Source organism: Barbus barbus (assembly GCF_936440315.1).
Source record: "Barbus barbus genome assembly, chromosome: 38".
Lineage (NCBI taxonomy): Eukaryota > Metazoa > Chordata > Actinopteri > Cypriniformes > Cyprinidae > Barbus > Barbus barbus.
Window position 1 is genome coordinate 26,730,622 of NC_136716.1, and position 144,179 is coordinate 26,874,800.

At 34.8% G+C, this 144,179-nt stretch overlaps 6 protein-coding genes across 9 annotated transcripts; 3 read left to right on the top strand and 3 right to left on the bottom strand.

The window, feature by feature from the left end:
- Window positions 1–372: 372 nt before the first annotated feature.
- On the top strand, window positions 373–7,219 carry LOC306857582 (zinc finger CCHC domain-containing protein 24-like). The gene is made up of 4 exons (XM_079397588.1): window positions 373–444; window positions 4,421–4,579; window positions 5,028–5,192; window positions 6,437–7,219. The coding sequence occupies exons 2-4, from the start codon at window positions 4,565–4,567 to the stop codon at window positions 6,545–6,547; spliced, it is 291 nt and encodes a 96-aa protein (XP_079253714.1). The 5' UTR covers window positions 373–444; window positions 4,421–4,564; the 3' UTR covers window positions 6,548–7,219.
- A 6,762-nt stretch (window positions 7,220–13,981) lies between these two features.
- On the bottom strand, window positions 13,982–17,479 carry LOC306857581 (peptidyl-prolyl cis-trans isomerase A-like). The gene is made up of 6 exons (XM_079397587.1): window positions 17,266–17,479; window positions 16,805–16,835; window positions 16,536–16,624; window positions 15,872–15,968; window positions 14,854–14,929; window positions 13,982–14,766 (listed from the first exon to the last, which is right to left on the bottom strand). The coding sequence occupies exons 1-6, from the start codon at window positions 17,413–17,415 to the stop codon at window positions 14,631–14,633; spliced, it is 579 nt and encodes a 192-aa protein (XP_079253713.1). The 5' UTR covers window positions 17,416–17,479; the 3' UTR covers window positions 13,982–14,630.
- A 1,089-nt stretch (window positions 17,480–18,568) lies between these two features.
- LOC306857565 (zinc finger MIZ domain-containing protein 1-like) lies at window positions 18,569–63,581 on the bottom strand. Of its 3 annotated transcripts, XM_079397561.1 has the most exons (24): window positions 63,511–63,581; window positions 50,309–50,376; window positions 43,422–43,540; window positions 42,969–43,082; window positions 41,379–41,484; window positions 35,523–35,661; window positions 35,312–35,426; window positions 35,022–35,212; window positions 34,087–34,285; window positions 33,782–33,991; window positions 32,451–32,627; window positions 31,515–31,559; window positions 31,264–31,432; window positions 30,931–31,072; window positions 29,908–30,118; window positions 29,707–29,812; window positions 29,258–29,418; window positions 28,361–28,428; window positions 28,211–28,279; window positions 26,562–26,809; window positions 23,627–23,784; window positions 22,312–22,536; window positions 20,322–21,447; window positions 18,569–20,112 (listed from the first exon to the last, which is right to left on the bottom strand). In XM_079397561.1, exons 3-23 carry the CDS (start codon window positions 43,488–43,490, stop codon window positions 21,340–21,342), a joined length of 3,030 nt encoding a protein of 1,009 aa, XP_079253687.1. In that variant the 5' UTR covers window positions 43,491–43,540; window positions 50,309–50,376; window positions 63,511–63,581; the 3' UTR covers window positions 18,569–20,112; window positions 20,322–21,339. The 3 variants fall into 3 exon arrangements, with proteins under 3 accessions (XP_079253687.1, XP_079253686.1, XP_079253688.1); XM_079397560.1 differs by having other exon boundaries at window positions 18,569–21,447; window positions 35,312–35,661; XM_079397562.1 differs by lacking the exons at window positions 18,569–20,112; window positions 20,322–21,447; window positions 22,312–22,536; ... (1 more) ...; window positions 50,309–50,376; window positions 63,511–63,581 and adding an exon at window positions 47,375–47,512 and having other exon boundaries at window positions 26,223–26,809.
- Window positions 63,582–72,180: 8,599 nt separating this feature from the next.
- LOC306857561 (DNA-directed RNA polymerase III subunit RPC1) lies at window positions 72,181–100,494 on the top strand. 2 transcript variants are annotated; one of them, XM_079397549.1, is made up of 32 exons: window positions 72,192–72,393; window positions 72,555–72,690; window positions 72,764–72,901; window positions 73,549–73,720; window positions 73,820–73,974; window positions 74,085–74,324; window positions 75,389–75,551; window positions 75,706–75,842; window positions 77,091–77,194; window positions 77,612–77,753; window positions 79,156–79,296; window positions 79,382–79,451; window positions 79,566–79,693; window positions 82,345–82,483; window positions 83,232–83,396; window positions 83,500–83,672; window positions 83,888–83,999; window positions 84,937–85,055; window positions 85,493–85,630; window positions 86,170–86,340; window positions 88,486–88,599; window positions 89,822–89,857; window positions 90,966–91,052; window positions 91,135–91,217; window positions 91,465–91,635; window positions 94,019–94,112; window positions 95,671–95,763; window positions 95,988–96,152; window positions 97,850–98,014; window positions 99,338–99,469; window positions 99,582–99,714; window positions 99,843–100,494. In XM_079397549.1, exons 1-32 carry the CDS (start codon window positions 72,350–72,352, stop codon window positions 99,989–99,991), a joined length of 4,209 nt encoding a protein of 1,402 aa, XP_079253675.1. In that variant the 5' UTR covers window positions 72,192–72,349; the 3' UTR covers window positions 99,992–100,494. The 2 variants fall into 2 exon arrangements, with proteins under 2 accessions (XP_079253676.1, XP_079253675.1); XM_079397550.1 differs by lacking the exon at window positions 89,822–89,857 and having other exon boundaries at window positions 72,181–72,393.
- Window positions 100,495–102,201: 1,707 nt separating this feature from the next.
- Window positions 102,202–112,854, bottom strand: LOC306857492 (pyroglutamylated RF-amide peptide receptor-like; the record flags this gene model as incomplete). Its single annotated transcript, XM_079397470.1, has 6 exons — window positions 102,202–102,584; window positions 104,348–104,445; window positions 105,355–105,590; window positions 106,668–106,729; window positions 109,264–109,422; window positions 112,494–112,854. 6 exons carry the CDS (start codon window positions 112,852–112,854, stop codon window positions 102,202–102,204), a joined length of 1,299 nt encoding a protein of 432 aa, XP_079253596.1.
- Window positions 112,855–116,395: 3,541 nt separating this feature from the next.
- LOC306857493 (protein TBATA-like) lies at window positions 116,396–133,303 on the top strand (the record flags this gene model as incomplete). The annotated part of the gene is made up of 8 exons (XM_079397471.1): window positions 116,396–116,606; window positions 119,491–119,646; window positions 120,832–120,926; window positions 122,626–122,790; window positions 126,101–126,182; window positions 129,245–129,398; window positions 130,679–130,713; window positions 133,254–133,303. The coding sequence occupies 8 exons, from the start codon at window positions 116,396–116,398 to the stop codon at window positions 133,301–133,303; spliced, it is 948 nt and encodes a 315-aa protein (XP_079253597.1).
- Window positions 133,304–144,179: the final 10,876 nt, after the last annotated feature.

A 144,179-nucleotide genomic window follows, 5' to 3' on the forward strand; every position in this document is an offset into this window, starting at 1 on the left:
ACAAATAATAGATTCATGAGACCAAACATTGCCTGGTAAATATACTTAAAATGAGTGATATATCTCATATTTAACCATTACAGAGACATCAGAGCCAGCGGCAAATGTCTGAATGACTAAAGCCGAGCGAGGTAAGGCTGTTTTTCGCCTGAAGAACTCTTAAAACTACATTTCATGACACAATAGCAGTCAAATTTTGAAAATGATTTGGGTTTTCTCCTCTGCCATTAACGCTCATTGGTTGGTGTGAAATGCATTCTGGGATACCTGGCTGCCTCAGGTTTGCATAAGTCATCTGTTCATGTGTCCTCAATAAAAGGGGCGGAGCAAGAACATATCAGAACTATACTGACCAGATATGAGCTTTGCATCAGAACGACTGATGGTGTTTCACAAGAACAGACAAGAACAGCTTCTGAGTCCTGGTTGAGAAACTCTGGTCAAGTAAGTGTTTTCTGTCATGGTTATTTCTCTGTGTAAGCTGTATTCTGGTTCTCATGTTTTATTGGATTGGTTTGTTTGTAGGTAGCATGCTAACGCTTGGCTCTATGCTTTATAGAAGGACTCTTTATATAAAACCTATCGTCTTTGGCTGGCTTTATATTATGCTGCTGTCTGAACTCATTTACCTGGAGTTTGAGAACTCTAAAGACTCTTCCTCCCTATACGCAGAATACGCAAGCTGTGTAGGGCCCCCCTTGTTCTCAAATATGTTTTAATTTTAGTTTCGTTTTTGAGTTTGGCCAGCGGTTATGAAAATATGAATGATCATTTATTTTAATGCGGTGCGCTGTCACGCTCTCTATGTAAAAATCAGTCAAATCATGTAATGTGAATGTCATATACCCCTTTCACACTGCACGTTGGTCCCGGAAAATTGCTGTAAAATTGCCGGAGTGCCTTCTGTGTGAACGAAAACACGTCCTGGGATTGAACCCGGGTTGGGGACCTAGTAACATTGCTGGGGTCAGTCCCGGAACGAGTGCTGTGTGAACAAAAGCCGGATCAATGCCGTAAAGGGTGTGTCGTAGTGATGACGCATTTTATTGTGAGACTGTTTTACTGGTTGTTTTGAGGCAGATCAACATTCCCATGACTAAAATATTTCAGAAATGCACCATGAATGAGTCCAGAATTCGCAGTGATCCTGAGCCAGTCACAGACACACTCATCCTGACTAAACACCCACGGTAAAGACTTCCGTCAAACAGCTTACACTCGATTAAGAAGCTTCATCCAGACAAATCTGTGAAGTAAATCTGAAACAGACCTGAAAGAGAAAAATGAGTGGAGAAAAAGACAGTTTGCAGTGATTTCCACTGCAGCTCCTCCTGTGGCGACACTGACAATGTTACATTTTGAATTCCATTACACAGAATGTTAGAATGTTACTTTGACGTTACTTTAAACATTCCAATGCAACAAAACTGAAACAATGTTACAGTGCAACATCATTGACAAACACAGTACTGCAGCTCCAGAAAACATCATCAAACCAAAAACCTTACACATCTGACAAGATATTGTGAAATATATTATAAGAATTTAGGAATAGTTGTTTTCTATGTGAATATATTTTAAAATGTAATTGATTCCTGTGATCAAAGCTGTATTTTCAGCATCATTACTCCAGTCTTCAGTGTCACATGATCTTCAGAAATCATTCTAATATACTGATGTACTGCTCAACAAACATTTCTGATTATTATCAATGTTGAAAACAGTTGTTTTAAATTATAGCACTAGTGATTTATTTTTATTGCGATATGACCAAGAACAAATAATAGATTCATGAGACCAAACATTGCCTGGTAAATATACTTAAAATGAGTGATATCTCATATTTAACCACTACAGAGACATCAGAGCCAGCGGCAAATGTCTGAATGACTAAAGCCGAGGTAAGGCTGTTTTTCGCCTGAAGAACTCTTAAAACTACATTTCATGACACAATAGCAGTCAAATTTTGAAAATGATTTGGGTTTTCTCCTCTGCCATTAACGCTCATTGGTTGGTGTGAAATGCATTCTGGGATACCTGGCTGCCTCAGGTTTGCATAAGTCATCTGTTGACGTGTCCTCAATAAAAGGGGCGGAGCAAGAACATATCAGAACTATACTGACCAGATATGAGCTTTGCATCAGAACGACTGATGGTGTTTCACAAGAACAGACAAGAACAGCTTCTGAGTCCAAAATTCAGATACCTGGGTGTTCACATCACGCAGGACTTGACTTGGTCCTGTCATACCAGCACCCTGGTGAAGAAGGCCAGGCAGCGTCTGTACCATCTGAGACGCTTAAAGGACTTTAGGCTTCCCTCTCGGGTGCTTAAGACTTTTTACACCTGCACCATCGAGAGCGTCCTGACGGGCAGCATCACTTCCTGGTTCGGGAACTGCACTATGCAGGACAGACGAGCCCTCCAGAGGGTGGTGCGTTCAGCGGAACGTACCATTCACACCGAGCTCCCTGACCTGCAGGACATCTACAGCAAGCGGTGCCTGACCAGGGCCAGGAAGATAGTGAAGGACCTCAGCCATCCCAACAATGGACTCTTTTCTCTGCTGCGTTCAGGGAGACGCTTCCGCTCCATGAAGGCGAACACAGAGAGAATGAGGAGGAGCTTCTTCCCGCAGGCCATTCGGAGTCTTAACCTCTCTCCACTCTCATCACATCACCCCACACTTCCACTTTGCACATTTTCAAATACAATCTGCACTAATTTGTAGAAGGTTACGTAAGGATAAATGAGTGGGACTTACATACCATTTGTCTTTAGTATTCCTTTTACTCACTTATACACTTTACTGCACAGCACACGGACACTTTATCACTGACATACACTTTACTTTTTATAGAATCTATATAGAATCATATTCTATTTTTATTCTCATATCTATTTTTATTCTCATATCTATTTGTATTTTATTTTATTGCTAGTTTATTTCTGTATATATGTTTACTGTACTTTTTCTATTTGTATTTTTGTAAACTTGAGGTTTTTCTTAATTTTGTTGGACAATTTGTTGGACAGTCGTACAATACATTTCACTACATGTCGTACTATGTATGTATATGTATGTGACAAATAAAATTTGAATTTGAATTTGAATTTGAGTCCTGGTTGAGAAACTCTGGTCAAGTCAGTGCTTTCTGTGTCTAGTTTGTGATGGTTATTTCTCTGTGTAAGCTGTATTCTGGTTCTCATGTTTTATTGGATTGGTTTGTTTGTAGGTAGCATACTAACGCTTGGCTCTATGCTTTATAGAAGGACTCTTTATATAAAACCTATCGTCTTTGGCTGGCTTTATATTATGCTGCTGTCTGAACTCATTTACCTGGAGTTTGAGAACTCTAAAGACTCTTCCTCCCTATACGCAGAATACGCAAGCTGTGTAGGGCCCCCCTTGTTCTCAAATATGTTTTAATTTCAGTTTCGTTTTTGAGTTTGGCCAGCGGTTATGAAAATATGAATGATCATTTATTTTAATGCGGTGCGCTGTCACGCTCTCTATGTAAAAATCAGTCAAATCATGTCATGTGAATGTCATATACCCCTTTCACACTGCACGTTGGTCCCGGAAAATTGCTGTAAAATTGCCGGAGTGCCTTCTGTGTGAACGCAAACACGTCCTGGGATTGAACCCGGGTTGGGGACCTAGTAACATTGCTGGGGTCAGTCCCGGAACGAGCGCTGTGTGAACAAAAGCCGGATCAATGCCGTAAATGGTATAGTGATGACGCACTTTATTGTGAGACTGTTTTACTGGTTGTTTTGAAGGCAGATCAAAATTCCCATGACTAAAATATTTCAGAAATGCACCATGAATGAGTCCAGAATTCGCAGTGATCCTGAGCCAGTCACAGACACACTCATCCTGACTAAACACCCACGGTAAAGACTTCCGTCAAACAGCTTACACTCGATTAAGAAGCTTCATCCAGACAAATCTGTGAAGTAAATCTGAAACAGACCTGAAAGAGAAAAATGAGTGGAGAAGAAGACAGTTTGCAGTGATTTCCACTGCAGCGCCTCCTGTGGCGACACTGACAATGTTACATTTTGAATTCCATTACACAGAATGTTAGAATGTTACTTTGACGTTACTTTAAACATTCCAATGCAACAAAACTGAAACAATGTTACAGTGCAACATCATTGACAAACACAGTACTGCAGCTCCAGAAAACATCATCAAACCAAAAACCTTACACATCTGACAAGATATTGTGAAATATATTATAAGAATTTAGGAATAGTTGTTTTCTATGTGAATATCTGTTCAAATGTAATTTATTTCTGTGACCAAATCTGAATTTCCAGCATCATTACTCCAGTCTTCAGTGTAACATGATCTTCAGAAATAATAATAATAATAATTCATTACATTTATATAGCGCTTTTCTGCTTTTCTAAGCACTCAAAGCGCTCTACATTGTGAGGGGTGGTGTCTCCTCATCCACCATCAGTGTGCAGCATCCACCTGGATGATGCGACGGCAGCTACATTGCGCCAGAACGCCCACCACACACCAGCTTACTGGTGGAGAGGAGACAGAGTTATGAAGCCAATCAATGTAAGGGGATGATTAGGAGGCCATGATGGTCAGAGACCAATGGGGAATTTTGGGATTTTTAATGACCACAGAGAGTCAGGACCTCGGTTTAACGTCTCATCCGAAAGACGGAAATCATTCTAATATACTGATTTACTGCTCAAGAAATATTTCTGATTATTATCAATGTTGAAAACAGTTGTGCTGCACAATATTTTTGTGAAAACGTGATACATTTTATTTTTCAGGATTCACAGATGAATAGAAAGTTCAAAAGCATTTATTTGAAATAGAAATCTTTTGTAACATTAGAAATGTTATTACTGCCACTTTTAATCAATTGAATGCATCTTTACTGAATTAAAGTATTTAAAAAAAAAAATGAATCAATCTTTTGAATGTTAGTGTTTACTTTTGCATCTGTTTGTATGATTCTCGTCTGATGATCTAAGAATGGTTTTTTGAGCAGGCTCGTCCTAAAGGAGAGGCTCTGATGCCGTATCAGGGGAACAAGAGGTGTTTTGGGGAATACAAGTGTCCCAAATGCGAGAGGAAGTGGATGAGTGGAAACTCTTGGGCGAACATGGGTCAGGAGTGCATCAAATGCCACATCAACGTCTATCCTCACAAACAGGTGAACACATTATACATCTGCTTTCCACTTACAATATCTGAACATCCTTAAAAACACTGCTATGTTGCTATCATTGATATACAACTGTAGTGTTTGTAAATAGTTTCAATTAGATGTTTTTTGCTTTCACTTTGTTTAGATAAAAGTTTTGTAATTTTGTGTTTTTGTCCTTAAATATTGCTATCAGTTTTATTTTAGTTTAATTTATTTATTCATCAAGTCAAACTAAACAAAAATGAGAAATGTCGCATTGGCAACTATCTCAAATAAAGTGTTTTTAATAGTAGTAGTGAACTATAAAAACCATGCCTTAAAACTAAATATTTCGAATTTATTTGTATTTATTTTTTTTGTTTTCACTTTAATTTTAGTTAAATTCTTAGTATTTTTGTTCACGTAGGCCTAATTTTATTTTTATTTTTTTATGTGTATATAGTTTTTATTTATTAGTTTAAGATTATTTAAGTTATTTTACTACATCAACTAAACAAAAATGAGGAATGTTTCCTTGGCAACTAGCTGAAATAAAATAAGTGCATTTTCAAAATACAAAAATACTTTTTGGTTTTATTTTTAGTTAATAACCCTGGCTTAAACAAGATACTTTAGCCAAATGATATGATATTTAAGAATGAAGTTATTGTTTACCCCACTGGCAAATGATTTAAAGTATAAATCTAACAAAAAGTTTCTGCTTGAAACAAGAAAAAACTATTGATTAGCTGTGAAATTTTCCTTCTTAAGTAAATGTATCTTGCTTTAAGATATGTTTAGATATTTTTCCCGGAAACAAGACAAAAACACTGATTTCTGAGCTTTAGTTTTTGTGTCTCGCATCACTGCTGATGGCTCAGGAACCCAAAGGGCCTCTGGGGGAATGTTTGGATCGTTTCTGCTCACTTTATTGAAGCATCTGTATAAAACGAGCTGCAAAAGAACATCTAAACTGACTGGAAGCAGTTAAAGCTGGAGAGCATCTGTTAGTTATTAACTCCAGCGAGGACTGAAGACTGGTAGATGTAACAGTGTTGTTTTGGCTCAAGATAAAGCTACTTTACTGTTAGTTTGGCAGGTTTTGAAGTTCTGAGCCGGTGGAAATCACTCGATGAAGCTCTCGTCAATGCTTCTGACTTCTCTTTTTCCTTTAGTGTTCACCACATGTTCTTCTGTATTGTAATTTATCTTCTTTTAAGACGGATGTCATGACTGCTTTGACCTGCTAAACTCTTTCCTGTGATTGTCAGCGTCCTCTGGAGAAACCTGACGGTCTGGACATGTCGGACCAGAGCAAACAACATCTTCAGCATCTGTGTGAGAAGTGTAAGAAGCTCGGATATAACTGCCGTCGCGCTTAGTGACCTCTGACCCCTGAAGACGCCCCTCACGCCAGCATCACCGTATTCACTGATTCCTCCCTGACTGTGCTCCGGTTCAAAAGTTGATTACCACAGAAAATGACTTTTTGAATAATACATTTGTGGGTGTTAACGTAAGCAGTGCACCATAATTAAAACTCACATGTTCACAATTATGATTAAATCACTCACCGACCTCGATTAATTTAGTTCGGTGCATGAATGTGTAAACAAAATAAATAATTCTCAATTTTTTTTAAATTATTCTCTGTGGTAATCAACATTAGGCCACAACTCACTTCTGATATTTTATGATACCTTTCAATATAAAATGTTTGTATTAAAAATTCATTTAAATTGACCCTCGGTTTAGCAGATTTTAATACACCACTCACACTGATATATATATTTGCTTATTGGTGCAAGTACTGGATATTTGATATCAGGTTAGTTGCTGTGAATTCACATCATGTGAAAATTAGAAATATTCTTATAAAACACATTTCAGGGCAATAATTGACAGGCAGGGCATCAATGTCAAATGAATCTGATGTAAAGTCTTGGAAACTTTAAAATGGAAACTGTGACTCATTCCTGTTCTTCAGAACCCATTTAACTCCTTTTCAAAAGAAATACTGGATATTTACACAATAAAGAGATGAAATGATATTCAAAGATCTGATGTTAATCACTGAGTGAGAGATCCACACAGAACATGACAGAATCCACTGATAATCAAACACCCGCTGATGTTTGTGCTGCTGAGTTCCCTCCAAAATGATGTCACTTCCTGTAGGGTGATGTTCTTCTTCTTCTTCTTCTTCTCAAGTTTAATGGCGGTTGGCAAACCAAACTTAAATGGTGCATTCCCGCCACCTACTGGATTGGAGTGTGGATAACGTTATGGTAGTAGTGACCTAAATCCTGTTACTTAAATGAGTGTCTTTTAAGAAATTAAATACTTCTTCATATATTTTAAATTGCTTTGGGCCATTACCTAATAATGCTTTAATAGAAAAAAACTTCCATTTCCATTTCTCTTAATGCTTGAAATAATTTAAATCTTTCTCTTGCATAAGCCTCACATTTTAATAATACATGTTCTACTGTTTCCATATTTTCGGAACTACATTTGTCACAATACCCAGTCTGGTGTTTCCCAATCCTGACCATACTTTGATTTAGTAGACAATGGCCAATGCGCATTCTTGAAATTATAACATCCTTCCTCCTATTTCAAACGTTTCTTCTTTCAAAACCAACTGTTCCTTGAATTTTGTATAAATGTCGACCCTTATTTCCACTGTCCCACTCCTTCTGCCATTTCTTCCTAATTTCCTTTGCTATTATACTTTTTATCTCAGTCTTACTCAATGCAATTTTAATATCAACTTCTTGAAATTTTATGGCCTGTTTGGCTAAACTAGCCACCTCTTCATTTCCTGCCACCCCCATATGAGCTGGTATCCAAAGAAAATAAATAATGATACCCAATTGTCTGATTCTAAAAAGACTTTGTAATATTTCATAAATTAAGTCCTGTCTAGCTGTAGAAATACCACTTGCTAGACTTTCAATTGCAGATAAAGAGTCTGATCTGATTGGCTGAACTTCTTCGACCCACTGTAATGCTAATATAATTGCTATTAATTCTGATGTAAATACTGAAATGTGATCTGATGTTCTTTTCAAAATGTTGACTTTAAATTGCGGTATAAATACTGCTGCAGATGTTGTACCAGAATCTGGATCTTTTGAGCCATCAGTATATATCTGGATGGCACTATAATATACATGATCTATGTAATCTTGTACCTTTACGCTATCCAGGATATTCTCCTCACTTTGTTTATCTTTGTGTAACTGGATATCTACAAAAGGCATTGGAAAAAATCAAGGAGGAATTGCTGGCAGAACCACACATGTAGCAATATTAACATCTTTAATTATTTCTCTTGCCTCCTCATTAATAAACCATCCAAAACTTGTTAGTTTTTTATAGTTATATTCCCAACAGTCACTTAAAACATTCTTAACTGGATGATTTTCCAATTGACCTTTTATGTTTGCCCAGTATCTCATTCTTAACTTAATCCTTCTCATTCCTAGTGGCATTACTCCCGTCTCAACATTAAGTGATGACACTGGTGAAGATCTTATTGCTCCACAACATATCCTTAATGCTTGATTCTGAATTGCCTCAATCCTAGCAAGCTGAGTTTTTGAGGCAGAACTATACACCATGCTACCATAATCTATAGTTGCTCCAATTAGTGCCACATAAATACTTTTGAGCGATTGCCGATTAGCTCCCCATTCAGCTCCAGCAAGACATCTCATTATATTTATCACTTTTTTACATTTATCTATTATTTTCTGTATATGTACTCCGAAATTTAATTTTGAGTCCATCCATACTCCTAAAAACCTAACAACTGATGTCTGCTCCAATGTTTCTCTATACATTTTAATATTTATATTAGGGTTCGTCTTGTTTTTTGAAAAACAAATTACTTGTGTTTTTGCCATAGAGAGCCTAAAGCCCCATTTATTAGCCCATTTTTCTATCAAGTTGACAGCATTTTGAACCTTTTCCTGTACAAACTTAACATTCCTACCTCTTTTCCATATTGCAGCATCATCAGCATATAAGGATTTCCCTATCCCAGGTTCTATCTGAGAGAAAATGTCATTGATCATTAAACAAAATAGGACTGCTGACACTTCCTTGAGGTGTTCCATTCTCGATTACATAAATCGGAGAATACTCACATCCCACTCTGACTTGAATAGTTCTATTTAACAGAAAGTTCATAACCCAGTTATACATTTTACCTTTTATTCCCATCATATCCAGCTTAATTAAAAGTCCCTCCTTCCACAGCATGCCTTTTCAACATCAAGAAAGACACCTACCAAAACTTCTTTATTAATCTGAGCCTTTCTTATGTCAGCTTCCAAACACAGCACAGAATCCATAGTGTTTCTCCCTTTTCTAAAGCCACTTTGATAAGAGGAGAAGATATCCCTCCTCTCGATAACATAAACCAGCCTGCTCATTACCATACGCTCCATAATCTTACATATATTTGAGGTTAGAGCTATTGGCCTATAATTAATGGGTTGCATATGATCTTTTCCTGGTTTTGCTACTGGGACAATTACTCCATGTTTCCATTCCATTGGAAGCTTTCCTGAATTCCATACCTTATTATAAAGATTTAAAATGACATTTAATGAAGAATCTGATAAATGCTTAATCATTTCATAGCATATCTCATCCCTACCTGGAGAAGATTGTTTAGTCCCTGCCATTGCTCTTTTTAACTCATACAAAGTTAATTCATAATCCAATGAATCTCCAGTTGACTCCTTAACTTCCAATATATGTGGATTCTTCCTCACACTCTGTTCCCTTATCTTCATCATGATATTTTCATTACTACGTACTTTCACAAATGTTTGTGCTAGTATCTCTGCCTTCCTGCTATCAGACACAACCTCAATATGAATTATCGTCGGAATACTATTATTTCTTTGTTTTCCTCCCATCTTTCTAATCATATTCCAAACCTCATTGATTTCAATGTTTCCCCCAATATTATTGCAGTACTCTCTCCAATAATTTCTTTTTGCTGTCCTGATAACCCTCCTCACAATTGCCTGAGCTTTTTTTATAAACAATAAAATCATCATAGCTAAAAGATCTTCTTACTTTTTTAAGCATTTTGTTTCTTTCTTTAATTGCCACATTGCATTCTTCATTCCACCACGAAACAATTTTCCTCCTACTACATGCCTTCTTTCTACCAAATACTTCTTCTGCTGTGCTCCTAAGAACCTCACTGATTTTTGAATTTAAAACATCAATATCTTCCACAACATCATCATTAATTTCAGCCATTTTGTTATGGCATATCTCTCGGTACAACTCCCAATCCCCTGACTTAAAATTCCACTTAGGGATTCTTTCCATACCTGTTTTTATTAAGACAACTCCAACTGTACTACAAACAGGAAAATGATCACTACCAGTAGTACTTTCATTAAATACTTTCCAATCACATCTTTGAGCTAAATTTTCTGACACTATTGTCAAATCTAACACAGAATATTTGCATTGAGAAAGATTAACTCTTGTGTAGCTTCCATCATTAATGCATACTAGCTCTCCCCAGTCCAGCATATCTTCTATGATCAATCCATTATAATCAGTATTAGAACTCCCCCATAAAGTACTGTGTGCATTAAAATCACCACACCACACCATTTTAAAATCCCCAATTCCTCCAATATTTTCCATCATATCCTTAGTTAGCTTGTCACATGGATTATAAAAATTGATTACCCTAATACTCTGATTTCCTTCCCATACCTCCACTACCACAGCCTCATACTCATTGTTATCTTCAACTTACCTAAACCTGCTTAATAAAAGTTGCTACTCCACCACCATTTCCTTTATTCCTGTCTTTCCTAATTGTCTCATACCCACTAATCAGAAAATTTAACTGTGGTTTAAGCCACGTTTCCTGAACACAAATAATATCTGGGTTCACATCACAATTTGCTATAAAATGCTTAAATTCTTGCCCATTTGCTATTAAACTTCTTGCGTTCCACTGCAAGATTACAAAAGCCATTATGAGCCCCCACATGATGTCTGACTGTTTGTTGTTTGTACCACGAGTCTTTCATTTATCATGTCAACTGATATGTTCTTTAGTTCCAAATATTTTTCTGCAGCTCTAATGATTATCTTAATCCTTTCAGATCTACTTTCAGTCTGCGCTGAACAATTCACCACTTCTGCCACAAAAGCTATAAATGAAACTTTGTCTTCAATCAATTCAATTCTTTTTCTTGGTGTTGGCATCTTACTAGGTTGTGGTTGTATCCTAACAGGGGCCTCCTCTACTATGCTTACTTTGGGGGTATGTTTTACTTTTTTAAGTGCTTCAGCATATGATATTCCTTCTTCCATTCTCACGTTTTGAATCTTTCCTTACTTCACAACCTCCATAAACTGCACTGTGCTCGCCCCCACAATTACTGCATTTTGGGGTTTTACCTTGTCCGCATTTACCATACTCATACTCATCTCCTCCACATCTTGCACATCTTTGTTTGCCTCTACAGCAGCCACATGTCCGTATTTTTGGCATTTGAAACACCTTATTGGAGGAGGAATGTATAATCTGACTCCATAGCTGACAAATCCCAAAAATACTCTTTCTGGTAATTTGATCTCATCAAAGACCAACATAACTGAAAGACTGTCCGTTTTCTCATTGTTTCTGAAACATTTCAATCGTCTTACTTCCTTAACTGCTGCTCCCTTTACATTTCTTTTAATCACCTCATCTGAAACATCCAAAGGCATTCCAGATATTACACCTCTAATCCAGTTTCTCTCTTCTGGAATTGAGCATTCTATTTTATGTCCGATCAATGATTTAATTCCCAAAGTTGCTTTTTGTTGCCTACTATCTTTACAAAATAACAACAGTCTTCCATCCTTCATAGTTTTTATATGCGCTACAATCCCTACACTTTCTTTAATTGCTTTTGTAATTTTCAAAGGGTTGATGTTACTCACGGAGTCGGTAGCAAACTTTACCATTACTTTATACTCCTTCTTCTTTCTTTGTGCCAGTTGACTTCCCTTGTCGCTTTCCGAGTCTGAAATTAAATCACGACTTTTCTTCCTTTTCTTTGTTTTAACTACGTTCCACCCTAAACTTGAATTTCCCCCACTATCTTCCTCAATCCTATCATCCTCCATTTCCGGATCGCTTCCGGAATCTACGTCAGTTCCTACCATCCGTACACCAGTCACAATCCAGCCGTTTGCCAATCCGCTCAACAGCTGACAAGCTGGGCCTACCTCACTCCCTGCTCTGCGTCGTCCGCCTGTAGGGTGATGTGATCAAGGAAATGGAATTTGTTGAAGTGTTTTTACAAAAGACTAACAGGATGGAAAGTGATATTGAGGAACTATAAATTGACGATGAATTAAAATAATGTTGCTGTCATTAAAACATTTTAATAATAATAAGAAAAAATGAAGAAAAATTCTAAATTTTTTAAGATTTAATATTCACCCCATATTAACTTCAATGAGAAATTGTGCTCAGTGAAAACTGATTGTGACCCAGGACCACAAAACCAGTCATAGGTTTTTCAGATTTATACATCATCTGAAAGCTGAATAAATAATATTTCCATTGATGTATGGTTTGTTATGATCGGACAATATTTGTCTGAGATACAACTATGTGAAAATCTGGAATCTGAGGGAGCAAAAAAATCTAAATATTGAGAAAATCACCTTTAAAATTGTTCAAATGAAGTTCTTAGCAATGCATATTACTAATCAAAAGTTAAGTCTTTATATATTTACACTAGCAAATTTACTAAATATATTCATGGAACATGATCTTTACTTAATATCCTTATGATTTTTGGCATAAAAGAAAAATTGATCATTTTGACCCATACGGTGTATTTTTGGTTATTGCTACAAATATACCCCAGCGACTTAAGACTGCTTTTGTGCTCCAGGGTCACAAAATTGTGATTTTCCAGCATATATGATGGTCGTGAGAACATCAGGAATGACCTGATAAGCCTTCTGCATATGAAATGCATCCATTTCTATGAAATATTCTAATTTTGACACTGTATAAGCTACATGGTTTGTCGGTGTAGTTGCTCAAAAGGCTTTTGAAATAACTGTGACACAATAGGATGCGGTAATGAAATTTTGATAGCTCTCATTTTCTACATTTTGCATACTGTGTGATTTTATGTCGTATCACTCAAGTGTCTGTTCATCACAAAGATGTTTGTGTATTTGGGTAAAAATATGAACAATAATAGTGACAGCAATAGAGATCAGAACATTAACAGTATTAATACTCTGAATAAATGAAGTCTGTGCTTGCGTTTTTGAAAAATGCTTTATAATATCTCATATTCAGTGGCCTCAAAAACTATCTGTGAGATGCAAAAAACACTGCCTGGTCTGAACGGATAAAACAATCAAAAGTTGAAAATGAAGACCAAAAGCATTATTTTTTTTGGTGTTTTTAAATATCTCTTGATGAATGTGCATGTGTGTTTTGTTCACTTATAATTTTCAATTTTCAAATGCAAAACCAATTTATAAGACTGAAGTGCATTTGGTTTCAAACCGGCTTCAAGCACAAACTTCAGAAAGAAATGTACGAATGCAGATTCAGTTCATCTAAATGGTTCAAGATCTTCTTCTGCATGTTCATGAGTGACAGTAACTCAAGACTGTGAAATATTACTGCTCATATGAAGGCAATGTGCCATTAATAACCTGTGAACCAGAAATGTGCCTCTCACTGCTCTTTCTCAAGAGCGGATCAATCTGTAAATACAAATAAATCACTGAAACATCATGTCTTATTGCTCTCGGCTTTATTAATCAAACTCAAGTGATGAATAGTGAAGCACACTGGCCATAATTCATAATACATGCATGAGAAGCAGAGGTCTGGTCAGACATGATGTGACGATCTCAGTCCAAATTAAACATGGTTATTAGCAGTATTACCTGAGAATGATGTTAAACATGACATTTATTCACAGTGGATGTTACTGTAAAGGAATATCGCATGTAAAAATGATCATTATGACAATATTTACTCATCCTCTTGTCATTTCAAACCCATAGATTGTGTTTTTCCCTTGCAATACAAAAGAATAATCTGTTTTTCTGCACAAAAACATTTCATAGTGACTGCAGCTTTAAAATTGCATGACTTCGGAAGACTGAATATAATGCACAAGTGCTTTTATGCTGCTCTTTGGTCACTGTGAATTGTTGCTATATGGAAAAGAACATCTTGCAGAGTCTTAAAAATTCACCTTTTGTGTTGCATGGAAATTTAACACCACACAGCTTTGCAGAGACATGAGAGCGAGTAAATAAAGACTATTCCTTTAACCCAAAAGTGTCTTAAGTTTCACATTATAGAGCTTGTGGCTCTTCTGAACATGGAGTAGTCTGTGATTCTGCAGCAGGGCAGTAGAAATGACTCGACTGGTGACTCTACTTGAGTTCTCCGCAGTCGGTGATGCTTATTCTCTTGGCAGTTCTTCCCGAGCGAGAGCCGAGCGCCTCCACCTTCCTCACCACATCCACCCCGTCTTTAATGCTGCCGAACACCACGTGCCGCCCGTCCAGCCTGGAAAACACACTCATCATCATCATCACATTCACACACTCATATTCACAGGAAATGAAAGTAGATTCATGAAGAAGATTTACATACCACTCTGTTTTGACTGTGCATATGAAGAACTGGGATCCGTTGGTGTTCGGTCCGGCGTTAGCCATGGACAGGATACCTGAACACACAAAGAAAACATTAGGAGGAACTTTATGGGTCATAACCAGTGCTCAACTGTGTTCAATGACTGATGCTGATTTAAATGCATATTTGCATATAAACACATATATTATTACATATACAATATTTTTACAATCACAAAAAATAATAAAAGTATTTTTTTTATAATAATTATAAAAATTAAAACAATTATAATTATAATCTAATGCTTTAAAAAGTTAGTTTATGAAAATTAAGAAAGCAGTGTCATTTTAGTATTATTTATATACTATTACCGTATATTAAAATAGTTGTTTAATAGTATATTAATATTTATTTAAACAACTTTTTATCTTTTTATCAGCTCAAGTTTTAGCCATTTTGTTGTGCTTTTGTCATTTTTATTATTTTTAATAATAATTAATTAAATAAATAATTTTTTAATTTTTATTATTCTTTTTCTATTTAGCTTAATTTTTATTTCAGTTGAAGTTTTAATATTAATGTAAATAGATTTTATTTTTTTATTTCAGTTTTAGTAATATTGTTGTGCTTCTGTCATTTGTATTATTTTTTTTTATATTTCTATTGAGCTTTTTATACATTATAAATGATTTGATAAGTTTTCAGTTTAAGTTTTAGCAACTTTAGAACTTTTCAGTTAGTTTAGTCTAATTTTGCCTTTTAATTTCATGTTTTTTATCTAACATTTGTATTTTATTTGAGCTTTATTTCAATTAATAAAAGCCCTTTTAATTAACAGTAACACTAGTTGACTTTTAGCAGTTCTTATAGCGCCCTCTAGAGGCGTCGACATGTTCCTACAGAAAACCTGAATGATCTTTGTACAGTAAAGTATGAACAAACTTCCTGACATTTACCAGGTCAAGAACACATGAAAACCTTCATAGACTAAAGAAAGAAACTCACAGCATCTGATGAACATTTAAGAGTGTTTTACCTGGTCCGGTGTGTTTCAGTCTGAAGTTCTCATCTGGAAACCTCGGCCCATAGATGGACTTTCCTCCGGTTCCGTTGTGATTTGTAAAATCACCTCCCTAAGAGAAACACATTAGAGTTAATAAAAGCAAACACGTGAAAAGCACATGTGTTTTTCAATGAATCACACGTGATCACATGCAAAACGCATTAAAGGCTTAAAATTTGCACGAATGAAAGAAAAATGTGCAATTAGTCATGCAGGATTAATGCAGTTCTTCTGTAAAGACGGGAAGAGCAACACGGTTTCATTCACGTGGATCATTAAAGGGATTTTGTAACATTAACACAATGCAACTGGTTACATTTGCTCAAGATTCACCATTTCAAAGCACATTTTAGCTTGTTTGCAATTTATAAAAGAGCAAATATACAGTCTATCAATTAGATCAACACATGCACGTTGCATAACAGTTATATAAGAACTGGAAAAAAGCATTAAAATGGTTGCATAAGATGCTACACTGCTGTAATTGTTTGAGATGTCTGGATTTGAACTAAATAAGCTTGATTCATTCCTCTGGTGTGATGCGTTTCTGCGGACAGAGCTTCATCTAAAGCCAAGCCCAGCAGTGTCATGAAGCTCATGGCGTGTGTGATCTTGATCTTGATGAGGATCTGGTCACCTGACACATGAACTGTGGAATCACTCGGTGGAAGATGGAGCCTTTGTATCCGAATCCATGTTCACCCGTGCACAGAGCTCTGAAGTTCTCTAGAAAACACACAGAAGATCACATAAGACACCTGTCAAAGAAAAACACACTGGCCTTTCTTTTCATTTCTATTCATATTCATAAAGCACATTCAAAACCAGAGAGCTCTACAACACTCATATACTCCAGCAGAACTGAAAAAAAACAGTACAATGTAATGAATATAAAATGTTCTTTACCTGCTGTTTTGGGCACAACATCCGCATTCAGCTAAATTACAGTTCAGAAAGAGAGTTAAAGGTCATGAGAAACAATAAAATAATCACATTGTGAAATAAATACGCATAGAAACTGCTTGAACATCTAAATAATTTAACAACATTTTCAGAAACATGTTACGCGCTAAAGTATTATAAAGTAAAGTATGGATCATTATTAAAAGGTTGTAAATATTCCACCATGGCGAAGGCTGAGCTCATGAATATTAATCAGTTCAAGGTGCCGTTACTTTGTTTCTTAACGGCTCTGGTCCAGTCACGCGTTCCAATTAATATTCATAAACCGTATTCGTTGATTCGCCAACTATATAGCGGGCAGCGTTCTTTCAGCCAATCAGAAAAAACGAGCTCGACGAACGTCGCGGTGCGTCATTAATATTCATAAGCCGAGCCTTCCTCATAGTAACTTCTCTCGCACTCACTTCGAAGGTGACTCTACCGAGCGGCTCGTTATCCGCCGCGATGTCGAAGAACACCACCGGGTTGTTGTTGGCTTGAGCTCCGGTGGCGTACATGCGCGCCGCGGTGAACGCCAGAGAACACAGTTTAACCCGGTTACTGATGATTAACATGCTGACTCCGGTTACCGAAACACAGGAAGAGATGAAGCGTCACACGGAAGCGTTTAAGTGTGTCAGTCACGTGCTGATTCATAAACATAAACAATGTAAATTAATATAAATAGATTATAAACCTATATAGGATATAAATTATATAACATATAAAAACAATAGTACATTTTTTTTTGATAATTAAAATTATTTAATTTAATTAAAATGTGTAATGTATAAAATGTAATTAAAATACGTCAAATAAAAATTTAAAATATGTCTTGAATTGTAGCTTTATAAATATAAAAAACAAATAAAAATATAGATATTTATATAATTTTATGACTACTAAATAAACCCTCAGACGCATGAATTATTAAATTAAAATGCACATAGGGCCTAAATTATGTTTATATAACCTAATATTATTACTATTAGTAACCTGAGTTTAAAAATATAAGTGCAATGTTAAATATGAAAATATAATAATGTATAAACATAAATAATAAATACATGTGAATATAAAACAATTATAAACATATGACATAAATTATTTAACATATATAAAAACATTCAAAAGTACAATTAAACTTTTTAATACTTAAATTATTAAATTTAATTAAAATATGTAAAATAAAAAATACGCCAAAAAATGTAGCTATTTATATAAATATAAAAAGCATAAATAAAAATATAGATATTTATATAATTTTATGACTACTAAAATCAAATAAATCCTCAGACGCATTAATTATTAAATAAAAAACATAAATTATATGTTTATATAACCTAATATTATTACTATTATTAACATGATTTTAAAAATAAAAGTACAATGTTAAATATGAAAATATTATAAATATATAAAATGTATTTTGAGCTTTAGGTACTATCATCAGTCAAGTTTACGTTGTCATTAATGCACAATTACATATAGAGACATATAGTTATAATAAGATTAATCTCTTTTTTAAAACAGACTTCAGTCATGGCAAAAATGAAATTTGAACTGCACGTTAGTACATGATTATCCACCGAAAGCAGCTCATGAACTCAATAATTCAGCTTCATAACAGAATAAATATCAGACGAAGGGCATGGGGTTTACTGAGGTTTGGTCTGTTGAGAACCTGTGTCTGTATGAGCGGTATGATACAGATCTGAACCAAAGAATCACAATCAAATGCTTTATTTCTGCTTCACACAGGGTGAAAATGACAGCCATGATCATAAACATTTATCTTCATGGCGACAAACAGAAAAATCATCTATTGTGCGAGTGAGATGCGTCTTAGAGCTGTCAGGACATCAGATGTGGTGATGCAGCCTGGATGATTTCACAGATAAAAGTCATTCATAATCAGATATTAAAATCATCCGTCTCTTTCATAAAAAAGGGAAGACTTGTGTCACGTATTCAAAAATTCTTTGCATGTGTATCATTTTTTTTCCACGCGATGTAATCATCAGAAAAAACGTTAAAGTATAAGAACAATAAAAAATAATTTACCAAAACAAAGAGCAAAAATAATATTAAAAATCTATTAAAATTGCCGTTAGCTTTAACATACAGCTGCCCTTTCTACAAATAAACAAACCTGTATAGATTTATTTCACATAAGGCTGTCATATTTACTTTTACATATTAACAATATTTCTCATATTAACATGAAAGTCCGTATATCATTAAAATATCCTTAACTGAGCCTCCAACAGCTTCTTAAATGGAAGTGTATTTTTTTAGCATTTCATGTATCACTCCGTCTGGATGTGAAACGAATGAGTAACACAGGCTGCGCTCATAATTACATACCATTTATATATAGATGTGTGAAAATCTAGTGTAATTTCCTCTCACAGCTGTCATAATTATGAAGTGAAATTTGGTCGAAATTACTTTAAAAGTGGTAATTATGGCATACTCAGTCAAAATTAGGACATAAACAGTCAAAATTATGAGATTGAAATAAATCAAAATTATAATATAGTCAGGTTTTTTGCCTTATGTATCTCATAATTTCGACGGTTGCATTATTTTACGTTTTTGTCATATTTTTAACTTTTATCTCATAATTATTATGTAGTCATAATTTCAATTTACTGTCATAATTTCGACTCATCTCAATTATGGCTTACAGTATGTCAGAAAATAGTGTGTCAGTTTCAACTCGTCTCATAATTATAACTTTAGTATGCTATAATTTTGACTTTTTACCTCATAATAATCAGTCATCATTTCAATTTACCGTTATAATTTTGACTTTTTATCTCAAAGTTTTGACTAATGAATTTCAAATTAGTATGTCATAATTATGACTTTTTATCTTATAACTATGACTTTAGTCAGAATTATGAGATAATTTTGACTTTTTATGACAATTTTAACCTAGTATGTCATAATTTCGACTTTTTATCTCATAATTATGACTTTGTCATAATTTCAATTTACAACGTCATAATTTTGACTTTTTATCTCATAATAGATGTATTTCATAGCTAGTTGAAGTATGTAATAATTTTGACTTTTTATCTCATAATTATGACTTTGTCATAATTTCAATTTACAACGTCATAATTTTGACTTTTTATCTCATAATTATGACTTTGTCATAATTTCAATTTACAACATCATAATTTTGACTTTTTATCTCATAATAGATGTATTTCATAGCTAGTTGAAGTATGTAATAATTTTGACTTTTTATCTCATAATTATGACTGTCATAATTTAAATTTACAACGTCATAATTTTGACTTTTTATCTCAAGGTTTTGACTAATGAATTTCAAATTAGTATGTCATAATTATGACTTTTTATCTTATAACTATGACTTTAGTCAGAATTATGAGATAATTTTGACTTTTTATGAGAATTTTAACCTAGTATGTCAATTTCGATTATCTCATTTTTATCTCATAATTATGACTTTGTCATAATTTCAATTTACAACATCATAATTTTGACTTTTTATCTCATAATAGATGTATTTCATAGCTAGTTGACGTATGTAATAATTTTGACTTTTTATCTCATAATTCGGACATGTCATTATTTTAACTTTTATCTCATAATTCTGATTTAGGCATAATTTTGACATTTCATCTAGTAATTCTGATTTACCAAAGCATGATTTTTTTCTTGGCAGAATATGGCAGAAATGGACTTACTTGGTGAGCAGAAGAGAGACTTCTTTCAAAACATTAAGAAACTTTACAGACCCCAAACTTTTGAATGCTAATGTAAATATATTTCAATGCAAATATATAAAATAGTATGCAGTATAGCATTGCATTCTGAACGCAGCCCATGTATTTCACACATGAACATTCATGGACAGAAGAGACATGGATGACCAATCAAAACAAATGTATTCACAAATATTTACATGAGCGTCTCAAAAATAATACAACTGCATTATGAACAGAAGTGAACTACTTGATTTCCATTTTTTCTCTTTATGTTTCCAAACAACGTGATTTATTTTGAATAAGAGCTGTGCTTTGAGAAACGTTTGAGAATCACCACTGAAACGCTGCTGAACGTTAAAATGAAGCACAAAAACAGCTTATCAGACGTGGAGGAGTAACATGAACACAGTACGACAGCGGACGGATGCTTGTCTGGTTCTTCGTATCAAAATCAATGCGAGTAGAAAAAAGCTACCACACATATTGACTAGATTCACTCTCATGTGCTAAAAAAGACTGAATTTAGCTGGAAAGTTCATTGCAGCTCCGCTTTTCTTGTGTTCATTTGCTGACAAAGGTTTTAAAAACATTGAGCGATAATCGAAATGCTCTCTGTCGTTCTGACAGATAAAAATAAGGTATCTGGATGCAGAGATAATGGTTACTGTCTGCCAACGCTGGTTTTGAAATCTGTAGTCTGTACAGGAAGAGGAAGTGACGGCAAGTGCATTTGTGTCTAGAGGAGGGTCTGACGTCTCAGTTATTCTCAAAGAGAGACAGCAGGTCGTCGTTGCTGCTGCTGGGAAGGTCTGGAGGATCCAGGTACGACAGAAGATCGTCTGGATTCATCAGATCTGGCAGCAGCTGCAGGAGGAAAACAAGCAACACTGTTTTTTTCTCAGCTTACACACATACCAAACATCAATCTTTTCTGCTGTAGATATAATAATATATATAAACATACAGAATTAGTTTGGTTTGTTTTTGTTGTTATTTGTAAGGTACAATATACAAACATGAAATAAACTAATGAGTAAAATTAGTATTTATACAGTGTACATTACTGTTGTTGTTATTATTATTATTACTACTGTTACTAATATTGTTATATGTTTTTGGTATTATTGTTGTTGTTGTTTTTTTCTGTTATTTTTAAGGCAGAATATACAAATGTAAAGAAAAGTAAATCATAAAAACAATTAAAAAGTTTTTAAAATAAGTACAATAAAAGTGTAATTTAAATAAATAAACAATATATATAAACCAAAAAATGTAATGTACAATTTGTATTTATACAAAACAATTAACATAATTTTTTATTTAATTATTATTTTATTATATATTTTTGTTATTATTATTTGTTGGTTTTTGATGTTATCTGTAAGGCAGAATATACAAATATACAAAAGCAATAATAAAGATCATAAAGATAATAAATATAAAATATAAATATCAAAAAATCATTAAAAATATAATTTAAACAAAAAATTTAAATGTACAGCGAAAATAGTATTTATACAAAATCATGTGCATTTAAAATATACATTGACGAATATTTATAAATTATGGATGTGCAGCATATTAGTATTGGCTGATATCAATGTTTTTTTTAATTATCACATTATTTGATTGATCAGAAATGTCTATTTTTTTCTCATTAAAACAGGTTATAAACATGAATGTTAATGAAATCAAGATCAAGAGTGTCTGGAGTCAGTCTGAACTCACATCTAAGGAGGCCTCACGCATGTCTGCGCTGCTCTGACCTCCACACTGACCCTCCAGGTTGGCCGAGGGGTTAAAGGTCATCTCTGGGTGCATGTGGCTTCTGGGGGCGGAGCTGTGCTGATTGGGCGGTGGCCTGCAGCCGTGGGGCGGGCCGCTGTGATGTAACGGCTGCATTCTGTGCTGCAAAGGATTGTGGGATTGATCTGTGTTGAGGGGGTGAGGCGTCTGTGACAGAAAACAGAAAATACACATGAATGACATAAAGGATGCTCAACATCGCTATCATCTGATATCATTTTTTTTTTTATTGTATCATATGATTAAGATCTTTTCTAATTCAGTCGGTAACAAAATAAAAATGGAAATAAATAAATTATATATATATACTGTAAAAATATTTTTATACAGAAAAATTAGTTTAAAAATGAAAGAGTAAATTAAAAGATTTATAAATTAAGGATGCACAACATATTGGCATTGGCTGATATTAATGTTTTATGTATCATGTTTTATCGTATTTTCCGATTAAAAAGAAATATATATTTTTTTCCTGATTCAAACATTTTCTCTCAGGGTACAGATATACAAAACAGTTATCAATATTTTCTGCTTTGCATATAATAATATACATACAATAACGACAATAAATATTTAAAGTAAAAAATATTATCCGAAACCAATGAAAAAAGACAAAAAGTATAATAAAATCTACAGTAAAAGTGCAATAGTTTAAAATAAATAGCAAATAAATGAACAAAAAAGGAAATAAACAAAAAATATAATAATATATACATTATATATTTATATATATACAGTTATACAGTAGTCAACATTTGAAGTGGATCAAAACCTTTCATCAAAGCTTTTAATTATTATGTTTTTTGTATATTCTGCCTTACAAAGGATAATTATAATAATAACTTTTTATTTAATTAGTTGTTTGTTATTTTATAGTGTGTGTGTGTATATATATATAATAAACTAAATAACTAAATAAATAAATAGTTATTATTATAATTATTATCCTTTGTAAGGCAGAATATACAAATATAAAAAAAACATAAATACAATTAAAAGCAATAAAAAATAACTACAATAAAAGCTATAATGGTGTAATACTTAAAAAATAATAAAAAGTAAATAAACAAAAAAATATTTATACAAAACTGTGTATATTTAAAAAATTAACAACACAAATATAAGTACAGAACATCATGAATGTAAATAATACTGCATCAGTAGTTTGTGTGTGTGTGTGTGTGTGTGTGTGTGTGTGTGTGTGTGTCTGTATGTGGTGTTGTGTTCAGAGACTCACGGCATCCTGCAGCGTGTGCGTCAGGCTCTCAGAGGTCGAGAGGTCAGCGGGGGGGTGAGACAGGTGAGGCCTCTGAACGAACTCACTCACTGATGATGATGATGCTGCGTTGCCATGGGGATAGTCACCAAACTTACTGTGGCCCTGGAAACGGTTGCCTGGGAAACAGAGGTTACATAAGAACGTGCACATCTGTATTTACATAAGCTGTGTCCGAAACCACTCCCTATCCCCTATATAGAGCTCTATATCGGACGTGGCCCATTTTGTAGTGCTGTCCGAATTCTGAGTGAACGACTTCATTCTCTATATTCATTCACTACTTTTTTACCCACAATGCATTCTGATTTCGAGTGTACAACTGATGTACACTCACTGAAGCACTATTTCCCACAATTCAATGCGGCGATCCGATGAGCTGGAATAGAGTTTGAATGAGAGATGCCGCTTACATCTTTCTTTTTTCTGCTTTAACGTTTATTTCATGCATTATTAATAGGTTATTCAAATTTATGATGCCGGCATTAATTCAGTTTAGTATTTCACTAATTTACTGGGGTTTCATCGTTGTTAACTTAAAAAAAAAAAGATACTTTGGTGGATGATTTAAGAATGTTTGTTAATCACCTATAGGTAGAGTATTCCTTCTGATGTAAAATTAGTCGCTCTAACTGCCCGTTCACACCAAGGACGTTAAAGATAACTATAAAGATAACGATATTAGAGTTCACACCAGTAGATGATATTGTCTGTTTATTCTAAGCACACGCTCGTCTGCCGCTTTAAATTCTTGAGCTCGTTACAGCAGGATTGATTCTGATTGGCTTTCAATGTTTGTATCGTTCATCAGCTGGAAAAAATCATTCTGAAAGTGATCCCAATGATATACAGTCATGGCCAAAAATATCGGCACCCTTGGTAAATATGATCAAAGAAGGCTGTGAAAATTAATCTGCATTGTTAATCCTTTTGATCTTTTATTTAAAAAAATTCACAAAAATCTAAACTTTCATTGGAGAATAAGAATTTAAAATGGGGGGGAAATATCATCATAAAATAAATGTTTTTCTCTAATACACGTTGGCCACAATTAATGGCACCCTTTTATTCAATACCTTTTAAAACCTCCATTTGTCAGTTTAACAGCTCTAAATATTCTCCTGATAACACCTGACAAGAGATCAGAGACCATTCCTTCATCCAGAATCTCTCCAGATCCTTTAGATTCACAGCTCCATGACGGTGCTTCTTCTCTTCAGTTCACCTCACTCATCTTCTACAGGGTTCAGGTCAGAGGACTGGAATGGCCAGCAGAAGCTTGGTTTTGTGCTCAGTGACCCATTTTTGTGTTGTTTTTGAGGTTTGTGTTTGGATTATTATACGGTTGGAAGATCCAAACATGGCCCATTATAAGATTTCTAACAGAGTCAGTCACTTATTGATTTTTTATCTGTTGGTATTTGATAGTATCCATGATGCCATGTGTCTAAACAAGATGTCCAGGACCTCCAGCAGAAATATAGGCCCACAACATCACAAATACAGCAGTATATATCATTGTACACATGGGGTACTTTTTATCCCTGTGTTCACCAAACCCATCTTGAGTGTTTGCTGCTAAAAAGCTCATTTTTTAGTTTGATCTGACCATAGAAGCCAGTCCCATTTGAAGTTCCAGTCGTGTCTGATAACTGAATATGCTGGAGATTGTTGTTGGATGAGATGGGAGAATTTTTCTTGAAACCCTCCCAAACAACATGTGGTGATGTAGGGGCTGTTTGACATTTTATTTTAAGGTCTTCTGACCCCGAGACTCAACTATTTTCTGCAATTCTCCAGCTGTGGTCCTTGAAGAGTCTTTAGCCACTCAAACGCTCCTTCTCACCGTGCATTAGGACGATATAGACACATGTCCTCTTCCAGGCAGTTTCCTAACATTTTCTGTTGATTGGAAATTCTTAATTATTGCCCTGATGGTGGAAATGGGAATTTTCACTGCTCTAGCTCTTTTCTTAAAGCCACTTCACTCATTTGTGAAGCTCAATTATGTTTTGCTGCACATCAGAAATATATTATTTAGTTTTTCTCATTGTGATGGATGATTAAGGGAATTTGGGAGTGCTCAAAATTGTGAATGGGAATATACTTTTGAGATATTTTACTCATAAGAATTTCAAGGGGTGCCAATAATTGAGTCCAACGTGTATTTGAGAAAAACATTTATTTCATAATGAGATTTCCACCCATTTTAAATTCTTATTATCCAATGAAAGGTTAGATTTTTGTGAATTTTTTAAATAAAAGATCAAAAGGATTAACAATGCAGATACATTTTCACAGCCTTCTTTGGTCATATTTACCAAGGGGGCTGATATTTTTGGCCATGACTGTAGTTTCTCTGTGCCTTTTTCGTTATGGTTGTGGTGTGGACTCTGCTATTCTTTAATATTGAGAACGATTTTTAGACCTATATCTTTATCGTTATCTTTATAGTTATCATGCTTGGTGTGAACGGGGCTATTGTCATTTTATCTGAGTACAAAATACTGCTTGGGAGAGTTTCAAGATACTAAAAATAAAAAATGAACATGTTTTTTGTTGACAGTATTTTAATAGTATTTAATGAGTATGAACATATAAGCATTACAAAACAAATGAATAATATACCATCGATGAAACCACAAAGCTGTGTAATGTATGTATAGTTACAATAAAAAGTCATTTTGAGTGTTGTTGTTATTAATATGATTTTATAAAATAAGGTACATGTAATATAAAAATACTTTTGTTTGCTAATTCGTTCACTTCATTTCGTTCACTCCTTTCTGGTATAGTGCACTCAACTGCCATATACTATATAGGGATTAGTGAACGAGTAAGCGATTACACAGCTATAGAGTGTCCGTCGTGAGTGTTTCTGGGTAACGGGCCGCACCTGGGCTTATGTACTGGATAGTGCTGTTGTTCTGCTGCTGAGGGTTGGGGTTGGGGTATGGAGACGCTCCTGGGCCGAGCTGAGCGATCATGTCCATCACGTTGGGCAGCACCATCTGACTGGGACTCGTGGTTTTGAAGCGTTTGCACATCAACCCATCCGGATCTTCCTTTATGTGCGGCTCAGATTTGATCCGCACCGGCCTCCAGCCACAGGACGGGTCTATCGTGACCTCCTCAAACTCTGAGCTGCAACGACAGGAAGTAGATCTGTGCAAAACACCTAAACCTACGGTGGCCAAGAGAGCTCAACGCGCTGCAACTTGAAGTGCCCCTATTATGGATTTTTGAAAATGACCTTTCATGCAGTGTAACACAGCTCTAAGTGAATAAAAGCATTCTGCAAAGTTTTAAATCTGAAAGTGCACTGTGTATAAAGTTATTGTCTCTCAAAAGAAAGAGTCGAAAAGAAAACGAGACGTTTTTAAAACAAATCCCGTCAACATGAAACATTAGCATACTGCCCGCACACTTGTTGCGCGCGCAGACCTGGGAAAACCTGATTTTCGCGTTGGGCTGCATGAAAATGCAAATTCAATCTTTGCCACTAGATGCCACTTTTGGCGTTAAATATAGTGGTTTCCCCGGTAATGCTGTACTCAAAGCAGCACTGAGCTCACAAACACTGCTTTAAATGAAATCGACCAATCGGACCAATCACCGCAGATTAGCGTCACGTAAAGGAGGGTTTTAATTGAAATTAATCGTTGAGTGAATCGTTTGGGAGTCGTTGAGCAAATAAGGTAAAAATAAATGCATATTATAAGAACATGAAAGTGTTTTTTTTGACCTTGCATGCATGTCAACCTATTGTTGGGGACTCCCAAAACCAAAATATGAACCTTTCATAACCCATAATAGGGGCACTTTAAGAAAACACATGCAAACAGAAAAAGCACCATCAAATTAAGAAAACATCTTCATCAGTTTGACAGCACGTGTGCTGCAAATACAAAAAAAGCAAAAACAGAAACGTGCTGCAAACACAACCAAACACAAAACCAAAATTGACCATGGTTTTATTATAGTAAAAGTGTAGTACATACCACGGTTAAACTATGGTTAGTGTTTTTAATTTACCATGATTTAAATATAGCATTAATTATGCATTAATACTATTAACTATACTATTTTTATTTTTATTTAAAAAATATATAATACGTATATACAGGCTATTTATTTGTCTATTTATTTATTTTAATAGTAAAACCATGGTTAATTTGTGTAAAGGAATTTGTAAAAGGAGCCAGTTTACATAACATTTCAGAGTTACAGTAATTGTGTATTTCATCAGCTTATTCAGGCTAAAAAAACTAACAAAAAAAGCTAAGGAATCTTATAAAATCTCACCTTTCAGAGTAGACATTGATAAGCATGTCCCAGTCATGTGGTCTGTGCATATTTGCATTTGTATTTGTCTGTGTATTCACATATGCTGTCAAACTGATGAAGATGTTTACTTAATTTACAGGTGTTTTTTCTATTTGCATGAGTTTTTCATTTGCAGCGCATTTAGCTTTCTTGGCCACTGTATAAACCAGCTGGTCTGACTTCCAAAACGTCCAAAGTGAGCACTAAATGTTGACTTACTTCTGAAGAGCGTTCAAGATCCCCCACATGTACTGATCCACCTCCAGACCTTCTAACAGAGCCGCTTTACTGAAGAAGAGAAACAGAAGATCAGTTCTGCATCACTCAAGCATCTCAGTCGTGATCTGAGGATGAACTGGAGGATCTTACTTGCACACCGGACAACTCCACGTGCCCCGCTCACAGTTCAGCTCTAGATAAGACTCCAGGTCAAAGCACTGCAAGAGAACATTATCACAACACAAACACAACGTTTAGACAACATTACCACACATTTTTTGATGCCAAATACTATTTTAGACCCCAAATATAATGATCCTGTTCCCCTTTTAATACTTTATTACTTTAAAATGAATACTTTTAATCAGAAAATGTGCATTAAATTGCCCAAAAGTGACAGTAAAGACATTTATAATGTTACAAAAGATTTCTATTTCAAATAAATGCTGTTCTTTTGAACTTTCTGTTCATCTGTGAATCCTGAAAAATAAAATGTATCACGGTTTCCACAAAAATATTGTGCAGCACAACTGTTTTCAACATTAATAATAATCAGAAATGTTTCTTGAGTAAATCAGTATATTAGAATGATTTCTGAAGATCATGTGACACTGAAGACTAGTGTAATGATGCTGAAAATTCAGCTCTGATCACAGAAATAAATTAGAGCAATATTACTGTTTTTACTGTATTTCATGATCAAATAAATGCAGCCTTGGTGAGCATTACAAATTAATAGTGTTGGCATGGTTATTGATATGTAAAAACTATTTTTTATATTTTATACTTTACTGAGGGCAAAGCAAATTATATATATATATATATATTTTTTTTTATAGAATATGCAAAATCCAGACTGTGCATTAAGCATTGTATTTGCATCTTTTTCTACCCACTTTTAGACTAATTCTAGAAATATTTTAAATTCAATTAAAATGTATTTGCAATAATTTTCACAATAAATATAATTCCCAAGCAGATCTGCCATTAACAGCCATAAAAATTAATTTTTAATTGTTTAAAAGACTGTTTAAAAGACTTCCGGACCTGCACATGTTTGCAGTCGTGGCCTCTCGCCGGCAGCTGAATGCGCCGGAACGTGATTGGACATTTCAGAGAGATTTTGATGGCTGTTTGTTCCACTCCATCATCACCGTTCAGACCGGCACCGGCGACAGACACGGCCACACTGCTGAAGTTCCTCTTCACTGAGAGACAGAGACAGGCTCATAAATACATTTACATTTAGTCATTTAGCAGATGCTTTTATCCAAAGCGCCTTACAAATGAGGACAATAGAAGCAATCAAAACCCTTTGAACAAGCCTTATTATTAAGAATAGAATTAGAATAGAGAGTGCTAGATTTAGAGGGTCAAATAAAGATGGAAGAGATGTGTTTTTAGTCGATTCTTGGAGATGGCTAAGGACTCAGCTGTAAATACAAGACTAATCACTGAGACTGACCAATAGAGAGACAGACAGACTGAAGCGGTACCTTTATTGATGCAGTGTTCGGCGGTGAGGAGTCTCTTCCTCAGTAAACCCTGCAGCACCGATCGAACCGATGGCCGATGGACCAGCTGGAGGACAAACAGGTGCGACTGCAGAGAAAACACCACGCAGACGCTCAAGCGACATTCACCGGATGAGCACAAGAGGAGTGTGTGTGTGTGTGTGTGTGTGTGTGTAAACTCACACAGCAGCAGGCCGACACTGTGATCTGGATGGTGTTTCGGCCGGGCTGACACACGTGCTTCAGGTGCAGGGCTTTGTGGGAAGTCTTGTTGTCGCCCCGTTCGATGGTGAGCGGTGTGGCGTTGACGCTGACCTGCACCGATGCCGGCCAGTTCGTGTACGTCTGCCTGTCTTCATGATGATAACACTTGAACTGAAGATCCAGATCAGACCTGAGACACAAACACAAGCGGATGTGAACAGGAAGTCTTTGTCTGGCTGTTTATATATATCTATACGTGTGCCTGTGTGTGTGTGTGTGTGTGTGTGTGTACGTATTTGTGATAGAAGAGTGGTAATAAAACACAGGGCTGGGAATTGCCATAACTACCTGATTCGATATTTCATTATATTCAATATTTAGCTACCAGATTCAATATTATTGAAAAAAAATAAAATAATATATATATATATAAATATATATATGTATAAAATATACTTTAACTCTTAATGATCAGCATGTTTAAATATTTAATAAACTTAATAAAATATATAAAAATATAATAAAATGTATATTGTAAAATATAATATACTAAAATTAATAAATGTTTTTTTTTAATAAATTTAAAAAATGTATAATAAATAAAAACAGTGGTGTTGTCCAGTATTACAGTGACTTTTTTATTGCATCAATCATTTTATCATAATGTTATTAGAATATATTATAATTAATATTATTATACTAAAATAATAAAGAAAATTATAATATATTAAAACAGTGGTGTGTAACCCAGTATTAAGGTTACTTTTTTATTGTACCAAGCATTTTATAATTTTATTAGAATTTATTATAATAAATTACTTCAATTTTATTATTATAATTATGATTAATTATAATAAATTAAAATATTATAAAATATAATAAATTAAAACAGTTGTTTGGAGTTCAGTATTACAGTTACTTTATAAAAATTTTACTAGAATTTAAAAATCAATTTGTTATCATGGTGTCCATTTAAAAATCCCATTGGTGATGGTGTCTGACCTCCACATGAGCGTCTGGTGGACGGTGGGCCGCAGGTGGAAGATGTGATTACTGACGGCCAGGTTGTGTTCCAGTCTGAACGGCTCCAGAACCACACCGTCCCGAACCGGGAACGTCAGCCGGAGCTCCTCGTTAGGGTTACCTAGGAAACAAGATGGAGATTAAGCCTATTTAATGATTCGAGATTCTAAACAATCATTTTACTTCTCAAGTAAATGTATCTTGATTTAAGAATGTTTAGATATTTGTATTGGAAAACAGGAAAAAAACACTCAGGAGAATCATTTTTAACAGCGTGGCCAAGATGATGTATGGTGATGTAGCGGCTCATACCTGGAGGAGGCGGCAGTGCATTAATGTTGGGTTTGATATCAGGAGGAAACAGGGGCTTCATGTCCTGGTTCGGCGACAGATACGGTGGCATATTACTTCCTGGGGTCACGGGGGGCGTGGGGTCGCCCGGTAATGGAGAGTGAGGGTAACTGCCCACCGGCCGCGGAGGCTACAAACACAAGAAAACACAACAGGTAAACGCCTGAAACTGTGAATAATTCAACTGCTGACTGAACATCTGACTAACGTACCCCACTGTAATGAAAGTTTCCTGTGTCGAAGTTACTGCTGGGTTCCTGTAGTAGAGACAGAGAGAGAGAGACACACTCAATGAGCTAAATATTATGGGATTGGATTGTTTTTGAGATATATACACTACCTAAGAATTTGGCTATATAATATATATATTATATATATAAAATTAGAAAATGTTATTACGAAAATATAAAATATATTAGAATAAATGATTATTCTTATTATTATTATAAAACAATAAAATGGATGATAATTTTAAACAGTGGTGTGTAGTCCATTTTTTATTGTAGCAATCAGTCTCATTATTTTCTTTTAATTTATTATAATAAATTATATATATATACACACACACACACAAAAGTCTAACATAAAATATATTATAATAAATTATTTTATTACTATTAATAAATAGCAATAAAATAAATGATTATATTAATATAATAAAAATTTAAATTGAAAAGAAATAATAAAAAAATATAATACATTTAAACAATTTGTTATAATAAATCATTATTCATTTTATATAAATAAAATGTAATGAAATATGTTTATATATTTGTGACCCTGAATATATATATATATATATATTTTTGCACCCTCAGATTCCAGATTTTCAAATAGCTTTTAGATGATGTATAAATCTCAATTTAAAAACAATTACCCTTATGGATGGTTTTGTGGTCCAGGGTCACATTTGTATTATAAAATTTAACATAATAAAATACATGATAATAAATTATTAATTACATTATTATAAAAAATTATTTTAAGAAATGCATCAAATCACACACACAAAAAAATATTTTTCATAGTGGTGATGATTTAAAAATCGTATATCTCAAGAATCTACATTTTTTAAACATAATTTGTAATAAAGTATTTTGTTATTAAAGGAAGGTGTTTTGGAGGGCAGCATGATGTTAGTGCAGAACCTTGTAGAACTGTCCCATGCCGGCGGTCTGGTACTGTGCGGGCGTCCCGGGCTGTGCGGGCATCCTCTGAGCGGGGTAATGCGGTGACGAGACACCTCTGCTGGCGGCAGGGTTCGGATACTGACCCTGCTGAGAGGAAAACTGCCCGTTTGGTCCGTACTGCTGCCCGTAGCTCCCCTGAAGAAAACAAACACCTTCAGAGAAATCTCAAACTCATCTAAGAACATAAAAACACAGACTCTGGTTTACGGGGGTCAGGTGCATCACCATTAAAGATAAAAACACAACAGACACAGCCACTCATTATCTTTACTATCATATGCTTATTAATTGGAACTGTATTTTTATTAACAATAGATACAACAGGCATAAATGATCATCAGTATTATGCATCTTCAACTAACAGAAAATAATAAACACCCAAAATAATTAGATTTTTCTGATTTTATATAACTTTATGCAATTTAAATAATTTTCTACAATAGGCACAGAGGCCTAATTTTGTGATATTACTGGGGTGAAAGATTTGTGGCACTTTTTTGCCATTTAATGGGCCATTTTATCTTGTTAATTAAAAAAAACAAAAACACAATATAATATAATAGAAACAGAATATAAAAATATAAATACATATATTTGTTAAAATATGTAAAAATAAAAATAATTAAAAATTGCAAATCATTATATTAAAGCAAAAATATAGGTTTTAATATTTTATGCGGTCTACACTATTTTGATATAATATGCAAATGTATGTATATTTAATAAAATGCCAATATTTAGCATATTTGTTAAGTTTATATGAGAAAAATCAGTGTACAGTGACCATTATCATTATTATTATTATTATTATTAAAAGTCAAATTAACTGTATATTTGACCAGTGTTGGGTAGGTTACTCTAAAAAAGCAATTACTAGCTACAGATTACATTAGCAGCCATATCACCCTGCAGCCCAAGACTGGTTGCCTGCTGAAGCTAAGCAGGGTTGAGCTGGTCAGTACCTGGATGGGAGACCTCCTGGGAAAACTAGGTTGCTGCTGGAAGAGGTGTTAGTGAGGCCAGCAGGGGGTGCTCACCCTGTGCTCTGTGTGGGTCCTAACACCCCAGTATAGTGATGGCGACACTATATTGTAAAAAGCACCGTCCTTAGAGGTTATATTTTGATGTTAAATCCTCTATTGTTTTATATATATTGTTTTTTAGTTTTTAGTTTTTTAAACATCAGAAGTAACTGTAATTAAATCAAGGAAAGTAATCCCTTACATTACTTTTGCAATGTAATGCATTATATCCAGTACTGTATTTGACACCTAAGCTGTTTTCCTCACCTCTCCAGGATACGGTCTCTTCACCCCCTGCACTGGCCGTGGCCCGTAGCCCTGCTGGGGCATCCTCTGACCCCCGTACGGCCCCGTCTGGACCCGCGGCTGCCCCATGTTCATGGCCCCAGGGTGGGCAGGGGGCCCCCGGGGGCCGGGATGATTCACAAACGGAGTGCTGTAAGCCTGGTTTGGTCCCATTTGAAAGGAGGAACACATCTAGAACACAAACAAATGAAACTCGTCGTTCAAACTCATTGTTTCAATCAGAAATAATTATCCAATTAGTGTGACGATTATAGACGCTCCCTCACCGGGCCGTATTGGTTCATGTCCTTGTGTTGCGTCTCCTGTAGCGCGGCGACCGTCGCCGTGGCCGTAGCGGTCGCCGTAGCAGCAGCAGCAGCCACAGCAGCGGCGGCAGCGGCAGCAGCTGGTTGGCTGAAGTCAGAAGGGGGGTGTGTCTGTGCAGGCAGGCCCATCCCACCTGTGCGGTTAGGACCGGCCCCGTAACTGCACAAGAGAGAAGAGTTTGGATTCATGAAATGTTCGACAAAAATAAAATTCTTTGTAACTGCTATTTTCTTCTCATTTTTAATTTAAGAATAAAGCTAAGTATATGCAGGTTCTCTTTTTTCTTTAAATTGTTCTAAAGACAAAACCTAAGGGAGTGTTTATTATTATTATTACACGATCTGCAATGAAAGCAAATCAGTGTCAATCAGGACAAATCGCTCTGCAGTGAATGGGTGCCGTCAGAATGAGAGTCCAAACAGCTGATAAAAACATCACAATAATCCACACCACTCCAGTCCATCAGTTATCATCTGGAGAAGGGAAAAGCTGAATAATTAAGACGTTTTTAACTAAAATACGAGTCCATAATAAAGCTTCCTCCAGTGAAAAAGTCCATCTGCTGTTGTCTCTCACATCAAAATCCAGCCACATATTTGTTTAGAGCTGTTTTGTCTTGTAAACGCTGCTTGATCTGTGCAGATTTCTCTCCTGATTCAGACAAAACCACGTTTTAGTGACAAAAACACTTTTTTGGTTAAAAATGTCTTAATGCTGGATTTGTTTCAGCTTTAGTCTTCTCCAGATGTTAACTGATGGACTGGAGTGGTGTGGATTATTGTGATGTTTTTATCAGACTCTCATTCTGACGGCACCCATTCACTGCAGAGCATCCATTGCTGAGACACTGATGCAATGCTACATTTCTCCAAATCTGATGAGGAAACAAACTGACCTGTTCCCGAATCCTCCTCCTCCAGGGTAACTGGATCTCCCGTACATCCCCGGCTGCATGTAAGCCTGGTTTGGATTGACCTTGGAGGAAAACTGCTGCTGTCCAGTAAACTGTCCCGGGTTCATACCTCCATTACCTCCCGTCATAGGGTTCATGTGGCTGTTTGGGTTCATCATGGGGTTTCCCAACACCTAAACACACACACACACACAAACACGCACACACACACGCTTTCTGACATGCACTCAAACAGCAGCATGTGCTTTGAACGGTGTTAAATACACTCTCACCTGACTCTGTGATGTATTGGTGACACCCCATACAGTGGTCACCACGGAAACAGAACCCTGCGGCTGATTGGTGTTTTGTTGCCAGGAGACGGAGTCATATTGAAATGGTGCATCACTATGGAGATTAAAAAGGATGTAAACAGTTAACATGTGCAACAGTGTGTCAATATGTGTGTGTGTGTGTGTGTGTGTGTGTGTGTGAGACACTGACCCGTGTGACAGCGCTGGTTTCATATTGTTGATGTTGGCCTGCATCAGGTTCTTGGCCACGGATGGATCGGCTTGTCTGTTTTTCTGATGACGCAGCAGCAGAAGTCGACCCAGATCCTCACACCACGAGGACAGCAACGCTAAACAAACACAAACACACTTTAAATGGGTCATATTTGATATACGGGTCATATCATTTGAGTTTTTTTCCCTGATGTCCTGGAGCTCTTTTTTATTTTCTCTCAAAAACATGTTTTGAGTTCTGAAAGTTACATGTTTTCATAGTCACCCCCCCCCCCCCCCCAAAAAATCAAAAGATCAAGACAAATTAGATTTCTCATGACATGAGGAATTTATCATGTTTAAAAATAAATAACTAAATATTTATTCTAAACATTGCAATACTATTATAGCTTGTTATTTTTAATTGTTTTTTATTTTTGTATTTTCCATTTTCTTTTTTTCCATTTTAGTTAAAGATTTAGTAATTTTGTTGTTTGTATTTATTAGTTTTTGTTTTTTATTTCTATAGATTTTATCATTTTTTTTCAGTTATTAGTTATTTTATTGCATCAAGTTATGAAAATGAGAAATGTTGCCTTGTTGGCAACCAGCTAAAATAAAACAATATGAATTTTTTTATATTTTATTTTATTTTAGACAGTGTTTTTATGTCAAGTAACGAAAATGTTTTTGTTTTTCCTGCTGCAGGATCTAAAGCATTTGACCATTTTTACTGTATTTCAAACAAATTAAACAATAAAGTAAACATTATTACATAAACATTATGAAGGGTGAAGAACTAATTACACACTCTCATTGAGCTGTTAATAACACATTTTCACTAAATTTCACTACATTATCACAATATTACCACTATATTTCACAATAAATCTGTAGTGCAGCTTCACAAGCAGATACAACAAACACTTTTGAGTCTGAAATAACCACTAAATCTGAAATAGTTTATCAGGTTAGTGGCATCAAATCTACAAAACCGTTGCTACATAGCAAGTAAACAAGATATCCACGGGCACAGAAGTATATTTCGCTAAGTTTTCAGAATTTTATCAGATTTGCCAGAAGAAATGGTGAAGTGTGTGATTTCCCTCAACACTCAATTCATCTGCCATTGGTCGAAAAACAGTTAGCCCCGCCCCCAATGAATGCCACTGGTTGAGCCAAAGCTGTTGTTTAGATGCAATTTGACATTTATCTGGTTCTAAGTATTGCATAAAACCCATTTTGTGGTAAGTCAGTTGCTGGCTGACTGAACAATATCAAGGGTTAAATGTTAATCGTTGTAAAAGGCAAGTCATTTCTGTGCATTTATTGATTTATTAATTTGGTAAATAGCTGTAGTGGGATCATGTACAGTCAACCTCTGATTTGCATCAGGGTTTAAACGAATCTGTCGGGTGTTTTGTTTGCTATGATACCATCAGACTGTAGCAGAAGCTGTATGATGTGTGATCTATCAGAGCTGAGACAGATACGAGCAGACAGGGACAGATCTGCAGTCTGATGAAACACACACACACACACACACACACACACACACACACACTAGAGGGCTGCTGTCAGCTTCACTCACTGATGTCTGTGTCATTTTCTATTTAGGAAAACCACAGTTTAACTATCAGTTTCTACCCTGAGAGACACCCGGACAAAATTACAGACTGTGTATAAGTGTGTGTGTGTGTGAGAGAGAGAGAATTAGATCACCACACTGAATTAGAGCTTATCTTTAATTATATACAGGTTTCAACAGCATGATCAAGTCATTATTAGAGGTAGTTAACGAACTGTGCTGGTAACCACAAGGTTGCAGGTTTAAATCTTGTTAGTTTGAATGAACCACAGAGCTCAATGGAGACTAAAAACTCATGCATTTTCTCCATAGAGATGTCCAAAACAACAAAACAAACATCTGAGCTGCAATGAAGAGGAAGAATTTTAGTGCAAAGAAAAGATGCAGGATAATTATCACAATTAGATTAATCTCAATGAATCGATTCAGAACTTTAATTCAGTAATTCATTTACATAATCACAGCTTCAGGGTAGCATTTATCATCCATTCAAGTGTTTTTGTTTTACAAACGAAAACGCTGACCCATATGACAATGTTTTTTTTTTGGACAAAATATATTTTAAATACATGCTAAATATATGTTGAAAACAGTGAAGCTCAATTTTTTTGGAATTGAAAATATATTTAGTATCAAACTTTATATAACAAAATATATAGAAAATACATTTCCGATCTAACAGTAGCCTACATTTAGGTTAAATGCAAATATAGCCTATAATGATTTTGTAATATTTATATTTTATATATTGTATTTATTGTATGTTCCTGGCTGAATTAATTCAAATTTGTTACACGTTCAGACAACAAATAAACTTTTTCTTCATTGATATTCATTATTCATTCAAATTAATTCATTCATTTTAAAAGTATTAATTCATTTTTATGATGATTTAAATAATTACTAGCTTTTCATCAACACACAACCCCCAGTTTGGGAAGCCCTGCAGTAGGAAACACTGATGTGTGTATGTGTTTAACTCTCTCTGAGCCGCTGGCTGACTGACAGCACAGATACACACAGCTTCAGTGAGAACAGAGACGCTCTCTGGCCGTCTGTCAGAATGATTCTCCGTAACACTCTCAGAGTTACAGTAAGAAACACAAGCCTCGTCCTCTAGAGTAGACAAGTGTTCAACGCCTCCACTTAGAACAGCGCGAGTGTGTTTTACATTCCATTAAGGTTTCATTCATGCTTGAACTAGTTATAAACCAGCAGTGGAGTCTGAGCTTGGCAGAGACCTTTCATCTGATCCCTCATCTAACCTGAACCACGATAATGCTGCAAACACACACACAAGACAATGAAAACACTCAAGCTGTATTTTAGCCATTTTGAACAAAGCTGTGGTAAATGAAGGGTTAATGAGTGTCTCTATCTTCCACAGGAGCAGCTGTGAAATTCCTGCCGTCTACTGAAGCGAAAGCAATTAGGAGCGATTGATCCGCAGGGAAAACCACCAGTGAGATACAGACTCCAGCAGTGTATCAAAGACATAACCGAGCTTCTTTCAATTAAAACATCTTTGAACAGTTAAAAAACTGGTTGAACAATTAAAAATACATAAAATATTTTTACAATTATATTTCAATTATACATTTTTTTTTTCAGTTTTAATTTTAATGATTTATTTTTGGAATCATGTACAATGAAGGATTGTGTGTAACTTTTAAAGGGATTATTTTCTGATATTGACTGTACATTATCTGCTCATTTCATGAAAACTTACCAGATAATGTATAATGCATATATGTGACCCTGGACCACAAAACCAGTCATAAGGGTACATTTTTTTAAATTGAGATTTATACATCATCTGAAAGCTGAATAAATAATATTTCCATTGATGTATAGTTTGTTAGGATAGGACAATATTTGAAAATCTGGAATCTGAGGGTGCTTAAAAAATTTGAATATTGAGAAAATCGCCTTTAAAGTTGTTCAAATGAAGTTCTTAGCAATGCATATTACTAATCAAAAATGAGGTTTTGATATACAGTGCCCTCCAAAAGTATAGGAACAGTAAAGACAAAATTGCTCTATTGGCTGTGGAGTCAAGACATTTGAAATTTACTAAATATCTTCATGGAACATGAACTTAATATCCTAATGATTTTTGGCATAATAGAGAAATGTATAATTTTGATCAATTCAATGTATTGTTGTCTATTGCTACAAATATACCGGTGTTACTCATGACTGCTTTTGTGCTCCAGGGACACATATATACATCTTTACAAATGTACATATAAATAATACTTAAAATTAACAGTTGTTTTGAGCTATATTTGATATTCACAATGATTTTATAATTGTAGAAAAAAATGAGCAACCTGAATTTCACAATTACTTTTATGTCCTTTTTATGTAGTTATTACATTAGGATTAGTTTTGCAATTATAACTTCATTATATTTTAATTTGTTTATGTAAATCAATCAGTTCAAACTGTTTGCTTCAAAGAATCGATTCAAAACTCTGATTTAAAAATGAATCATTCAGATACATTCAGTCTCTCCATAGCATCTCTCACATAGGAATTACTATATATTAATATTTTGAATCAATTATCTGAAGTTTGGAATATTTGAAATGATTCTCAAATGATTCAGTGTTTGAATCACAGTTCATAGAAATCCTCTTTTGGACCCATTTACATTATCAGAGCAAAACGAAATATAAGTTAGTCAATATTAACTTGTTTAAGAAGTATTGTATTAAAGCAATATCACTCTATGATCATCTGCAGCTGAATTCTGCTTTAAAACATCTGTATTAATCTACTCTTTATTAATACCACAGCTACTGACTGAATATACAAATAAATGGACATGAATATTAATTAGAGTTAACTGATTGTATTATGTGTGAAGAAAGAAACTAACACAGCTATCAAATATTTAACCACATTTGACCACAGAACGTTGACCAATCAGAATCCAGTTTTCAAGAGAGCCGTGATCTTAAAGCGTACCGTGATCTCCAGGCTGGTCTCGATCATCAAACAGGAGGTGTCAGTGTCATACTGCAGGATAACACAGATCGATCCCCTTACTGTCAGACGCTCAGCAGTGAACTGAAGAAGTGCAGAAAAACCCCAAACACACACCCAGTCTAGACCGGCATCACACAGCTATAAACCTGACATTGTTTCCTCTGAGGGAAGACTCATTCTCAGACAGTACGAGAATCTCAATCATGCAAACACCCGACACAGCGGCTTTCACTGACCAGAAATCTGTTTCCTATGAAACGCATGACTCTCAAGTTGTTGGATAATCCGTTTCCATCAACACAACGAGATAAAGTCCTCAAAACACAAAACCAGATGCTCAATTATAGATGATTAGATGCTTAATTATAATTAATAATTCTGTCTACACCTGAAGAACAACAATGTGACGCAAAATCAGATGTCGAATACTTAGTTTCTAGTTTTGCTTAGTATATCATACATAGGCAATTCATACTAATTTATTTTCTCAGAACTTATTTATAAATATAATACAAAATAATTAATTACACCAAATTTTATTCATTATATATGAAGTGTTACATCGAAGCTCTCAATGGCATAGGGTTATTATAGCTAGCTAAAACTAAAAAATAAAATGAAAACCATTTTAAAAAAAAAAATTGTTTATGTTTTGAAATTAAAACGAACGTTAACTTAAATAAAATGTTTTTACTTCAACATTTTTTTAGTTAAACATTTAGTTAAAATAAAATACAATTTTAATTAAATTTTTGAATAAAATAAAATAATATTTTCAAATAAAAATGTACTTTAAAAATAAAACAATTAAAATTAAAATACAAATTAACAAAAACTATATAGACAAGTATAAAATAACTAACTAAAAATGACAAAAACACAACAAAATTACTAAAACGTTCATTCTTTAATTTTTCATTTTTAATGTTACTTTTTCATTTTTGTTCAAATGAAAAAATTTAAACCGATTGAAACTATTACTAAAGACTATAAGAGTATCTTAATGATATTAAAATAACTCTGATGCAGACTGTGTCTTAAATGTTTATGGAAGTAAAAATATGTTCTCTGAACTACAAGCCTCAAAAACAGACCATAGCGTGCTCTGCTTCTTTGTGGGTAGGTGATGTAGAAGACTAGTTAGTTACGTCATCGTTCTGCTCAGCTTCTCCCAGCAGGTCCAAAAGCACCATTTCAGCTCATATGGACTCTGTCACATTTTACAGTTTGATAAGGGTGCTGAGACAATCGTAGAGGATGGTGGAGTCTCACCTGCTGATTTGGGGGTGAATTTGTCCCTGTTTGCAGCACAAACGGCCAGCAGCCGATACCCCAGATCCATGTCAAAACCCTGCTGACATGCAACACGACTCACCACCTGACACACAGACACAAATAATATTCAAACATCGCTGAAATCTCAGCATTCACACAAGCATGCTTTGTCATAGTTAAATTGGGTGGCTGCGGTTTTGGGGTTTTTTGGGAATAAAATCTCTGTCCTGATTTGCAAAGCCTCGTCAGGTCGGCCCACGTTAAATAGCACCACACCCTGAGGCCTGAAACACAGACGTACAGGAAGCAATCTTTCATATCTGCGTCTTAATTACAGTTAAACACACATCATGTGTGTCTAAAGCGCCTAATTAAACATCTGAGGGAGGTTTGATTTAGCCCTTTTTCCACATTCTCCTTAAATGCAGCTCAGATCTGCACGCGAGAGCAAGGACATTCTGCTCTTTCTCTGCTGTAGAAATGTGTCGGAGTTCAAACGGCAGAACGCCTAAATCACTTCATAGAATAAAAGTTAAAAAATATAATAGATTTGAACAGAATAAATTCAAGCAGAATACAAGAGAAAAGTAGAATCAAACAGACTACAATATAAAATGAATAGAATAAATTGGAGCAGAATAGAACATAATGAAATAAAAGTGAATTAAAGCACAATGGAATAGAAAAGTAGAATAGATTAGATTACAATAGAAGAGAGCAAAATAAAATAAAATGAATAGAATAAATGTGATGCAGATTAGAACAGAAAAAACAATACAATACAATAAATTAAAGTACAACAGAATACAATAAAATAAAATATTAAATTGGAGCAAAATAGAAAATAATAAAATGGTATAAAATAAAGTGCAATAGGACAGAAGAGTAGAACAGAAAAGACAGAAGAGATCAGAGCAGAATAAAATAAAATGTACATAATATAATAAACTGGAGCCAAACAGAAAAAAATGAAATAGAATAAATTAATGCACACCAGAACAGAAGAGTAAAATAGAGCAGAGTAGAGTAAAATAAAAATAACAAACTGGATCAGAATAGAATAGAATTAATAGAATAGAATAAATAAAAGCACAAAGGAATAGAAGAGTACAATAGAAAATATTTCAATAAAACAGAGCTGAACAGAATAGAATAATATAAAAAGAATAAATTGGACCAGAATAGAATAAAATGATATATTAATCTTTATATTGATCTTTACACAAGGTAACTGTTGGAGCTGGTACAACCAACTGTTCATATTACTAACAATTCGATTCAATTCAATTCAAGTTTATTTGTATAGTGCTTTTCACGATACAAATCATTGCAAAGCAGCTTTACAGAAAATTGTAATTTTATATTTAGGAGTAGGTTATTAGTGGTGACTATGGCAGAAATGTGCAGTTTACACATAATCAAACAGACAGTGAACACTATTAACTGCAATGATTATATGTTGCGATTGCGGATAAACGTTTTGATTAAGTAGCTTTACATATTGTTCATGGGTTAGCATCATCTAACAGCGGATGAAAGCTGACTGCTGATTGGTTAAGTGACTGAAACGGATTGATTTGCCCTCACCGTTAGGCATCCCATCAGGCTTTGCTCAAAGGGCCGCTGAAACGCTCGTGGATCTCCACACCAGTCCAACAGCTCTGTCGCCGCCGTCTGGAAATTTGCTGGATTTTGCAGGTGCTAATAAAATAAAATCACACTCAAATATTATGCTTGTAACAATGTATTTAGTTGTTATTGTTTATGTGAGTTTACAGTTTTGAGGTGTGAATGTGTGAAAGGCCCTTGAAATACAAATATATTCATCACTAATCTACAGGAAATTACTTTCTATTGTTCCTGGCAGTCTAACAATTGTGTTCAACCTGCTCTCCAGGTGTCCTGTAGGGGGCGTCACAGCTTATGAATCTATTCAAACACTCAGAAGAGGGTGACAATCTTATTTTAACTGCAGAGTAACTGGCCAGTGAGATGAATGGAGATCCTAAAGGTGTTTTTAAGCTCTGGGTTTTCTCTTACCTGTTTGATGCAGTGGAGCCGGTCGTTGGTTTGCTGGATGTGTCTGTCCATGGACTGGAGAGAATTCATCCTGCCGGACCGTCTCTGACCCTACCGCCCGGCCATCCAATGCTCAGACCCTGAAAAACACACTCCGTTTAGACACAGTGCCAGATTCAGTGATCAGACGCACCATCTTCAGAAGATCACAGAGGCTTTTTGTCAAGCCAGACAGGAAGAGACCACCTAACAACCAACTAGAACAACCTAGCAACCACCTCACAACAATCACACTTTCTTGAAAAATGTGTAAAAATGAGTCATTCAATAAAATTTTTAACCAAACTGAGAGTTTTCATTTAGCAGAAAAGCAAAAACAATATTTTTAATAATCAATTTATTACGTATATTTAATAATCAACACTCTAATAAAAACGGAGTTATGAAAATTTAAACTGTGGCTAAAATAAAAACCTGTATTTATGGCAGATTTATTCAAACATTAATTAAACAATGAAGACAACAGGTCAAGAAAAAATCAGGGTAATTATAGGTAAACTACAAAAACTAAAAGTACAACTTAAAATTTTTATTTTTATTTTTGCTACTTGAATTAAAATAAACATTACCTGAAAAAAAATTTAACATAATAAATTTTGCTTTGCAGTTAGCTAAAATGAATTATTTTAATTTAACCTGAAATACTAAAATAACTAAAACTAAATAAACTATAGCTAAATAAAAATTAATAAAAACTATTTAGACATTTAAAAAAAAAAAAAAATTATAAAATGGCACAACAATGTTAATCAAATTAAAGTGAAAACAGAAAATATTCGAATAAAAATCGAATTCAAAATATTAACAAAAACGATAATAGTAGGTCAATGATATTAAAATAACACCAGTAAAAATCTAATGAATTATAAATGCATGATATATAATGTATATATTTCATAAAATGCTGCTCTGTAAAGATGTAATTTTCCCCCGACGTACTTTAGTTTGCATGTTTTCTTTATTATTAAGTAGTACATAAATGCACGGCTATTTATTCAACATTTAGATAAACGTGTGTGTGTGTGTGTGTGTGTGTGTTTGAGCAGCAAGCTTTTCTGCTGTAAAATAGACCCTGTTAGGGCCGACATCACAATTACGTCACAGCACTAGCTGGAGGCAAAACAAAGGAGGCCAATTCAAACCAGCACAGATTCGGCTACATGAGGAGCTATGTAATATATCATCTTGTAGTGATGTAGGGCGCCTGAATCGATGTTATAGAGGCTTCAATTAGAAATCTTAAGGCATACCTGCTGCCACTGCCAGACAAAAGACCGACGACAGCTGTGGTGAAACGAGATAAAACAAGAGGACTGGACAGAAACCATCGTCAAAAATGCTCACGTTTGCAGCACACTTCTTATCAGAAAAGGTTCAATAAAGTATTGTCTTTTGTTGTTATGGGCGCATCTAAAGATTTCTTATGCATCTCACTATGTCGTGTATGACATCATGTCTGTGTGCATGTGTGTAAAACAACAAACTGATGATTTATATGCTTAATCATATGTAATTGTATATACTTTGTGATTAATTGTGGCTTGGAATAATAATGTAGCTGTAAAAATAGTTTCCTGCTGAAACTGAAATATATACACATCTTCATGACTAGATAGACACTGAGTTTGTCTTAACTATACACTTTAGATGTGAGACACTCAACCAAAGGGAATCCTGTCAGATCCTCCATCCTTTCAGTAAAAGTGTTAAAGTTAAAGTTAACCTTCTCAAATAACAATCGAGGTCCTGGACAGTGCATCTATACCTTACATATGCAGGTAAAATCTGAATTTCTCCAGTTATTATTAAAAAACAAGCTAAACAGACTTTATAGCTAGCGTTAGTGAAGCGGTCAGGGGAATCTTTCTCAAGCTCTGCACACAGAAAAACCTCACAATGTTTACTAACAGAAAGGGTCTATAATGAAACCAGGTCAGAATATGAGAGCCGATTCTATAATCACATGATATTACAGCAGCGCGTCCCGTTTACATCATCCGTCTCAGACGCTGAGTGATATTTATAGTGTATGTGCCTCTGCAGACAGCCAGACTGAAGCATCCCAGAATGCACCATGCAGGATCTCTCGCGGGCTGCAGCGGCTGGAACACTTGCATAACTAACAGACGATGTGCCGAGACAGGCCACATCACACACACACACAATCACCCCTGGCGCAGAGTGAAGGATGATGGGAAACATGTTGAGAAGCAGAGGGAGTGTTTCCTGCTGTTTAGTGAACGTCAGTAACCCTCCACAATCACACAACTCTCGTTTGTGTTACATCACTCAGTAACAAGACGGCATGTCAGACGAGACACACACTAAAGCTCCAGACGTCTGAGTGACACACACACACACACGCACACACACACACACACACACACACACACACACACACACACTGGATTAAGACGTTTACAATCATCACTTTCATACAGACGTCAAGAACCAGGAAGAGTCATAAATTAATCTGAAAAACATGGCTAAAAATATAAAGATAACAAATGGAGGAAATAAATATATGTAGATGGATTTCTGCAACTAGAAAACACAGAATACATACAGAGTATCATATTCATATTCCATTTTACTAATGATTATCACATTCTTAAACTTTCATACTAAATTATTATCATATTCATACACCAACACATGAACAATCATCATATTCATACACCATCATACTGGACAATTACCATATTGAATGATTAGCATATTCATACACCGTCACGCTGGGCGATTATCATATTCATATACCATCACACTGGACGATTATCATATTCATATACCATCACACTGAACGATTATCATATTCATACACCATCACACTGGACGATTATCATATTCATACACCATCACACTGAACGATTATCATATTCATACACCATCACACTGGACGATTATCATATTCATACACCATCACACTGAACGATTATCATATTCATACACCATCACACTGAACGATTATCATATTCATACACCATCTCACTGGACGATTACCATATTCATACACCATCACACTGGACGATTATCATATTCATACACCATCACACTGAACGATTATCATATTCATACACCATCACACTGGACGATTATCATATTCATACACCATCACACTGAACGATTATCATATTCATACACCATCACACTGAACGATTATCATATTCATACACCATCTCACTGAACGATTATCATATTCATACACCATCACACTGAACGATTATCATATTCATACACCATCTCACTGGACGATTACCATATTCATACACCATCACACTGAACGATTATCATATTCATACACCATCACACTGAACGATTATCATATTCATACACCATCACACTGGACGATTATCATATTCATACACCATCACACTGGACGATTATCATATTCATACACCATCACACTGGATGATTTCCGTTTTCATACACCATCACAAGCAGAACGATTATCATATTCACACCATCACACTTGGACAAATTCCATATTTATACACCATCACACTGGACGATTACCATTCAAAACTATTTCTATATTCATACCATATTCATACACCATCATGCAGAACAATAACTGTACAGCATCACGCTGAACAATTACCATATTAATATACCATCACAATTACAATATTCATAAACCATCACACTGGACGATTTCTGTATTTATATTCACCATACTGGGCAATTACCATACTGGACAATTTTCATATTCATACCATAGTCATACACCATCATGCTGAATGATTTCCACAATTCATCCACCATCATACTGGATGACTAACATATTCATATTAGTATTAGCATATCAGTATATTAGCATTAGTACATTCATATACAATGACACATCATATTGAACAATTTTCATATTCATATACCATGGGATGGTTCCCACTGCTAATAAACTATGGCATTACCATAAAGTTCCCCCGTCCTGTTCCCTCACGGTTCTGTGAGGCTGAATGTGTGTAAATCACGCTAACGTCGCAGTAGTGTTAAGTTAGTGTGGTCTGAAATGCTCATTCTGTAGAGCGTCTGAAAGCATTTCCTTCTGTGACTCTGATTCAGATCAGCCTCAGGAAATGAGGCCTTTCCTGTCAGAGGAAGAGAGAGAGAGTTTTACTGGTGCAGGGAGGAACACGGACATCTGAACCGTCAGCCGCTGTGTGTTCGGAAGAACATCACCAACCCGCTCAACTTCACCTCCACAAATCTTTCTATGGTTTAGTTTTCTGTCATTTTTGCCATATTTCAGATTTTACTTTTTTCTCTCTCTCCTGCGGTTGGACGAGATGATGTCATGACGATGCAAGTCATGCAGCAGATGGGATAAAACCACACTGTTTTTTACGTCCATCTTCTGACATATAACCAGGGTTTCTGCAGGTTTTATGAAGGTCAATTTAAGACTTTTTAAGACCAAGTAAAGAAAACGAATGGAACACAACCTGCCAATATAGTTTCAAATGTCTTGAATTAGCAATGCTTTAAAGTTTAAAAATACAACTTCCAATAGATCTCTTTTACTTTTTCATTTATATTACAAAAAAAGCGGCTTCCAAACACCTGAAGCAAGAAAAAACTCTTACTGTACCTTCTGATCACACTGCACAACATTTTTTTTTTTTTTTTTCAGCGCATGCCTTTATGAATTTAACAACTTCTGCTTGGATTTAAGACCTTTTTATGCCTTATATTGTGGAAAGGCAAATGAATTATTATTTTTAAGACCCACAGAAAGCCTGTATTTCAGAGTGAAACAGGATATTTAACAAGTAGGTCAGCACTGCATGGAAAAATGTGTATCAATATGAGAGGTGTTTCAAACCAAGAGAGCTGAAAATGGAAAGTTGAGTAAATTATTAGATTTATAAAATTTTCTTTACAAGACCAGGGATAGTTCATTGTGATTTGATGTTGACGTTAATCTAAACGAGCTCATAATGCAGAGATAAAGACGGTTGTCACTGCTGCTCACAATAGCCACTGTTCACACGCTCAACAATACGGCTCTGTTCTGATCACCTCGTTTACACACAGTCTATTATACCAGCTAATATTCATCACCAGCTGCAGACACACATTCATGAGTCATGGGTCAACAAACACACACAGCTGTGTGGTGCAATAGATGCGCGTGACTCAGTTTCATTTGATGTATATACATTTTCCGCATTTTTTTTTACATTGTTTTAAAAATAAAAATTACAGCTGATAGATGGTTTTTACATTGTTTAATAATACTTCACATTGTTTTCCGAAGTAGGTGTTTCTACACTAGTTACAGTCACAAATCACTCCGGTAAACAACCTTAATTCGTTAACAAATTAGTCTGTTTATGCAACAATGCGTATTATGTTTACACCTTCATGAAGTATTTGGACCAAACATGTTCTGACTTCTATTCGGCTAAAACAAAGGTGCGTTTATACCCACAACACTCCTCTGATGAGTGTTTTCTCATGCAAACTTAGAGAACTAAATTCCTTCTCTGAGAAAACATAATTTGTTAGGGCGATCTGACCTTAGACTGATGAATTTTACTTGTGAGTGCATTTAGTTAGTTATCTGGCAAGCAGTTGTGAAACGATCTATCTAAATTTGTAGATATATATATTTAAATACATATATATTTATTAAATTATATTTAATAACTATTTGTACTAAAAAATGTATATTGCATTTGTAATTTAAATATATTTACCTGTTTGTTTCTAAATTTGTTTCTATTTATATTTAAATGTTTTATGTATATATATATATATTAGGGATGCACGATATTATCGGACTGATATCGGAATCGGCCGATAATGGCTTTAAATGTAAATATCGGCATCGGCCTGACTTGAAAAATTATACCGATATGTCTTGCCGATAAGAGGAATACATTAACTCACATGTGCTCAGGGTGTGCTAGTGATTAGATCACGTCAGCAGTGTGGCTAATTCTTGAAGCAAAGTTTTGTCTGAATTATGATTAGATTCACTGATTTAGATTGCTGAACTTAATCTGTGAAAGCACGTACAGAACGACGCGTTCAGTGTGTGATAGAGTAAACAGTAATAGCACTTGCAGCTGCAGCAGCGGCAGCAGTGACAGCCTCCCCCGGGTCCTAACGCCCGGTCGGTAAGGAGATTTAATCTTTAGGGGGCGCTGTTGGCCTACTTCTAATTAAATTAAAAGTAAGATAGCCTACACAAACAACATTTAGACTGTGTTTCTGATTAAATAAAGCAGTAATTGATGTCATAAAATAATGAGTATGTTTTGATTTAATGGTCAGAAGCTATAGCTTAAATTAAAAAAAAAAAAATCACGAACATGGCACTTGTAAATTAAATAATTTTATATATACTGATTTATTCATTAATGTGTAATATGTTTTGTTTTTTAAACAAATCATGAGCTCTAAAAGATTTTCAGAATTTTTACAACTCTTTTGTTTTAGACCATCTACAAATGTTAAATCCTAACATAATGTTAGGGTTAACACTTCTTTCTGGGGGACAAAATGCAGCAATTGATAGCTTATTTATAGTTATTTTCAAAGCTTCAATGTACTGTCAAAAAAACCTTCATTATTGTTCTTGTTAAAAACTAACCAAAATTAAAAAATAATTTTCTTATCATTTCTGCACAGAAGAGACTTGGTGTTGTTTCCAAACAAAAGGAAATATATCGTTATCGGCATGAAAAATATCGGCATATCGGATATCGGCAAAAATCTAATATCGTGCATCCCTAATATATATATATATAAATTGTTTGTCTCTATAATCTCTCTATTAAAATAGTAAAATATTAATTTATTTGTTTATTTAATCTGACCCAAGATGGCTGAATTCTTACCTGTGTATGTTCTGCGTCCACAGGACCGAACAGGAAGACGCTACGAATCCATTAGTTGCTCATCTGATCTGAAAGAAAACACAAAGTAATTAGCTACAGCCGTAATACAAACAAATGTCATTTTCAAAACTCTTATATAAAAACATGATTCCTTGACTGTTTCAGAGTACATATACTGTAGTATACATATCTATACTGTAATATATGTCTAATATAATACTGTAATACTGGCTATTTGCACTTTATTTGCACACTATATGCTTAGATGCTTCTGTTTTCATTGGCTTTGTATTAAATACTTGTAAAATGACAGTAAAGTTGAATCCAATCCATTCTAATATTTGAATTCAGTCTTTTTTTCAATATTCCTGCATATTCTTACTGTCAATTTTTGGTTTTTAATGACAATATGACAATAAATTATTGCAATGCATTATGGGGTTAACATCTCTATAAGAGTACATGCAATAAATGACTTATCTGAGTCGGGAGCCTAAGCACGCTAGGTTTCATAACAAAAGCAAAATCATCATTATGAAACATTACAGTACGTGATTTATTATTCTAATGAACAGTGAGCCATAAACGGACAGAGAAAAGAAGCAGACAGAGAGGATCAGTTTGTGCATGTCCAAACAAACACCCCGTCCATCAGAAGAAAATCAGGGCTAAATTCATCCGGGCGAGAGTGATTTTCCAGCAGGAGACGCTGGATGTGAGCCGGTGTCTGGCTGTTATTTTTAGAGTGTCTTGGAGACGCGTGTGCAGCAGGGTTTAAGGACAGCCGTTCACAGCGGTCTGACCCTCTGCTCACCCTCACACATCCCTGCTGATTTATTTAGATCCCTCACTCTGACGCTCTGATATGTGCCACATCTCAGACTGAAACAACCAGCACTTCACGTCCATTTAGTTAGTTATCCAGCAAGCAGTCGTGAAATGAGTCGATTATGTGCAGTCAGATGGCCATTATCACAAAATAAACCTTTTCAGGGTGATGACTCATGAAATGATGAGTCATGACAATCATGACTCTTGATTGTACATGATTCCATAAATAACTAAAATACATATTTTAAAAAGTTATATATGTAAATTTGCATATTAATATTTTATATTTAAATATGTATACATTTGTGATTTTATACATACATAAATATTTCAAATATAAATATATATAATCTATATAAATAGTTTATTTCTATTTATCTGTTTATCTAGATTATATATAATTATTATTTTTATATTATTTATATTTAAATTAAACATTTATTTAAATGTATATAATTTAAATCTAAATATTTACATATTTGTATATAACTAAATAATATTGAACATTTCTGTTAACTTAATAAATGTTTAATATATAATTTTTCTATAAATATGCAAATATTTTTTATGAATATGAATGTATACACACGTATAAATATATTAAAAAAGTAAATATATAAATTAAATAGTTTATTTCTAGCTATTTATCTGTCTATATTTTTATAACATATAATTATAATATATTATATTATAGTAATTATATATTATATATAATATGTTGTATAATTATTTTATTACTTTTAATATCTATATTTAAATTTAAAAATATTTATTTAAATGTATTTACATATTTCTGCTAAACGAATGTTTAATATAAATAAATATGAATTTATATATGCACATAAATACACTCACCTAAAGGATTATTAGGAACACCTGTTCAATGTCTCATTAATGCAATTATCTAAACAACCAATCACATGGCAGTTGCTTCAATGCATTTAAGGGTGTGGTCCTGGTCAAGACAATCTCCTGAACTCCAAACTGAATGTCAGAATGGGAAAGAAAGGTGATTTAAGCAATTTTGAGCGTGGCATGGTTGTTGGTGCCAGACGGGCCGGTCTGAGTACTTCACAATCTGCTCAGTTACTGGGATTTTCACACACAACCATTTCTAGGGTTTACAAAGAATGGTGTGAAAAGGGAAAAACATCCAGTATGCGGCAGTCCTGTGGGCGAAAATGCCTTGTTGATGCTAGAGGTCAGAGGAGAATGGGCCGACTGATTCAAGCTGATAGAAGAGCAACTTTGACTGAAATAACCACTCGTTACAACCGAGGTATGCAGCAAAGCATTTGTGAAGCCACAACACGCACAACCTTGAGGAGGATGGGCTACAACAGCAGAAGACCCCACCGGGTACCACTCATCTCCACTACAAATAGGAAAAAGAGGCTACAATTTGCACGAGCTCACCAAAATTGGACGGTTGAAGACTGGAAAAATGTTGCCTGGTCTGATGAGTCTCGATTTCTGTTGAGACATTCAGATGGTAGAGTCAGAATTTGGCGTAAACAGAATGAGAACATGGATCCATCATGCCTTGTTACCACTGTGCAGGCTGGTGGTGGTGGTGTAATGGTGTGGGGGATGTTTTCTTGGCACACTTTAGGCCCCTTAGTGCCAATTGGGCATCGTTTAAATGCCACGGCCTACCTGAGCATTGTTTCTGACCATGTCCATCCCTTTATGACCACCATGTACCCATCCTCTGATGGCTACTTCCAGCAGGATAATGCACCATGTCACAAAGCTCGAATCATTTCAAATTGGTTTCTTGAACATGACAATGAGTTCACTGTACTAAAATGGCCCCCACAGTCGCCAGATCTCAACCCAATAGAGCATCTTTGGGATGTGGTGGAACGGGAGCTTCGTGCCCTGGATGTGCATCCCACAAATCTCCATCAACTGCAAGATGCTATCCTATCAATATGGGCCAACATTTCTAAAGAATGCTTTCAGCACCTTGTTGAATCAATGCCACGTAGAATTAAGGCAGTTCTGAAGGCGAAAGGGGATCAAACACAGTATTAGTATGGTGTTCCTAATAATCCTTTAGGTGAGTGTATATGAATCTGTTCAATATAAATTATCCATCTATATAGCTGCAGTTCTAAGTAGAGCACTTAACCCTGACCCACACACACCCTTAAAAAACGATAGTTCATCCACAAATGATAAGTGTTAACATTTATGTGCCTAAATGCACACAACTACAGAGAAAAACCACAGTGCAAAACATTCTAACATCACTTTCAGTGTGAAAGCACAAATGACCTCATTGGAAGCTTGTTGTGTCACTGCTGGTTAGTAGCACTGCTGAAGCGTTTTCCTACAGGAAGAGAGTTTTGTATCTGGGAATGTCACGGCTTACAGCGCTGAATTAATGACACCTCCTCTAACTATCATTCCCACATCTATCCCTCCCTACAGACCTAGAGAGTCATGTGTGTGTGTGTGTGTGTGTGTGTGGAGGTGATGCATTAGAGCGTAATAGGAAGGAAAAGTCTCTTTCTCTCTCTCTCTCTAATTCCAGATGTCTGACACCTCCAGCCATTCATCACACGCTCCTCTGAGCCTGAAGCAAGAAAGAGGGAGGAGAAAAAAATCAATGGAGTCAGAACTGCAAACAGGCCATAAAGACACCGGGAGGAAGGTACCAGCTGCAGTGCAATTGATTTCTTTAAGTAGAATAACACCTCACACACACACACACACACACACACACACAGACTGCCATTCATACACAGCTGCTGAAACACTTATGAACAGATCTCACAGAGCCACCTGGTTCATAAAAATCACCAGAGAATGAGTTACTAATGAAATCATCTGCTGGTTACAGACATGCATTAAGATTACTTTATATACTGAAAACTGAATATATACTGAAAGCTGCAAAAGTCTCTGAGACCGCAGTGAAAATCTATATATGTGACCCTGGAGCACAAAAGCAGTCTTAAGTCACTGGGGTATATTTGTAGCAATAACCAAAAATACATTGTATGGGTCAAAATTATTGATTTTTCTTTTATGCCAAAAATCATTAGGATATTAAGTAAAGATCATGTTCCATGAAGGTATTTGTAAATTTCTTACCGTAAATATATTAAAACTTAATTTTTTATTAGTAATATGCATTGCTAAGAACTTCATTTGAACAACTTTAAAGGAGATTTTCTCAATATTTAGATTTTTTTGCTCCCTCAGATTCCAGATTTTCAAATAGTTGTATCTCAGCCAAATATTGTCCGATCATAACAAACCATACATCAATGGAAAGATTATTTATTCTGCTTTCAGATGATGTATAAATCTCAATTTAAAAAAATTGACACTTATGACTGGTTTTGTAGTCCAGGGTCACATATTACATTCACATTTAGTCATTTAGCAGACACTTTTATCCAAAGCGACATACAAATGAGGACAATAGAGGCAATCAAAACCAACACAAGAGCAATGATATGCAAGTATTATATAACAAGTATCAGTTAGCCTAACACAGTACACGTTTCAAGGGTTTTTATATATATATATATATATATATATATATATATATATATATATATATATATATATATATATATATATATATACATATATATATATATATATATTACCAAGGGAAAGAAAAAAATGCTTGTTTCAATACTTTAAGAATATTCACAAAAACAGCTTTACCAAATAGTGAACATTTATTTACACTATTAAACTTTATATTTCACTCAAACCATCAGGCTAAAATAAAACTATAAACTAAATAAAATTTGAATTTATAATATTTTTATAATATTATATTATAATTTTAGAATAAAAGCACACACATACTATATTAAAGTAATACATTTATGTTTCTAATATTATATATGATTCTATAATTTATATTGTAATATTAATATAAAATGAATAACATAATATTATGATATAATATTGTAAAAAAAACTACAACATCACTAACATTTAGGTCCATCACTGCATTGACAAACATCAGTAGCACAGCAGTGGCATCTTCTGCAAACACTCCCGTTTTCTGTAAAAAAAAACCAGTTTCTCTAAACGGTATAAAGAAGATAAAGGAGCAAATTACAACATCTGGCACTGTTAGCTTCCTCAGACACGCATAAACACGACAGCCACACGCCTCGTATCTTCCACAGCAGGGAAGATCGTTGGCAAGAGCATCTGCTCCTCGAGCTGGCAGGAGAACGGATCGGACGCCTGGAGCCAAACCTTCAGCAGATCTTCAGACGAGAACAGCACTTTTAAAGGGGTCACAACATAGACCGAGTAAAGACAGTCACGCTCTTGATTCTCACTCTTACACTGTAAAAACAATTCCGTAAAATTTACGGTAAAAAAACGGTAGCTGTGGTTGCCGGAATTCTACTGTAAAAAATACAGTAACCACATTTTAGGTTTTACGGTTTTAAATTAAATTTACAGTTAAATACTGTAATTTCATTAACTGATATAATGCTAATATACCAACCTATTGAACCTGTTTTGTACCTTTGTACAGACAATAACCGTTTCTCAATATGCCTACTTGTCTGTTCTTGTGCACTTATGAAACGTCATTGCCCAAAAACCTGCGTAATTTTCAAAATATTACTGTTATTCTGTCATGAAATGTAGTTTTCAGGCGAGAATATAGTTGTTTAAAACTCAAATCTGCGGTTTATTTGTAAAGAAATAGCGCCTATTAGAAAATTAGCTGTGCCGATTTCGGAGCTCCAGGCGATCACCGGGTGCTCCGTGCTCATGTATCCGCCTCGAGCAGCCTTACGCTCAGCTAGTCCTTCCGACATTTGCCGCTGGCTCTGACGTCTCTGTGGTGATTAAACGAGAATCAATTCGTTTTCTGTATATTTAACAGGCATTCGTGGTCTCATGAATCTAATATTTGTTCCTGGTCATATCATTTAATATATGTAAATAAAAATGTAACACACACAAATACACATTTAATATTCATATTTAAATTTATATTTTATGTTTTAATGCAATTTTGCTTCTCAAGTAAATGTATCTTTATGGATGTTATATTTTCCAGCAGAATTAATGTGAAATAGGGAAGAAGTCTCTCTAAACTCTAAACTATAGTTCACTCATGTTCACAGACATTTGCATTTCATCAGCTTTAAACAAACTGAAGGCTTTTTACTGATCAGACCTGCTGTGCTGCTCCTGGCAGTTTAGAGCAGAACGCAAATGTACAAATAAAGCCATCGTAAATGTCAGAAGGCCTGTCATCTAATACTGTCCTGTCAGTGTCAGAGAGGGTTGAGCAATATATCATAGCCATACTGCATTGCCAATACAAAAAATACTAATACAAATGTCACTAAATACATGATGCAATTCACAGACAAAACAGCAATAATACACATTTTTCTTGGCACATGTTTTCAGATTGAGGAAAAACCAATGCAAACTCTGAAGCAATTTTTCTGTATTTTTAAATAAAAAAATAAAAGCTAAATGCTCCAGCTTAAGAGGTCGTTTAACTGACCAGTAGCTTCAGTAGCTTTCAGAGAAACAACATCATTAACGTGTAACGTCTACAATCAGATCCCATTACAATGAGCCTGTGTGTGTGTGTGTGTGTGTGTGTGCTGTGTAAACACACTGACTCTGAGAGCTTCACTAAGCTACATGCTTACAAAAGGGCATTAGCAGAGGCTAGTGAATGATTGTAGGGCATTGTCATCGAGCGAAGCACCGACACAATGTTAACGGATAACCGTTTAACCATGAAAGCACAGAAGAGCCCCGGCATGACATCTCAGAGCTGGTTAACACATCACACGTTCTCAGATTTTCATTCGCCTGTGTTCACATGCAAATCCATGAAGTGCATGCACTCAGACTGCGCAGACTGCTCTTCTGTTGTTCGCATATGCTGGAAATGATGTATATTTCTTTACTTTTTCCTCTTAGACGTGTAGATAAAAGGTCATTAAAAGAAAATGCTGTCATTTACTCAAACAAACCTGTATGCTGGATAAATTTTGCACTTAAATTATATATTCAAAGCAACTTGCATATAACAATATTTTGTTCTGTTTCAAACACAAAACTATCATATGACTTCAGAAGACATATAAATATCATCACAACAAATATGCTGTTTATTTAGCAGCTTCACAAGGTCATTATGAAGTTTTGTACAGTAAAACCCCTTTTTAATTAGTATTTATGTCTTGTTTAAAACAAGATGCATTTACCTGAGAAGCAAAAATGCTGACATTATTGAGTTAGAGGCAATAGAGGCAATCAAAACCAACAAAGAGCAATGATATGCAAGTACTATACAAGTATCAGTTAACCTAACACAGTACACAGCAAGGGTTTATATATATATATATTCTTTACCAAGGGAGTTAAGATCAACATGAGGGTGAGTAAATGATGACAGAAGTTTCATTTTTGTCTGAAATACCCCTTTTGTGTGATTGTTTCATAAAGTGAAATGCTGTAAAGTCTTCATATCAGAGACTCAAACGCTTATTAAAACACAAAAGGAATTCAAAACTGACTGTTTATTCTCTTGATTCCTGTTCCTGGTCTTACTGAGACTGATTCTTCAGTGACGTTGTCTGTAATCTTTCATCAAAGTACTCCGTAAACCCTAATAAATCAGCAGAACTCAAATATTCTGAGGTGATCAGTTACATAAAACATCTCGTTAATAAAATCTGAGATCAAGTTTTTGATGGATATAATCAAGTCACAATTGACATTTTTCTTCCTTCAGAATCAAACCATTATAGCAGTGCTATTATTTTAGTATCACTGATAGTTTTCATTAATATTTTGAATTATATTTTAATTTGAAAGTTTTTGTCATATTATATATATATTTTTTCAAATATGTATACGTTTTAGTTAAATTAGTTGGAGTTATTTTTAGTACTTAAATTTTAAATGAAAATGAGAAATGTTGTCTTGGCAAACTAAAATACTTAAAAAATAAAATATAATATAAAATTAAAAAATAAAATACATTTCTTAAGGTTTTATTTTATTTCAGTTAATTTGATTTAATTTCACATAATGAAAATCTAAATGTGATTCAGATTTTTTATTTTATTTTCTGTTTTCATTTGAGTAATTTTGTTGTGTCATTTTTATTAATTTTTTTTATTAAGTTTAAATGTTTGTTATTCTACACTTAAACTTTAGACAAAAATGAGAAACGCTGCCTAGTAAGCTAGGTTTTTATATATATATTTTATAGGTAGAACGTTTTTATATTTTATTCCAGTATTTGTTTTTAATAATTTTTAGCTTTAGTGAACTATATATTATTTTAGTGACACTAAATCCTCAACTAAACATACAGTTTCTCCATATATGGATCTGATGTCATATCTCACACACTGATACACTATTGAAATATTCCCGACTCACCCTGATGCAGATCCCAACCGATTCCTGCTCCACTAGAGACAGAACTAACACTGACCTAAGCGCTAGACACAAGAACCGATTGCGTATTTTATCAGCAGACCGTTCACATTTGTTGCATGAACATAGAACTGAAGTGCCATAACCAGCTATTATACGAAGACTTCAAATGCAGCTCATCCAATCAGAACTATCAGCATTATGAATCAGTATCATAACAATGCTTCAGCTACGGAGCTGATTTTAATCACAACAATGAAGCGCCTAGATTCATGAATCATAAGAGAGATCAGTGTGAACAATCACAGGATGCCTTTGCGGTCTTGATCTCATAAGTGACTGACTTTCATCCTCCTCCTGTTTCCTTCTCCTCCCATCGCTTCATTCCCTCACTTTATGAGCTTTGGCACCTCGATCATTGACCACTGAGAGAAAAAAACCGCTCCACCCTTACAGAAATTCTGTTACTCTCCGCTGCGTTTTGTCTGCAAACACACACAGAGGATCATCTCTCAGGATGAAGGAAAGTAATGGCTGTGATCTGCCTGTGTTCAGCGCACTGGAACGCTTCCATTTCATTGTGATGGAGACGCAGTCAGGCGAGACGTCATCATGTCAGGGGTCTGCAGACACTCAGGATTTGTGATGGAAGATCACAGACGTGAAGATCAAACATGTATGGACCCACTCTGACACTCACACACATCTAACAACCAGCAATCACCCTCAAAACATCTAAAATCACAATATATTTCACCAAAAACCTCCTTTAGCTGATCTACTCTACCATGCACATCTCATATATATGCAAAATTGTCAATAAATGTCAATTTCTCTAGACGATTGCCCCTCACTAACTTACATACAAGTGGACTGTTTTTGTATGATGTTTAATGTTTCTGAAAGAAGTCTCTTCTTCTCACCAACGCTGCATTTTTATTTAATCAAAAATACAGTAAAAAAAGTTTAAAATGACTGTTTCTATGTAAATATATTGTAAAATGCATTTTATTCCTGAGATGCAAATCTGATTTTTTTCAGTGTCACATGATCCTTCAGAAATAATTCTGATATGCCAGCACATTTTTAAATATATTCAGAAAACCGTTCTAAATTGTAGTAATATTTCACAACATTACTGTTTTTTTTTTATTTATTAAATAAATGCAGCTTTGGTGAGCAGAAGATATTTCTTTCATATGCATTAAAATCATAATTATTTCAAATTTTTGACTGGTAGTGTACAGTTAAAGAATATTAAATGCCATTTATCATAGTTAATTTTTTTATGAATTTATTTCAGTAGAATTTGACATTTTTGCCTTTAAGAACAAATAGGGCAACCAAATTAAGTATAAAATACTAACAAGCCCCTAGTGTTTAAGTCAATTTAAGTAAGACTATAAAGGGGGCTGTAGAAACTAAACTTTTCAGAATTTTAGATCAGATCAGAATTGTACTGATCTGGAATCAGCCGCATGTTTAACTCTGTGTGATGTGAGGAAGCGTCTGTGTGTCTCATAACACTGCACACAATAACATCAGTTAAAAACACACTGACCTCTGCTCAGCAGCTGATAAGTGCTTGTTTTGGGAGCGTTTCGTACTGACTCAGACTGAAAACACACCGGCTGCGAACAGATAAAATCACTCTTGTTTTCAGAAGCTCAACAGAGAGGACAGCAAACAGCATTACGTCACGAGACAGTGAGTAACGTCCTCACGATGTCACTGAGAGTTTGACTGAAACATCTGAACCCGCGGCAGTCTGTCAGACAGGTAAGATCACAAACAGGGTTTGACAAACGCAACCGTTCACATCTCCAGTGCACAGATCACTTACTGAAGCCAATCATGAGCTCATTAACATACCACTGCCCAATTCCTCGAGGACTTACTTAAAATAGAAATGAAAAAAAAGGCTACAAAAAATATATTACTCTTGTAATATTACTAATGTGCTATGAAAGAAAATAAATGCTTATAAGTATTTAATAATATTTTACAAATATGTTATGAAATATTCCCTTATTTCATAGTACAATAGTAATATTTGATAATCATCATACTATTATTATCATCATTATTATTATTATTATTAATGTATTATGAAAAACAAATTAAATATAGTGTTATTTTAGTAAAAATTTTATATTTTATTTTATTATACAAATACAATTTAGTGAAATATTGCATTTATTTCGTAGTACAGCAGTATGTTTTAATAATAATAATAACAAAAACAACTATTATTATTATTAATGTACTATGAAATAAAACAGAATACTAAAAATATATTTATTTTTTATTAAAATAACTATATATTTTAATATACAAACATTTTATTAAATATACTAGTCTTTTTTATTCATAATAATGTATTACTATTAATGTACTATGAAATAAAAATTTCAAGATTTAATATTATATTTAATTTATTAAAATAACACTTTATATTTTTATTCTATTTACTTATTTAAACAAATAATGTTTTATGAAATATTCAATTTACTTTACAGTACATTAATATTACTATTAAATATTAGAATATTAATTTGTTTGTTTACAGTACAATATAATTATTTGTCTAATCCGCACATAATTAGCATTATTATAATAATAGCTCATTTAAATTATATATTTTTTCTTATGTATAATCTGTCTATGATGTGAATGTGCAGTGATTGCAGGATCGCTCTCACAGGACGAACTCATAAAGGTCTGTTTTGTTGGTTTCTGGACGTCCATTAGCTAGATCCGGTGCACTCAGACACCGGCTTGGCAATTCTTCTCAATTTTCCTCAAGGATCTGGTGTATCAAACCCATTTGGCTGAGTGCACCAAGCTGCAACTCTCACAGACAGAGCCAATCTCAAACACATCTCATAGCCTGGGAAAATGTGAAAACATCTGAAAACACTGGACCAAAACACACCTGACAGCACAGGTGAAACACTCGGAGATGGCCAGACACATCTGTCTGATGCATGTACAGAGGACAACAATTAATATAAGGTGGAGACGCAATGCAATGGCTAAAATATCTGTCTCAGCTAGTGTGGTGATCAATTTGAAAATACATTACTGTGCAGATATAACAGCACAATGCCAAGAAGCTAAATTAAGCATCCAATGAAATAAAAAAACTGAAGCTCACTAATCGACAACTATAACCATCCCTAATGTAAGTGACTACAGACTAATAGAGTAACATGAATATTATGGTATTGTGTCTGTGTTCGTGCATGAAAGACAGACAGACAGAGAGAAACTAAGTACAAAGTTTCTGTCTAATTCATAACTATTATAATTGTTAATGTCATTCCTGAATTTAAATGAAGAATCATGATTAATGATCATCAATGTATTACTATTTTATTACTATTTCAGTTTAGGATTACAAAAACTGTACTTTCTTACTTGTATAATAACCATTTCTATTGTATGTCAATAAAACATATTTGGTGCTTGATCAGTGCATGTATGTATTCATGTGTCATTAAGCAAGCAAATGACTTCAGTAAATTATTTGTATATAATTAAGCAGGATATTGTTTAGGTGGTGGTATGTTTGTGTGGAATCTGTGCAAACGGATGTGTTTTTGGACGAAGGCAGAGGTCAGTGACCTTTCCACAGATCTTAGCGTTGGGTGTCTGCTAGCCATAACCTGACCTCTGTCTATGTGTGTGTGTGTGTGTTTGATGTAGACCGACTCGCAGGCGTCTCATCGCAGCGAAGTGAGATTATCTCAACACAGATTACACCAAAACACAGCCAAAACAAGACCTCTTTCACCTTCTGGACGACTGTAGCCGCTTTAGTGTCTACAAACAGAGCAACCAGAGGATGTTTACCCTGGTAAAACACAACAATTTACCTTCACGTTCAATCAAAAGGACAGCGTTGACTAGATAAAGCCTCACAGCAGTGTGTGTAAAGACTGAAAGTAGAGTTAACAAACGATCGAACACACACGTGCTACAACACTGCTCAGTGTCAGTGTGTCTATTGTCCACATCTACAGCTGAATAGGACAGACGGCCCCCTCACTACACACTCTCTGGGGCCCGTCAAGGAGGACGGATAGAGCATGGCCGAAAAATCCCTCCTCAGATTCACGTCTGGTCTTCCTGTTTCTGGACAGTGAGTGCACAAACACACCAGAGATGTGATCAGAGCTTGCAACGGCTTACATCACTCCTTTCTCCGAGCAAAAGCACACTTACCAAGAATGATAGTTTTTAATTATGCATAAACCGCAATAGAACAAACAGAACATTATGCAACTCAGTACAATCACTGGAGACTAAAGTCCACTCGCAGGAAAGAGGAATAAGGGCTGGTCAGTGACTCAGGTTTTTGGTTCTTGCTGTTTCTGCACAGATGTCCAGGCGTGAAACAACAGCATCTCCACACACACACACACACACACCTGCTTTAACTTCATACCCACAAAAAAACACATTTATGACTTTAAAAGTTTGCTTAAAGTGATTTCACTGAGATAACACTTTACACGGTGCATGTTACTATAACTAACTATTATGGTACAGACGAATGCAACAACAAATCTTAACACAAAATAAACATATAAAGTACTTATTTATGTAAATAAAAGCAGGATAGTAAAATTAGGACTAACGTAAAGTGCAAGCGCAAACATTTAACGAATGCAGTGAAATATGCGGGATTTTATGAATGGAATAAACGCGTATCAGTGCAGCCATGTGTGTAAACTCGCCAGAACCGAGCAGAATGAATCGCCTGAATCATCCAAACATCAGTTAATGATCCGAATCGCCCGAGTTAATGATCCGAATCAGGCGCATCGCGATCCCGCCGGACTGCACGCGAGTCCCGGTCCTATCCAGCAGGATGGAGAAGATGAACTCTTCATTACCCAGAACCAGAAAACAGAACAAAACCATGCCGAAGCAGCTGAAAAGACTCTTACCGGTTAAGAGTGATAATATCCGCCGCGCTGTTGAAGTATGTTGTGTTCTCTCGTGATCTCTCTGCTCCAGTGTCACATTACATCCAGCTCTTTCTATTTCCACAGACACGCTGCGGGCAGATGGAAAACACGGCGTGGATCCAAACCATCCTGGATTCTGGCGCAAAACCAATCCAAATACTTCGGGGCCTGTACCATGAAGCCGGTTTAGCTGGTTTCAGTTTAGTTTCCAATCCTGGGTTTATGTTCCATGAAAGCTTCAAGCAAAGTGACACATCTCTGATGCAATAAAGCCACAGTTTCTCCAAATGACAGGATGCTACATAGTAAAACATTTTTAAAGATAAATAATTATTTTATATTATTTATACAATTATTATACCCTTAATCCATTACACAAGCCTTAGATTTATTCTAATTATTAATATTTTATTTTATATTAATATAAACATATAGATAATATGCAATATAAATACGTTTTAGAATCAATAGCTTTAAACATGTCTACATATGAGCTTGGATTTTTAAGTGTTTTTATGCATATTATCAACTCTATAAACTAGCTTTACAACTTTTACTTGCACTTACATAGTAAAATGTTTTCTTTAAGTTTTCCTTAGACTCTCTCACAAGAAGTGACTCACAGTTTCAAGGCATGTGATTGGCTGTTCATTAATGATGTCATACATGCATTAACTCCGTGATGATCAGCTTCATGGTACCAACAAAGCCAGATTGGACTGGTTTGGTTTTGTCAACTCGAAACTAACCCTGAGTTTGTCTACAGGCCCCTGTGGCGTCGAGTGTACAACGACCCAAATTGTGCAGCAAGTGTAAGCAGCAAAAAAACACAGTATAACCACAAGTCTATATAGACGTTTAAAAATAGAGCAGTTTTCAAATGTTCCATCTTCATCATTAATTAATATATATATATATAACATCTCAAAGTAGCATTTAAATGAATATAAAACGTAAATAAATAAACATAATATATATGTATCTATATAATATATATATATATATAAAAATATAACATTCTAATAAAAATTTTAATACATAACATATTTTCTATTTAAAATATAAAACGACACACACACACACACACACACACACATATATATATTAGTAACCATAATGTAAATAAATAAAAGGCCTAATAATAATATTTACTTATATGTGTAATATCACATATTCTAATATGGATATATAACATTCTAATAAATTATGTACATCAATAATATATAGTTAATATTAATTTATTTATATATTATCCTAAATAAAATAATAATGTACATAAATAATATACATTTATATTATATAACCTACATACACATCTAAAACCTTTCAAATGTTGCATCCTCTACATTAATTGAATGATTTTATAAATAGCCATCTAAATATAAATCTATAAGTGTGTGTGTGTGTGTGTGTGTGTGTGTGATTTATAAATTTAACATTACATTTTATCTGTTATAAAATATATATGGCTATTATTTGTATGTCTACTGTCATGTCTTCCAGGCTGAAGTGGGTAAGTAATCGTTCCTCGCGTGTGCTCCGGTCTCCGGGTTTTGTGGTTCTCCGGTGTAAAGCTCAGAGTAACAAAGAACATGTTTGATATCAGTGTCAGCAGCTGATGTCTCACACACACACACACACACACACACACACACACACACACACACACACACATAGAGAGAGTCCCTATCATATCTTGACAGTTTATGTACTTGCAGTGTACCTGGAATGAAGATTTCAGTTCAGCTAGTCAAAGGTTTCTTTCCATTGTGCTCCTTGTCAATATAATAAATGGCACCTGATACTCAGACACTGCAGCTTCTGGCAATTAAAAACATTATCAAAATAAATATGTTTTTTTTTTTTTTACAAAATTGTATGCTGTATACACACATACACATATATCCCTATATATATATATATATATATATATATACTATGTTATATTTTGTATGAGTATAAAAATGTAATTACTTCACACACATGTGTATATAACATTTAAAAATAATATATATACACTGCCCTCCAAAAGTTTGGAAACACCCCTGGCAAAGTGGGGTTTTGGACGATATCAGCATAAATCCTTATAATTTTTTGGTGCAAACAAACTAAACTAACTTGACATTATAATTGAAGACCAGCAATAAAACATAATAATGGCAATATATACATGTCAAAGTCAGACATGCCCCTTTGCCAGCTGTGATGCCTGGTTACTGGTTTAAACTTGGCCCAGGTTTCTAAAAGATTTCTGGGTCAGCACACATTAATACTGCAGCTTCAACAACTGATTGCCAATTCAGTGTCAATGTTTGAATAAACCAACAGCTCGGATGCCCAGATTATGCAGAGCTGTAATAGCTCCAGCAGATTAGCTGCTACGTTTTTTCTATGTATAAACTGTTTATGTAATAAAATATGTTTTCGTAGTTTGTGTTGTCCCTTATCAGTGCAAAATTATCGCAAATTAAAAAGGATTCATGCCAATATTGTCCAAAACCCCACTTTTCTAGGGCGTTTCCAAACTTTTGGAGGGCAGTGTATATATATATATATATATATATATATATATATATATATATATATATATATATATATTAGTGCTGCCAAACGATTAATCGTGATTAATTGCATCCAAAATAAAAAGTTTTTGTTTACATTATATATGTATGTGTACCGTGTATATTTATATATATATATAAATACACACGCATATATATGTTGAAAATACTTACGTTTATACATTTATATATGCATATTCTCATATTTTATATATAAATATATTTAATATATAAACATAACATATTTTTCTAAAATACCTGTATATACATGCATGTGTTTGAATTTATAAATACATAATAAATATACACAGCACATACTCATATATTATGCAAACAAAAACTTTTATTTTGGATGCAATTAATCGTTTGACAGCACTAATATATATATATATACACACACACACACACACTGTCAAGCTCCTAAATGGACAAAAAGGAACCATAAACGTAGCACAAAAATCATTCCATATGTCTCATGCGATCAGTGTAATCCATTTAGATATATACAAACATATACAGTTAATATTTATATGAGCATAGATATTATAAATTAGCACTATTCTGTTTGGTTTAGGCCTGCATGTTTCCCAGCCACTACGTGCATGTGTGTGTGTGTGTATGAAAGACAGGACTGAACAATAAGGGTCATGAGTTGTGTTAAAGGTCACCACCTGCATTGATTTCTGCCTGTCTCCACTTATCTGCACATGCAGCCTTTCTGCTATCTTCACATATGCAAATATACCCAAGCCTGCGGACCTGCGGACACACATGGAATGACTTCCTCGGCCCGTATGAAGATGTGACATGCGTTCAAGCCATTCACATCACTGCTGTTTGGGTTTATGCATGAGGCTGAACAGGTCCATGTGAGGAATTAAACCATTATATGTCTTTGCACCGAACAGCTGACTGTTGAAAATGAGAATTTGGTCATTTAGTCATCTTCATGTTGTTCCTAGCCTGTATGATGTTCTTTCTGTTGAACAGAAGAACAGAATGAGATGTTTAGCAGGTCCAAAACGCACCATAAAATCATCACAAAATATGCTTTCATGTCTATTTCCATTCACTTTCATTGTAAGAAATGCTTCTGACATTCTGCTTAACATCTCATTTCATGTTTCACGGAAGAAAATAAGTGTCAGAATGACGAGCGAGTGTAAACAATGACAAAATGTTAATTTTAATGTGAACTATTACTTTAAATGTCTTGGTTTGATCTGAAGTGTGCGTACACAGATTAACATATATGATTTGCATGCGGGTATATTTTTAGAAGCACATTTGTGTATTTGCGCTCAAGTGTGGCCGAGCAGATTTAAACATGTGGGTTCGTCAAAGGGCCGTGATCTGAATCAATTAATAAAATGTCAGTCAGAGTGACTGTCTCACACATGCTGAAGCAGAGAGCATGCAAACACACATTCATATTTCCTCTTCAGCTGTTATTTATAGCCTGCAGCAGGTCCTCATCTCACAGATTGCCGTGTAGAATGTAAAAGTGTTATGAATATTATCACATGCAGGTGTGCTGAGCTCTAATGAGCGATGAGTGCCACACACACCACAGGAAACTCTGCTCTGGTGCAGCTTGAGCTCTGATTGGTTGACAGAACAGCATCACATGGGCATATATGAAGATAAGATAGACGCTAAAACCACGTCTGCACTCTGACCCTTCAGAAACCACAGGCACAAAATTGTTTTAAGAGATTAAGGTTGATAAATAAACATCAACATGGAGATGTTTACTCAGTTTCTAGATTTTCTTTCTAAAAGCTTAAATAAAATATTTTAAAAGTGACTTACATTATACTGAGTGCAATACTAGCTTATACTGCATGATGTTTATACAGGGTTTCTGCAAGTTTTATGATAATTTAAGACTTTTTTTTTAAAGATGTTTTAAAGAAAATTTAAGGAATAAATGAAAGGAAACACAACGATGTTCTCTAAATGTAAATGTCTACACAATGATTTCTTTTCCTCCAAAGTTTGAAAATACAACCAGTGTTGTTTTAGTATCAAGATACTATTATAGTGTATATAAGTTTTTTGAATAAATGTTTATTTTGTTATGAGTTAAAATGTTTCCTTTTTAAAAAATTATTTCAATTTTATTTTAATTTTATTTTGCATTTCAGGTAAGTTGATTTAATTTGGACAAAAAGGATTGATTGAAAACAAAAAAGGATTAATATTGGTTTGCATTAGAAACCAAGACAAAAATTATTTGTTTAAAAATCATATTCATTATATAAATTTTTTTTTTGCATGCATGCAACATTTATATCATAGCTTTATAAATTAAAAAACTTCCTGCTCCAATTTAAGACCTTTTTAAAAATAGTAAAGTGAAGGAGTGCATTTATTCCAGTACATCGTTATTCAATTTATACAGAAAATTCACACACTGTGCAGTATAATTTGTGTATCTTTAGACCATATGTGTATACTAATCTGGAGTTTTGTCTTTTTAATTTGATTAACTATAATTGTATATTCTAATAATGACTAATATAATGACCATAACATAAAGCATGATAATTGAATTAAGCTGTTTCAGTGATGCATCGCTGCTGAATCTCACGTCAGCACAGTAAAGCTTCAGGACACACTACTGCACAGACACTAACTAAAGCTTAAATGCTAACATATGTCACTGACTCTTCACACGCTGACCTTAATCTGCCGGAGAGGATTGGTGATATTACCAAAGCACCCACCTGAAACACATACACAGACTACAGGTGTCTGGGTCATGTCTCGTGGTACAGCTGAATGCATGTGATGCATAACTTAAATGCAAGGTGCTTTGGATAATTTTTTTTGGATGCTTCAAAAGCATCAAAATTAATTTTAAAAATGCAAAATAATTCATTCTTATTAGCTAGCCTAAATTTCAGCTAAATACTGTTTTATTTAAATATTATATATTACATAATATTTTAATCAAATATTTCAATATTTTATCATTAAAAATGTATTTGTATGCATATTGTTTCAAATCAGCTTTGAGTTTGATGTGTTGCCATAATGTGAAAAATGTAATCTGCATAATACCATAATCATTTATGATATGGTGCTGCTAAAGTATTTGCAGGAAAACACAGCACAATATTGATAAGTGTTGAAGTGTTGATGCATGTGTTGCAGTAAAGTATTGAGCAGGACTTGTGCGCTGCTGTGCGAAAACGTCATTAGTTACTTGACTGAGGTGAGACCCTTGAGCAAGGCACCGAACCCCCAACTGCTCCCCGGGTGTGTGTTCACTACTGTGTGTACACTTGGATGGGTTAAATGCAGAGATTCATGCACAATGCATAAATTCAGGTGCACAATGCACATACTTGGTCACACACCACTTCTCTTTCCCTTTTACATGCACACAATCAGAATTACAGTAACACACACAGGGTGTTGTGATGAGGCAGTAATGGTCAGTGCTCTCGTGATAAAAGCCTTTTTTATAACCTCCTCTCCTCTGACACACACTACCTTTCATATTCCTGACCTCTCCTTCAACTCGGAGTGTCCATTACTGACTCGTGCTCTACACACACACACACACACACACACACACACACGCATGCATTATCCTATCCACACAGCCCCCACATACGGTGCCATTATATGCACATACTCACAACACACTTTATTTATTCATCATTTCCTCTACAAAACTAAATTTGAACAAAGATCAAACCCAAAAGACTTGCGAGGCTTTCAAAAATCAACTCAACCAAAGCAATATTCACTGCAGTAGAAACTACAATAACCAGTCTCACGTGCAGTTTCAAATGCATTTACAGTAAATCATTACACGATTATAGTGTATAAGAGCCCATTAATGAGACTCAGCATCCTCTAAGTCAGCCTTTAACTTAACTAAGGCTTCCTTTATCTCAACAGATGCCATAAACAAACTACAGATGAATAAATCATTGCACGTTCACTGACATTAATTATTCCACACTGGAAACATCTCTTAGTCTCTCTGCTGGATCTGCATCATTCAGCTAACACTGCTGTAATACAGAGACAGAGCCTTTCCTGGACATTTTAAAAGGTTTTTAAAAGCCTATGCATGTGAATTGTTTAACAGATTCGTGGAGTCAGACTGAACACGAATATGAAATCACATTCCATTGAAATCCATTGTCTAACTGCACAACAAAGCATATTACTGAAGGTCTATGGTGCGTTTAGTGCATAAGATTACACTTTTTTGTTAACTGCTTACACACAAAATCTTTACTCAAACACCACACACCAGATCTGCAAAACCATGCATTAATTCTCAGCCTTTAACTGGGTTTTCAGTTTCATAAAACACAGCACACAATTCTCTATGTAACACACAGAAATCTAACAGGAAGTATTTTGAACCAATCAACCAGTCACACTAATTCATCAATGCCTCAAACTAACTCCTCACATGTGCTTTACTAAACACCAACCAGTCCTGAATTTAGAATAGGCCTATAAATACACCTCTACACAACTATGGTTGATGCATTGTTTTTGTGTGTGTGTGTGTGTGTGTGTGTGTGTGTGTGTGTAATACTGTATTCACAACCACGTATGCTTACAGTAAAAAAAAGTGTGCTTTCAATCTTGCTTTCGTGTTTACGGTGAATTTTTGAACATTATTAGCCAATACTGTACATAAATGTACTTAGATAGGAGCTCATGAAAGAAGAGCTTTAGGTTTTGAATAACTGTGTATATGAAATATCCAAAAATATAATATTATGGAAAATGTGTTTGCAACGTAAGACAAATGTTTGCTTTTGAGATGTGTTTGTGATATTTTGAATGCAGTGCTTAAAATTTTAAGTTGGCTCAACTTTTTTTTTTACAGTGTAGCATTAATGCTGACTATCTGTTAGTCTGTTATTCCTTGCAAAACTAGCTGCTTCTGTAAACAAACCCAATCAAACTGCGCCACCTATCGGCAGACAGACAGATACAGAGCCAATAATAGATACAAAATGCCAAATTACTACTCAAGCTAGAGCAGACATGTAACGCAGAATGTAAACAAACAGATTATGAGATAGTGATTATGATGTACCTTTGTTTACTGCTGGTTAGCAGGTTAGCAGCTCGTTACCACAGAGGAACAGTGAGCGTGAAGGGTCTGGAAAGCGACTCGTTGTGAAGGAAAACCCAAGCAGACGCCGCTCGTTCAGTTACTGTAAACGGAGGGAGGGAATATACACTTGTTTTTACTCATAAAGATGTATTTCCAGTGTATTTGGAAGTCTTGTCCATCTCGTGACATCGATTAACCGTTACAACCGCCGCTAAGCATCACAGAAAATACATTACAAAACATTAGAGTTTTATATTTGTGATCCACTTCATACTATATGCAGCTATGTTTTCATTTCTCCCTGATTGGAGGCATTTGATCCCTTGGGCGTCTTTGGTTCAGTGATAAAATGAGCCAGACAGCAGGTGAGTGATATATTATGTTACAAATGACAGGAAAATCAATAAATGTTTGTTAAGTAAACTTACCCCTGCACATTATCAGAGGGAAATATAAACATAATATACTGTATATGAGCAACAAGTGAGGACATCTTAAAGGTTTAAAATTAAAGCTCTTGTTAATTTAGCATCAGATTTGCAGGCTGCTGGTATATGCAAATGAGACACTTGAATAAATTAATAATATTGCTAATTAACACCTGCTTGGCTTTCCTGTGTTCATAAATCTCACTGAAAGTAATTATTGAAGGAATAACTGACACCGTATTCTCGCTCGATCTTATTTATTTATTTATATTTATTTTTGTAATATTGATGTGTGAATGCAAAAATATTTTCATATTGATTTTTTTTTATATATTGTATTTTTTTTACCCGTATCTGTCACTGTATAAATAAGAAAATGTTGACATGGTTGTTTCTAAAAAAATTACGTCCTTTTACTGCGACACTGGCTGTAATACTATTAAAAATGCATACAACTAAACTGAAAAATGTATATAATTCACATGTAATGTTAATGTTAATAATGAAATAACCGAGCGCCTCCTCGCCAGCAGGTGGCGCTGAGCGCGGATGAGGCGTCGTGACGCGCTCGGTTTTCATGAGAGACGCATGGACGCTCACTCTCGTCAAAGCGGTGCTGCATGTGGAAGGATCAGACCTTCATTAAACTCTTTAGTCCACGCATATATCACTATATTAATATTTATTTCACTGTAATCCCACGCTGACTGCGTGAACGCGCCGCAGTCATGGTGAAGGAGCAGTTTAGAGAGACGGATGTGGCCAAAAAGATGTAAGTTGGAGGATAAACATGTTTCATCAGAACTTGACACACAGATATGCTAGCCTGTCTGTCAAACTAGCTGTCTGTCCCTCTGTTTGACTGACTGTGCATGCATATGTAATTGTGTTCATGCATGTAAAAGCTGATGTCTTTTTTCCCTGTTTTATTAGAAGTCACATCTGTTTTGGCTTGAAGTCAGCAGAGCAGATGAGACAACAGGCTCATATTCAGGTGGTCAGCAAGAACCTTTATAGCCAAGACACCAGCCACACACCGCTGCAGTATGGAGTCCTGGACCACCGCATGGTGACTGAGCAAATATGAATACCACATTCATAATAAAGCATAAAAGAGGCTTAATCATCTTTCTGGTGTTCAGGGTACCAGCGAGAAGGACAGACCATGTGAAACCTGCGGGAAGAACCTGGCCGATTGTCTCGGCCACTACGGGTATCTGGACCTGGAGCTGCCCTGCTTTCATGTCGGATACTTTAAAGCCATTATTGGGATCCTGCAGGCAAGTGCACAATGTGTCAGAACGGTGCATTTATATTGAAATATGGCCCAGATCTTTGTTTTATATTAATATGCTATATTATATATTTATATGCATAATATTAGGATTTATGTTATTTTATTGACATAGTGTATGAATAATATAAGATTCTTTAATGTAATAATAATATATAATATAGTATGGATCATGATGTAAAATTAATATTTATATATAAATGTTATTTTTAATAAATTAGATTTTTGTATTTTATTAAATGTATATTATATTTTATATTAAATGCCACAAACTAGAATAATAATAGTAATACAATGTAAATCATAACAATATAAATATTTATATTTTTATCAAATTATTAAATTTTATAATTTAAACTTATTTTATATTATAGATTTATAATAATATAAATATAGTACTTTATAAGTGATCAAAATACAACTATATTTTTTATCTCAGATTATTACATATTTCTGTCATGCTATATGTTGTATTCTCATAATTCCATATTATTGTAATACCATACACATTCTTATAAATAGAATATAATGATTTGTATTATTTTATTAGTTGTGTTCTTTAAATATAGTTGTTTTATGTTACTGACTTTATTATATTTGTACAAATCTTATTTAAATGTTTTTTTCATTCAGATGATCTGTAAGACGTGTTCTCACATCCTTCTCAACAAAGAGGAAAAGCTTCAGTTTCTGGATTACTTGCGTAGACCTGGACTGCCATACCTGCAGAAGCGCGGCCTCAAGAAGAAGATCTCTGACAAATGCAGGAAGAAGACCACTTGTGTGCATTGCAATGCATTTAATGGTAAAATAACGGATGGATGGATAAACCGCGTTGATTATTTATTATAATGTGATGAAAGTTGCAGTAGCTTGAATTGGTAAGTGGCTAATGTCTCTTTAGGCCCTGTAAAGAAATGTGGCTTGCTGAAGATCATTCATGAGAAGTACAAGACCACAAAGAAGGTCATCGATCCCATGGTGTCTGATTTCCTCCAGTCGTTTGATATTGCTATCGAGCACAATAAAGAAGTGGAGCCACTACTGACCAGAGCACAGGTTAATATCCACCAATCAGAGCTTTGCTGGTGGTTTCTATTCAATTTTGCCAGTATTGTTTTATCACTCACACTTAAGGCTTGTGAATTTCCTCTTCCCTTGTCATCCAGGAAAACCTCAATCCTTTGGTCGCGTTGAACCTTTTCCGGAGGATTCCAAACGAGGATGTTCCTCTTCTGCTGATGAATCCAGAATCTGGGAAACCCGCTGACCTCATCCTGACACGCCTGTTAGTGCCGCCCCTCTGCATCCGGCCCTCCGTCGTCAGCGACCTCAAATCGGGCACTAATGAGGATGATCTGACCATGAAGTTAACAGAAATCATCTTCCTCAATGACGTCATCAAGAAGGTACGCAAGTCACATGATTAGATTTGTTTGAGATGCCAAACAGCAGAGGAAAACGAGCTGTAAAGTTATTAAATCCAGGTGTAATTTTTGTCATCTAAAACAAACTTTGTGAATGATAAAGCTTTGTTGAGCAAATAAGTCCTCAGAGGCTGTTTGTATGGGAGTCTCTTACTGTTTTGAGTCACAGGATGGCATCAGTGAGTTGCACTATGAAAACAAGAGTTTTGAATTGTCATTATATGTACATATTTGACCACCCAATGTCTTTTTTTTGGCCAATCAGGAGATTATTAACCCTGTAAAGCCTGACAAATGAAATAATAGTCAGAAAACAGTTTGTTGAACTTTTAGACAAAATTATTTATATAGTGACTCAAAATGAGCAAAAATATGCAATTTGGTGCAGATGCTGATATTAAATGAACAAAAAGTGATGTAATTCTGATGCTTGTAATGTAAATTAATGAGATCTATATAATAGTAGAGCAGATACTGACATAAAATGATATATATGTCATCGCTCTATATCTCCAATAATATGTCTTAGTAAGATGAGATTGAAATGATCCAAACATATAATGCAATGCTGATTGAGAGAGGAAGAAATAAACGCTCTTCAGAAGATGTGAGATGTTTTGGAGGCTCACTGAGGAACAGAGAAAGTAAAGCTTCTGGAAACAAACGCTCCTCAAAAGATCCTGATGATCAGATTTGAGACGCACTGATTTATCTAGAAAATAACTGATGGAGAATCAAGTAAAGCTGAGCTGCTTCAGTCTAGGAAATATTACTACAGTTATTCTGATGTTTACTTGATCAAGATTTGACAGCAGAAAGACACATGAAGCACCAGCTGAAGACCATTTACTGGATAAAAACTCTAAACTATCAATCAGACGACAGAAGCTATGTAGTAGATTTAGTAGAATGTAGTTTTGATCTTGTTAGAGGCCTTAGAAGTTTGCATATTTAATATGATACAGTAGCTTTATAGGTTCATTTGTATCTCACTGCATGCATGTGTAAATAAGTTGTGGCGTATTCGTCTTTGTGTTCACTCACAGCACCGTATGTCAGGAGCAAAAACGCAGATGATCATGGAGGACTGGGACTTCCTGCAGCTCCAGTGCGCTCTCTACATCAACAGCGAGCTGTCGGGCATCCCGCTTAATATGGCACCCAAGAAATGGACCCGTGGCTTTGTGCAAAGGCTCAAGGGAAAACAGGGTACGACCTTGCTGAGAGCTCAAGGGCTGTGCTTAACCGCCAGCCTTTCCCATGAGTCTCTGCAGAAATGGCAGTGTTATATTGGGCTGTTTTGACATTAGATGCCTCCAGGATCGATGTGTCACATCAGCTTGCCTTGTTTTGCTATTTTCAGGGCGGTTTCGTGGTAACTTGTCTGGAAAGAGAGTGGATTTCTCAGGCAGAACGGTCATCTCTCCCGATCCGAACCTGAGGATCGATGAGGTCGCTGTACCGGTGCACGTCGCCAAAATCCTCACCTATCCGGAGAAGGTCAGAGCAGCGTTACTGCTGAAACGTGCTGTGGATCTGCACAACTACTTACTTTTACTAGTCAAACAGCTGGCAAAATAATTCATGTGGGGCCCTATAAAATCTGTTCGAATTTTTCCCAAATTCAGTTTTTCCTTTGGAATTTTTCTGGAGTCCAGTAAAATAAATTTGAATAAACAAAAAGCATGTCTTGTTAAATGAGCTCGTGAATCATACGTGACCCTGGACCACAAAACCAGTCATAAGGGTCAATTTTTCTAAATCGAGATGTATCCATCATCTGAAAGCTGAGTAAATAATCTTTCCATTGATGTATGGTTTGTTATGATCGGACAATATTTGTCTGAGATGCAACTATTTGAAAATCTGGAATCTGAGGGAGCAAAAAAATCTAAATATTGAGAAAATCTCCTTTAAAGTTGTTCAAATGAAGTTCTTAGCAATGCATATTACTAATCAAAAATGAAGTTTTGATATATTTACGGTAGGAAATTTACTAAATATCTTCATGGAACATGATCTTTACTTAATATACTAATGATTTTTGGCATAAAAGAAAAATCAATAATTTTGACCCACACAGTGTATTTTTGGCTATTGCTACAAATATACTCCAGCGACTTAAGACTGCTTTTGTGCTGCAGGGTTATATATAGTTTAACGCTATTTATTAAAAGTTTAACCAAAATTAAATTTTCATGTAAATCTGATTTATTATTTCCTCACAGTTCTGTTTTCCATTTGCAGTTTTCAAAATGTTTAATAATTAATGGTTTAATTAATTGGTTTTAAATGAAAATAGCATATGTTAAAACTTTATTTATTTAATTAATTTATTTATTTTGGTTTTATTTTTCAGAAAATGTATTGCCATCTGTTTAATAATTATTTTGAATAATAATTAACGGCTTAATTAAATTGTTAAATTAGTTAAAAATACTCAATTTAATTAATTTTAATTTTAATTTATTTATTTACATACATAGTCAATATGCCACTATGAAATGTTTTATTTTTCAGAAGTTCTGTTGTCGTTTGTTTTAATTTTTCTGTATCATGAATATAAATGTATCAAAATTGGTAGTAATCAAATGAAGGCATAAAACACTAACATTTTAAATAATCCTTTAAAATGTAATCAAAAGGAATTTTAACAGTTCCTTTCTTTCTTTTTTTTTACTGTTAAAATGAAAACATGGTATAAAAATGAGCTGTGATGAAGCTGGTGTTGTATATGTTTTCTCTCAGGTGAATAAAGCCAACATTGAGCTGATGAGGAAGCTGGTGCGTAATGGTCCTGATGTTCACCCAGGAGCTAATTTTATACAGCAGAGACACATGCAGATGAAGAGGTCAAATACACACTTCTCCATCTTCCCCTTTTACTCTGTTCAAAAATGAAGATTCTGTCATCATTTAGTCTCCCTCATGTCATTGCAAACCAGCTTGACTTTAGTTTTCTTATGTGGAACACAAAAACAGATGTTTAGCTGAATGCTAATGTTGCTCTTTCCCAAACAATGACAGCTGAGGGTTGTCAAATTTTAAAAAGTAATGATGCACTTCAGCGCAGCTTCAGGATATAGGATTATAGCACAAAAATGCATGATGGTATAAATCACTGTTCATACATTCTTTAAAACGTCTCCATGTCCGCAGAGAAGGAAAGTCATGTAGATCCGGTAAGACGTGAGGTTGAGTGAAAGGAAGTTTTTGTTTTTCTGTTCGCCATTTGTTCATCATGTGAATGTCTTGGCTGCGTGTTTCAGGTTTTTGAAGTACGGTAATCGGGAGAAGATGGCTCAGGAGCTGAAGTACGGTGACGTGGTTGAGAGACACATGTTTGATGGCGACATCGTCCTCTTCAACCGGCAGCCATCTCTGCACAAACTCAGCATCATGGCTCATATCGTGAGTTATTTCTCATTTGCTAAAAAAAAGGGGTCTTTTTATGTGGATGAAAATTATATGGAATTACATTAAATTGTCTAGATGAAATAAAGAAAGTGCCTTGCAATATTGATTAATTGATTTATATCAGTCTTTATTTTGATGAACCGATATTGATTCTTAAATCCTGAAATTGATCTTTGGATGGACAGAAAGTCATTATTAAACAGCTTGTGAAAAGTGTCACTTAGCGTCATATTTACCTCAGGAAAAGACATTGAATGTTCATAAACTGGATAGTCAACTACATAAATGGAAGATTAGGCCAGAAAAAGATTAGGAAGAAAAGGACCGTTAGTGGTTACTAATGGTTAGAGAGTCGGACTCGTAACCTAAAGGTTGCGGGTTCGAGTCTCAGGTCTGGCAGGAGGTGGGGGGAGTGAATGTCCAGTGCTCTCTCCACCCTCAATCCCACGACTGACCACTGCTCCGGGTGTGTGTGTGTTCACGGTGTGTGTGTGTTCACTACTGAGTGTACACTTGGATGGGTTAATTGCAGAGCACAAATTCTGAGTATGGGTCACCATACTTGGCCACATGTCACGTCACTTTCACTAAAAAAAACCAACTCTATAGAGGGGAATGTTTTGATAAATGTATTCACTATATGACATATTTATTATTTTACTTTCCCGGTTGGTGATGTCTTCATTATTTAATGTATGTTTGCTCGAGTCTGTAATGAAAGCAAGTTTTTATTACAGCCACAGCCGGTGTTTAAATCTTTACATTTCAACAAATTGGAGTAGAAACCAGGGTTATTATGGGAAGCAAACTAAAACTGAAACCATAAAAAAAAATGTTTTTGTTACTTCAAATTTAAAAAATGTTAACTGAAGTAAAATAATAAAATATTACAAAAACTTACATTATTTATAAATTTACGAGGAAGCATTTAGTTAAACTTGCATTTAAAATGACTAAAAGTTAACTAAAAATAAAAAAAACTAATAAAAACAACAAAATTACAAAAACTTTAAATAAAATTAAAATTAAAAGTGGAAAATATAAATATATGTTTATAATGAAAACTAATAGGATCTCAGTTCTAAAGTGAACAATTGTCATTAAAAACCTGATATAAGAACTGCCTCATATGCAATTTAAATGTTGGTGTAGCATTGAATTCATTTTTTTTTTTTTCTCGTTGATTATATCTAAAATTCTGTGTATGATTTACAGTAGTAGTTGAGATTTTCTTTTATAAAATTTGTCATGCACTAAACCTATATCCAGACAAATTCAAATTGGAATCAAAATGAATCAAGAGCTTGTGAATCACAGTTAAATTGATTCATGGAATTGGTGTCAATTGCCTTTGTGCCTCTTTCTTTCTGTATAATTCTCCTGCATTCTGTTCCAGGCGCGTGTGAAACCTCATCGGACGTTTCGTTTTAACGAATGTGTTTGCACGCCGTACAACGCTGACTTTGATGGAGACGAGATGAACCTTCACCTGCCGCAGACGGAGGAGGCCAAAGCTGAAGCGCTCGTGCTCATGGGGGTGAGAGAGGGAAACCATATCGATCAGAGCATCTGAACTGCGTCTGATAATGAAATAAACCCCTCTTCCTGTGCTCCTCACATAGACGAAGGCTAATCTGGTCACTCCACGAAACGGTGAGCCGCTGATCGCAGCCATTCAGGACTTCCTGACAGGTGAGTGCTGCGTTATCCACCTGAGCCAATCAGATTTCAGCATCTGATGTTCTCTGTCTCACCTGTAGATGGTGCTGTTAGACTGCTGATGTTCAGGTGTGTTTTCTGTAACAGGTGCGTACCTGCTCACACTCAAAGACACATTCTTCGACCGAACCAAAGCCTGTCAGATCGTCGCCTCCATTCTGGTGGGAAAAGATGAGAAAATCAAGATCTCCCTCCCGCCTCCTGCTATTCTGAAGGTGATGAACCTCTCTCGCTCGCTATCTTTCTGTCCAACATAAAGGATGAATTGATGCTCTATGGGGGGAAAATAACAAAATTGCACCTCTGGGTTTTCCGGTGCTGATTCTCTCCTCATAAAGGCTGTCTGCAGTTGTTTTGGACAAAAGAAAAGTTCTTTATTTTCAGTTTAAATTGCTTCTGCTTCTGTTATTTGAGTTTTTGGTTTGCTCTGACTAATAACTGCACTCGCAGTCTTTAGTTATTAGATTGTTTTTACTATTGCATTAGATTTTTTGATATCCACTTTAGAATACAGGAAGCTTCCGCGGAGGGGTCTTAAAGTCTTAAATTTAGTTGTATCAAATTTAAGGCCTTAAAAAGTCTTACATTGTAGAAGAAAGTCTTAATTATGATTTCAAGAGGTCTTAAATTTGGAGACGAGAATTGCGATATGGCTGAATGTGTCGGTTAAACTTCAAAAGGCTATGATTTCATTTAATAAACATGAGCTGCAAGTTCAAAGTCTGGAGCTGCGCTGCTTTGTGTGCTGCCTTTACCGGGAAAACTGTTATATTTCAGCTAACAGGTTAAACTAGTGCTGTACCATTCAGTCTATTCAAATACATTCAGAATTATCACATAATTCAAGATATGGGGCAGAAAATGTATATATATTTATATCATTTCATATAGTTAATATCACACGAAGAGGGACATTTTTTTTCTCCAAAAATCAGCATGATTACAAATGTGATATTGATTTTATGCAACAGTTCAATAAACAAGAAGTTAATATTAAGATCTATTTCTACAACAAAAATCATTCCAAACACATCACAGCTGTGTTTTACGTCTCTGAGCAACATGACCGTGTTCCTGAATGAATCAAACATTTAAATGATTCTGTTCAATCGCAATGACTTCCTTAGAAACACTGACTTACTGCCACCTATTGGCCGTTTTAATTTCACAAAGTATCTTCATTTTTTAAAAACAAAGTTTATGTTTCAAATATGAAAACATCATTTATGCATTTGTAACTGCAGGTTAGCATTCTGTGTCCCTCTGAGCTGCATTAAACTGTGTGTAAACACATCTAAATAACACTTCAGATGCATTGCAAAGATACATTTGGTTGATCCTGATTTAATTTGCTTGATAAAAGCCCAAATGCAAGAATTTGACTGATGCACGTTTTTAGAAAAAATGGCTTAAAGTTAAAAATGCCCATAAAACTAGTTGGAAAAGACTCATTTCTATCCCTGCTGTGAACTGACCACACAGAATATAAACTAATTCAGGAGTCAGCTGTCCACGGTAATCTTTACGATACCAGCACAATAACACACTCAGCAAAATATCGTCTAATTATCGTTATCGATAAAATCCCAGAAAATATCAAGATGTCATTTTTTGCCAATTTCGCGCACCCCTATTTCATTTAATAATTTATTCATAATAATTGATCAAATCGGTATTATTAATACTTTTGACTTGTCCATTTTCTTTAAAATGATTTAAAGGCTGAAATGTAAAGTTTATAATTTTACAAAACTTTTTGTTTTTGTGGAAACTTGTCTGAATTGTAAATGATGCTGATGATTTTAGAGTTTAATATGGTACTATAGACTCATATGGTATTAATTTTATTTGTGGAGGTCTTAAGTCTAAAATTTGAGCTTAAAGATCCTGCAGAAACCTTGAGGAAGTGACATCATTGGGCGCTTTTCTACAGTATGATGGAAAGACAAGCAATCAAAGCTATTATTTTTCCCAGCTTCTCTAACCTTAATCAAAGACCGCATCAACCTCAACTATTCAAACTTGTTACAATTTTTATTTATTTATTGTGCTTTTCATTGTTTATGGGAACTATAAGAGTATCAATAACTGCAAACCAATATTAAACATTTCTGTTACTTGCTAATAACTAATAATTTTTATTAGTAGTAATTGTTTATTATTATTAGAAAATATAATAAAGCAATTTTTTAATTTGTTTCTGCATTATTTATTTAGTCATTTTTATTTCATATAATGTTTATTACAAGCAAATAAGCTTTTAATCTGTATTCAGATGTACACAATTCAAAGGTGGCAAAAATGTCAAAGCCTTCAATTTTTTTCATTATTTATGGTCAGTAAAAGTTATCAAGAACTACAAACCAACATTTGCTCTCACTTGTCTCCTCCTTAGTGACATTAATCAAAAATGTCTATTACTTGCAATGAATAAGAAAAATAATGACAATTATCATTAATAATATAATAATAATAGTGTTGTTGTTGTTATTAGAAATTATTATTAGAAGTAACACATAATAAACATTTACTTATTTTCATATGTATAATTTTTTTGTAGTGTCTAATAAATTTAATTTATGAAAATATCAATTATTATTAAATTACTTAATTTTATTTTCTAACTATAAACATTTTTAATCTTTATTCAGACGTCAACATTTTTCTCAACAAGGTTGCAAAAATGTCAAAGCATATATAAATAATTAGTCATTGAAAAGGTCTTGTATTTATTTATGACCTTTTAAGGTGGATGAGTACCATTTCCTGAAGATTATGCATCTTATTATGCAGTTTGTGCACAGGTATTTGAAAGTGTAATGCAGTTGTAATGAGTGTGACGGTGACTTGTGTTGTTTTGTTGTAGCCGATCAAGCTGTGGACGGGGAAGCAGATCTTCAGTCTGATACTCAAACCCAGTAAAAGCTGTCTGGTGAAGGCCAACCTGCGCACCAAAGGCAAACAGTACTGCGGGAAAGGAGAGGATCTGTGTCACAACGATTCCTGTGAGTGACCCGACAGCACTGAGTGCTAGATACCCATGATTGCTGCAGTGTGGAAAACCTGGACAGAATCATGGAATCCAGTCATGAAAAGGGAATTTAGTGTATAATACAGAATGTTATGGAATTTAGCAATTTTGGCAAAGTTCAGTTTAACTTGATGTAATTGGGACAGAAATATATTACTTCTCAAAGTAGTAGTAGTATAGTAGTACATAAAAAAAAAAAAATTGAATTGAATTGTGAACATCACACAATTTATCTTCCATGTTTTCATTTTAACAGTCTGTCCAAAAAAATAAAAACTTAAATTTTAATTTGATATTTTAAGAGATTCATTACATTTTTAATGTTTTGTGCCTTCATTTGATTACCACTGTTTTTTTTTTTTTTTTTTTTTTTTTTTTATATAATACATTTGTTAAATCATTAATCCAGAAAAATTAAAACGGGCATCACAGAATAAATTATAAATAAAGAGAAATCAAAAAGAATTTAGAACAAAAAAAATAAACCTCATTTCATTGGGTCCTAAAAATTTAGTTTTTGTTAACTTTTAATAAATTGTCATAAAATTGTATATGTGATTTCAACCAATTAGACTTGCTTTTTGATCACTAAATATCAATTTACCTTTAAAACAGAATGCAGAAAAATGTAAATGTAAAACAGTTTAAGGGAGCTTTAATTAAAACTGTTTAGATGTCATATAAATGTGAAGTTCATGTGTGACTCGTGTGTTTTTGTGCAGTTGTGGTGATCCAGAACAGTGAGCTGATGTGTGGCAGCATGGATAAAGGAACTCTGGGATCCGGATCCAAGAATAACATCTTCTACATCCTGTTGAGAGACTGGGGTCAGCAGGAGGCTGCAGATGCCATGTCACGTCTCGCCCGTCTGGCTCCTGTTTATCTCTGTGAGTGTGTGTGTGTGTTTGTCCATCTCAGGTCTGATTTGTCTGGTTGTGTTGCTTGGTTAAAGTCGTGATGGACATGATGTTTTTGACTCCTGTATTGAAGCGAATCGAGGTTTCTCCATTGGGATCGGAGATGTGACGCCCGGACAGGGACTCTTGAAGGCCAAACAAGAACTACTGGACGCTGGCTATAAGAAGTGTGACGAGTATATCGAAGCCCTGAAGACGGGCAGGTTACAGCAGCAGCCGGGCTGCACCGCAGAGGAAACGCTGGAGGTGAGAGAGAGGAAATGAGTCTTTCATTTTCCCCATTTTTTAAATCAATAATGAAGCAATAAAAAAAATAAAGCAATAAATAAAAATAATATTTTGTATAATTGTTTAATTTTGTTTTTGTAATATGTATTTTTTTATTTATGTTTTTATAATAAATTGACTAATTTAATGTTAATTAAGAAGTATTTATTTATTTTAATCTGTATTCAAACCAGGCGTTGATCCTGAAGGAGCTGTCCGTCATCAGAGATCACGCTGGCAGTGCGTGTTTGAGAGAACTGGACAAAAGCAACAGTCCGCTGGTCATGGCTCTGTGTGGATCCAAAGGTACCATCAGAACCTCCTTAATGGACCTCCAGTGAAAGGTTTAATGGTCCATGTAATGTGGCATACCTTTCTTAAAGCTTTAGTGTTTGTCAGATTTCTTTGTTGTTTTTGTCATTAGTATTTTTTTTTTGTAAAATTAAAATATTTATACATTAAGTTTTTATTTTTAAGTATAAATTATAGAAATGTATATTAGATTTAATAATTTCATTAAAGGAAAAGTTCACCCTAAAATGAAAATTGTGTCATTTACTCACCCTCAAGTAGATCCAAACCTGTATGAATGTCAAAGGAAGATATTCTGAAGAAAGTTTGTAACCAGGCTGTTTTGGGGCACCATTGACTTCTATAGTAGGAAAAAAAAAATACTATGGAAGTGAATGGTGCCCCAGAACTGCTCTGTTTCAGCAGAACAAACACATTCATACGGGTTTGGATCTACTTGAGGGTGAGTAAATGATGACACAATTTTCATTTTAGGTTGAACTATCCCTTTAGTTTGTTTAGTATTCAATAGAACTAATTATTAGTCATTTAAAAATTTATATTAAAATGTAAATATGTCTCAGAATTGTAATAAATGAAACATTAAATTATTAGTTTAGTATTTGTTAGTGGTAATTATTAGTCATTTAAAATAGCGTGTGTGTGTATATAGATAATATTACTTTATATAATCATGTATTTTTATATTAACATTTATGTACTGTATTATACTATAACTGTATTTTTTATAAGAAAAATGCATCGTGAACTGGCCATGAACCCTCCCTCACTGCCTCATTTAAATAATATAATCTACTCTAACTGAAGTCTATGCGGTTACTCTCACAGAGCACGATTTCTCTCACTAATCGATCAGAAAATTCAGAATTCATAAAGGAAGTGAGTCACAGATGATTAACACATGATTCTAAAATCATCTCTGCGTCTCCAGGTTCGTTCATTAACATCTCACAGATGATCGCATGCGTCGGGCAGCAGGCCATCAGCGGCTTTCGTGTTCCCGATGGGTTTGAGAACCGTTCGCTGCCTCACTTTGAAAAACACTCCAAAGTAAGAACAAACCAGCTTTTCTTTTGTTTATCTATTTCTTTGTGTATGCATGACTGATTCTTCAATTACAGCATCTTTTGTCCTCTGTCTGCTGGGATAAATGCTTTTTTTATTAAAAAGCAGTCGTGTAGGTGCACAGGAGAGATTACAGTAGCACTTTTTATTGAGTAGATTTATACTGTTTAATTCGTTTTTCCACATTTTTAAATAATACGTTTGCCAGAAATAATACATGCATCCTTATTCAATTGTCTGCTAACAATCTTTGCATTAGCAAGTCCAAGGCTAATTTTGTCCATTTTAATCATGTCATTAACTCACAAAAATCAAAGAGATAAAGAAAGTTTTGAAAGTTATCTGAGATTAAAGAAGACCCAAACCAGAGGCTGTGTGGAATAAAAGCATCATGTTTGTGTGATTGTTCTTTTATGTTTCAGCTCCCTGCTGCGAAGGGCTTTGTGGCAGACAGCTTTTATTCTGGTCTGACCCCCACCGAGTTCTTCTTCCACACTATGGCTGGTAGGGAAGGTCTGGTCGACACGGCTGTAAAAACAGCAGAGACGGGATACATGCAGGTCTGACAGCAGATGCGCCTCTGTTTGCCTCCTGTATAATGATGCAATTAGTACAAGTATCAGATTTATGCATGCATGCAAACTTTTTACATTTTAGCTTGTATTAACTCTGTAAAGCCTGACATGTGAAATGATAATAGCCTGAAACAGTTGTTTTGGAAATGAAAGAGTTTGAAACTTTAGACAAAATATTTGTAAAAGGTTTGCGCAAGTGTCATATTTGATCCATCAGGCTTTTCTGGCTCTTACAGTCTGATATTGTGAGAATATGGAGGAAAAAACAGCTCTAATGAAAATGTTCAGTTTGCTGCAGATGCTGATATTTATATGATGGAATTTTGATGCTTGCAACATAAATGAAGCAAAAAAAGTCTTAACTGTCAATCAGACGGCGTTGTGTGCGACTGGCAAAGAAATTTGAGCAAAAGAAAGCTTATCAAAGATAATACAGTAGCTTTGTAGGATTGCAAAAGTCTCTTCTGTTGAGATTTGCCGTTAGTAATGAATTATGGGTAAACTAATGTGTTTGTGTGGTTCAGAGGCGTCTGGTGAAGTCTCTGGAGGACTTGTGCTCTCAGTACGATCTGACGGTGCGCAGCTCCACCGGTGACATCATACAGTTCATCTACGGCGGAGACGGACTCGACCCCGCGGCCATGGAGGGGAAAGACGAACCGCTGGAGTTCAAAAGAGTCCTCGACAACATCAGAGTACGTCAGAGATTATGCTTAAAGAAACTCTGGTTAAATGTTTGGTTAAAAAAATCATCCAAAACACATATTGAATGGAGCGAAGAGCGGATTTGTTTAAAAGTCGGAGCGTCGTGGTTTTCACTCACTCCAAGAGCGCTCCATCACGAGTATAATTCATGCCAACGACCCGTAATATAACGGCATATTTAGCAATAATTCACATGTTAAAGATATTTAGCTGACTTGATCGAGAAGGATCACTCAAATCAGAAAGAATGTGAAGGCTATGATGACGGCAATGGACATGAACGATTATAGTTATAGTGCTCAAGGAATTAGTTTGTTCCTTCTAGATATTTTCAGTTAAAAGCATGATTTAAACAAGTACTACAACACTTATTCACACGTAATCGCTCTCTCAATAATGCATTCAAACAAATGTAATCTTACAGTGCTACTTCATCTGTATCCGACTGCGAATGAGCAGAAATCTGTGAGAAATGCCTCGATCCGTAGGTAAAATAACTGATGCAAATGTAGTTATTTTCATCACAAACTAAATTTGCACTGCAAAAAGCAGCAATTATACCCTTTAATGCTGACAACCATGTTATTAGCTTGTCATGTGGTAGGAAAAAAGTTCCAATAAGCCACTTTAAAACACTCCTGTTATTACATTTTTTAATATACGTTATGAACAGAACTGATATTTCAAACATACTGAAATACTTCAGACTCGTGGTGTGGAGTGATTATTAAATGCTCGGAGCGCGGAGGGAAATTATTAACGCTCCACTCCGCTCACATACTCTGAGTTTGTTAATGACTTTCACAGGATTTTACAGAGTAACAGCTCACTATCTGTTACAAAAGACACTGGAACAGTCTGTCAGGCAATTCTGGTTGCATTTTTCATCAATTAATATCTTAAATGATCCTTTGACTATGTTCTGGCGCACCATCTAGTGGTGAATTCTTTTTTTTGCCCCGATGCCAAGCTTACTTGCCAACCCCTGACATACACCGTGTTTATTAAATTCATTTTCACACGAGATGAACCAGTATTCATGGCTGAATGATGCCTTGTACATAGAACAGATCAAATCAATAAAAGGGACAATTTTATTTACCTTTTTTTTCAGCTATTGCTCATGAAACACTAAGATGATTTAAAAAAGTGTTTTTTCTGTTTTAATAGTTTAAGCAAATATAATAGTTTTATTTTAAAAATAAAAATCATGTCTATTAAATTGAATTCATAAAACTTAAAAAATTCATAGTATGCTGATTTATGAGGAACAGATCGAATTTAAGTGACAATTGTATTTTTTTATGGTTCAGCTGTTCCTCATGAAATATGGTAGATATAGATTGTTTAAAAAAATACTTTTTTAAATTTAATAATAAAAAACATATCTAACCAATTGAATAATAACAATTTGATATATGATTGCAATTTTAACAATAATGAATACCATTTTATTTTCCACAAATTTGTTTGTTTTTAATATTTTTGTATTTCTGTGTTTTATGATCTAATACAAATTAATCATCAAAATGGTAATAATCAAATTAATTCATAATACTTACAATTTAATCTATTAATAAAATAAAATGAAAGGTTTATTGTATATATTAAAGCATTGGAAAAGGTCTCTATCTCTCAATTTTTAATCAATAAAATTACACGTGTGTGTGTGTATATATATATATATATATATATATATGTGTTTAATTTTTTATAAGTATGTTGTTATTGTTACTTTTTTGCAATACAGTTATAGGGCCTAAATTCACTGATCGTGGTTTTTGTTCATTGTTTTCTTCAAGTCTAGTTTGTTCTTTTGTCACGTGGTTCTGCTCGTGTGTGAGCAATCACAGGATGCTGGCTTCTGCTAAAAAGTGAACTGATATTTGTGAAATGAGAGACTAGCTGCCCATCAGTTACAATCACCGCTGCCTTATTTCATCTCCATTCACATTCTGAAACTTGATTACCGCTTTCTGTGGAGTCTAATTGATTGAAATGGCGCTGGAGGAGGCTGGGATATAGAAACACTCTCTGAAGAGCACCTTGTGTGTCATTTTCTCTCTCGCTTCTCTGAATCTGAGCGTTAAAGAGTGTTTTCTCTTCTCTAACGCTGATATTGCGTGTTTTCTCAGGCGGTGTACAGCTGTCCAGCTGAACCTGCGCTGAGCAGAAACGAGCTGATCTTAACCTCCGACTCCATCATGAAGAGAAAAGACTTCCTGTGCTGTAAAGACACGTTTCTGGAGGTGAGACGATGCTCTTTTGTCTGCAGAGATTCATCTGTCGTTCCAAACCCAGATTATTTCTTCAGTGGAACACACAAAGTAGACGGTTAGCTGAATGTTCACGCTGCTCTTTTCCATACAATGAAATCTGATGAGGGTCTGTCAAGCTCCATTATTAAATAGCTACAATTAAAATAGTCCATATGATTAAATGCTGGTGTCATATGATGGTACGTGCCAGGAACAGGCTGAAATTGACTTTAGATTGGTATTTCTCAACCAGGAGGCTACAAGGTGCTTTAAAATAAGACAAAACTAGCTTTAAAATGATTTAAAACGGCTTTTTGTAATTTAATTGACCTTTTTTTTAATTTTTTTTTATTTATGCCCTCATCAACAAAGATTTGTTGTTCCCATAGCCTTGGAAAACCTAGACGTAAAGTAAAAGTTTGATCTGGAAAAGTCATGGACAATTTTTATGAGAAATATAATCTTTTCTAGTAATGTCGCTAAAAATGTTATATTTATTATGATGTCGCTAAAAATACTTATTAAGCACTAAAATATTTGTTTGGATAGAAAGTGCTGAGACATTGTAATTTGTGAGTTAATAATAATAGTGGTAATAATAATCCTCCAGAAATCTTAAGAGTGATTTCTAGATCTGGAAAAGTTAGATTTTATGATGAATATAATTTTTTTATAATTATGTCAGATGCTGAGAAATTCTAATTTGAGGGCAAAAATAATAATTATCCCCTAAAAATTACTTTATGATGTTTTAATTATTTATTTAGTGCATTCATAGAATTATGTAAATGCTTCTCCTCCTAAAGTGTCTTGGGTAAGAAAAATATAATCTGCTTAAAACTGTCTTGAAGTCACTGCTTAAGAAGACTTGGAAATAGTCATATGGACTGCTGTAATGATTCTTTTAGCCATTTTTGGAGGCACTTTCACTTTGATTGTATGGAAAAGAGCAGCATGAACATTCTGCCGAACACATTTTGTGTTTCACAGAAGAAATGAGACAAAATGAGGGTTAGAATAAGATGACGAAAACGCACTCATCTTTCAGAGAAACAGCTTTAACTTTGTTCACAAGAGTCGACACGAATCTCTCAAATAAAGCTCATTGCAAATGGGTTATACTTCCACCATCTGTGGCCATGTTGCATTTAAAACGTTTTAGTGTGGGTTATGTTTCTTTGATGTGGTCAGTGTGTGTGTCTTTCGTTTGAAGGCGTTGACAGACACTGGCAGTGACAAATACTTACAGGTAAAGTACAGCACGCATGACGTGTGACAGAGATCGAGGTCCAGATGTGTTTATTTCAGCATGAATTACTGTAGTAACCAGTGCTGGTGCTGATCAACACACACTAATGCTGCACACTGTCAGGCAAACAGGTTTTCAGGTTTATCTGAATTTGTATTCCTCATTCACTTTGCAACTCACTGCACCGTCGTAAAAATATATAACTGGGTGAATGTCAGTGTCGAAGACATTTTTGGCTCATATTGCATCCTAAATCGAAAGAGAAATTATTTTGCTGAATTTTTTTTTTACTGCTTTATTTTTTTTTTTAAGCATATTTTCCCCCAAGCATTCATTGCTGAGACTGTTCAGATATTTTACTTTTATTTACTTTAATACATTAATGAAAATCATGCCTAGAAACGCAGTTCGATGTATTTCTTTCTTTATCAGTATAAATCTGTTATTTTTGTATTATTTATAAATTAATATATTTTTTAATTCTTTGAATTAAATTTGTTTGCTTATTTTTTTGTGCTTTTGCCAATTACATTTTTTTTATTAGACATATTTACATTTGTTTAGTTTTTTTTTTAGTTTAGAAAATTTTAGTACTTAAACAATTGTTTGTATTTATTATTTTCCAAGGCAACATTTCTAATTAATATTACTAATAACCTGTGTATAGTTTTAAGTCATCTAATAGTATTTATTTTATTTCAGTTGACAAAAAATGATTTTTAATAGTTTTGGATTGTTAACAGTAACAACACTGGTAAAGATTAAAGTCTGTGCAATAAATACTACATTATTTGGATGTATTTTAAAATTTAAATGTATTTTTATTAGTTTTCTTTGTGCTACAGTAATGAGATTTTGAATGCATGAAATCCTAATATTACTCAAAATAAGTTCAGTTTTCTTCACATGAAATAGTTAAATGTTTACTTTTGATTTTGAGGTGATATTTGACATTCTTGATTGAAATTAATCCAATAATATATTATTTTCTACTTTTGTGCAATGCTGAATTGTTTTAATGAATGATTTTGCTGCAGTTAATGAGCTCTGCATTGCATAACAGGTTCATTATGTTCTTGTAAATGTTTCTAAATGCTTTGAATTCTAGGAAATCAGAAAGTTCATCAAAACAGTTTCAGAGAAAATCAAAAAGACACGTGACAAGTATGGCATCAACGACAACGGAACGACGGAGGTGAGAGCTCAGCTTCATATGAGTGTGTTTGTGTGTATTTATATGCTTGTGTCTGATGGCCTTGTTTTCTCATTCATTACAGCCTAAAGTTCTGTACCAGCTGGACAGAATCACTCCGACCCAGTTGGAGAAGTTCTTGGAAACCTGCAGGGACAAATATATGAGGTAACAGAGTGATACACAAGCTCTAATTGCACTTGTTCGGTTCAGTAGAGGGATGCTGATCTAATGAGCTGTTCGTAATCGGCTGCTGTGATGGGTGGAAAGAGCTGCATCATTACTGACCATGTCAGGCTCTTTCCAGTTGTGTAACCCTTACGCAATAACTTCTATGGCTAAAATGAGATCCTGAGATGATTTAACCGCTGTTGAGAGACAGAAATGGTTTTAACGTGATTTGTATGACTCTCAGGGCGCAGATGGAGCCAGGCTCTGCTGTCGGGGCTCTGTGTGCTCAGAGCATCGGGGAGCCGGGGACTCAGATGACCCTCAAGACGTTTCACTTCGCTGGAGTCGCTTCCATGAACATCACTCTGGGAGTCCCGAGAATCAAAGAGATCATCAATGCATCCAAAAACATCAGGTGACTTCATAAACCCTGATACACCTGGAAAACCTGGAAATTTCAGGGAATTGTTTTCTCCAGCCTTGAATTTTTTTTTTTTTTTTTTTTTTTTGTGAGTAAAATTTCTTTATAATATAACTTTTAAAAATTTAGAATAATAAATAAAAATTATTAATTATTATTTATAATTATATTTATAAACTCCAAGCCTGGAAAAGTTGTATAGTACATTATTTGTTGTTTTAATTTAATTTTAAATGTAAAATAAAAATGATACATAATTTATAGTTAGATTTATTAATAAATTATAATTAATATGATTTGATTTATATTTTTATGTTCTTTACTCCCTGTCCATATCTAAAAAATATGTAAATATTTTTATTTTATATACTTAACTTTACTATTCTTTATTTCCCCACTATTTTGTGATATACCTCTGAGTACCATATAAATATCAGACCTGCCAACCTGTACGCATTTTGCGTAGCGGGCATGCATTTTGACCTCAAAGTACACAGGTACGATTTGTCACTTTAAACTACGCAAAAACCTGCTGACGCCTTTGTGCAGCACAAACCAATCAAGCAACAGCAAAGAAAGAGCACTTCGACCAATCAGAGCGTGGGGTTCATTCCCCATCTAGCAAGTGGGATGATTGACAAATGCATGGATCTGTCATTAAAAAGAGACTACAAATAGACAGCAAAACAAAATCCCGCTCGGTCTCGTACCTTTTTACTCCCGCCGTCTGATTTCTTAAAAGAGGACAGTAAAAGTGGAAAGTTGCAATATTGAGTTGAGTTAACTTTATCCTCTGGAGTCGACGTGATCGCATTGATATTCTAGACGAACTGTGAACAGAATAAAGCACTCATTCATATTCAGCCAGATCTGCTGCGGTTTATTTGTGTTCATATAGCTGCACTCACTGAACAGAGTCCTAATATTAGGGCTTTTAGTCCAAAAAAGTGCACGTACCTGGATAAATACTGATATATTTGCACTAGAGCTTCGCCCTCGTCTAATAATAAACCTTTAAAAAAGCATTCACATCTGCGCTCAGCTGCTGACACAGAGTTACCGTGTTTGGGTAACAGCTTCACAAACACAGTATTATTTCTGTATTACAGTCATTCATAAGTTAATAGTTCAGATATAAACACTGATGTTTATGGGAGCGATCAAAATAGACCTTTTGAAAGTTAACTGGCGCTTCAAATAACGTTTGTGTCGATTGCATTGTTTGGCCACTAGGTGCAGAAAAGTGACTTAAACTGTATTTGTGATTGAATCAAAGATTCGTTTAAAAACACTGATTCATCCAGTAAAGAAACAAGTGAGACATTAAATCATTCATTCAAACCACTTTTTTTATCATTTTAATATGAACTAAATATATTAAATGCATATTAATTTAAATGTTTAATAATTCGTTCAAATTAAACCCTTTTAAATAGACTGCAGCAATGGTAGTTTGTCACACATTATTTTGTTTCGTGGGAGAATCGTGATTCTCAATTTATCCAGAATCATGCAGCTGTCGTATGTGACTGAGTGCAGACCTTTGGGAAATATCTAACATGAATAACCTTATCCTAACACTACATCATTTTTAAGCTAGTTTTCCTATTCACCAGGCATTTGAGTTGGCAAAGTAGAGTAAAGTTATGTGCTCGGTGACAGAAAAGTGTGTGTGTTCATGCCTTGCAGCTAAAAAAAAAACAAAAAACATGACATCAGATGAGGACACTGACAGGGAGAGAGAGAGCAGCAGACCTAAAAAGAAACCAAAAAGAGTCCATGCCCCACAGCAGTTCCTCACAAAATATCAGGATATATCATATATATGTGTATGTGTGTATATATATATCTCCCCCCACCCCGTTGCCATCACACAAGTGGTACTCCAAAAAAATGTCAAAGGTTGGCAGGTCTGTAAATACTATGGTACATAAGTATGGTAATGTGCTATGGTATTATCATCTGATATACCATGGTTAACACTGCAGGATTATTTTATAATAAGCAATAACCATAAGCCAACCTCAAATCCTTTAAACAGACCTGAAACAACCTTCACAAAATAGCAATACAGAATTTCTAGACTCTAGAAAAGACCCTGTGAAAATTATAGACGTGCAGGTGACTGTAAGTGAAGCGGCTGACACAAGTGTCATCGATTCATGAGAGTTTGGTCTCGACCCCTGGAGGAGGAAAACTCATTTGTCAATCAGAGGCAGAAGCCGCGGGTGGTGAGGACCGCCTGTCACCTCACGGTCGGGTGGAGGAGTGTTGGCGTGCAGCTCCGGTGTGATTGCTGCTGTTGACGCTTCATGGATGATTAATGGCTGCAGTAACTCAAGTTCTTATTGCTAATGAGTCTCTCTCTGTGTCTCAGTACGCCCATCATAAGTGCCAACCTGGATACCGATGATGACCCAGACTTCGCTCGGCTGGTGAAAGGACGCATTGAGAAAACTCTAGTGGGAGAGGTGCGCGGACATTGACTTGTGCTGATTATTAATACTGCATTAGTATTGCTATTGTTCATGCTTCCTGTTAGGAGTGAAATTAAAATGCACTTGATTGAATTAGATGTGCATTGAATTAGCGACACCCTGCCAATCACCCAGAACATGCCAGCTGCAGAGAAGTGCATTTAATACACTCAAAGCACCTCAGCAAAGCCCTGGCAACCACCCTGAACACCATTACAAACACACAGCCATGCATTAAAAACACTCATAACCAGGGCTTGAAAATGGAAAAAAAATCAATCCGTTCACTCCGAGCAGAAATGATATATTATTACCGTTCCGAGACCGGTTTGAGTAGAAAAAACAACTATTTATTTGCCAGTAATAATAAAGTACAGCATTTTCTTTACACAAAGAAAAAAAAAACAGGAGATCTGGTACCTTAACCCACTGCGCTTAGTCATGGCCAATACAGCATCATCTTTTCTCGATTTTGGCCAAATGTAGCCTACTCAACAAAAGAAAAAATCCGTTAACGCTTTAAAGACATTAAAGTATTTTTTCAAGGTATTTAAAAATGTTTGCTGCATTGTTCAACAATGCTACTTGTATGAAATTTGCGTTTTGAGAGGAAAAAAGTCGTGAGTCAGAACACCATGCCAACTGCAGAGCAATGCTTTAAACTCAAAACACTAACAACCCCATAGCAACGCCCTGGCAACCACCCAGAACATGACAGCTGCAGAGCAATGCATTAAATGAACTCAAAACACTATAACAACCCCATAGCAACGCCCTGGCAACCACCCAAAACATGACAGCTGCAGAGCAATGCATTAAACTCAAAACACTATAACAACCCCATAGCAACGCCCTGGCAACCACTCAAAACATGACAGCTGCAGAGCAATGCATTAAATAAACTCAAAACACTATAACAACCCCATAGCAACGCCCTGGCAACCACCCAAAACATGACAGCTGCAGAGGAATGCATTAAATTACGCTCAGAACACCTTAGCAACACCATGGTAACCATCATACCGTCCTAGGATTGTGGAGGTGAAAATGTTTGCATGAACAAACAGCACTTTTACTTCAGAAAATGCATTTGTTTTTTTAAATGCAGTGCAGTGTGGGAAAATGATGGCCTCTCTGGCCTGTAGCACGCAATATTTTTCTGTTTCTATTCAGTATGCGCATGATTGAAATGGGTGTCAGATTGTTTGTAATGGAGGGATGCAGAATAACCTTTGATATGAGTGAGTCTGAATTGCAGGGTACTGCATCGAAATGCCTTTCATTCATGTTTAATGTCACAGAAACTGCTCCAAAAATTTGAGAGGAATATAAAGTCATTATAAGGCTTTCAGGAAAAGTAGGATCCCTTTTACCTAAATTATAAAGCAACTTTGAGCATGTCCTTTCTGAAGAAACTAATACCAGTTTTGAAAAGGTTCACATTACAGTAGACGGAAAGGCAGTACATTCGTGTTTTTGAGACCGAGCCAGTTTGTTGGTGTATTATGTTGTTTTCAGATTAATCAGTGAATTGATTGATCGTTTCCGTCAGATTTCCGAGTACATCGAGGAGGTTTTCCTGCCTGATGATTGTTTCGTCCTGGTGAAGCTGTCGCTGGAGAGGATTCGTCTTCTGAGGTTGGAGGTAACGGCAGATTGATCATAATTATCTGTTAATGACAGACTGGAATTCAAAATGATTCTTCCAGCATGCGTGCTTTTATACTCTGATTTTCACTCATTTATGTTGATAGTTCTTCCGTTGTCATTACTGTATTTTCTCTCTCTCAGCAGCTGTTCCTGTTGAGTGATTTTAAATGACTGATGATCCTCCTCTGCAGAGCTTTTATTGTTGTCGGTTTTGTTCAGGTGAACGCAGAGACTGTGCGATACTCCATCTGTACGTCAAAGCTGCGGGTGAAGCCGGGCGATATCGCGGTTCACGGAGAGGCTGTGGTCTGTGTGACTCCCAGAGAAAACAGCAAGAGCTCCATGTACTACGTCCTGCAGTCGCTCAAACAGGAGCTTCCTAAGGTCAGTCCTGACGCCACAGTGTTGGACACTGATTTCCATCATCATTGTCTCTATAAACCATGTACTATTATTTTAAGTTTAAATACTTGCTATTAACAAACCATTAAACTACAACTTTTGCCTCTCTAAACTCCTAATTCGCTGCGTATTAATAGTTAGTAAGGTAGTTGTTAAGTTTAGGATTGGATAGGATTATGGATATAGAATAAGGTCATGCAGAATGTGCTTTATAAGCACTAATAAATAGCCAATATGTTACTAATAGGCATGCTAATAAGCAACTAGTGCGAATTGGTCCTTATACTTGTATTTATCTGTAGCACTTATATAGGTAATGCATTAGATATCATGAACCAGCAGTAAACTATTAATTTTTTTACAGCAAATTTACTAGGGTTAGTGTTCATTTAGAAACATACTGTTAATTCATTTATGTTCAAATATATTAATTTATTACATTTGAAATGTTAAAAATGTATGTAAAATGTTTGTTGAAATACTGAAATTACCAAAACGGAAATAAATTCAAAGCTAAATAAAAAGTACTAAACCCTTAATATGGAAAATGAACAAACCTAGATGACTGAAAACCTATACATGCATTGTTTGTTTCTAACTAATGTAATTAACTTGTTAACTAATTGAACCATGTTGTAAAGAACTACCCATCAATCTTTAACCAAAATATGTGTATTTGCTAATCGAGTAAGAAGTTGGCCTGTTTTAAGCCGATCACTCCAAACTAGCCAAATATCAGGCATTATTAGTGTAGGGCCCTATGATTTCCACGATGCAGAAAACATGGACGGAATCGGGGAATCCAGTCATAAAAACGTTATTTACTGTATAAAGCGGTCAAAGTTTGGATGAATTAATCAAAACTAGGTCATTACACTTAAATCAAATCATGATATGGACTAGTATTTGTAAATATTAAATATGAATCCTGCATGTTCTGTGTGTCTCAGTGTGAATAATTGGAATAAATGTAAAGGTATTCATGGCAACTCGTCAAAATAAAAGTTTGGTTTACCTTGAAGACATTGTGCCAGAAATATATTACTATTGTTTAGTAGAATGTACATACTACTACTACTACTACTACTACTACTACTAAAATTAAAAAGAATAACCACACATTTCTTCCATGTTTTAATTTTAATAGTGAATCCCCTTTATTTGCCAAAAACAGTTTAATTTTCAACACTTATTAGATAACTGAAATTAATGTTTTGTGCCTTCATTTGATATCCAGAAAAATTTAAATACACAATACAATTTCTGGGGGGTGGGGGGGGCTACATTTCATAAGGCTATTGTAAGAATAAATTCAAATAAATTAAGTTGTTTTTATGCATTCAAATAATTAGACATGCTAAAAACACAGAATTTGTTAACATATGTTGAGAAAAAACATGTTCCCTATAAAACGTGTTAATTCCCTAAACATGTAATTTTTGTTTAACTTTGAATAAATTGATGTAAAATTGTATGTTTCATGATTTCAATTAATTTTACCATTAAAAAGGAGTCCAGAAAAATTGAAATGGAAAAAACAGAATCCAAAAAAATTTAAATGAAAAAAACGGAATTTGGGAAAAAATAAAAATGGATTTCATAGGGTCCTATTAGTGCATGTGGCAGATATCAGTCTACTGTTAATAGATCTGTGTGTGTGTGTGTGTGTGTGTGTGTAGGTGGTGGTCCAGGGCATCCCTGAAGTGGCGCGTGCCGTCATTCACATTGATGAACAGAGCGGCAAACAAAAGTTCAAACTGCTGGTGGAGGGAGATAATCTCAGGGCTGTCATGGCAACACACGGAGTCAACGGCAACAGAACAACATCCAACAACACATATGAGGTACGTCCCGCCCAGTCTGACTGTCAGAGATACACACACACACACACACACACACGGATCGAGCTGTTCACTTTCCTCAGTGTCTCCTTCGGAGTGTGACATTTAAACAGCAGTCTCTTACATGGGCAGCACTTCAAACGGCAGTGTTTTTGCATTTAAATAAAGAAGTGAATCCTTTAAATTACACCATATCTGCTGAATGAAATACTAGACTGGTTTCTTACTAATTTCACATTTACATTTAGTCATTTAGCAGATGCTCTTATCCAAAGCGACTTACAAATGAGGACAATAGAAGCAATCAAAACCAACAAAAGAGCAAGTGCTGTAACAAGACTCAGTTATCTTAACACGGTACACTTAGCATGTTTTTTATTTTATTTTATTTTTTTTATTATATAATAAAAAGAAAACCGAAAAAGAATAGAGCAAGCTAGTGTTAGAGGCCTTTTTTAAGCAGCTGATTCTAAAAATGGCCAGTCGTGGTGGAGCAGGTCACACTTTCTCACAAAATATGATGCATTTCATAGCATTTTAGCTTTTTACAACCATTTGTAAGGTGAAGTCGTCTTTATCCCTTAATTGGCAGACAAACACCACAAACACATGAATCCTGTCTGAATCTGAGCCACATTACAACAATTTGTTTAATTCTCAGCCCATTTTCACATGCATGACATTATTTTTAGGGTTGTAAAGTGGTAGAAAAGTTCCAGTAAATTTCAGGAAACATTACAGAATTTCTGAAGTTTCCCAGCATAATTTTGGAAATTTGTGTAAAGTTTCTGTCTCTTTGAAGCCGTAATTATTTTATGCCTAATATATATGTAATATATATCTATATGCATATCTGTGGTTGTTTTACTGCTTCCATACAATAACAAAATATTATAGATTTTGTGAAAAAGCGTATTTATTTATAAACTCATGTTAATTGTACAATGAGTATTTTAACAGATTTTTCCACTCTGCAAATTGAAAGTTACATTTTTTTTTTCAAATCTTTTTTTTTTTTTTTTGTCATTAAATCCCAAACATTTACATTTGACTGCTTTTGTTGTTTTGATAAGTGCATTGAAGCCGATACATAAGCAATTTGAAAAAGCTTCATTCTTATTTTGTAAAAACTGTACATGGGAAATTTTTATTTATATTTTTGAACTCCGCGTCATCAAATTAAGTAATATTAGGAGTAATATTTCTTACAAATCAGCTAAATTGTCGGGGTTTCTTTTTTCAAGATGCACAGCTGTTATGTTCAGCTTGTCTATTGTGTGCGATGTTTATTCGAATCTGTAGTGTTTATCTGTTCATGTTCTTCAGGTCGAGAAGACATTAGGCATCGAAGCGGCGAGATCCACCATCATTAACGAGATCCAGTACACCATGGTAAACCACGGTATGAGCATCGACCGCAGACACGTGATGCTGCTGGCGGATCTCATGTCTTATAAGGTGAGAGCGGTTCAGCTGCTGAAGGAGATTGTGAAGTGATAAATGCATTATAATGATGTTGAGTGATGGATTCGTGACTGTGAGTGAGATGAGAGCGTCTCTTGGGTCGTAGGGTGAGATTTTGGGCATCACCCGCTTCGGTCTGGCCAAGATGAAGGAGAGCGTTCTCATGCTGGCGTCCTTTGAGAAGACAGCAGATCATCTGTTTGATGCGGCTTATTTCGGACAGAAAGACTCGGTCTGCGGTGAGTGATGAGCAGAAACATGCATAATGACGGAAAAGATCAATCCATGAGCAAAGAAATGACATGCAGATGTCAACTGTCGTCTGCAAACTGAACTCTTTCCTCTCTCTCTCGGTGTCATTCTGCAGGTGTCTCTGAGTGCATTATAATGGGAATCCCCATGAACATCGGCACTGGACTCTTTAAACTTTTACACAGCGCCGCCAAGGAGCCGAATCCCCCGCGCAGGCCTTTGCTCTTTGACAGTCCTGATTTCCACATCCCTCTGGCCCGATAAACCGCCGGCGCGTCTGGACGGCTGTGATGTGGAGCGTAATGAGCATTTGCTGCAGATCTCCAGCTGTTCTGCACCTCTTAGGTGTTTTACAGTTCAAATCAATAATTTTGTTCCTTTAGGGTTTTTTGGCTTCACCAAAACAATGTTTCCCATTTGAAACGATGAGAATGATGATCTGATGAATGAATCTCCAGTAAGACTGAAATCACTGATGATTGATATTATCTTGATGATAATAGACCTTTATGTTGAGATTTCCTGCGAACGTTCGGCCATTATTTTCTCATTTGAGATTATATTTTTTGCTTGTTAAAGGCTAAGTGATTAAGTTTAGAGGCACTTGTATTTATAGATTAGTAATCAAATCTAATTTGTATGTGCGGTTTTGGTTTGTTTTCATTGTGCTGCTGCAGTTTGCTGAAAACAGGCATGGCTGACGTCCATGTTTAATGTAAATATGTATCAGGTGTGAATAAAATGTACATTATGATGACACCAGCAGCACATTGCTTCACGTTATTTATTTTTGGTGCATTATAAAAACTGTCAGATGCTGTGAATGCATTTGAGACCCTGCACATCGCATGCTTTTACACATCAAGCCGCTGAGATTCATAGCAAAAACAGACAAATGTGACGCTCCATCCTGTGATTTACTGAAGTCACGGTGTGTTCCTGTCCATCAGAGCATGCAAGTGCCCTTAAAACACACCTGTAATGGAGCGCGAATCTGTTACAGACAACAACAACAAAACACAGTCGACCACCTTTAACAAGCACATTTTCACCCTGTTTAAACTCGTTAGTTCATTGTCATTAGCATGAATCATTTAACAGTCCCAGCTGTTCATCACAAATGGTTTCGCTCTAAAATAATGTTCAAACATGTCTATATAAAGTCCACACGAGGAAATCAGTTTCCCTCTAGAGCAGAGCTCCCAGTGGAGTATTTACAGTGTCCTTCTCTATTAGTTATTATTCAAGACTTGAGTGCCAACACTTTACTTGAAGCCTTCATATATATATATATATATATATAATGCATTATAAAAGTATTTTCTATAGTAGCCTTCTAATGCACCTTATGCATTGTATGATAACATGAGTAATTGTGATCAGAGTTATAATACTCACATATTCATTGTTACACCTTTAGAAAGTATAATGCAATAAAATGCACAAACAAACAACCTCAAATGTAACGAGGAATCTGCAAATATAATGCATTTTCACTTTGGTTACAGTTGTTTATGCATTATATTGTGCATAATGAATACTTATACATGCATAAAGGCATCATGTAACTAAAATAGTTCATAGAAAAATGTTCTGTCGTTATATGTGAGGAAAAACTGTATTTCAAGACTTTTGCATTTGCTTGCAAAACATTTGTTCCCTTAATAAACTTTTGCATTCGAGTTATAGTTAACTAAAACTAAAATTGATTTCCCTTTTGTTACTTAAAATATACATATATTATTGACATTTAACTGAATTAAAATTAACTATATATTTTATATATTAATTCAGCGAGTTCCTGTTGCTACATCTCTTTTTTTAGTTTAACGATGTACTAACTAAATTAACTAAACCTAAAATTTAAATAAAAAAATTAATCAAAAAGATAAATTTTTTTAATTTTAAAAATAACTCAAAAATAAAGTATTCTTTAGTATTATTGAGATTTATATTATTCTGTTTTATAGCTTTAATGTTTAATATTTTGAATGAAGTAAATACACATTTATTTAAATTATTCAATAAATAATAATAAAAATAACTCTTACGTCCCTCAGAGGAAGCATTGAAATCTAATTTTTCCTCCCATGTCAATCTCCATGTCCCTTTAGGCCCAGTGCTTGCTTTATTTGTGGACTCTGACAGCCTGTGAACTGTTATTTTATGGAGGAGCAGATTTTGCTGAATTTTTTCTTTTGTGCTCCACAAAAAAACCCACCAGCATCTGTGTTTGAAATGACATGATTGTGAGTAAACAGTGACAGAATGATGATCTTTGCGCTCCTTCAGTGAGGTCAGTCTGTTGTGTTTCCATTGTGCTGCTCATGAAGCTCCAGCTCGTCTCTTTCTCTATCTATGTCTCCCATCGTGGATTTGTTATCCTGAACTCATCCGACAGCAGTGCTGATGATCTTGAGGCTGTGTTTGTTGTCATCAGATCACAATGACGTTCTCATCTGTCTGTATTGAGTTTATTTGACGCAGGAGCTGCTGGACGGAAGCTGAGAGGAAGCGGTTTTGATGTTCTGCTCTGCGAACGCCGTGGATATCTCCAGATCTCCTTGTGAAGACGTCAGCGCTGGGTTGTGCTGCAGGTTGGCGTTGTTCCTGCTGAAGGCCTCTGTTTTGAGGTGTTTGGAGAAGTGCACGCTGAGGTTGGGCCGCTGAACGGCGCCGCTCTGCTGGACGGGACGCCGCAGGTACGCAGAAAGTGTGTCCACGCAGTTCTTCTTGAAGTTCTCGTTCATGAAGGCGTAGACGATGGGGTTGTTGAAGGAGTTGGAGAAGCCGATGGCCTGGACCACAGCGATGATCATGTTCACCGTGATCTCGTTGTAGTTCTTCTCCAGCTCGTCTTAATGAATAAGACACATTTTTGATTCATTAGTTAAAGGTTTTTCCTTATAAGACAGCTCATATTACCAGTTAATCACCAACAACGGTTATTTCAGCTGTTTCGATCTCAGTTTGAGAATCAAATAGAAGGAAATCATAAGGGTTAGCTGAAGTCATAGGTTTACAGGATGGATTAACGTTTGAAAATAAAAATAAGACTGCCATAAATTATTAGAATTGTAATTTCACAGTTGTAATGTAAAATAAAATATAAATATTATTATTATTATTTTAGAGTTAAATATTAGAATAGCAATATTTTTCGGCTGTTTTGATTTAGTAATTTATATTTTTAGTATAAGTTATTTCTACTAAATAAAAGAAATATTATTATTATTAATAATTATAATAACTAGCATTATTAATCATCATTATTATTTTTGTTGTTATTACTTTGTATCCAAATTGTGCAGCCTTACGTTATTATTACTATTGCAAAATAATAGTAATAATAATAATTATTATTATTTCATAGCCATATTTATATATAATCGCAACATTTTGGTTGAATTGTGCTGTCCTACATTTAGAATTTTTACTATTAGAACATAAAAGACAATTTTTTTTTTAAATAATAATAATTTGTTGTTATTATTATATAGCCATATTGATACATATTCATATTTAGGCCAAATTGTGCATCCCTTACTAAATAAATTAATTGTTATTATTATTACTTTGTATTGAAATTATGCAGCCCTACATTATTAATACAATTGCAAAATAAATATTATTATTTAATAGCCATATTTATACATGATCGCAACATTTTGGTTGAATTGTGCAGCCATACATTATGAATTTTTACTATTACAACATAAAAGACAAAAAAAAAATTATTATTGTTGTTGTTATTATATAGCCATATTGGTACATAATCACATTTTGTCTAAATTGTGCACCCTTACTAAATAAATTAATTATAAAATCAAAATAATAATTATTGTTGTTGTTAGTATGTTTTATTACTATACATTTTATTTTGTAGTTATAATGATAAAATTGTGCAGCCCTACAAACCAACACAGCACAAAAACCTGGAATTTAATTTGCAAAGTTTTTAATCAAAATATAAATTAAAAAAATGTACAGCCCTACATTAAGACTATCTTATTTCAAGTGTTATTGAATTTGAAGTGTTTATTCACTGTGTTGAGTGCTAATTAATCTCCAAATTCTGTAGTAATTGATACTGATTGAACTGTGTCCTGACCAGATACAGTATAATGTGATAAAAGCATAATGAGGATCCAAACCAGCCACAGTCACAGCAACCAGTCAGCCTATGTGTCGCTGTGTAGGACGCAGTGCCTGTTACCCAGAAGATAATCTGTATTATTTTCAGGAATTTCTGAACTTACAGTATGGTGCTGTTGTGCTCGAGCAGCGAGAGGAAATCATATAAAGCAGAACCGTTTGACCTTCTTAACCCTGTGCGTGATGGCTGGAGTTAGTCTAATGATTAATCATCTGGGCTGTTAACGCTGATTGTGGGTTCAGCCTCGAATGCGAGTGACCCGGACTGTTACTGAGACGCCACATAACCACAGGATACTGTAATTACACCAGCTCCACGGTGAATAATCATCACACTACTGCAGTTCAGCTCATTCACACCGAGCCGCTGCGATTTCTGTTCAGGGTCATTCAGCGTTCAAGCCTTTTATTCTAACACATCATGTGATGCCAATTACAGGAGTAAATGCTGCATTACACACTTACTGTACTCAAACAGCATGTGCACGATATGAAACGGAGCCCAGCAGATGGTGAACAGCAGGACAATAGTGATCATCATTTTGACGGCACGTTTCTTCTTCCTGCTTAAACAACAACAAAATACAGCTGTGAAGGTATGTTTCTGTAATTACATGAGTTTATAAACAGAAAAACTCATTTACATGATACATGTCGTGATGAACGTCATAATATATATTTATATGTAATGCATTAGTATTTTGAATGCCCTATTCATTGTAATGCACCTTATAATGCATTACATGATTTCATGAAAAACTGTAACTACATTTATATCACTCATCTATTCACTGTTACACCTTTGGACAGTTTAATGCATTAAAACATCACAAACAACCAATTTCAGATGCAACAAGAAATCAACAAATATCACAATGCACAGTGTAATTAATTAGATTAAATAAAATAATTGTTATTAATTCTTTTTTTACTTCATTGCCATAATTAGATATAAATATTTAGCTAAATTGTGCAGCCCTACAAACAAGCAAAGTCAACTTTTTTTTTTGTATATCAGAAAAATTGCAATTAAGAATTTTTCCCCAAATTGTGCAATAATTTACTAATCCAAGGAATCTGTAAATATTATGATGCATTTTAACTTTAGTTTGTTTAACTTTAGTTTAATTATTATTTTAATTTAGTTAATTAAATTATTTAGTCTATTTATGAAAAGATACTGCATTTAACATACATTATGATTACCTAAATAATGCATTTTACATAATGGCTTCAAAAGTCATTTTATTCCATATTATTCAGCAAATAAGCCTGATTTTGACCACCAGAATTTGATTGTATGGAAGCATGTAAGGTTGTTGGGTAAAATGTGAAAAGAGTTATGTCGGAAAGCGGTAAATGAAAGCCATATTGAAGGTGAAGAAAGTTATTTTCAATTTATTTTCCTGTTTAATTTGTAAATGAAAGCAGTAAAATGAAAAATGCTGACTGTAAAACAGCAGGTCTCTTGCCTGGAGATTTTGTTGATCTCTCTGTGGTTCATGGTGCTGAGGACGGAGGAGTCTCCCACACGTTTCCGGATCCAGAGCTCGATGCCGATGCGGCTGTAGAGGAAGAGCATGGCGGCCAGCGGCAGCAGGAACAGTGCTACCATGATGAAGGTGGTGTAAACCTGACGGTGCAGCAGCGAATGCCAGCGCTCCTGACAGCACACGTGATGATGATCGTACAGAAAGTCATACTTTACCTGAGGAGCACAGATAAGAGAGTAAACCTAATTAGGATTCACACAGAGCATGCATGAGTTTAAAGGTGCTGTAAGCTATTTATTTTAGAGTTGCATGCATAAAATGTTCTGTTCAGGAGCTGCTGAAATGTGTGTCTTCTAAATAAAGTCAACCCATGCTCTCTAACTGTCAATCTTTTCATGTTTAGATATTTTTCAAGAAACTGTGTGTTTGGTGGAAGTCACAAAATTACAGAAATTTATTATAGCACCTTTATTGTGATTGCAAACCACGTTTGAAGCAATAGTTCAGCCAAAAATGCAGAAAACATTACTCACCCTCAAGTTATTTTAGATTAGGATGAGTTTGTTTCTTCATCAGATTTGGAGAAATGTGTCTAATGTTAACTGATGCAGAGACACTGATCCAGATGTTAACTAATGGACTGGAGTGGTGTGGATTATTGTGATGTTTTTATCAGACTCTCATTCTGACGGCACCCATTCACTACAGAGCATCCATTGCTGAGACTTTCCTCCAAATCTGATGAAGAAACAAACTCATCCTAATCTTGGACGGCCTGCAGGTGAACACATTTTCACCAAATTTCCATGTTTGTCTGAACTACTCTTTTAACTTCGAATCTAGAATTGATGTGCATATTCATCTTATTTATCATGCAACACTATTCTGGGACTACTGTTACGACACTTTTATGATGTTTTTGTAACTTTCCAAACTTGACAGACGTTATTAGACAGAAAATCAGAGTAAAGTTCAGAAGTGTTCTGCAGCTGTGAAGAACACGAGGGTGAGTAATGACTCGTTTGGTGAACTCAGATAAATCAATGAATAACACAAACTTTTGTGATAAAACTCTCAGAAGTGAATCTCTTCTACTGTCACCCGTTTTTTTTTTCGTCTCCAAAGATTTCAAAGACAGTCTGATGTGGCATCAGTATCTTTGATTTGACGGTCAAGCTTGACTAAATTGTCAAAGCAATTAACCTTGCGCTTGTTAAATACCATCGGTTAACTGTGATTGTAATTAAACACTTAATCTGGCTATTCTCTGTTTATTTTGTGATGTCACTCACCTCTAGCTGTTGCACGAAGAGCATCGGTGATCCGACCATGACAGCAGCGATCCACACCAGCCCTGCACAGATTTATATAAATCAGATCATTTCTGGGTTCTGTCCCATGAGCCCGTGCTGTTAATGATGAAATGCAGCGCTGCGTTTATATGGACCTATCAGAGGATATCCAGACAAAAGCCCTCGGTTGAACACTTCATATTTACACATGCAAATGAGCTGATGTTTTTATTGTGCCACTGCATTGCCCAGCAGAGAGAGATTTACATGTTTAATGATGGTCTTCTACTGTTATTTTCTCCATAGAGGAATTGATTTTTAACATTAACTCTAAAAACAGACCTACCGTGAGCTGTGAGGTCATTAATTAATGCTATATGCGTTTTCTGAAGTCATCAATGTGCATTATAACAGCTTAAAAATATATTTAACAGTAATTACCCATGATTCTGCAATTATTTCTGTAATCAGAAAACTGCAAGAAAATTGCACCAAAAGGATTCATTTGAGGCTGCTCGCAAATGATGTGGAGCATAATATTTATAATATTCATTTATAAATTTGTATGCATATCTATATATATATATATATGTATGTGTATATATATTATGTATGTGTATATATATATATGTATATATAGTCATGGCCAAAAATATCGGCACCCTTGGTAAATAGGATCAAAGGCGGCTGTGAAAATTAATCTGCATTGTTAATCCTTTTGATCGTTTTTTTTTTAATTCACAAAAATCTAACCTTTCATTGGAGAATAAGAATTTAAAATGGGGGGAACTATCATTATGAAATAAATGTTTTTCTCTAATACACATTAGCCACAATTAACGGCACCTTTTTATTCAATACTTTTTGAAGCCTCCATTTGCCAGTTTAACAGCTCTAAATCTTCTCCTATAATGCCTGATGAGGTTAGAGAACACCTGACAAGAGATCAGAGACCATTCCTTCATCCAGAATCACTCCAGATCCTTCAGATTCACAGCTCCATGACGGTGCTTCTTCTCTTCAGTTCACCTCAATCATTTTCTACAGGGTTCAGGTCAGGGGACTGGAATGGCCAGCAGAAGCTTGGTTTTGTGCTCAGTGACCCATTTTTGTGTTGTTTTTGAGGTTTTTTTATCTGTTGGTATTTGATAGAATCCATGATGCCATGTGTCTAAACAAGATGTCCAGGACCTCCAGCAGAAATATAGGCCCACAACATCACAAATACAGCAGTATATATCATTGTACACATGGGGTACTTTTTATCCCTGTGTTCACCAAACCCATCTTGAGTGTTTGCTGCTAAAAAGCTCATTTTTTAGTTTCATCTGACCATAGAAGCCAGTCCCATTTGAAGTGCCAGTCCTGTCTGATAACTGAATATGCTGGAGTTTGTTTTTGGATGAGTGAGGAGAATTTTTCTTGAAATCCTCCCAAACAACATGTGCTGATGTAGGTGCTGTTTGACCATTTTTGTTTAAGGTTTTCTGACCCCGAGACTCAACTATTTTCTGTAATTCTCCAGCTGTGATCCTTGAAGAGTCTTTAGCCACTCAAACTCTCCTCCTCACCGTGCATTAGGACAATATAGACACACATCCTCTTCCAGGCAGTTTTGTAACATTTTGTTGATTGGAAATTCTTAATTATTGCCCTGATGGTGGAAATGGGGATTTTCACTGCTCTAGCTCTTTTCTTAAAGCCACTTCACTAATTTGTGAAGCTCAATTATCTTTTGCTGCACATCAGAAATATATTCTTTGGTTTTTCTCATTGTGATGGACGATTAAGGGAATTTGTTTTCCCTAATATTTATATTTCTGTGAAACAGGAAGCCATGGCTGGATAATTTCATGTTCATAATCACCTTGGAGTGCTCAAAATTGTGAATATGAATGGGAATATACTTTTGAGATATTTTACTCATAAGAATTTCTAGGGGTGCCAATAATTGTGTCCAGCGTGTATTTGAGAAAAACATTTATTTCATGATGATATTTCCACCCATTTTAAATTCTTATTATCCAATGAAAGGTTAGCTTTATGTGAATTTTTTTTAATAAAACATCAAAAGGATTAACAAAGCAGATTAATTTTCACAGCCTTCTTTGGTCATATTTACCAAGGGTGCTGATATTTTTGGCCATGAGTGTGTGTGTGTGTGTATATGTATATATATATTATATATATATATATATATATTTATCCCTACAAGATAAAATGAATGGGGGAAAAATCTTCTGGAATTAAGGCCACTGAGAAACTGGTCAGAAACTGTTGTAATCTATAAAGAATATTTCAAACACTTTGAAATATGTGGACATTTTTTTATAATTTAGGAAAATTAAAAGGGATTTATGATGCCAATCAGAATAGAAAGTCATTTCGGTGTTGGAGCAAGTTAATACATTTTAATGAAACTTTCTTCCTTTCTTAAGAATAACCTGTGAATCATGCGCAGTAACACCAGGAGCGTGCAATAAGGACGTAAGTGGAGTCAAATCTGATTTCATGTCGACTTTTAGGGCTTGATTTTCTGCAGGTTTATGTGAATAATGGAGCAGACAGGGTTGCACGTGTGGGCGTTTGACCTCACCTAGCATTCTGTAGGCTCGTTTGGGGGTGTACTGCCTCTTCATTTTGAGCGGATAGACGATGCCCTGGTATCTCTCGATAGCGATGCAGGTCATGGTGAGGATGCCGGTGACGATGGCTGTGGTCTGTACAAAAGGAACGGTCTTACATACTAGAACCCCTGCACGTACAACACAAAAACACAAGATACACAGAGCGTCAACACATGAAGCACACTTTACAGTAGTGCTCAACTCATACTCATACAGATTATTGATTTATAGTAATTTAATAAAATTAACTCTTATTTCAAACAGTTACTAAAAATCCCTAAAGAAATGTAAAACAGAACTTGTTTATTATGAGTGCTGTTAATCGGTCAAGTGGACTTGTTTTATTTCGTTTTATGAAATTGTATAATGTAATTTTTGTATTTTCCATTTTCATTTGATTTTAAAGTTTTAGTAATTCTGTTGTGTGCTTTTGTCCTTTTTAGTAATTATTGTATTATTTGACTATAGTTTTTATATTTTGAAGTTGTAGTTATTTTAATACTTTAAGTTGCTGAAATACACACACACACACACACTGTGAATATATGAATGTTTCACTTTTTGAAATGTTACCAAAAAAAAAAAATATATATATTTTCATGATATTCCATTTTTTTGAGATGCACCTTTATTTTATATATATATATATATATATATATATTAGTTGAAGTCAAAACTTTACATACACCTATCAGAATCTGCAAAATGTTAATTATTTTACCAAATAAGAGGGATCTTACTAAATGCATGTTATTGTTTATTTAGTACTGACCTGAATAAGATATTTCACATAAAATATGTTTACATATAGTCCACAAGAGAAAATAATAGTTGAATTTATAAAAATGACCCCGTTCAAAAGTTTACATACACTTGATTCTTAATATTGTGTTGTTACCTGAATGATCCAAAGCTGTGTTTTTTTGTTTAGTGATAGTGGTTCATGAGTCCCTTGTTTGTCCTGATCAGTTAAACTGTCTGCTGTTCTTCAGAAAAGTCCTTCAGGTCCCACAAATTCTTTGGTTTTCCAGCATTTTTGTGAATTTGAACCCATTCCAACAATGACTGTTTGATTTTGAGATTCATCTTTCCACACTGAGGACAAATGAGGGGCTCATATGCAACTAATAGAGAAAGTTCAAATGCTCACTGATGCTCCAGGAGGAAAAACCATGCATTAAGAGCCTTTTTGAATTTGAAGATCAAGGTAAATTTAACTTAATTTGTCTTCTGGAAAACATGTAAGTATCTTCTGTAGCTTCTGAAGGGCAGTACTAAATGAAAAAAATGTGATATTTAGGCAAAACAAGAAAAATGTACTCCTCTTCATTCTGTTCAAAAGTTTTCACGCCCCGGCTCTTAATGCATGGCTTTTCCTTCTGGAGCATCAGTGAGTGTTTGAACCTTCTCTAATAGTTGAATATGAGTCCCTCAGTTGTCCTCAGTGTGGAAAGATGAATCTCAAAATCATACAGTCATTGTTGGAAAGGGTTCAAATACACAAAAATGCCATTAATGAAATATCACAATTTCATACATGATAAAAGCTCTCAGGACATGACGATGTTAATAAGATGTTTGTTCTTTTATGCAAATCTTTTTTTTTTTTGCTTTGATAACCGTAACAGTCATGTATCATTTTCAATTGCAGCACGACCAGCCATCAAAGTGATTTACTGCAGAAGAACATATGTCCAGAGGGAAGGACAGCAGCACAAAAGCCTAAATCATTGAGGATTAAAGGTGCGTCACTGAACAATGTGCATTCATGTCCATTAACACCTATACTAATGCAGGAGAACAGAAACTCAAGCACACAGTGAAGAAAGCTCGTTCTTGTTTGATGACCTCTGAACTCGCTCGGTGCATAGAATACAGACTTGTATAATGTACAGATTTATGGGAAAATTAGCATGCTTAAAACCTGTGCCACTGCATCAGTCGTAGATCACATGACCTGCACTGTCTGCACTCTCATTGGTTGTCACCATGAACAAACTTGCCAAAGCATGCTGTTACTCTCAACTGTGACAGTGAATGTCTGTTTCCATAGGGGTGTGTATATTTTTGTCTAATGACTTCTTGCTGTAATATTAAACTGTTTACATTTTAAAATTCCATGTTTTAATGCAGTGATAAATATAACAATGAGAGAAGCAAATGTTTGCTGTGTATTTGCTCCAGACTTCTCATAATCTTACTTTAGATTCAGACCTGAAGCATCCCTTTAATTAAAGCCCACAGGAAAACAGTCCTTATAAAACAATGAGATGCTGTCCGATGGTAATACCATGAGTTTTTAAGCATACTGTGGTACTGATTGATTGCTATATTTGCAAATCATGGTATTTACATTATATACCAAGATACTTTACATAACACTATGGTGCTATCTGACATGCCACAAAAAAAAAATAGTACTATAATGATACTTTTGGTGCTTTTGCATATATGAAGTATATATTTGTGTGTTTGTGTAGTTCTTTACATGATACCATGGTGCTATCTGACATGCCGCAAAAAAAGTGTGTGTATATATCTATATATATAGAGAGAGAGAGAGAGAGTTTTGTATAGTCGACGGCATGTTTTTCAGTATTTTCATATGAAAATATACATAGATTAAATGTATTTAATAAATAAATATATTTAATTGTCATGTTTCACCAATTTTAATCACATTTTTATCGTCACAAGTAAATTTGAAATGCTCCTACAATTTGACAAATAAGTTTATAAACCTACTAATATTCCATGTTAATATTAATTAATATGATCTCATAAAACATGTACGGTATGACAAATTAGGAAAATGACTCATTGACACTGAATGAGAAATATTACAGTTTAGCATATTAAAATATGAAATATTAAATGTTTTAGGTAAAGTGTAATGCATTTGATTTATGTGCAAATAGCATAAACTCAACATCTGTATTATTGTATTGAGGAAAATGTTTTAGATGCGCCACCTGCTCATATGCATCTGCAGATTTGACAAGTTCTTCATTGCGTATTCTAATTAATATGAGCTCATAAACGGTAGAATAATACATATGAAATGTCTGAATAGTTTGAGGTGAAGAATACAGTAGCATGTCATCGCAGGACAGCAGGTTTCCGGTGTTTGACTCTTCTAACCTGTCAACTACCCATCGTCATGTTTAGTTTGTTAACGACTGATTAAAGAGATTCTGACCTCCCAGCCACTCAGAAGAGATGTTCTGCAGCAGTGTGAACGGGATGCAGAAGAAGGTGATGAGCAGGTCGCTGACGGCGAGAGAGCAGATGAAGATGTTGGTGGCGGTGCGCATCGCGCGTTTACGCACCACGATATAAACCACCAAACTGTTCCCCACCAGCGCCAGCGCGAAAATGATCACGTACATCACGACAAACGTGGTTTTGGCTCCGGCTGGGAGTTCTGGGATGTAGACCAGAGGCTGGATGTTGTAAGTGTGGATGAATTCCTGACGGGAGAGGTTGTAGTACTGCAGGAGTTCCTGGAGAACCTCCGGAGTGATCTTCGCGGTGGCCGTCATCCCTGTAGAAGAAGACATGTCGATTTCCAGCTTATACTGATCAACGTAGAAAGGGAAAAAGTAGAAATCCAGTGATCCGTTGAGGTTTAGGGAAGTGTGATGTTCTGCGCCTTCTGCTCGCACGCGTCTGTGGGGAGCACCAGCGCGCGCTCCATAGATGTACTGTATCTGACAAGAATAGACTACTTTTTTTTTTTTTTCTTCTTTTTTTTTTGGCCAACCTTATGTTGCTTAAAGGTTTGATTTCCACCTCATTAATTAATCCCTTACATGATTTTACTACAAATAAAACCAGAAAAAACTGTAGTTAAACCATGGTAACCACATGGTTTTGCTACACTAACCATAGTTTAACGATGGTATTTGTTGTAAAACTGTGGTTATGCATCAATACGCCAAAAAAACCATGGTTACTACACTATTACTACAATAAATCCATGGTTCATTTTCATAAGGGATTTTTAATTGATTTGTTTGTGTTTTACGCTAGATATGTCCTGTTACCAAGAATGTTGGAAGTAACTATTTACATGTAACTAAATGACGTAATTTAATGACCAAATAAGGTTACACGGTATTTTAAGGTGTCCTTGTTACAGTGTAATTATAGGCTACATTTAAGTACTACTGAGTAATATTAATTAACTACATGTATTTACTACATACAATTTATTTTATTTTTTTTGCACAATTTCATGTATTTATGTAAAGTTCTTGTACAGTCTCAGTTTGTGTATGTCTAGGCAACTAGGTATAGTAGTTATAGTATTTATAGTATATGTATAGTCAGATACTCTTTTTTTCTCTCTCTTATACTTGCATTGTTGTATGTTTATCTTATGTTTAACAAGTATGTAGCACTGTGGTCCTGCGAGACACGACATATGTCCACACATGTAGCAGAATGACAATAAAGCTCAATTTGACTTGACTATATGGTTAGGATTAGGATTAGGGTTTGGTTTAGGGTCACTTGCATGTAATTACTATAGAATATGTGTAACAAGGACACCTTAAAATAAAGCGTTACCCAAAATAAATGTAATTGTAATCAGTTACAGTTACTGAGGGAAAAAAATGTAATTAATTACTATGAAAATGTTAAATATTACAAAATGATTATTTATTTAAATTGCATTGGCTGCTCTAAAATATAAGACTCCAATGTTTCAGGAGTTTAGGTCACAGAATAGGACACATGCTTATTCCATAACTGTTTTATTTCTTATTTGAGTTTATTTATATGCTTTATTTAAGATGAACTGTTCCAAGGCATTGTTAGATGCCAGTGTTTCCTGTCATAGCTATGCAAAGATTTGATTTCAAAAACAGTATCCTAGCTATTAAACTATTTCTTGTTATGGTTTTAAATTTGTATTTAACCTCAGAATGAAGTTAGTAAGTAAGTCTGATTTTTGTGTTGGCTGTGCTTCAAAATGAAATGATTATAATCTTAATTCAAGTGATGAAGGATTTGGAAAGTGACAGTAATCAGTGTTGAGTAATATTGTTAGGTTAACCCTGCCTGGTTTACATGTTTGAAAATGATTAACAGTTGAAAGCATTAGAAATTTAGAAAAGTAATCAAAGTATAATCAAATGTAGTCAGTTACATTACTAAAGTAATTGAAAAGTTACACTACTTTATTACATTTTAGATCAGGTAACTTGTGATCTGTAACCTATTACATTTCCAAAGTAACCTTCCCAACACTGATTATTAAAATATGGTAACAAACGTATCAAATTTTCAGTTCCTAATTTCATTATTTTCTACCACTAAACGTTAAATAACATTCAAATTAAATATATTTGAGAATTCCTAGGTTAATAGTTATTGTAAAGTATATAACATAAAATAACATTTCCAGTCTCATGCAATCTAGACTAGCATGTTTTGGTACCAAATGTTGGTACTACATAGTTATTTGGGGTTTCTGAGGGTCTGAAAAGGATCTTAAAGTTTGCCCTTGCACAAACTAAGGCCTTAAAAGTTCTTATATTTATAGCAGAAAGTCATGGTATTAAATATTGCATAAGCTGCAGAAAAACAAGTATTTTTGTTTTCCAGTAAATCCATTAAATCAAGATCCTTGAGAGGCAAAATGAACATATGAAATCTTGTTTTCTGAGAAACTGAACAAAATTAAGCAAGTTTATGCTTAAAACAAGAACTAGTGTCAATGAAAACTTGTTTTTCCTTTGAATTAAGTTGATTTCTCTGAGCCAGTTGGCAGAATAGATGTTCGTTTTTAATCATAAACTTTCCATATACATTTTTCCCCCCAAGTAAATGTATCTTTATTTAAGCTATACATCTCTTGCACTGGAAAACAAGACAGAACTATAGGATAAACACTTTTTTCGCACAGTGATCAGGAAAAAGATAATTCTATATTCTAGTATTTGAGAGCAGCTCTATTTAAGCACTAATCTGTTGCTTTTATAATATTAATTAAAAATGGAGATCTGTTGGAATTTACATTTTCAAACTTTTAAGCATTGCTAATACAACTCATTGATTTCTCCATAAACATTTAGACATTAGCAGGGACATTAAATAACGGGACCATTCTGTGTTTGCTGGTCTAGTCACAGTCTGTGTGGAAATTGATAATGCAATCAGTGGATTGAGACTATTTGTTGTGTGGTTGGTGGACATGGCTGTGTTCATTTAAATTTGTTGTATAATTGTTTATCTAATGTTTAATGGGAAATGTGCCTTTGTTGCTTCACAAAAAGTAATTTCAATGGTGCTGATGCTTCAGAAGAACACACTACATGTGGTGCAGAAAATTGCTCATGTGCCATACATCAGAAATGTGACACAAATGTGATCGAGTGGTGAACTAATATATCTGCATTTACTCTCATGCTTTGTGTCGATTGACTTTTCTTTGCTTATTTTGGCCTTCGTATAGACCGCAATGTTGAATTTTCAAAAATGCATGAAGAAAATAGAATAAAGCAACAAGCATACAACTGATAGAAGGTATTAGCATGTGAAAATTGTATGTTATGCGGTTTAGATTTTGTTTTTAATCATTTCTCTTAAAAATGTCAGACTCAGCCTGATACTTCAATCTGAAGGATGTTTTCTAAGCTTTTAGAAGGGCCTAAAAGGAGCACAAACTAAAAAGGTTAATGCATTTACTTGAACTCACGGCTTAAAAGAATGCAAAATGAGTAGGTTGAGGTGTTTTAGTCGTCCTGAGCTCTGCTATTGGAGCTTTAGTCTGCTTTGTTCAGAGTCTCCAGGCAACGACAGCAAACATCAGAGGAACACACTGAACTGAGGTGAGCTGCGTATTTCAAAATATTCCTAATAAGAAGTTACACTACCTGTTCAAAAACTGATTAATGCATGAATGAAGACTTGAAATAAATTTTAAGAGAACTTTTGTGTGTCTAAATTGCTAAAATGATGAAGTACTGCATGTGAAAGTACATGATGTTTGCTTTGTGTCAAAGGAAATGAGTGGAAATGCTTTTATCTCCGTGACTCCTGGTGAGTAGGACTGAGCATTTGGAATGGTTTTCATTTATTCTTCCAGAGATTATGGAGACTTCGGATGAGCAGGTGAATGAAGCTCAGCCGCGGTCAGGCCTGCGGCTCAATCCTGAGTCTGTGCGCCAGGAGAAAGCTCTGTGTGAGACACCGGGCACGAGCAGGACTTCCACTAGAGGCAGCCTTCGCTTCGGGAGCCTCAGCCATCATTCCTTCTTCTCCAGACACAATCCTCATCCTCACAGAGTCAGACATATGCAAGGTGAGCTGCTCCGGATACATAGACCTGTTCAAAAACACGTTCATGCTTGCATTTGTCAAAAAGCTTTCAGAAATCTGCACTGGTCAAGATCAGACACTTCTTGTAATCATAATAACAATTCCAAGAAATTAACAGGTTAAAGAGCTAGTTATCAATTGTTCAGTGAGGGATTGGCAGTAATCATGCATGAGGATGGGCAACTTCAACATTTTGTAGTGCATTATTAAATTAAAATATATATGAACATGTATTTACATTATTTAGAAAGAAACAGTGCATTTAAAATATATTCATATTCAGGTTTCACATTTGTGTGTGTGTGTGTGTGTGTTTCAGCACTTTCAGATATGTAAGAAAAATGTATCAGGCATTATTAAATTCATATTGTCTTTATATTGAAGCTCTTGTGTGTTTCATAGTTTTTAAATGTAATTTTAAGTGTTTTTCATTTAAGGTGTTTTTCAGTGTCACAATTATATATCAACTCAACTATATATAAACAACTTATATATCAAGTAAAAAATTGCTAAATAAATTCATACAGCAAAAAAAAAAAAAAAAGGATTTTCAAATATCTAAACATTCTTGAATCAAGATGCGTTTACTTAAGAAGCTAAATGATTTTAAGGTAGTAAGTTTTGTTTTCTTGATGAATGAATGACTAAACAAACATTAAATATCTGCCAGTGTGGTCATAAATATAGAGAAAACAAGTTAGGTTTTTTTTACTTTTATGGCAGACATTTCTTTTTCTAATTTTAAACATAAACTCACTTAATTTTGATATATTTTTCCAGATAACAAGGCTTATGTCATTTTGATTCTGAATTAAACGTATCTTGATTTAAAAATGTTTACATATTTGTACTGGGAAAAAAAAATAATAATAATTTTTTACAGTGATACAATGTAAAAAGTGATGCTGACTTAACTGAAAAAAAATGAGGAAACCTGTTGCCTTAAAATTATTAAGTAAATAATAATAATTTAAAAAAAGTTAAGTGACAATGACAATTCACTTAACTTATAAATTTTTTATTATTAATTACTTAATAATTTTAAGGCAACGGGTTTCCTCAATTTTTTTTAAGCTGTCAACTTATCACTTTTTACACTGATTAGAAGCCTATTTATGAAATATTGTGTGTGATCAAGCAGCACGCAGACTCAACCAGAGTAAAACAAGCAAAGTTTCACAAAAGTCAAATATTTCATTGTGTTTGGGGCAAATATCTGCTCTCCTTGAATGCCGAATTTGGGGGCTGTAGCTAACTGCTGTAAACACTGTAAAAAAACAAACAAATATTGTTTCATCTTAAAATTATTTGGCTTAAAATTTTTAGTTTAGTCAACTAAAATATTCCAGTTGTCTCTTAAATTAACATTGAGTGTCTTAAAATGTCAAGTTGACTAAACTAAAAAATTTAAGTCAGCGGGGCAACAAATTATTATAAGTTGAACCAACTTTTTTTTTTTCAGTGTAATTTCTCTTATTTTATGTAGGTCCAGGAACACCAGAAAGAAAGAAAAAACTTTTGCATTTAATGCATGTGTCCAAAATATGATTATTCAATCCAGTCAGCTTTTCTTCATTAGATGGAGCTGTCTAATTTCATTCTTAATGTTAAATGCTAGACTTGTCATGCATTAGTGACAGAAAGTGTTGACACACAATGAGTGATAAAAGCAAGGAGAACATATATTTTGTGATTAAAAGAATGCAAGAATAAAAGAATTCGTGGGAAGTCGTGGCCTAATGGTTAGAGAGTCGGACTTGTAATCCGAAGTTTGCGGGTTCGAGTCTCCGGCCGGCAGGAATTGTAGGTGGGGGGAGTGAATGTCCAGCGCTCTCTCCACCCTCAATACCACGACTGAGGTGAATACCCTTGAGCAAGACATAAATGCCCACTGCTCCGGGTGTGTGTTCACGGTGTGTGTGTGTGTTCACTGCTGTGTGTGTGTGTGTGTTCACTGCTGTGTGTGTGCAGCTGTGCACGTTGGATGGGTTAAATGCAGAGCACGAATTCCGAGTATGGGTCACCATACTTGGCTGAATGTCACTTCACTTCAGTCGGTAAATGCCTGCAAGATTAATATTTAGTACAAAATTATTTCTTCATCCTTTATCCTGTTGTCACAGCTGCATAGTAAAATATGCCTGTAGCAGCAGGACTCCTGAAATCAGAAGGCGTTTTGTGAGGTTTTAGGCTCTATTAGCATAATAAAGGCACCTGAATCTGTCAAAAGCCCCATATACATGGGAAGTGCTGCATGTTCATCTGTTCTCTGAATGACTTTAATGAAGAGTTAATGCATAAACACACAGTTTGTCCTTGACTGATTTACATACTTCCAACGGCGAGTTCTTCACGCTGACTGCAAGAATAAGTGTGAATAAGCAGGTCTGTGCTTGAAAACCTGCACAGGTCTGCCCACAAGTTACTAATTTAGACCATATTCAATGGCGATGGAGTGAAATCAAGCACAAACAGGCCTCCGTCTCTGTGGATATTCATGCGGCGCTCTGATAGCGTGTGGTGAGGTGTTGCTTTGGGCAACAGATGATTTATTTGTGATCGACAGCTGCGTTAAAACGATAGTAGCATCTCAGACCTCACAGATTCTCATCTCAGATGGTTTCTTTGATGACTTTCCACCTACCTTTGAATATTTTCCTTTACTTTAGCAGCTGTTCATAACTTTGCTTTACTGTAATCCTTAATGAAGAGCTTTGGCCACAGCAGGCGTTCAGTGCATTTTAATGCAGTTTTTGATCAGGCCTTGCATGGATGCATGGTCGCATGATCCCCCGCTGAATCCTGGGAGACTTGAAAGTCTGATCACATTTCCAGCAGAGATTTCTAATGGTCTCCTCTTTCCGCAGGGTTGAATGGTAAGCCGGTTTGTACGGTGAATGATGACTGGTACGGCTTCACTCCGCTCTGCCCGCATCCACTCATTAAAAGTCAAGTGTCTGGGAGCCGTTCTTCTGTGTTTCTCACTCCTGAGATCGGCTCGAATCGCTCTGGACCACGAGCAGGTACAGATACCGAACACTGAACGCTGCTTTTGTGTTACAGAGATACTTCACCCAAAAATGATGTTTATTCATCCTGATGTTGCACCAAACCCATATGACTTTATTTCTTCAGGCAACACAAAATGAGATGCAAGACTGAATATTCATAGTCTGTCGAGCTGAGAAAAGCACTTTTGTGTCATGTTATGCGAAGAACTTAAATTTAGGTTATTGATTTAAAATCTTTAAAATTTTATTTGTGATGTTTAAACAGTTTTTTTATGTTTTGAATGTTTCAATTTTGGTGGGTTTAAATGTTTTGAGTGAAAACAACATTTGATTACTTTTTACTTTTTTACTTTTTACAACAAAGAAAAATATGCATGCACATTTTTTTTTAAATTCTACTTTATTTGTTGCATGCATATATATTTTTCTTGTAAAAAGTAAAAAAAAAAAAAAAAAGTTTGACTAATGTTTGACTTTAAAAAAAAAAGTTTGAGAAAATATGTACACATAGAAAACTAAATAAATAGGAAGAGAAATAAATAAGAAATGGATGTGTATGTTTGTGGAGGTAGTTATATATGCGCATAATGAATGTTGCAGTGTTTTGAATGTTTTATAGAGAATCACCAATGCATGGCTTATTCTTTGTTTGACTTTGAAGTATAAAACTGGGATAGAAGGAAGTATTTCGGCATAAAAAATACATGCATCACATTCAGTATCATGAGAAACGTATATTCTTCCAGATGTGGATAAACCAAAGTGAATGAAGAAAAGACCAAAATACCCAAGACATCTTGAGATTTTAAGGCTTAATTTAGAATTAATGAATGAATAATAATACATTGGCCTCTAGTTTTAAAAAGCAAATATTGCAATGCTCTTATGTCTTAGGCGCTGAAAATCACACATAAAGATGTAAGATTGTAGTTACTTGCATTGCTAAATGCTAAACAAGAGTGCTAATGCAAGATAAATAGGTTGTATTATTATTATGTTATTATTATTATTATTAATTAGGTAAACTTTTGTAAAATTAGAAAAAAATTTTTTTACTACCTACCAAGCCACATCTGACTACTAAATCCTCCAGATAATGATCCTCAAATATATATAGGAGTTTTTTTTTTTCCTTTTCGATATTTTCACATCTGTGTCTTCTTCTTGCTCTCCTTCATCTCTCATGTCTTTCCACAGCACTGATTTCTGAAAGCTGGCGTGAGGAACTGAAGGATTTGGCCACTAAAGTCAGTCTTTCAGCGGCGGCTGAGACCCAGCAGGACAAGAGAGAGGTACTTGACCTTTTATTTGCTGTAGGCATCACAAATGATGCATGAATTATATTCAGAACCGCATGTGCAGGAAGAGAGAAAGCAGCGTTTCTGAAAGGATGGAGTGATTGTCAGCAGAGAAACTTCTCATCTTAAGAGTGAAGCACTCGGCTGTACCGCAGTAAAGCTCAGTGCTCTTTGTAATTCTTCCACACACAAAGCTTTATAGCTTCACTTTATTCCTACCATAACTCCTACATCAAACATTTGTCTTTATGCTTTTAAATCACAATGGCACATCCCGCATTGCAGAACGCTCAGGAGAGCAGAGGCTTTGAGCAGAATACACACAATCCAGAAATCTGATCCATTCCTTCAGACTGTGTACAGTAACAGAGTCAGATATTAACCAGGCTGTGGTGTATAATGCTAAATAATTTCTTGTTAATATATAAGATTTTATACATTTTGCATTCTAGGCCAACATCTTGTGCACCTTTTATTTATTTTTTAATTTTTTTTATTTACTTGCCAAATGACTTGAAATCTGAAAAATAAATAAATAAATAAATAAAAATCAGATTTCATGAAATGACTGTAGAAGGTCATAGGTGTGAATGCATGAACGATAAAAAATGGATTTAATGAAATGCAATGCACAAAGTTTGTTTATTGATTCGATTGATTCACTGATTGAGCATTTTAGTATGCACTGATTTTATATATACATTTTTAATTCTGTGATATTTATTCAAATATGATAAACTGTATTAAAACAAAACGGAAATTATGCCTACTGCACTCTTATTAATAGCTGAAATAATAATCAAATCAAAGGCATGATTTGACTGATTTTGCATTAGAGTTCAAATTCTAATATCCACCTTTTTTAAGGCCTATGACACTTTGTGTGAATTCTGGGAGTAAGTTCTGTTAAACTGTAAACAATTAGCAAAAGGTTTGCTCTATGAATGCAATAATAAGCATTTTCAAAAACTGGGTACAATGAGCTACATTATGTTGTGTGTTATCATTTTTCAAGTTGATTTCAGTCATTTTAATAGATAACAAATACAACATTACACATTCCAGTAAACACAGCTAATGGGGATTAGAAGTGAAAAGAGGAGACCTTTACATTTAAAGCATCCCTGTGAAAACAAACCTGAAAGAGTATTTGGGAAGAAAAAAAAAAGAGATATCCTTTGTGCATTCCAGTTCATTATCCATGGGATTTATTGTAAATTAAATCAGGAAAGCACAGCACAAATGTGCAGTATATGTTGTCTTTTTTAGTACTGTTACAGCAAAATGTAAAGGAAAAATGAAAATAATGAGGATAATAATGCAGCACAGTGAAAAGAGCTCTTCCACAGATATTCTTGTTATACAGTCTCCTTTCGTCTGAAAATAGAACATGAAGGAAAATGTTCAGCTCAAGCAGTCAAACTGATAGATAAGGATTATTTGTAGCATATCTTTATGATTTGAAATGATTTCTTTCTGTCCTTTTGAGCAGAACTTTCCCAAACAGGGAGTGCCTCCCATAATTTAAAATGCATTAGGCTCATTTGAAAAAAAGTGGATTGATTCACATGCATTGTGTTTAAGATTCTGATCTGGATGAATGGACATATATTAGATGATGCAGAATGAAATCATATATATGTTATTGAAGAATTCAGCAAGCTTTTGTGTTTTTCTGTGAATAAACTCAAAGAAACTGTCAGATGAGGAAGTTCCTCGCAGGAAGACGCAGTATTCGGCGCAGTCCGGCCGGATCATCCCTGCCTCGTCCTGGGGAGGGAAGAAGCGCAGCAGCAGGACTTCACACAAACGAGCCCTGCGATGGCAGACGAAAACCCTGGAGGGAGTGGAGCTCAAGGTAACTCACCTGTTCTGGTTTACTGACCTCGGCAATGACATTCTGACGCCACAGTTTGACAGTGAATGTGAACTCCAACTTTTAGTTAGAATGCAGTATTGGCAACTGGAAGAACGGGCATCCCGCTTTTTAACTACAATTGCTAGTCACATTTTTGGTAAAGGCATCACCTGATTTATACGACAGATTGCATGTGGTGTTCAGGTCATGTCATACTTGCCTTAATTACAGCTGATTATGGGTAAAACTAAAAATTCCTCAGAAGTTATGTTTCTATGGAAGCACTCTGCAAAATACTAATTCACCTCTTGCAAAGTGTTTCAGAACAAATTAAGTGCATCATGCTGAACGGAATCAAATAAAAGCAGTAATATTGTGAAATATTATTACTATTTAAAATAAGAGTTTTCTGTGTGAATATATTGTAAAATGTAATTTATTCCTGTGATGCAAAGCTGAATTTTCAGCATCATTACTGAAATCAAAGGAATCAATTAAAATATAGTTTTAAAATGTATTCTTTAGAAAACAGTTGTTCTAAAATCTTACTGTTTTTACTGTAATTTGATTAAATAATTTCAGCCTTTGTGAACAGAAGATACTTCTTTCTTAATTAGTCCAAACATTTGACCGAAAGAGTATGATATTTTTACTCTCAATGCAATGTACAAGACTTTTCTTGGTGAAAAATAAACTGTGGTCATTTTCTTTGACTTATTTGATCAGACTGCCAACACTTTATACATTTCTATACAAAATTGGAGTAAAAAGTGTATTTATTGCACTTGCTGAAATAAGCATGCAATATGATGCAGATAAACATGTAGAAACTGCAAATTGAAATTATGAAAATACAATGAATATGAACTCTATACAGTGTGCTGATAATTAATTCAGAATGCAGTGTGTCAGGACAGATCCTGAAGCTCTTGTTTGCCCATTTTCAATTTGATGAATATGAAAACGGAACATAGACTGCATGCCAAAGAAATTTAATAAGCAATTCAAATTCATTCTCAAGATGGTGAACAAGATTTGTTAGTTTTTCCTGTTTTTTGTTTGTCAAACACGACCAGTTTCACCAGGGAAGAACTGCTGAACATTCGGCAGAATACACCACATAATCTCCAACCGGTTTTCGATTATTCAAATGTTTTGCTGAACATAGTAGCCGGCGGAGCTGCAGCGCTCCTTAGACACTTCAGGACGCGCAGACCATTCATCAAGCTCAGACAGCACGGATTTCGAATGCCGTTGCCTAGCATCCATCTGGCGAATCTCCGCTCTCTACCCAACAAAACAGACGAATTCCTCCGCAAGTGCACGTGAGCTCAGCTTTACAGAAACTCGCCAATCTGATCACAGACGCAGAACAACAACACCCCGGACTCTTGTTTTAATAGGGGACTTTAATAAAGCAAATCTCTCCCGTGAACTGCCAAAATACAGACAGCATGTTACATGTCCCACCAGAGACAGTAATATATTGGATCACTGTTACACAGCAATAAAGGACGCATATCACTCTGTCCCACGAGCAGCTTTAGGACTCTCTGATCACTTTTTGGTTCATCCCATACCGACCTACAGGCAGAAACTTAAATCTGTTAAACCTGTATTAAGGACTGTAAAGAGATGGACTAATGAGACAGAGCGGGTTTTACAAGCCTGTCTCGACCTGACTGATTGGAGTGTTTTTGAAGCTGCTGCAAACGATCTGGATGAGCTCACAGAGACGGTAACATCATATAACAGTTTCTGTGAGGATATGTGCATTCCTATCAGGGCTCATTTAAATTACAATAATGACAAACCATGGTTCACTGCAAAACTCAGACAGCTCCGCCAGGCCAAAGAAGATGCTTACAGGAATGGGGACAGAGTCTTGTATAAACAGGGCAAATGCACACTGGAAAAGGAGATCAGAGTGGCAAAGAGGAATTATTCCTATAAGCTAAGGATCCAATTCTCTTCCAGTGGCACGGCTTCAGTGTGGAAAGGTCTGAAAGACATCACCAATTACAAGACACCATTCCCCAGCACTGTGGAGAATCAACAACTTGCAGATGATCTGAATGAGTTCTACTGCAGGTTTGAAAAACATCATTCACACCTCCTGCTACTCCCCTCTCCCCCACACCTGCACTGCAGATAAGAGAAGATGTGTGCCAGGTCTTCAAAAAGAACAAAACAAGGAAGGCACTAGGCCCAGACGGTGTGTCACCAGCCTGTCTGAAATCCTGTGCTGACCAGCTGGCGCCCATCTTCACACAGATCTTCAACAGATCTCTGGAGCTGTGTGAAGTCCCCTCATGCTTCAAACGCTCCACCATCATCCCCGTACCAAAGAAACCCAAGATTACAGGACTTAACGACTACAGACCTGTGGCTCTAACATCTGTGGTCATGAAGTCATTTGAAAAACTGGTTTTGGCTTATCTGAAGGGCTCTACTCAGAAGACTACAGAAGGTAGTCTGGATTGCTGAGCGAATCATTGGTACAACCCTCCCCAGTCTCCAAGAACTGTACTTATCCAGAGTGAGCAAAAGGGCTGGTAAAATCACTCTGGACCCCTCACATCCAGCACACTCCCTCTTTGGACTGTTACCGTCTGGTCGACGTTACAGAGCTCTGAGCACCAGAACGACCAGACACAGGAACAGCTTCTTCCCTCAGGCAATCCATCTCATGAACACTTGAACTCTTAACAATAAACATGAAACACACGACACTATCATAATTTGTATTTTTTATTTAACACACATACTTATTACATTTCAAATCTGCACCTAACATACCTGTACATACTGAATTGTCAATTTTCTATTTTGTATATTGTGTTTGTGCTATTTTGCATATTGTCCATTTTGTATATTTGTACATATTTTTTTAATATCTGTGTCCTGTTCTGTTGCTGTCATTTTATTGCACTGTGGAGCTACTGTCACTAAAACAAATTCCTCGTATGTGCAAACATACCTGGCAATAAAGGAAATTCTGATTCTGATTCAGAAATATTTAATTACCATTCCATAATTTCAATATTTGGTTAGCTGGTTTTCTTCCGTCCTGTGGGAATGAGCTGCTGATTTCAGTGTTCGTGCCCTCTCTCCAGAGTTATTAAAGTTATTCTTATTTTCATTCATTTTTATTTAGTTGAACTTGATGTTCTAAAGTGACTAAAACGGAAATAAAAATTAATACACAACACAAAAATCCGCTAACACAAAAGACAAAAACACAACAAAAGTTACTGAAACTTTGTATAATAATATCTGAATGCTACTAAATGAAGTCTGTATTTCTCAGGTGCTGGAGCTCTTGTGTCAGATCCTGCAGACTGATTCTCTCTCGATGGTTCAGCAGTGGCTTTTGTTGGCGAGTGACAGAGGTGACCAATTTCCCTTTGATTTTATTGATTGATTTATTAGCAGATAACCAAATAACTGACACATGGTTAATGTTTTGCTTTGAAGAGCATTTAAAGTGTTCATGATGCTACTATTCTAAACACAGACAAAATGAGTTTTTGCTGATGAAATGTAAAATGTATGATATCTTTCTTCCCGGAAGAACATTTCTTCCCGCAAGTACACTGAAAGTACATTTACATTTATGCATTTAGCAGACGCTTCAAAGCGACTTACATTGCATTCAAGTTACAGTTTTTTTTGTTTGTTTTTTTACATTTTATAAGCTCTTGCTTTCCCTGGGAATCGAACCCATGACCTTGGCGTTGCTAGCGCCATGCTCTTCTATTTGAGCTACAGGAAAGCTACAAACACTGTAGATATTCAGGAGATGCATGAAATTATGAAGAACCTGAGAAAAGGAAAATAATATGTGTTCAAAAACACAGTCATGAAGTGAATTGCTCAGAATATTTTAGCTTTATATAAAAAAGTGAAGTTCCTGTTGACTTCACATTGATCTTTGAAATAGAAAATTCTTTGTTAAATTTAAAATGCTTGAGATGATTTTGCAAACCATATGCAGTTGCTGTTAATATTTAAATTATTTCATTGTGATTATGTAATCAAACACCTTCATCCATGTGCAACACTGCATATGTATAAGACACATATCCTTTCTTGTAATTCTGAGACAAAAGTCAGAATAAAGTCAGAATTGCAAGATATAAACTCTTTTGAGAATTGCGGATGTAAAGTCAGGTTTGTAAAATATAAACTCAGAATTGAGAGATATTAACCCAGAACTGCAAAATATAAACGTAAAATTGCAAGAGATAAATTTAGAATTGTGAAATATAAACCAAGATTTGCAAGATGTAGGGTCAGAATTGCGAAATATTAACCCAGAATTGGAAAATAAAAACTTAAAATTGCGAGAAATAAATTTAGATTTGTGAAATATAAACTCTGAATTGCGAAATATAAACTCAGAATTGTGAAATGAACTCAGATTTGTGAGATATAAACTCAGAATTGCGAGATATAAACTCAGAATTGCTAGAAGTAAAGTCAGAATTGCGAGATATAAACTCAGAATTGCGAGATATAAACTCAGAATTGCGAGATATAAACTCAGAATTGCTAGAAGTAAAGTCAGAATTGCGAGATATAAACTCAGAATTGCGAGATATAAACTCAGAATTGCTAGAAGTAAAGTCAGAATTGCGAGATATAAACTCAGAATTGCTAGAAGTAAAGTCAGAATTGCGAGATATAAACTCAGAATTGCGAGATATAAACTCAGAATTGCTAGAAGTAAAGTCAGAATTGCGAGATATAAACTCAGAATTGCTAGAAGTAAAGTCAGAATTGCGAGATATAAACTCAGAATTGCGAGATATAAACTCAGAATTGCTAGAAGTAAAGTCAGAATTGCGAGATATAAACTCAGAATTGCTAGAAGTAAAGTCAGAATTGCGAGATATAAACTCAGAATTGCTAGAAGTAAAGTCAGAATTGCTAGAAGTAAAGTCAGAATTGCGAGATATAAACTCAGAATTGCGAGATATAAACTCAGAATTGCGAGAAATAAATTTAGAATTGTGAAATATAAACTCTGAATTGCTAGAAGTAAAGTCAGAATTGCGAGATATAAACTCAGAATTGCTAGAAGTAAAGTCAGAATTGCGAGATATAAACTCAGAATTGCTAGAAGTAAAGTCAGAATTGCGAGATATAAACTCAGAATTGCTAGAAGTAAAGTCATAATTGCGAGATATAAACTCAGAATTGCGAGATATAAACTCAGAATTGCTAGAAGTAAAGTCAGAATTGCGAGATATAAACTCAGAATTGCTAGAAGTAAAGTCAGAATTGCGAGATATAAACTCAGAATTGCGAGATATAAACTCAGAATTGCTAGAAGTAAAGTCAGAATTGCGAGATATAAACTCAGAATTGCTAGAAGTAAAGTCAGAATTGCGAGATATAAACTCAGAATTGCTAGAAGTAAAGTCAGAATTGCTAGAAGTAAAGTCAGAATTGCGAGATATAAACTCAGAATTGCGAGATATAAACTCAGAATTGCGAGAAATAAATTTAGAATTGTGAAATATAAACTCAGAATTGCTAGAAGTAAAGTCAGAATTGCGAGATATAAACTCAGAATTGCTAGAAGTAAAGTCAGAATTGCGAGATATAAACTCAGAATTGCTAGAAGTAAAGTCATAATTGCGAGATATAAACTCAGAATTGCGAGATATAAACTCAGAATTGCGAGATATAAACTCAGAATTGCGAGATATAAACTCAGAATTGCGAGATATAAAGTCAGAATTGCTAGAAGTAAAGTCAGAATTGCGAGATATAAACTCAGAATTGCGAGATATAAACTCAGAATTGCGAGATATAAACTCAGAATTGCGAGATATAAACTCAGAATTGCGAGATATAAAGTCAGAATTGCTAGAAGTAAAGTCAGAATTGCGAGATATAAACTCAGAATTGCGAGATATAAACTCAGAATTGCGAGATATAAACTCAGAATTGCGAGATATAAACTCAGAATTGCGAGAAATAAATTTAGAATTGTGAAATATAAACTCTGAATTGCGAAATATAAACTCTGAATTGTGAAATGAACTCAGATTTGCGAGATATAAACTCAGATTTGCTAGAAGTAAAGTCAGAATTGCAAGAGTAATTTAGAATTGCGAGGTTTAAAGTCAGAATTCTGTTTATATCTCGGACTTCTAATTTTTTTCCTCTCAGAATGAAAAGAAAAACATCAGAGTTGTGAGATTAAAAAGTCACAATTACTTTTGGTTTTATCCTGTGACAAAAACAGGCTTGCATAGTTCTGTGCGTTTAATTAGTCACGAGAAAAATGTTTGTTTACACTCAATTAATTCAAGTTCCTCACAAGATCATCTCTTAAAATAATCACCACCACCAACTCTGAGTTTAATCACTGGACGCGGGCCGCTTGCGTCCTGCAGACGATGTGCTAATGAAGGCTCATTAGATGTGTTTCTGCTCTCAGAGAAAGAGCTGGTCCAGGGGTTACTCCAGCAGGCCATGGCCGACTCCAGTTCTCTGGCCCAGCAGACGTCTGGATCTGAACTTCTGCCACTGACGTCTGAAGATCTGCCAGATCACGTGTTCCTCGACTCGTCTGTCAGCCGCAGGAAGAGCATGTACGTGTTTCCAGCAGAGTTTAGTGGTGCTGTCTTATATCATTGGTAGAATACTGTTTCATCATTCCATCGTCTGTCTGTCTATCTATGCAGTGTACTAATTACTCTCTCTAAAAGTATTGCATTACTTATTACTTTCTCAATTACAGATCAGCCTCAACCAGTTCAACAGTACAGACTCTTTTAATTCTTTCAAATAAATAATATAAAATTGCATACATTATTCTTAAAATGACCAAAGAAATTTACAGTTAAAACATTCATTTTAGCATTAGATGTTAAGTTTTGATGCTAAAAATGTGTTGATATTGTTATGTAGTATATATTTAATGCAATTACATCAAGAGTAACTGTAATTAAATTACAGAAAAATTAAGAGTAATCTCTTATATTACATTTTCAAGGTAAAGTAATTCAATTACATTAATTAATTAATTACTTAGCAATGCATTACACTCAACATTGACTAACAAAACTCTGATTAACCTTTTTTTTGTTTTAGTTTTTTTGTCTTCCAATACAAATCTAATTTATCTATCTAGAAACTTAAATCAAAATTAAGTGAGATTATGCTTAAGCAAATATGTCATTGAGGTCAGAAAAATAATCTTATAGTAGTCTATAATCTTATTATAGTGGGGGTTTTTTTTTTATGACCCTGTCGGCAGATATTTTTCTTGTTTTAAGCACAAACTCACTTAATTGTGATGTTTTTAATAAGCCATACTCTCTGAAGTCTTGTTCTAAGAAATGTTCATTTTGTTTCCTGGAAAACAAGACAAATATACAGTAATAAGCAAGCAATATTTTTTGCAGTTACAAAAGTGGTAATTACCAACTAATACCCTGATTAAAAAAATTTTTAAATTGGTATAGAAACCATTTTCACTCAGAAATCATTAGTAAATTTCACAAATAATAGCAAAACAAAAGCAAGTAACATAAATATAACCATAACTTCATTAAAAGCATGATAACTCCCTAGTAAAGTTGTCATTGTAAGCGTTTTGTAATGGTTGTTTTTAGACAGTAATTCCTTCTGAAGGATAATTACTAATAGTGAACTAGTAGTGCTATTGCTGACTAATTTGTTAATTGTAGTTCCTTGTTAGTTAATATTAGTTACTACAATGTTAATACTGTGTTACTCATTTATTCCTGAGCAGTTATTAATTAATGATGGAGCAGTATTCTGAAGAATTACCCTATTTTTATCATCATAGGGTGATATGACTATGATTATGAATGTTTCAAGACTTTATTATCTTTCTTTTGCACAGTTCACATCCCGAAGAGGCATTACAGGATAAACCAGGTGAGGCTTCTGTACTTGCATCAGATGTATTGTGTGCCGATGTGAATTGGAGCGTTATTAATATGCCGTTGTCATTCTGAGAGATTGAGTTCATGACTCCACGTGGGCTGCTTTTGGCAGAGAAGAGTAATGTTGCTCTCAGCTTTTATTAAAACACAATTTGGCTCCGTTTCAAACTCTAGTGAGTCCGCCGCCTGCATCTGCTTCTGGAGAACCGCTTTCCTGCTGCATCTCGTTTCAAATGTTTCAAGTCAACTCAAAGACTTTAATTAGTGGATTTAAGTGGAACTAGAACTAAACGCTGTAGGAAAGTGACTCTTCCGGACTGGGATTGGGGAACGCTGTTTACATAGACAGCTACACTCTTAAAAATAAAGGTTTATTTATTGGCATTGAAGCTTTAACATTCATGTAACCTTTCCATTGAACTGTTATATAGATTATTCAAATGTTCTTTATGTTAAAAAAATGGTTCTTTTAATGGTTCTTTTGTAGTGTTAGTAGATTTTTAAGGAATTTGCCCACATTTTTCTCCAGTTTGCAGTCTGGAGGAGTCGACATTAGTCCTGTATATTGGACACAGACTCTGGTTTTTAGTGTCAGACTATGATTCCATCCAGTCAGAGAAGATGAAACGTGTTTGATATTTTGAGACAATCTGCTCCTCTGTAGTCGTTTACAAAGTGGGCTGTGATGCCTAGTGTTTTAAAATCTAGTGTGTATTCCAACCTTACAGGAATAGTTCAAAATTACATTTAAAATTTGAAAATGAATCAGGTTTGGAGAAATGTGTCTCTGCATCAGTGTCTCAGCAATGGATGCTCTGCAGTGAATGGGTGCCGTCAGAATGAGAGTCTGATAAAAACATCACAATAATCCACACCACTCCAGTCCATCAGTTAACATCTGGAGAACACAAAAGCTGAAACAAATCATCATAAAGACGTTTGTAACAAAAATATGAGTCCATAATCCATAATAACTCTTTCTCCAGTGAAAAAGTGGTTTTGTCTGAATCAGGAGAGAAATTTGCACAAATCAAGCAGCGTTTACAAGACAAAACAGCTCTAAACAAATATGTGGCTGGATTTTGATGTGAGAGACAACAAGAAATTGACTTTTTCACTGGAGGAAGCGTTATTATGGATTATGGATTTGAGTTAAAAACATCTTAATGATGGATTTGTTTCAGCTTTTGTCTTCTCCAGATGTTAACTGATGGACTGGAGTGGTGTGGATTATTGTGATGTTTTTATCAGACTCTCATTCTGACGGCACCCATTCACTGCAGAGCATCCATTGCTGAGACACTGATGCAGAGACACATTTCTCCAAATTTGTTGAAGAAACCGACTCATCCTGATCTTTAATGGCCTGAGGGTGCAGCACATTTTCCACAAATTTTCACTTTTGTGTGAACTGTTCTTTTAGGAAAAGTAGACAGAGCCTCCAAAATACCTGATTTGGAGTGGGCAGCAGCCAAGAGAGTCCAATATTTTGGTGTTAACATTATTAACAATCTGATAATCTAATAAGTACAAAAACAGTAGAGAAAATGGGTAATGTCTTATATAATAGGACTGAACTAGAGCTTTTTCAATATTGAATGAATTATATTTAGAATTGACATTGCTATCAAGTCATCTCTAATTGTTTTTTCTCACACATTCAGTGTGATGAACCATGTTATTGTCTTCTTGAAGGATATGTGCAATGCTGCTCTGGAATATTCTGATAAACAAAAAAACTAAAAACAAGGCAAACAATTTATTTTTAATTGGACTGACCTATTTTAACAGCATCACCTACGTTTTGGAACAGAGCCCTTGTTTAGCCATAGAAACTTTTACAACTAATTAAAAATCTAGTTAAAGATATCATTAGATCAAATTTTGTGTTTTGTGGCCCATAGTTTATATTTTTATCTTTGAGGGTTACATCTACACTCAGAAAAAAGGTACAAAAGCTGTCACTGAGGCAGTACCTTTTAAAAAAATACACTTTTGTACCTTATTTACTCCTAAAGCGTGCTTATTAAAGGTACATATTAGTGTCTAAAGTGTAAATATTAGTACTTAACTGGTTCATATTATTATCTTTTGAAAAGGTACTGGCTCAGTGACAGCTTTTGTACCTTTTTTTTCTGTGTATGTGGCTAGTGATCTCCTTAACGTTTCTTCTGGAGAAAACATATAATGACTCATCCTGTGTTTTTAAATCTTATGATTATTTGTATTTTTTATTTCATAAAACCAATTTGTGAAATGCATTTGACCTTGTAGAGAGAACTTGTTTGATGTTAAAAAAGCGAGAGATTCATCTTTATACTGTGATATCATGATAAATAAAATATTATGAAAATATCTGCCAATGAAGCTGGAATCAAGTGAGCGTCGTCCACTACACAGAACTGTACAGGTCATATCAGCTCAGACTGATGCTCTGGGTTTCTTCAAACTCAAATAACTGACTGATGTCACATTCTCAGAATGTTCTCAGAATGTTCTCTGGATGTCTCTGAGCGTCTCTTTCTGTTCTAGAGCGGATCGGAGAGGCAGAAGTTCTCACACTGTACCCAGAAGACACATAATGCTGCTGCTGTCATGAACACAACATCTGCATCTCATGATATACAGTGCCCTCCATAAGTATTGCAATAGTAAAGACAAAATTGCTCTGTTGGCTGTGGAGTCAAGACATTTGCAAATATGATTAAAAGATGAATATGAGACAAAACTACAGAATATCACATTTTATTATTAGTCGTTTCAACACATACATGTTTTACCAAATAAAAAGAACAGCACTTTTAGAGTTCATCCCACTCATTGATGTGAGCATAAGTATTGGGACAGTTGAACATAAGGCAGATATAAAAGATTAAAAGCTATTATTTAGTTGCAGATCCCTTGCACACAATCACAGCAGTGAGTCTGACCCATAGACATCACCAGACTCTTGGTCTCATCCTTTGAAATACTTTTCCCAGCCTTTAATGCAGCCAATTATAATTGTTGCTTGTTTTGGGGAGTTTCTGCCTTTACTCTCCTCTCCAGCTGCTGAAATTCATGTTCAATCAGATTTAAATCTGGAGATTGACTTGGGCAATCTAAGACTTTCCATTTCTTTGCTCTTATAAATTCCTTGACTGAACTGGCAGGGTGTTTTGGGTCATTGTCCTGATGCAATATGAAGCACTTCCCAATGAATCTGGTGGCATTTTCTTGAATATTGGTAGGCAAGATGGTTTTGTACCCTTCCAAATTCATTCTGCTACTGTCATCATACATTAAGTCATCAGTAAAGTTGAGAGGGCCTGTTCCAGAGACAGCCATGCATGCCCATGCCATGACACCACCTCCACCATGCTTTACAGATGAGGCTGTATGCTTGGGATCATTGCAGTTCCCTTTTTTCTCCACATTTTTGCTTTCCCATCACTTAGATAAAGGTTCATCTTTGTCTCATCGGTCCATAAACACAGTTCCAAAACTCTTCTGGCTCACCTTTGTGCTTTTTTGCAAACTCTACTCTTGTCTTTCTATGTTTGGTGCTGGTCAGAGGTTTGCATCTTGCTGTGTAGCATCTGTAATTCTGTGTCAAAGTCTCCTGAGGACAGTAGATTGTCAGAGCATCACCCAGCTTTCTGGAAGTTGTTGCTGATTTTACAGACACGTCTTTTAGGATTCATTTTCACAGCTTTTATGATTTGTCTGTCATCATCTACTGTTGTTTTCTCAGCCGATCAGGTCGTTGTTGGTTGCTGGTGGTTTCCAAACTCTTGATTTCTCCATGCCCTTTGTTTTTGCTAGAGCTCTAACTGACTTCCTCTTTTCTTTTAGCATCCAAATTGCTTGCTTTTCTCTCAAAGTCAGCTCCCTCGTCTTCATCCTGGTTTGTGTGCGTCATCATCGAATGCAAGATTCAGAATACAGAAGTAATGGATATAACTGATACGACACATTCCCTGCTTTTAATATCTGAAGAATTAATGCAACAGGACACAGCTGATCACTTAGAAAGACCTGAGAGGCAACTGCTCCAATACTTCTGCTCACATCAGATAGAGGCATGAACTCTAAAAGTGCTCAACTTCTTAGCTGGTAAAACATATAATAATAAAATGTGACATTCTGTAGTTTTGTCTCATATTCATCTTTTCATCATATTTGTAAATGTCTTGACTCCACAGCCAACAGAGCAATTTTGTCTTTACTGTTCTAATACTTTTGGAGGGCACTGTAATTAGCTCGTTTAGCATCAAAGTGGAATGCAATGCAAATTTTTTCATTTCTTGTTAATAAAGCATACAAGCAGGTATTTTTCTTAAGCGTATTCATTTTCTGTGGGTGTCACGTCTCTTGTGAAATGCCATGAGTCAGGAAGCAAATTAAACAATTTAGACAGTTTAGAGCTCGAATAACAATATTTTCATGGAAGATTTAATATACTGTAAGCGCATTAAATTTCCATTACTGTGCACTATTGTAATCACAGTTGGTACATGGTATTAATTTAAAATACTGTCAATTGATAATCATGTTGTTTTGAATCCATAACATTGAATTAAATGATTAATTTAAGCAAAAATGCAAATTCTGTCATCATTTGAATGTTATGTTGCTTTTACACTATTTTCATTGGTCACTCTTTTAATTGAACGCAACAATGCTGCAATTGCTTTGGCAACACAAACGTAAAAATATTTGCAAGGCCAATAAACCCCCTAAATACTAAAATATATCAACTTTTCAGGAGATTTCAAAGTCATGCGACTTGATTCACTATGATTTCATTAAGTAATTTTGTGTTTACATAATATATGTGTGTGTACTGTATATATTATATAAAACATGCATACATTTATATATAATATATAATATAAATCTTACATACATATACATGTAAATATTTCTTAAATATATACATACACGTGTGTTTATTTATACATGTACAGTATATGGCACACATTATGTAAAAACTAAATTTTTTATATATATAGATATTTGATTAACCCTTGCTTAGCTTTTAAAAAAATATTGGATTCAATCTTTTTGGCAGCTTGCTATCTTTTAATTAGCATCTGAGCTCTTTAATCTGAGCTTATGAGTGAAAAAAATGCATTATTTGTTCATATTTTGGCAGTCTTCACTCAAAACCTGAAGTACATGAGCTCAGATCAATGAGGCCTGCGTGACGAGAAATTTCTATTTTTTTTTTATTTATTTTTTTAAAGGCTGATCATTTTTAACTAAGGAGCAACAAGTGTTAAAAGAGTGGAGAAACCCCCCCCCCCCCCCCTCCAAAAAAAAGTACTAAAATTATCACATTTTAGGGGATGTTATACTGTGTGTGAGCAAAATCAGTAAAGTTTTATTTTTAACTGATGTTTTCAGGAAAAAAATGACTCAACCTGCTGTAACAACATGCTTTCTTTGTGCAAATCACAGTCTTAACAGTTTGCTCTTGCAGTGTTTGACTCCATGTTAAAATCTCTGAAGCTTGTTTGCAGACGTTGGCAAATCTGAGGAGAGTCCGATACAATATTGATGTTTTGAATATGTTTTCTCATTTGAGATGCAGCAAACATCTAATCTCATCGGCGTTCAGGACAAACAGCAGCGCTATTGTTTTATTTCGAGCAGCTGCTGTTCTGATCTGGTTCTGATTCTACATACATGTAACCACGGCGACGGGCTCAGGCTTGATCATGTGTTGCCAAAATAAGAAAACTGATTTTCTTTTAGTGCAAACTGTCCACCACTGCAAGCACAATCTCACTACGGACATTGTGGAATGAGAACAGCTGTAATGGAGGGTAATCATCTTTACCCTTTCATTTCTATTCATAGCTCATTATTCAGACTGTATAATCATCACATATCCTTCTGTAATGAGGTGACATTTTTCTGTGATTTTAGGGGAGTGAATAATGAAAGTCTGCAGAGCGGAGCATCTTTGGCATGCTTTATTCTTTCTTTAATTGAATTGTCAGTTTCTAAACTCTAGCTCTCAGATGCAATCAGAACGAGTGCTGAGAAATCAGACATCAGGAATAATAGAATCGCACCCCGACCGAGCGCATTAGTGCATGAATGTCTAAAAACAGCTCTTTCTGTCAGTGCACTGAAGTCTTCTACACTCACTCCTGTGTTTCAGACAGATTCACACTCTGGCCATCAATATAGAGCTCAAACCGCTCTGTTTCTCACACAAAGGCTTATGTGACTTCAGAAGACATGAATATTAGTAATATTTTATCTTATGACTTTTCACAGACTGTGTTTGTACCTCAAAGGAAGCTTGTTTCAGACCCAAAACAGTGCATTTAACGATCAGGTACAAATGAGCCCTCAGAAGTGCACACTTCAGTGTACACTAAAGCCAACCTCATGCACAAATCCCTTCTGGAAGCACCAGGAGATGTTTTGCTCTTTTGCAATAATGTATGTTGTAAATGTTATATTGAAAAGCTTCTGTTTCACTACAAGATCTCAGGGACCGAATGCATCAGTTTGATCAAAGATGGAACATTAATAAGTGAATGTGAAGAGCTTAATGTATAATTGACTTTCTTTCAAGGAATAAGTAATATCTGATTTCTAAAGTTACTCATGGGGGAATCTCACAATACTAGTCAAGAGCCTGTCCAAGATATTATTTCCCCCAATTCAATTCTAATTCTATATTCAATTCTATATAAAATGGTTATTTTAAGAACTGTTCACTGAAAACAAAACTGGTTCTTCAATAGCATGGAAAACATGAACAATGGGTGGGTTCAAACAAAAGGTGCTATCTTCTAAGTTGTGTATCAGATCCAGATGAAAATACCTGTAAATAAAAGATGAAATGTTAATCTTTCATCTCATATTCATCTTTTGATGTCAAACCCAAATGTTTTCAGTCTACAGCAAAAATAAAGGAATTGGCCTCACTGTTACAAATAATAAAGATAATAAAAAACAGCTAACTAACACAATAAAAAAGTGTAAATATATTGCAGTGTATATATTGCTTTAAACTTTAAACATACCTTTTTTATGATAACTTAAAAAATAATAATGTTCAGGCTTGATTTAAAATGATAGTTTAACAATACATTATTTATGAAAGCCTGTTTCCACCAATAAATAAAAAAATTAAGTGATATTTTCTCTCACAATTCTGACTTTTTTCTCCAATTTTTTTCTTAGAATTGCATGATATAAACTTGCACTATTAAGAAATAAATTCACAATTGTGAGATGAAAAGTTACATTACTTATTACTTATTTTAATGTTGAATTGCAGCAATCATTATTTACAGTGAATAAAAGCTCTTTTTAAACTACAGCATTCTTGCATTGTTTTTTTGTTCTTTTATCTCTGAAGATCAAGGTCAATCAGATTCCATTTAATTTTAAGCAGATGCTTCTATAAATCATTTTTGCACAGAAATAATCATGCAGTACATTTTGTTGCATGGATGCAGGTCGTGTTTGAGTAATAAGTGCAGGTCATGTGAGGTGACCTCTAATACCAATGCACACTAAAGGTCAGGTGTCAGCCAGTCGCACAGGCCACCTGTGTGCTGCGTGATGAAGTGCATCTCTCTGTTATCAGCGAGCAGGTGTCCTTGTGTGAGAATGAATGACGTTGACACTGAACTTCACCTGCTGACCACATGCTCAAACACTGGCCGAGCTCCAAACACATCTGCTACAGCCCTCACTGTGACTGCACTCGGCTTGAGCAGCTAGCAAGCAATGAAATGTTTGTATTAACAGGCAAGATTTCAGAAAAGCTGCATGACAGTAACTAACAACGACCACTGTTTATCTGCTGGTTTACACATTATGTGATGTCAACAGGGAGAGAAAGCCATTTCAGAGTCATTTCAGGCAGAGAATCCCATGAAAGACTTTAGAATAAAACACACTGACTGATTGTTCATGATGAAACAAGGGATGAGTATTAAGCGCAATCTGATTTCATGTTTAAGACTTATTTATTTCACAAAAAGTGAATGTATGTATGAATGTAAATGTACCCAAATTAGCCCAAAGGCTAGTTTTCATTGGTAGTCCCTTTGCCAGATGTTATTAAGCCAAAAAACTAAAAATCAACCAAAAACTAAACAACAAATTATACAAACTGACAATAAAATAATATAGAAATATGTATTTAAAAAATTAAAATAGAAAGCAGCTTATTAAGATATATAAACAACATTAATGTTCACATTGTTGGTTCTGAAGAAGCCACATTTATTTAAGCTGATGGAATGACATAATAGATTACTGTAAATATAGATATACTATAAATATAATAACATTTTTCATTTGTAAATAAATTATTGAAAAAATTATATATATAATTTTCACCCATGAATAACTTGAATAAATCTTGAATAAATGAATAAATCTTTGAAAGACTGTCAATTATACATCAAGCAACTATTCTAGAGCGTTTCAAACTAATATATTAATGTCGCAACCTTGATCAAACTGACAGGTTCAATCCTTGAGATCTTGTGTTTGGTTCCCTGCTGAAACAGAAGCTTTTCAATTAAAGATTTACTACATTGGACGAAAGAGCACAACATTTCCTGCGGCATGCAGAAGGGCTTTGTGAATAAGACTGGATTTAGTGTTAAAACCCTCCTGGAGAAAATCACAGTCACTTCAGTTCATTACTGTAAATCCCCTGAAACACATCTCACACGTCTCACATTATAACTAAAAAAATCAAATAATATTTTGCATAAATTAAAGATCCTTCATTTTTTTAAGCATGTAACATTTTTATTCAGGACTATTAATAACATTTTACAATGCAGTTCTCATTACTATAATGCAAAATACAGTCTCATTCTCTTTACTGTAACATGAAAAAATGATGCATTTCGGTGCTGATTGATTTAATAATCTGTCATCATACTGTATGTGATGCAACATAGAGTTTGTAATTAAAGGATTGAGCGAATAAAGCTAGATTTACCCTACAGCCGGTTTAATTGTACAGGTACAGAACAGTCATAATGTTGTCTCATGCACAAAAAACTTTAATAACATCATAAATGTGGAAAATGTGTCATAAAATAAATCAAGCAGAGATGTCTGAGCCCTTTAATCAGCACCTGAATAGGAACTAATTAACTTTTATCTTTGTGCTGCTCGTTAATGCAAATGCTTGATGAGGTAAATACACCTGAGTGTTTGAAGGTTCAACCAATTACTAGATTTTCACATGTGCTTCATTTGGTATTTATGAAACCGTATTATTTTACCACGCATTATGAACTGACATAGATGAATTAATAATTAGAAGCAGCATACTGAGAGAGAATACAGTCCCATCATGTGTGTGTGTTGCTTTAAACTGTTTTGTGTAGGCAGTAGTTTCTTCATTTTAGTGAAGAAGCTGTCTCTCATTTCAAAATAGATGATACTTATATTAAAATAATTATTTACATTTAGTCATTTGGCAGACGCTTTTATCCAAAGCGACTTACAATTGGGGAATACAAAAAGCGATTAATCTTGAAGAGGCAGTCAGACGGAGGAAGTGCTCGTAACACCAAGTCTCAGTCATTGTTCAAATAAGTACAAGCTAGTAAGCGGAGATGAAGTCAAGTAGTGCCGAAAGAGATGAGTTTTCAGTTGTTGCTTGAAGATTGCCAGGGATCCGGCGTTCCGGATAGGGGTGGGAAGATTATTCCACCAGCCAGGAATGGGGAACGAGAACGTTCTGGAGAGTGATTTTGAGCCTCTCTGTGATGGTACCACAAGGCGTCGCTCACTAGCAGATCTCAGACTTCTGGAGGGGATGTAGGTTCGTAATAGTGAGTGGAAGTAGGAGGGTGCAGAGTCTGTAGTAGTTCTGTACGCAAGCATCAGTGTCTTGAACTGGATGCGAGCTGCCACAGGTAGCCAGTGCAGGGAGATGAAGAGAGGTGTAACATGCGCTCTTTTGGGCTTTGGAATTATTTATCCAAAAATTATAATTCTGTTATCATTTACTGACCAAATAATCATGAGGAACAGACCCGAGTTTAAGGATAAGACACATAAAAAGTTTTTTCATGCACTGGTCAATTTTGAGATTTTTGCTTCCATAAGGTTTTTTTTCTGACTAGTGTAAAGAAAGCATCCAAAATACTCATTGTGGAGTGTTTATCTTTTATGTTTTTTAAGCATGTTTATGTCTGTATAATGAATTACAATGCTTATCTTTTAAAGGCACTGTGCTCTCAAAATTAGCCCCCCCCCCCCTCCACTTCAGCAGTACTTACACCAAAACTTAGAGGGTTTTTACTGAAGGGTTTGTTCTTCTGTCATTGGCATGATTTTATTTTTGTACTTTATCTATTTACATCTGTTGATTTCAATTACAATACAAACCTTAAAAGTTTTTTTTCTCCACTTCAGCAGTACTGACATACAACAAATCATAAATCTTCTGAAATCATTTGCCTGATTACAACATTTTATTCCTGAACACATCATGAAAATGTAGGGTTATTTTCTCTGTTCACAGCATTTTCTGATTTATGAAGTGATAAAAAGAGAAATCTGAATTCCCATCTGTAAAAAATCTTCAACTCTAATATGTCAACCAAATAAAACAAAATTTTGAACCTGGCTTTATTCAGTGTTCAAGTGTTTGAATCGGCTTTGCTTGACAGTATTCACAAGCTTGCGGTCATCCCTGTTGCTTGTGCACCTTTTCCTACCCAATTTCTTCCTTCTGGTCAACTTTGCATTTAATATGCTGTGATACAGCACTCTGTGAACAGCCACACCCTTCAGTAATGACCCTCTGTGACTTACTCTCTTTGTGGAGGGCGTCAATCAGGGGCGTAGGCACAGGTGACTCTGATGAAAGCCCCCCCCCCCCCCCCCCCCCGTTTATTATACAAATATAATATTTGTTAAATAATTATTGTTTAATCTATTTTTAACACAATTAGAGAACTATTATAACAAACACAATAAAATGTGTTTTAGCATAATTCTTGATGAGTTTGATTGACAGCAGTGTTCGCCAATTGCTATCCAGGCTGTTTTGGGCGTGTCATAAATTTGTGTGTGTTCACCCATTCAGTAGGCCTGTAATTTGCAGCTATGTGTTAGAAAATGTAAGAAAAACAGAAGCTATGCATAATTCTTGAAAAGAGCCTGCCCATCAGTCCGGAAGTAATGGTTCCACGCGAGAACCGGTTCATTCTGTGAAGCCGGGAACACACTACAGGCCTGCTGTCAGGCCGATTATGATTGTTATTGAACACCGACTGAAAACACTGACTGAGCTCAAAAGTCGTTTGGTGTTGCCAGTCGTCCTCACAAAGATTAGCCTATTTTATTTTATTTTTTAAATACATTTTGTGACTGACGCCGGCGATTAACTGCACCTGTTTCTTCATTTGTAGGCCTATTAATTTAAATAATGAATTAACAAATAAATAAATCACTAATATGACATTTCTTAATAAAATAATTGTATACATTTTAGTTATATCTAATTTGGCATTTTCAAATAATGTAGGCCTGTTACATTCTATGTTATAAGGCCTATTATTATTATTAAGTTACTTTTATTATTAAATTAATATTGCAATTAATTTGTCCCGCAACAATTTCATAAAGTATCACTGCATAACTGACGCGCTGCGAGCATAATAAAGATTAGGCTATAACTTACTCCTCATTGAAAATGTTTTTAAAAAGGTCTTTCAAAACAGGTTTATTATACAATGAATTATAGGCCTATAATTAAAATTATTAACACTGCAGTAATCAATGAAAAAGCTTTATTTCAAGCACCGACTTTTTTAGTTTTGTTCCAATGTTCGGGCCACAAGAGAAATATTAAGGGAGTAAATTAAGACATTTAGCTATAAACCGTCAACTGCATATGAAGTAGATTCGTCTCTCATCGTCTCTGAGAGAATATGCGCCGTTAATGCAGCGTCAGATGCTGAAAGCGCCGTCTGAATTTTCACTTTCTAGTGAATCGACTGAGATTGAGGTTCATGTAATGAATCTAGAATATATGCAAGTTACACTTTTTGAAATAAGTTACAATAAAAAAAACAAAAAATTAAATTTTTTTGAGATGCACCTATATATATATAGCGTAAAAGCATGCATTATAAAAAACGTGTTGTGAAGGTCAAAAGGTCAACATTATGGATTCAGATTTTTTATTAGTTTTTTCATAAATAATATGACTTTAGGCCATTTGAATATGTTCATTAATGCGAAACTCATCTCATTCAGCTGATAAATTCTTGTAAAGGCATTTACGGACTTCACGATTGTCATGTTCAGTTAGCATTACAAGAAGCTTATCATAATTTCATTAAATGTTTTAAGTTTGAATGAACACACTCAAAACATAATTAGGCCTAAATATAAGATTTATGTATTTGAATTGCATATAAAATTTCCATAAATTTGGATTATACCATTTTAACATAAACAAACTAAACCTTTTGTTTTTGTCATGACCTGAATTTATTTAAATAATCACATTTTATTGCGCATTATTTTTAATAGTTTAAAATCAGCATCAATGTTTTTATTTTATTTAAATACTGTATATTACATTTATTTAGTATAAACTTGATTAAAATATGGCTTGCTGTGAAAGCAATATTCAATTAGTTAGAATGCAAGAGATAAATTGGATTTATTGATGATAAATATATAAACCAGGCTTTTCTGTATGTAAAGCACATTGAGTTTATTTGTACTATTACAGAAATCTGAGCTGTTTCATTCATGTGTGACTATGCTTCACATTAAGTTTATTAGTTTATGTTAAAACGGTGTAATCCAAATGCATGGAAATATAATATGCAATTCAAATACCGAAATCTTAAATGTAGGTGTAAATATTTTTAGTGCATAGAGTAAACAGTAATACAATACAGTAACAGTAAGTGCATAATTCATTCTGCAATGCATGCTGGGATTCACAAGCCCTACACCTCCGCAGCATTGCTCAATACAGAAGTGCTTGTTTGGGGAATTCTGTTGCTCTAACCAGTACTTTTATGTCACATTTCTTAGTATTTGTGACTCAAAAAGTTTGTATGCTGGATAAAATTTAATTGCTTTTTTGACAGTGTGCAAAACACACGAGAGACGTCTCAAGCAGGTTTTCATGCACCACTGAATTCATCACCTCAGACTGATAAAGTTCTCCAGAGCTTCAAAGCCTGAATGACTCAACTACTCTGACCTGAAATCACCTGCACTTTAGGCTGGCAGTTCAACTTTAAACAAACAGAAGAATCACAGCAGATTTAGTTTGTAGTTGAAGCATAATTATTTGCATACCATTTAATTCAGTCATCAAACAAACCATAGGCAGCAAGACAACAGAACCAGAGCAACACCTTCAACAAGAAACATTTTACTTCTGTAATAACAGGAATTGACTGAATAGTGAAAAGTGACTTGTGTGTGTTTGCTAAA

What these genes read in the sequence shown, in the direction of transcription:
- LOC306857582 (XM_079397588.1), top strand. An exon ending in ACGTCTATCCTCACAAACAG is followed by an intron (nt 5,193 to 6,436) that starts GTGAACACATTA and finishes TGTGATTGTCAG; the next exon opens with CGTCCTCTGGAGAAACCTGA.
- LOC306857581 (XM_079397587.1), bottom strand. Translation starts at nt 17,415, where the DNA reads ATGTTAATCATCAGTAACCGGGTTAAACTGTGTTCTCTGGCGTTCACC. An exon ending in TCGGTAGAGTCACCTTCGAA is followed by an intron (nt 16,836 to 17,265) that starts GTGAGTGCGAGA and finishes ACTGTAATTTAG; the next exon opens with CTGAATGCGGATGTTGTGCC. An exon ending in ACTGAAACACACCGGACCAG is followed by an intron (nt 14,930 to 15,871) that starts GTAAAACACTCT and finishes TTGTGTGTTCAG; the next exon opens with GTATCCTGTCCATGGCTAAC.
- LOC306857565 (XM_079397560.1), bottom strand. Translation starts at nt 43,490, where the DNA reads ATGAATTCTCTCCAGTCCATGGACAGACACATCCAGCAAACCAACGAC. An exon ending in GCCTGATGGGATGCCTAACG is followed by an intron (nt 41,485 to 42,968) that starts GTGAGGGCAAAT and finishes TCTGTGTGTCAG; the next exon opens with GTGGTGAGTCGTGTTGCATG. An exon ending in ATCTTGAACGCTCTTCAGAA is followed by an intron (nt 26,810 to 28,210) that starts GTAAGTCAACAT and finishes CTGTCGTTGCAG; the next exon opens with CTCAGAGTTTGAGGAGGTCA.
- LOC306857561 (XM_079397549.1), top strand. Translation starts at nt 72,350, where the DNA reads ATGGTGAAGGAGCAGTTTAGAGAGACGGATGTGGCCAAAAAGAT. An exon ending in TCAATGACGTCATCAAGAAG is followed by an intron (nt 74,325 to 75,388) that starts GTACGCAAGTCA and finishes GTTCACTCACAG; the next exon opens with CACCGTATGTCAGGAGCAAA. An exon ending in ACGACAACGGAACGACGGAG is followed by an intron (nt 91,053 to 91,134) that starts GTGAGAGCTCAG and finishes CATTCATTACAG; the next exon opens with CCTAAAGTTCTGTACCAGCT.